General features: G+C 44.9%; 1 long non-coding RNA gene across 1 annotated transcript; it reads right to left on the bottom strand.

The window, feature by feature from the left end:
* Positions 1-61,264: 61,264 nt before the first annotated feature.
* On the bottom strand, positions 61,265-117,592 carry LOC112545870 (uncharacterized). Its single transcript, XR_016348682.1, has 3 exons — positions 117,304-117,592; positions 72,856-72,978; positions 61,265-65,481 (listed from the first exon to the last, which is right to left on the bottom strand). It is a non-coding gene; the product is annotated as an uncharacterized LOC112545870 (long non-coding RNA).
* Between the last annotated feature and the right edge of the window lie 7,115 nt (positions 117,593-124,707).

Genomic DNA, 124,707 nt, shown 5'->3' on the forward strand with positions numbered 1-124,707 from the left:
TGTTCTGATAGTGATTCAATGCTGTTATCCATTCTACCTTGCAAGCTGTTCTGTTCATCTAGCATTGGTTCTTGAACAGGGGTACATGTGCCTCTGGGGGTATGCAGAGGTCTTCCATGGGGTACATCATCTAGATATTTGCCTAGTTTTAGGCTACTTACAAAGCACTAGCGAAGTCCGTACAAACTAAAATTTCCTACAGAAAATGATTGCTTATACTGGTCTATTTATTATACAATGAAATGCAAGTACAATATTTATATTTCAATTGATTATATGGCAAAAAAGGCAAGTAAGCAATTTTTTAGTAATAGAATACTGTGACACTTTGTATTTTTAGGTCTGATTTTGTAAGCAAGTAGCTTTTAAGGAGGTGAAACTATGAGTGTGCAAGAGGAATCAGACTCTTGAAAAGGACACAGTAGTCGGGAAATATTGAAAGTCACTGATCTGTTTTGTCTAGAATGTTTGCATCTAAATGAACTATAGGTTTGGCACTTAGTCAAAATGCCCCTTCCTTATTCCTAGCAATATTTTTTTTTTTTTTTTGCCATTTGTTGTCCATTCACCCATTTTTACTGCATGTGTCATGGACCTAATTGTATGTTTCCAGTCAACTTAACCTTTTCTATATATTGCTTTCACATCATGCTTTCTTTGTGAGTCCCTAGCTGATGAGCCCCTTTTCAATGTTTGCTTTTCAAGTTGTCACCCCTTTGCATAATGCTTTTACTTCTTGTGCTTTCCCAGCCATCTTGGCTTGTCTGCGCTTCTCCTGTAATGTTCCTGTTTTGTTGCTTATCCAGCTTTTCCTTGTTTGTCTATGCCTTTCAATAACTTCCTCGACGGTGCTTGGCATCGCTTCCTTGATATTTCCCATACTTACGAAGTCTTACATAAAATACTTAATTCATGCATGTGAATAATCTTACTGCCTTCAATGGAGCTATACATGCATGTAAAATTATGCACATAGTTAAGCCTGTCAATGGCATAGCCAAAATAAATAATAAAGCAAAAGTGAGTGATTTGTCCAACAATTCATACAAAACCAATTGAAGTGTTCAGTTATGAAAACATGAAAACCAGGGCTTAACTTTTAATTGAAATGCTAGCTCAGAGTTCATGATAAGCTCTCGTGCCAAGATCATTACCAATGATGTTATGCAAAAAAACCCTGAAAAGACAGTTTCAAAGCTGTTTTTCTTCAACTGTTTCCCATTGTGTAGTCAGAGAGAAAAAAATCTGCTCTTTGAGGAATTTTTTTTAACTCTCTCTTTTTTAAAGGGTTCTGTGTTATCTTTTGTAGCTTACGTGCTAACTCTGAGTGGTGAAGGATTATTTCATGTTTTCAATTAACCATTCCTAGTCTACTAATGCTTTGGCACTCACCCTCCCTCACTGCCCAAGTAGTCCCTAGAGATTCTGCTTTGCATAATAAACCCAGGGACGCACCATTAGAGTCTAGATACCCAATAGAGTGATTTGATCTATTCCATGCTATACCAATCAGGCCTGTGCTGAAAATGTTCCTGGTCTAGCAGTTCAAAGCAAGAGGTGAGACTTAAGAAGAGATTACTTACTGGAAGTTCTGTGGCTTCTATTTGTATTCTGAACTATAGCAGCAACTGAAACCAAGGCCCTTATTCCCTTTTGTGAGAACCTCATCAGCATCCCATTCTAGCAGAGTTGGTAGAAGATTTTTCAGATGGAACATTTTTCCATCAGAAAATGCCATTGCTCAAAAATCAAAACTTTGTGTGAGAACATATGGACCTCAACAACTATTTGTTCTGGGGGAAAAAAACCATGAAAAAAAGTTATTTTCATGGATTCTGAGGCCAGAAGGGACCATTGTGATCACCTAATCTGACTTCTTATAAAGCATAGGCCTTCTCCAAAATTATTCCTAGAGCAAATCTTTTAGAGAACCATCCAAACACAATTTAGAAAGGGTCAAAGATGGAGAATCTACCATGACTCTTGGAAATTGTTCCAATAGTTAATTACCCTCACTGTCAAAAATTTATGCAGTTTGAATCTCTCTAAACCCGGACTCTCTGGTCTAGCACCATCTGTGGTTTGGCACATTATACTTTGCTTTGGTTACATATTCAGACTGTGGTTACTTAAGGCTGTTTTGATAAAGTACTACATTTCTTTTTCACCTTACTGGAACAGAATATTTTTTTTTCATTTCAAAATGGCTTGTCCTTTCAAGATGTATTGTGTTTCAAAATTCTATGCTATACTATAAATAGGAACAGAATATTTTTATTACCCCCAAATGATTTTTTTTCTTCAAAAATGTTGTTTCTCATGGAAGTCTGAAATTTTTGTTTTCATTCTGATTTGGGATGAAAACACAACTGCAAAATTGCAGAATTTCCTACAAAATGGAAATGCCAGGTCCCAGAAAGCTGTACAGTCTGTGCCTTTGACAGGCGAATACACCTAGCCACTAGCAATACGTCTACCAACTGGATTGAATTCCCTAATATGCACTGCTTTTTTGTGTGTGTGTGTGTGTGGTCAATGCTGTAGGAAGTTCAATATTATTCTGTGTTTTCTTGATTTTATATTTTTACTATGGTTGGACCCCAAGGCCTCAGTCAGGTTCAGGACCCCATTGTGTCAGATGTTGTATTAAAACTGAGGGAATGTTTATATTGGGGTTGTTATTTTGAAATAACTTCCAAAATAACTATTTCAAAATAAGTTTTCCTCTTCACAAGGAGGAGTTATTATTTCAAAACAGGCTTGGAAGTGTGGATGTTCTCCTTGTTATTTTGAAATAACTGCCCAGTGTGTACATGCCCAGAAGAAGATAGCCTGTAAGCTCCTCAGAAAGGGACTTAGACATCCAGTGAGCAATACACAGAAGAGAGAAGGACAGGGAGATTAAAAAAAAGGACCTAGGGATTACAATGGATGAGAAACATTACCAGCAGATCTAGGGAACTGATTATTCCCCTTTTTTCAGCACTGAATTACATTTTTGACATCTGAATTACTGAATCCAATTCTGGGGCCTCCATTACAGAAAGGATGTGGACACACTGGAGAAAGCCCAGTGGAGGGCAACAAAAATTATTAGAGAGCTGGAGCACATGACTTATGAGGAGAGGCTTAAGGATTTGGGCTTATTTAGTCTCCAGAAGAGAAGAATGAGGGGGTCAGGATTTGATAGCAGCCTTCAACTACTTGAAGAGGGGTTCCAAAAAGGATGGAGAGAGGCTGTTCAGTGGTGGCAGATGACAGAATAAGGAGCAAAGATCTCAAGCTGCAGTGAGGAAGGTCTAGGTTGGATATTAGGAAAAACTATTTCCCTAAGAGGGTAGTGAAGCACTGGAATGGGTTACCTAGGGAGGTGGTGGAATCTCCATCCCTAGAGCTTTAAGTCTTGGCCTGGCTGGGATAATTTAGCTGGGATTGGTCCTGCTTTTAGCAGGGGGTGGGATTCAATAACTTCGTGAGGTCTCTTTCAAACCTATGATTCTATAAGGGCAACAGTAATCAGAACATGCAGCTTCATAGCTATTTACCTAACATGATTGTTCCAAATCTAGGGGACAGAGGCGGGGTGAGAAGGAAACGCTGAATCCATTGGAACATAGTAGGTGGAAAGGAAGACAGACACTGAAGAGGAGGTAAATGAAAGGTGTTTCTGTCCCCTCATGTCCAGAAGAGAGAACACTCCATACCCCCCGCTGCTGTCCAAAACCCCTTTCTTCATTTACTCTTACTGGGCCTAATGTGCCACCCTGAATAAGGGCAGGCAGGAAGCAATGCCTTCAAACCAGTTCAGCTGGCAAGGAAGGGTACCAGCCCGTCAAAGGCAGAGGAAACAGCCATTCAAAGCACAAACAATTAGAGGGAGAAAGGATACAGAGAAACACTGTAAATGGGACACAAATAGGACAAAAGGCAAAATGAAGTGGACAGGGCAGAGAGGAGACATAGCCCTAGTCTACACTAGGGAGTTATTTCGAAATAACCCCCCTTATTTTGAAATAAGCAGAGAATCCACACTACGGGCGGATTATTTCAAAATCTGTACTCCTGCTTTCCTCAGGGTACGTCAAGACAACAGGGCTAAACTTGAATTAAACTACACAACTTTAGCCATGTCAATTGCATAGCTTAAGTTGAAATAACTTAATTCTGCTTTTGGCGCGGTTTACACAGCAGGAAGTCGAAGGAAGAACGCTCTTCCTTTGACTTCTCTTACTCCTCATGAAATGAGGGTTACTATGAGTTGGAGTAAAAAGTCCTCCAGCTCAACATTATTTCGAAATAAAAAGCTTGGTGTGTAGACATATCCTCAGGGAATAAGCTTATTTCAAAATAGTTATTTCAGGAGTTATTATTTCAGATTTAATTATTTCAAAATAACTTCCTACTGTAGACATGCCCATAAGGACCAAAACCTGGTGTAAGTGGGTAAAACTCAAGTGACTTGACTGACACCAGATCTCTCAAACCCAATGTTCTGGTTAGAGCTCACCTATCTCTCATAGGGTATGTCTACACTACAAAGTTAATTCAAACTAACAGATGTTAGTTCAAATTAAGTTTGATAGGCGCTACACATGCAAACCGCTAGTTCGAACTTAATTCGAACTAGCAGAGCGCTTAATTCGAACTAGGTAAACCTCATTCCACGAGGACTAACACCTAGTTCAAATTAAGTAGTTCGAATTAAGGGTTGTGTAGCCACTTAATTCGAACTAGTGGGAGGCTAGCCCTCCCCAGGTTTCCCTGGTGGCCACTCTGGGCACCACCAGGGAAACTCTTCTGACCTCCTCCTGGCCCCAGAGCCCATAAAGGGGCACGAGCTGGCTATGGTGCCCGTGCCAGGTGCAAGCCTGCCAGCACCCAGCGAGCAGACCCTGCACCTGGCACGGCTCGAGCCAGCCACCCGCTGCCACCCAGCCCTCCGCCTCTTCCCGGGACCAGGCTGGCGGCTCCCAGGAGCCTGCCCGAGGCCGCAAGAGGCGGGCGCCCACCTGGTCTAGTGCGGATTTCATGGACCTTATCCACAACCTCCGCACTAGACACAGGAAAGTGGCTGTCTAGGGCAGGATAGCTGCCAGCCTGGCCACCCAGGAGCAGGTTTGCATGAAAATCAAGGTGGTCCAGTGAGACTCCCGACCCTGAGCCCTGAGCTTACAATGGCCATACTGCGTCAGACCAAAGGTCCATCTAGCCCAGTAGCCTGTCTGCCGACAGTGGCCAACACTAGGTACCCTGGAGGGGATGGACCGAAGACAATGACCAAGCCATTTGTCTCGTGCCATCCATCTCTAGCCTTCCACAAACAGAGGCCAGGGACACCATTTCTACCCCCTGGCTAAAACCACTCCATGGACCCAACCTCCATGACTTTATCTAACTTCTCTTTAAACTCTGTTCTAGTTGTAGCCTTCACAGCCTCCTGCAGCAAGGAGTTCCACAGGTTGACTATTTGCTTTCTGTAGAAGAACTTTCTGTTATTAGTTTGAAGCCTGCTACCCATTCATTTCATTTGGTGTCCTCTAGTCCTTCTATTATGGGAACTAATGAAGAACTTTTCTGTATTCACCCTCTCCACACCACTCATGCTTTTATAGACCTCTATCATATCCCCTCTCCGTCTCCTCTTTTCTAAGCTGACAAGTCCCAGTCTCTTTAGCCTCTCTTCATATGGGACCTATTCCAAACCCCTGATCATTTTAGTTGTCCTCCCTCTCCCACCCTCTCTCTTCCCCTTTCCCACCTCTTTTTCCCAGTCTCCCCGAGTTCTGTTCAATAAAGAGAGTTTCTATTTTTGAACACACGTGTCCTTTATTTTGTACATCAGGAAGGGGGGCTAGGGAGGGGTAAGTGGAAGGAGGTGAGGGAGGAATGGGGTAAGAGCCCCCGATGGGGAGGACTGGGGTGGCTCTGCGGGCTGCTCGGGATGGAAGCTCTCCTGCAGCCCCCCGATTGACACTCCCCCCCCCCACGGATAGCAGCCTGCGGCAAGTGCAGCCGGTCTGATGGCCGAGTGCTGTGATGTGCCAAGTGTGAGCACTCAGGGCACTCCAAGCCAGGACTGCTTTGCAAGCGGGGAACCCCTGAGAACTGTCTGTCCGGGTTGGGGGTCGGGTCCCTTTAAGCACAGCCCTCGGCTAGCCTGAGACAGCAGCTCCATGCTCTAAATCCTATTCTGATGCCCTGCCGGCACTGTTTCCGGCCATCCTTAACCTCGGTTCAGGGTCCACTCAGTGTGGACATGCTAGTTCGAATTAGCAAAACGCTAATTTGAACTAGTTTTTAAGTCTGGATACGCTAATTCGAATTAAGTTAGTTTGAATTAGCGCTGTAGTGTAGACATACCCATATAGACCTGAGGTGTCTCTCTCTTTGGTAACATTCGTATTGTTTGTCATGGCAATAAAGTCTTGTATTGAAACTGAGGTGAGCGGCATCCAACTACACTAGTGCCTCTCCCCACCCCCGGAAAAAAAATCACCCCTCCAGTTCTTCCCACTGAGCTCCTCTTGTTTTCTTTCCTTTTCGCCCCTCTTTTTGCAAAATCTCCTGGAACTCAAAAGTATGGAATCAGAAAGGAAAGCACCACATCAAGCCTACTTCACCAGCTGTATGTCTGTAATTCAGTGATGAACAGGTTTTACAGGTACTGCTTGGAGCCGATCCATAGAGGATATGAATGGTTACGGACATTAGTTACAGGATGCTGGCTCTGTCAAGCTACAGCAGCTTCTGTTTTTAACTCTTAAAGTACCCAGTTCAATCCCCTGTGTGCTAGTCAAGCAGCACAGCTGTTACATATCCATCTGCACTTTGTCACTGAATGCCTACTTTGGCTAGCAGCAATCCAGCCATGTGTATTAACCATGTAATTTAGTGCAACCAAATTGAGGTTTAGCATTTTAATGCCTTGCACACCACACATGCACCTGGTAATGCATCAGCCAACAAAATCACAAAGCAGAAGAACATAAAATGTCTTATAGATGTAATTTCGGAGGTACAAAGATTTCTTTTAAAAACAACAAATATTGTTTTCTCTGAAGTGATGTAAGTGCAAGTTTTATCTTGGTTAGATATGTTCTGACATGCCAGTGAAATAATCTTCTTAACTGCCACAAATCTTTACATGTTTTAACTTGTTTAAGATTGGTAAATGCTTGTATACTAGAATATTGCAGCCAATGTGATGTGCTCTCTTTTTTATTCCATTTAGAGTTCCAATTACAAGAAACAGAGCTGGAATTTCCATATCTTTACTGTGTAACCACAGAAACCACTTCTAATTGTACGTATCACTGAGTTTTAAATGTATTCGAATTTAACTAATTATTTGAAAAATATTAAGGGTTATTTTTCTTTTTTCTATTTATCCCCTTAATGCTTCTCACTTTACCTTTTTGCTTATAAGTAGCTCAATTCATAAAAAGATAAAAGCATGTAGGTAAAAATTACATTCGTTTTCTTTTATATAACCAAGAACTAGAGTCATATAAAGGTTTCATCACCCATTTGTTTCTGCCATGATAGCAGAATGCAAGGGGTTTGACACCTTTTTTAACATAAAATCTCTCCCTAGTAAGAGAAATAAGGATGAGGGACTTCAACACCAATATTCTAATTGAGATGACCTCGGTAGGATCCACACAAGTTAGCCTCAATTATATATTTAAAACATAAAGGAAATTAAAATCTCTGAATTCTATTCTATTAGTAGTGTTGTGGTAGCATGTAGGAGACCTGGTTATGGATCAGAATTCCAGTGAGCTAGGTGCTGTACAAAAATAGTCTCTTCCCATCATCATGGTAACCAAATGCCTATTCTGAGACTTTAATTTCTTCTGTGATGTCCAGAGGAAAACTTGAATCTATAGGTTGAATCATAGCCTCAAGATGTGAAATTGTCCTTGTTTTGATTGTTTGCTTTCAAGTTCCTAAATTGCTCCCAAACATAACTCATTACCGCCCTTGACAGAGACTCTTCGATATTGCCCCTCTACACTATCAGTTGCTATACTGCTGAAATCAGTGACAGCTTACGACGTGTGGGTATTGTGTGCTTCCCAAAATACATCTGCCAGAAATGCCCCAGTCATTCAGAAGCACCAAACATATATGGAAGCTGCTGGATTGAAAGTCTTTGCACTTATCCTCGATTTAGCCATAAAAGGGTCTGAACAGCAAGAAAGGGAAGCAAGTGTAATGAAGATGCTTAGGGTAGGTAGTCAGCCAGGATCAAATCCAGAATCTCTGGGTCTGAAGACATGAGTCTGTACTATCTGAGATAAATGATTGGGTACATCAGCTCATAAGCAATAGGAGACATTGTCTGGCTACTGAAAAGGAACAGAGCCACAGTGGTGGCAATATGCATTTCTCAAGCTCCCTTCTCACAGCAATAGTTTTCGAGCACGACCAGAAATGATCACCTCTAGGGCTGAAAATCTAGCTTACTTTTCACCTCATTAGCCTTTGATCTCTTTGCTAAGCCTGCCAACAATATGCCATTTGTGGTGGCGATTTGTGATGTGGCCATCTGATTGCTGAGATAGGACTGACACCATTCACTCAAGTGTCAAACACTTTTTTGGGTCTAGCCAGCAGTGAACTCAAGTTAGTGACTCTTTGCCCAGCTGCCGCATGAGTGTTCTCTTGTTTGTTAGTGCTCATCCTTCTGTCAGTGCATTCTTAAACAGCTCTCGCAGAACAGGCTGCAGATGAGAAAGGCAGAATAAAGTGCTTCCTCTGACTGATTGCACCAATTAAACACCACCACTGGAATTTCTAGGAAGATTTTCAAATTGATATAATTTTTGATCATGTATTAACCTAAAGCAAACACTTTGCATTTCATGAGCAAATGTCAAGAGGCAACTGTGATCCTTCCAAATGTTGCCTCTAGTAGAGAAGAGAAAGAATAATACCTTTAAACAGTGAAAGCCCAGCAAAGAATTTTCTATTCAATGGCCACAGACAAATCAGTTTTAGCAATACTGTACTTGCTCACTGTAGGGAGCTCTCTTCATTGGGTCTACTGAGACCCAGGCAAATCCAAGAAGAAAAGCCCATCTGAGACTGTACATTAAGTGTAAAAACTAAGCCATTGACATAGCTACCCTGTTTTTATCCCATGTGATATCACTGAGTAGTTCCCTTTATGACTGATTTGTCTGTATGTCATTCTTGTGCCCATTTGGTGAATCACAGTCTTTTTTTCTCTGAAAGCCAGGAAACTGTATATCGTACAGTTGTTTTAGCCATCCATGTTAGTTGCAGGACACCAGAGAGATGAGGTAACATCTTATATTGGACCAACTTCAGTTGGTGAAAGACAAGTTTACATGCTACCCAGAGCTCTTCTTCAGCTGCAGCTTAAAAGCTCGTCTCACCAATAAAAGCTGGTCCAGTAAAAGATATTCCCTCACTCACTTGGTCTCCCTAAGTACCTGTAGAGCAGTTTTCATTTAAGGGAAGATTTGGGAATAAATACACATTTGAGAAGGAGAAGAAGGCTAGAGAAGTTCATGCTCTGCACAGTGTCCTACAGCCAGGCCCAGCATGTTCTTGCACCTGCAGGAGCTGTCCCCTCCCCCAGTAGCTCTCATTGGTTGCAGTTCCCGGACAATGGGAGCTGCAGTGCCAGCACTCAGTGTGGTGCAATGCAGGGAGCTTCGCTGGCTACCCAGGCACATAGGGACTGGAGGCACCTGATGACGCTTCTGGAAACCACATGGAGCCAAGGAAGGTGGGCAGCCTGCCTTAGCCTTGCATCCCCCACTGCACCACTGCCCAGACTGGAGCCTTCAGGGTCCCTTTTCAATTGGGCATTCTGGTCAAAAACTGGATGCCTGGTTCCCCAAATTACATGGCGAGCCAGGCATCCCACTTCCCCACAGCCCCTAGATCAGTCTCCCAGTTCCCCACACAGTGAGGCTCCTGCCCAGATACCAGCACCTGCTCATTTGCCTGTATGATCCACTCTTCCCAGCCCTGCACTGCTTCTGTCCAGAAGAGGATGGAGCTGGTGGGACTGCAGCTACAGAAGCAGCTGTCCTGGGACACACTGGCTACGTCTAAACTACATGCCTTTTTCGAAAGATACTTTCAAAAAAGCCTCTTTCAAATGTAGTCCCCTTACTAAAGGGGCCTCTGTTTTATTCTAAAAAGACCCTGTGTGCTACAATCCAGACTACAATTCCCATGAGCCCTTGGAACAAAAGAGGTAGGAGGGACTCTTGTGAGAGAGAGGAGGCTCTCTCCATGTGCTTGCAGAAAGAGGCCTAGCAGTCTGGGACTCTGCCTTGCAGTTTGGAACCAAAGGGAGAGCCAGGTGGCTGCCAAGGACATTGACCCAGTGCAGGGGCTGTTGGAGTGCAGCTACTACATGCCTGTTGGAACTGGGAGTTAGCAGGCTGCTTCCTATAGGCACAGCATGAGGCAGTAAATTTGGGCCTTGCTGGAAGAGTGCTGCCTGAGACAGAGCTGCTGTTCAGCCTGGACCAAATCCTCACTACAGCTGCAACATCAGCGCGCCAACGCAAGCAAGTGTCTGGGACTGAGTCTAAGGGTGTGCACACTCTGGGGAGGAGTAACTGATGTCTAGCTATATAAGCTTCAGTTACTGTTATGTGTTTTGTTAATGCTATTCCTTGCTAATCTGTTAATCCCTGTTTAGTTAAGTAAAGATTGTTTATTTTAAAGTATTCTATTAGATGTATATGATTTGTAGTTGTTCTGGAATTAGATCCAGATTTATGTTGGAATGAGTATATTCCCAGAGGCTCTCAAGGCACCAGTGTGTGTACAAGGCCAGCCAGGTGGAGGCACCGCCACTTTACATTCATTGCCAGCAAGGGACTGCAGCAAGGGGGTGGATAGGGCTTTCCCCAACTAAACACCATCACCACTGGGGTACTCAGGATCTCTTTTGGGTAAAAACAGCAGGCGCCCAGGCACACCTGTGAGTGTGACCTGCTCCCCAGTAACCCAGGGAGGAAAAAGGGGGTTACACAAAAAAGAGTGTCTAGACTACAATCAGTACTTTCAAAAAAGCAAGCTGCTTTTTCGAAAGAGAGTACCCAGGCAGTCTGGATGCTCTTTCAAAAAAAGCACAGTTTGTATTACATAGCGCCTTTTTTCAAAAGAGCACTTTTGAAAAAAAGGCATTATTCCTCGTAAAACAAGGTTTTCCGTGGTCAACAAAACTGCCCCGTTCTTTCAATTTACTGTCGACAGAAAGTGGTGGCAGACTAGACGCAGGTAAAATTTTTCAAAAAAAGGCCCCTTTTTTCCGAAAAATCCCTGTAGTCTAGACACACTGTGTCTTGCAGCCAGGCCCAGCTACCCGCTCCCTGCTAGAGGACACTGTTCTGGGAAGCAGGAACAGCTCTGCACATCTCCAGCTTTGGCTCAGCTTCAGTCCATTTGACCTTTATGGTCCATTCAAAATTGTCTGGCTGTCTGCATTTGGCCTGGGGTCCACCTATTGACTAATACCGAGTAAAAGGCCAGACCTTTCCTTACCGCTGCCATTGATTTGCTGAGTGGCACTGAGAAAAGTCACTTAATCTCTGTTTACGTGTGTTGAACAGGTGCTCACAAGTAAGTCTAATAAAATAGGTACCATAATACCAACTTCCCAGATGCTGTGAGACTTAATCACTATTTCTAAAGCAATTCAATAGCCTTGAAGAAAGGCTCACAGGTACTGCAAAGGCTCATTATATTTGTATCACATCCTCCTCCATTGTTAATAGATGTATTGAGGTTCTGTGCTACATACCAAAGTCTGCTTTTAGTTAACTAAAACTTGAAGGTCAGGGCATTGCCTGTTTGTATTACTGACTGGAAATGAAAGGGGGGGCAGAAATTGAAATACTATTTAGTACTAGCACTACAGCTTTCAAATGGTGTTCTCCTTCTAGTCCACAACAGAGTGAGGGGTGATCTTGCCAACTTTTTCTCTCTTGATTCATCTCAAAGAGACTATTGTGTAAATAAAGACCCCTTGTCTGAGCAAACCTTTTATAGATCAGTCTCCTTTTATACACAGGTTATGTAGTTCTATTTCCAATTCCATCAAGGCAATTGGTTAATGACAAACTACTTGAAAAAGCTATTTGATCAACATGTACTTATGCCAGCAAATGCACGTGAGCAAAATCTTGTATTACCTTCAGAAGTGCAATGCAAGTGCCTCAGCATCATATGGTATTGGTTATGGTTGTGTGCATGCACCTGCATGCTGATGTGTCAAATTCCTTGAAGTGTTTATTTGCACTGACTGCACCTAGGATGGAAATGAATACTGTATAGAAAATGAAAATGAGCTTGCACACTTAACAGATGGTTGAGCCCCAGGCTTGACAAATTTCCTTTCCTTTTTACTTCGAGCACATCTACAAGCAGGGCAAAAGTCAAATTAAGCTATGCAATTTGAGCTACATCAATTGCATAGCTTAAGTTGAAAAACAGTTGAATTTGGTTTTTGGCGCTGTCTACATAGCAGGAAGTCGAAGGAAGGACACTCTTCCTTCGACTGCCGTTACTCCTTGTGCAATGAGGGTTACAGGAGTAGGAGTAAGAAATCCTCCAGCTCACCATTATTTCGAAATAATGGCTTGCTGTGTAGACACATTCTTTGTTATTTTGGAATAGCATCAGTTATTCCAAAAAAACGCTGCTGTGTAGACATAGCCTCTGTAATTAGGGCATAGTACTGTCACCCATGGACAAAATAACTCAGCATGCATTTATCCATTTTACCCATCCAACATGTGCATCTATTTGGATGTTAACCCAGTCATGGCTTAATGTCATCATCCATATAAAAAGGCCCTTATTTTTCAGTTAGAAAGAAAAAACGTATCTCCTAAAGACCTTGGAGCAGGAGTCTTATTTGTAGTGCTCTACCAAATTCATGGCCATGAAAAACACATCATGGACCATGAAATCTGGTCTTCCCCCATGACATCTGGTTTTTTTAGGTGCTTTTAACTTACACTATACAGATTTTATGGGTGAGACCAGCATTTCTCAAATGGGAAGTCCTGACCTACAGGGGTTGCAAGGTTATTTTAAGGGAGTCTTGGTTTTGCTACTTTTACATTTGTGCTGTCTTTAGACCTAGGTGCCTGGAAAGCAGCAGGTGTTGGCCAGGCACCCAGCTCTGAAGACAGTGTCCTACCAGAAGCAGCACAGACATAAGGCTGGCAGCACCACACCCGACACCCTTATTTCTGCAATGCTGCCTTCACAGCTGGGTGGCTGGAGAGTGGCAGCTGCTGACTGAGGGCCCTGCTCTGCAGACAGCAGCACTGAAGTAAAGGTGGCAATGCCCAGGGCTTGACAAACGGCGGCGAAAGCCACTCACCAGCCCCGCACTGCACATGCGCAAGACCCATATTGCACGTGCGCGCGTCGCAAACGAACGGGGCATCCGGCTGACATCTACTCACCACGGGTGAGTAGATTCAATACTTTGTTGAGCCCTGGCAATGCCATACCATGACTTTATGTCTGTGATGCTGTTGATGGCAGATCTCAGTTTCCCAGCACTGACAGTAACAACACAGACATAAGGGTAGCAGTACCGCAACCCACCTGTGATGGGGAACTTGCCCCACACTGGCCCCCTGCAAGGATTAAAGGCAGGCCCAGTGAGGCTGTGCTGCACACAGCTAATAGGAGAACAGATTGGAAGACAGCCAATAGGAAAGTGGATTGAAGAAAAGCCAATCAGAGCCAAGAAAGCCCTGTATAAAAGGAGCTGAGGGATCAAGGAGTTCAGTTTCCTCAAGGGAGCCCAGGGAGAAGAAACTGGGTTCAGCAGAGGAGGGAAACATTAGTACCATGGAGAGTGATGTGCTGGACAGTTAGGGGATTGTTAAACCAGAGCCCTGAGGGAGACAGAGAAGGTGCTAGGGGCTATGTAAGTGGCCCAAGGAAGCACAAAGTTGGGGAAAGTTGGAGGAGGGCAGATGGAGTCTGCCACTAGAATATTCCTGGGTTGGGGCCCAGAGTGGGAAGGTCTGGGCTCCACCATTTTTCCCCTCACTTGCCAAGGATGAGTAGCCAAGAAAGACTGCAGTTGGCCCGTGGAGCAAGGAGCTAGACTGATGACTTCAGTGGGCCACTGAGGTAGATGATAGGATAATGAATTGCAACTTTTGGAATGGGGGAGAGACAATGAGCATAGCTCAGCTGGAGGGCCGTGCCCAGAAAGGGGATGTTGTGGTTCATGGAGAGACTTGGACCCAAGTTTGAAGACAGAGGGACACCACCAGAGCAGGGTGCCCCACACAAGGAGGGAGCTAACTCCCAGGACATCTAGTGGGAGTCACCACAGGGGTGAATCCACTTTGTCATACACCCCTACAATAAACTTGTGACCCCTCCGACTCCTTTTTGGGTCAAGACCCTCCCAATTACAACACTGTGGAAATTCAGCTTTAAATAGCCAAAATCATGACATTTAAAATCTTTAAAATCCTGTGACCATGATATTGACCAAAATGGACCATGAATTTGCTAAGGACCTACTTATGTGCCATTGAAAATGCCAGTTTTCATTCTTATTTTCCCTTAGGCTGTAATAGTCTAATAGGTAACAGATTTTATCCCATTAAGGATAACCATCTATGAAGTTTAGCTAAAACTCTATTTCAACATTTTCCATGCTATGGTTGGGGTATTTTTGCTCGGAAGATCTTTTGATATTAGTGCAAATCTTGCACATGTCTTTAACAATGCACCCCTCATTATCTTGAGCATATCTAACAGCAGTGAATTTTGCACACCATGGCCTAACCCTATTTGACTCCAAAAGAAAGGAAACAAATTCACTGAAAATGGCTTCTTGTTTAAAACACAGCCACTCTGCGTCTGCATAATCCTTATTCCCATCATTGCAGAGCACACGCATTTGTGGCAGTAGAGAAGCAGGAGTATTTTGCCATGTAGTTAGGCACTGTTGTCATCTGCAATATGTCCTACTATAAAAGCAAGCGAGAGCGAATGCTTGCTTGAAGCCTAATTTAGATAATGGAATCTTAGTATTCCACTCCAAAAACTTACACAAATCAATTGCAACAAGAGATGGTTTCAAGGAGGAATTACAGGTAGCAGGCCTTTAGTGGGCGGTTGTGTTGCCCATCTGTGAATTCCCATCGCTGTGCATAATTAGGAAGTATTTACATATGCTATTGTGCCTCACTGTTCAGGGGCACACTGAGCATGCCAAGCTACAATATCACACATTGTATTGTAAAAGCAGATGGAGCTACTTGCTCAGATAAAACTTACAGTTACGCGTAATTAGAGCTGCCTGTGTAAAATACTCTTTATTCCCCTATCAACTGTGACAAAGCTCCTACTCAGATTTGGTGCATCCTGCACTTTCAGGCAGATTTGCTTGCCTCGCAGGCTCACAGCAGCCCTCAATTTAGGCACCATGCCTATGGCACCAGCTTGCTGTTTGCTGAGCTATTTTCATCATTGGCCTGTGTAAGCTATAAAGGGAAACCAAACTCCAAACTCCAATCTCAGTGGACCTCCAAATGATAGAGAGCTGAGTAAACCCCTTTCTTTGCCTCATATAGTCTCTTTCCCCAAGCAGAAATGGGGGAAACCTGGGCCCACCTTCTACTTTTGTGCAAGAGACATGCTTTTGTGCAAGAGCATCCATGCCAGTGTAGACGCTCTCTTGCGCAAGAAAGCTCTGATGGCCATTTTAACCATAGGGCTTTCTTGCGCAAGGAATTCATGTTGCCTGTCTACACTAGCCTCTTCTGGAAGAGTTCTTGAGCAAAAGGGCTTCTTCCTGAGCAGGAGCGTCAGAGTTCTGGCACAAGAAGCCCCAATTTTATACATTAGAACTTCAGTGTACTTGCGCATGAACATGTGGCCAATGTAGACAGGCAGCAAGTTTTTCCGCAAGAGCGGCCGCTTTTGCGCGAGATCGCACCAGTGTAGACACAGCCTAAGTGTATGGGTTACACAGACAGGATCTTTTTATAACCAGTCTCAACTGGTTCTTTAATGGGCCCCATGTCTTCCAACTAGCTTTGGCTCCCTGACTCTGCAAGCCCACTTAATTAGCTCCAGGAGCTTAATTGCCCTGGCTGATTCTGGCAAGTTCTCTCTGGTTCTGGACTAGCCTCTGCCAGTTTATCCTGGGAACAGAGATTTACTCAGTGTGAGGCTAATATACCTCCCTTCCATCACTCTTGTACCCTTCTGGACTGTCACACAACTTATTGAGTTCATTATATTGCACAGCAATTCAGAAGAGAAATCTTTTGAAATGTGTTAATCAGCATTTCTGTGCTGTATTTCATAGGAGGCTCAGACATTCTACATGTCAACACAACTTCTAGACCTTGTCCATACACTGCCTCCATCTTTAATTTCTCCCTTATTTGGAATTCAGTCATGACAATCATGTGCACTTCAACTGCATTTTTCATTCAAGAATCTCAAAACACTTTCTTAGCATTCATTATTTCATGAAGCATCACAAAGCTCCACTGAGATATTATTACCCTGGTTTTCTTTTTGGGACAGACCAAGGCACAGGGAGTTTCAGGTCGAGATGCTCAAAAATTTCAAGGAAGTTGGGGATATTTCCATGTTGTATTGTTTTTCCCTGCTTGACACCTATAGCCTGATTTTCAGAGCGAACACGACTCCAAGTTGTGGACTACAAACTGTGGCATGTAGGGAGAACTTCTTGGTTCCTGCCAGGATGTAACCCCCTGCCTCGCTCCCTGTATTAAGGTGTTTCAGCACGGACTAAGCTCTGAGAGCATGTAGCGGGCAAGCAGAACTGAACTGTAATTCTGTTCTATGTTCTTCACAGAAGAAAGCTTGCTTCTGGTGATACTGAGTGCAGGCAAGCTGACATTCTGCACAGGCCCCTGGGCAAGGTGGGGGGCTGGCTCTGCACTCCTGGAAGGGGCAGGGCCTTGGGCAGAAGAGGTGGGCCCCGGAGAAACCAGCGGAAGTACAGCACCCCCCCCCCATATCCTCAGAGCTGCCCAGGGTATTGTGCAGTACTTTGGCAGCTATTTAAAGGGCCCGGAGAGCTGGATGCTGCTGCTGCCACGGAAGCAGCAGCAATGGAAGGGAGCTCCGGACCACTTTGAATTGCTAAATTCCAGGGCAACTCCCCCCTTTGCGACCCCCATGACCCCTGTCTGTGGGCCTGAGGTGAAAACGCAACAGAGCACACAAAGGAGGCTCAGGCCCAATCTTCCAAAGTTGTGTAAAAAGTCACAAGGCAGGCTTCCTCTGCCTTTAACAACCTCATACTGGGCCAGTGAAATGGAAGGAGGGCATGAAATATATAATAAACACACATGGAGCTATCAAACACATCCCCCTGACAATCACGCATTTCCTATGCTCCTGGAGTGATCACCTGTGGCTTGGTAGGAAGTCACTTAGTATTGAATGGGAGAAGTAACAGACTCAAATCTAGCCTTGCATCTTTGTTTCTTGGAGGTGTTTTTTTCAGAAAGTATTGTAAACACTTTACCAAGCTGTTGGCAGGTAAACACACCGATTGCAACAGGGCCCTGGCTGGGGCAGGAGAAGGAGACAATGCTAAAAGGATTGTGACTTTCCCCATTTGTGAAGTGCATTATGCAGTGGCTAAATTAGCAGATAAAACAACATGAGCTTGCCAACAATGGAGAGGGTTATATGAAGAATTAAGCAGACATACTAAAGCTAGACAACTGGGCAAAACAACAGCAGATAATTCACTGTAATCACAAGTAAGGTGACACATTGGAAGGAAGAACTTGAACTAGCTACTGGCATGTTAGCAATAAGAGGGTGATCAGAGAGGGTGTGGGGCCCTTACTGGATGAGAGAGGTAACCTAGTGATAGATGATGTGGGAAAAGTTGAAGTACTCAATGCTTTCTTTGCCTGTCTTCACGGACAAGGTCAGCTCCCAGACTACTGCACTAGGCAACGCAGTATGGGAAGGAGGTGGGCAGTATGGGAAGGAGGTGGACAGCCTTCGGTGGAGAAAGAACAGGCTAAGAACTATTTAGAAAAGCTAGACATACACAAATCCATGAGTCCAGATTTAACGCATCCGAGGGTACTGAGGGAGTTGGCAAATGTAATGGCAGAGCCTTTCGCCATTATCTTTGAAAACTCATGGAGATCGGGACAGATCCCAGAGGACTGGAAAAAGGCAAATGTAGAATTGGAAAAAGGCAAATATAGTAAAAAAGGGAAGATGGACAATCCAGGGAACTACAGACCAGTCAGCCTTCCCCAGTCCCTGGAAAAATCATGGAGGGGAGAGGAATCCATTTGAAGTACTTGGAAGAGGGGGAAATGATCAGGAATAGTCAACATAGATTCACCAAGGGCAAGTCAAACTGGACCAATCTGATTAGCTTCTATGATGAGGTAACTGGCTCTGTGGATACGGAAAAGTAAGTGGAAGTGATATACCTTGACTTTAGTAAAGCTTTTGATACGGTCTCCCACAATATTCTTGCCAGCAAGTTAAGGAAGTATGGATTGGATAAATGGACTGTAAGATGGACAGAAAGCTGACTAGACTGTCGGGCCCAACGGGTAGTAATCAATGGCTTGATGTCAGTTTGGTGGTTGGTTTCTAGCGAAGTGCCCCAAGGATCAGTTTTAGGGCCGGTTTTGTTCAGCATCTTTATTAATGACATGGATGAGGGGATGAATTGCACCTTCAGCTAGTTTGCAGATGACACTAAGCTAGGGGGAGAGGTAGATATGTTGGAGGACTGGAGTCCAGAGTGACCTAGACAGATTAAAGGATTGGACCAAAAGAAATCTGATGAGGTTTAACAAGGACAAGTGCAGAGTCCTGCACTTGGGATGGAAGAATCCCAAGCATTGTTACAGGCTGGGGACTGACTGGCTAAGTAGCAGTTCTGCAGAAAAGGACCTGGGGATTACAGTGGATGGGAAACAGTGTGCTCTTGTAACCAAGAAGGCAATGGTATATTAGCGCGCATTAGGAGGAGCATTGCCAGCAGATCTAGAGAAGTGATTATTCCCCTTTATTCGGCACTGGTGAGGCCACATCTGAAATATTGCATCTGGTGTCTACCCCCCACCCTCCCCACTACAGAAAGTATGTGGACACATTGGAGAGGGTCCATAAGAGAGCAATGAAAATGATTAGGGGGCTGGAGCATCGTGACCTATGAGGAGAGGCTGAGGGATATGGGCTTATTTAGTCTGTAGAAGAGAAGAGTGAAGGGGTATTTGATAGCAGCCTTCAACTTCCTGAAGGGAGGTTCCAAAGAGGATGGAGAGAGGCTGTTCTCAGTAGTGACGGATGGCAGAACAAGGAGCAATGGTCTTAAGTTACAGTGGGGAAGCTCTAGGTTGGATTTTAGGAAAAACTATTTCACTAGGAGATTGGTGAAGTACTGGAATGGATTACCTAGGGAGGTGGTGGAATCTCCATCCCTAGAGGTTTTTAAGTCTCGGCTTGACAAAACCCTGGCTGTGTTAATTTAGTTGGGATTGGTCCTGCGTTGGGCAGGGGGCTGGACTTGATGTCCTCATGAGGTCTCTTCCAACCCCATGATCTATATGGACACTTGAAAGCATTCATCTACAAATACAGAGCCCATTAAGCCATATGACAGTAGTTTTCCCTATTTCAAATATGGCTATTATTCACTGAAGTCACTCCCTTAGTGCCACTACAATCTATAAATCTGATTTCAAATTCTCTGCCCTTTCTTTCCAGTTCACCTCCTTTATGAATCAAGGAGCTCAATCAATTGCATAGACTTCAAATGTCTGTCAACTTTTCCATAATCCAACATGAGGATGCCTTCCTTCAAGAAGTCTTACTTCTCCTCTCTCATCAGCCTTCCTGTTCAGACAGAATCATCGAATGGCTATAAATGTCAGCATGAATGGCCATGCCCTAGAGACTCTAATATTGGCTGTCACTCACAGCCAACAAATCACCAACTTAAGACACTTCTGTAGTGGCTCTTTGACCTTTACATTATCATTTCTTTCCATCACATGCCCAATGGCGAGTCAGTGATGGCAACCACTGACTAGTTACCTTTATTTTCTCTTTCCCTAGTTATGGGAGTGGCAGAACTGGAAAACCATCAGTAAAAATCCTTCTGCATTTGCCTTTCTTTTCCTGAAGAATTTATGTCCTTCCCCAGTGTAAATCGCCTACAATTTTGTTTAAAGAGTTTACTTCCTCCTTAATGCTAAGAGCATGTTATGAGTTCAAAATTGGTCACCAGTTAACATTTTAAACTTTCTGCTCCACCTTTCCCACACGACTTCCTCTTTTCTTCAAGAACTCCTGCTTTAAGCCTCCCTCTCTTTTAGTGTCAAGCTGTCCTTTTCCCAGGGGAGGGCAGCTCTCTGATTAATTTATGGTTTGATTTTTTTCCCCTCACCAGACTTCCAAAGTACTCAAATTGTTTTCCATCTATTCTTCATCATCTCTCAGCCCTTGCCACAATCCCCTCTGCCTCCTCGGCCCCTTCAAGGTCATTGACTGAGGCCATGCATTGGAATATGACACCTTGTTCGCATAGCTTTATTCTCTTCCCAGCAGTCGTGTTCTGGTGTCTGTAACCAGCTAGGTAAAGAGGAAAAGACATTGTGCTAATCAGCATCTCTCCCTCACTCCCACTTCTCCCAAAAAGCACTAGTAGTCAAGCAAGAGGAGGGAACCAAGAGGAAAGCTTCAGAAGAAAAGATTGAAGGGCTTCATTAAGTGCATCAGCGTTACAGTTATGGACTGAGGCATAAAATGTTCACAGAATGCACTTGTCTCATGCTATCAGCCTTGTATCTCATATCCTGCTGTATTTACATTCTTTAGCCACAATATCAACATCATTATTTTTCACTCTTGTTCATGGACTTCAGTGTTAGGGTTGGTGCTTCCCCACCGTGTTAACTCAGGTATTTCTTACTTTCAGGAAGCCCGAAAGCTACCTGGAGTAAAAAGGTAACAGACAAAAGGAACGACTAGCCTATTACCTGGTAACAGCTAGTTTTGGAAAGTAACATGGGAATCTCATTTTGGAAGGGCATCTGGGTGGAAGAAAGGGGCGGGGGAAGCTTGCCAGGCAACTGTTTTGGGAGAAGAGAAACTAAGCGATCTGTTATTCAGTGATTGCACTTCAAGGTCTTGCTGTACACTGCTGTACAGTCTACTTGAGGGGTTCTCTTTTGCAGTAATTATGACTGGTAAGGCTGAATCTGCTGATAGCTCCACTTCCTGATGTGTTGCCAATAGTTTAACATAGGACAGCCCTCTTCATTTGCTGCTTAAGAATCCATATAAGTTGAAGCAACATCTAAGCCTTATTACTTCAACCTTAGGAAACATGGAGATCTTAACAAAAATCAATTAATTCATGCTCACTCTGTTTTTTCCACATTCTCCCAGTATTTATGATACTCCTTTCATTTGTAAAGAGCTTTGAGATCCAGAGATGAAAAATGCAACAGAAGGAACTAGATATTCTTCTTATTATTACAAATTAATATGTTTAAACTTATGTCAGTGCAAGTCAGTGTGGATCCATTGAAGACAATTGAGATATGCTGATTTACATCTGGTCCTCTGTTTTTTATCTGCAGGTTTAATTGCCAAGACCATCTGATTGTTTCCACAATGAAATAATTGTTTCTATGAAAGGACTAACATTGTTCATTGTTCTACAATAGCTTCAAAGTGAAATTATGCAGGAGCTGATATATTTGCAGAAACATAAGTCATCTCTGGAGCTTTGATCCTGCGTAAGATGTTTTAAACTAACATCTATTTGTTTCATGTAGCTTTGTTGCTCAGGGAGTTAATGTAGCAATGCCACACACAAACGTGTCACACTGCTTTGACTCAGAAGACAGTGGGGATGCTATTTGTTTGGAGAACAAAGATGAGCAGTAATCACTAGAGGGAAGACATTTGGGCCTGTATTTAAAACTGGGCTTCTTTCACTTTAGTTGGTCTTATTAAAAACATTACAATTCTTAATATTGTGAATCAATCTGATGTAGTTCCTGCATGTTAATTGTAGCATATGAGAACAGTAATAATTATGGGTTATGTGTAGGAGGCACACATCTAAGGGTACATCTACACAGTAGCACGTACCTCGAAATAAGCAACACAATCTGAGCTATACAAATGCATAGTTTATTTCAAAATAGCTTATTTCAAAATTTGGCACTGTCCACACAGTGCTATTCTGGCATCTTCTTTAATCCTTGTGCAATGAGGTTTGCAGGAAGCCAGAATAAGAAGCCCATTAGTTCAAATGTATTTCAAAATAATGGGCATGCTGTTAAGACGCACAGAACGCTATTTTGGGATAACAGACGTTATTCCAAAATAGCTCTGCTGTGTAGATGTGCCCTCAGCTACTTAAAGTCAATTCACAGTGTGAATTTAGACACAGCCCCATTCTCCACCCACTGTCCCCAAAGTATTCTGACTGACTCACTCAGAACGCCTTGGGAGCTTTGAATGTGGGAAATGTACACCCTCCATAATCTTTGTGCTGCTTTGTCCAGTGCAGGCAGGAAGTGGGCCAGGATAAACAGGGAAGACACTGGGAAAGACAATAGAACAGACTAAGACTAACTAAGAGGGAATTGTAAGAGTTCTCATGGTCAGTGGAAAGCCATCAGGACTATGATCCATTTCCTAGACCAGGCCTGGGAAAAATACGGCCCACAGGCTGTATCCAGCCCACCAAGCCATAGGATCCAGCCCACAGAGGCAGTGGGGAGCCCCATGCAGAGTCCCCAGCTTGCCCCGCAGCCCCGTGTGCTATGCAGAAAAGCAGCCGCAGGGCTCCGTTTCTGTTTTAAAACTGGAGGGGTGAGGAGAAGTTTTAGGAGCCGTCCCACCCCCAGCACATTCCCATTGGCTGATTTCTGGCAGAAACCAGCCAATGCGAGCTGCTTGTTGGAGTAACAGGCAGCTAAGAAGAATCACGCCCCCTCTCCTGGGCTCAGTTATTCATGAAGCACATGGCCAGGCAAGCAGGCTAGCTGGGATACATTTTAAGCTCTGCAGGCAAGCAGGCTAGTTTGACAGCTGACAAGCCTGCTTCTTGGCCACAGCCTGCTTCTGGCACCCCAGCCCTTTCCTGCCCCAACTCTCTGCTGCCCCCCCCCAACATATTCAAACCCTCTGACCCCCTCTTACACTCATACCCCTTCCCAGATCTGGCATCCCGATCGCCTGCCCCAGATCACAATCCCCTCCTACCCAAGGTCACATCCCAAATCCTGCAATCTAGTCCCCTGCCTTAGGTCACAATCACCTGCTTCATCCCAACTCCCTCCCAGACTCCAGTCTCCCTCCTGCACCCCAGTCCCTTACCCCAAGCTCCCTTCTGCACCCAACCTCCATTTCAGACCCCGCATCTCCATTCATATCAAGGAAGGGTGTGGCCCTCGACCACTTTCCAAAATCTTGGAGTGGTCCCCCCATCAAAAGTTATTGCCTACCCCATTGAACTTTTCAGATGTTATTCCACCTAAGAAGAATGGAGGGGATTCACTCCCCTTCTGCTCTGCAATTATCCTCCTTTGTTACAGTTACACACATCTGAACTAAGAGCATCATCTAATGAAAAAAAAGGCAACAATATTCACTAGATTTGGACCAATGTTTTAAGCTGCTTTTTTGCCACCCCCACTTTTACTTATTTCTGTAGTTCCCTGGATTGCCCTTCTTCCCTTTTTTTAAAGACGGGCATTACATTTGCCTTTTTCCAATCATCCAGCACCTCTTCTGATCCTCACAAGTTTTCAAAGATAATGGCCAATGGCTCTGCAATGACATCTGACAGACACATTTGTCAAGGTTTCTGGAATAACTCAAGTGCATGAGTATCAACCTCAGTATGGGGACACACACAGTTTTCCAGCAATGTACTTCCTCTTCCCAGTCCTTCACTCTTTTCCTTCCCCTTCCCTTACCTGGAGGAAGTCTTTTAAAGTAGTCCCACAGGTCTTAATTGGCTGCACCTGTCTGATTAGCCTGCTGCTTCAAGCAAGTTCTTAATTAGCCTCAGGTGCCTGCCTTGATTTTGTGGCAGTGTCTCTGGTAGTTCACTCAAGAAACAGAAAGCTATTCACCCAGCACCTGGCATATCTGCCCATCACCAAACTCTCTGGGGGTATGTCTACACTACCCCGCTAGTTCGAACTAGCGGGGTAGTGTCGACATACCCTGGCTGTGTCTAGACTGGCCAGTTTTTCCAGAAAATCAGCTGCTTTTCCAGAAAAACTTGCCAGCTGTCTAAACTGGCCACTTGAATTTCCGCAAAAGCACTGACTTCCTACTGTAAGAAATCAGTGCTTCTTGCGAAAATACTATGCTGCTCCTGTTCAGGCAAAAGTCCTTTTGCGCAAAACTTTCCACAAAAGCACTGACTTCCTACTGTAAGAAATCAGTGCTTCTTGTAGAAATACTATACTGCTCCCGTTCAGGGAGAAGTCCTTTTGTGTCCTTTAAAAAAAAGATAAATTCAGGTTATGATTATTGGAATGTGACAAACTTAAATGCACACATGATTTGACAAGAAGCATATATTTGGGTGGCTGCAATGTCTTCATCTCTCAACCATCAGGGGATTGACATAAGGTACAATGAAGGCCAAGGGCTATTGGTGGTGAAGGAACTCCATGATCTGCTGATTAAGGATACCACCTGGTGGTTGAGAAGTATTGTCACCACAAGTAATGTTATAGATTTTCTATATAATGCAAGTTGACCAAAGAATAATATTACGCCTCTGAATTGTTGAATGGCATTGCAAAGGATAATTGCACAAATAGCCAGATATATGTGGAGTGCCAAAGATCCAGGGCTATGCTAGTGAGAAGGTGAAATCTCCTAGCTTCTATTTGCAAAGCCAACAAACTGTCTGAGCTTTTTTTCCCCATTCCTTGTTATAAGAAGCCTGTCCTCCTTTCACAGACATCTCAGTGAGGGAGAGCTACACCTAGAAGGAAGGATAGGTGAGAAGAGAGAGCAGTGTGCAAGAAAACTCACACAAGATGAGCTTCAGGAACAGTGTAAAGGGGCAGCTGGGTGAATGGAAAAAGTCATGTTGTCATTTCCACAGGTGACCAAAGAATACTCACGAGAGCCAGAAGCATCTGAAAGATGATCTAGCAATGTAGCAGGGAGCTGACAGAATAGCAATGAAAGCTCTCAGAGTAGCAAGCAGATGATGACTACCAGCTCAGTAGAGAGATAAGTGAGTGTGGGGAAGGCATCAGAATAAATAACCTGAAGGATTCAGAAAGAATTGGAGAGGGTTCCAAAATTCCAGGTAAAATTGTCAAGGAGGTTTTAGGAACAGAACCAGCAACTATGAAATTTACCACTGATGAAGATCTATCACAATCCTGTGTACATTGTTTCAGTGGTTAATTGTCCTCACTGTTAAAAAAAATTTACCTTATTTCTAATCTGCATTTGTTGAGCTTCAACTTCCAGCCAGTGGATCTTTGTCTGCTAGAGAGAACAACCCATTATCAAATTTCAGTTTCCCAGTTAGGTACTTATAGACTATGATAAAGTCACTCTGTAACCTTCTCTTTGATAAGCTAAATAGATTGAGCTCCTTGAGCCTTTCACTATGTCAGGTTTTCCAATCCTTTAATCATTCTCATGACTTTTTTCCCAACCTTCTCCAGTTTATCAACATCCTTCTTCAACTGTGGTCACCAGAATGGGCCATTGTATTCCAATCATGATCACACCTGTGCCAAATGCTTATATGACCTCCCTACTCCTACTAGATATTCCTTTATCCATATCTCCAAGGATTGCATTAGCCCCTTTGGCTACAGTTTCTAGCAAGAGTTTCAAACAGAGGAATATCCCAAATGACCCCCAAGTCGTTTGCAGGGTTCTTGCTTCCCATGACAGAGTCCCACATTCTGCAAGTATGTAAGTAAGGCCCGGCCTGCGGACAAGTGGTGCAAAGGAGGCAATTGCCCTGGGGACCAGCAATTCAAAAGGCCCTGGGACTCTTTAAATTGCCACAGGAGCCCCAAGAGCACAGTCCAGGTGGTACTAAGAGCTGTGGGGGGCATGGGCAGGGCAGTGCTAAAGTCTTCACTGAGAGACCCTGCCCCTTCCAGGGGTGCAAATCCAGGCCCCTCCTCATCTTTTCCAGAGGCCTCACAAATCTGTCAGCCCCACTCTTTCCTTTAGAAGTGTAAGTGAAGAATGGGGGCATTGTGGAACTTTCACACACTGTTCTTTTTATTGGAGTTCCCCATGGTGCACACACTGACTTCTCTACCTGCTGGGAGACTGACTGATTCCAGTCAGAGGGGATGGAAAGATTTCTCAACTGTCAAAAAACAGAAAGCTCTGGTGCAATGGTATAACGGTGTGACTCCTACTGGTCACTTTGGGAATTAGCTCTTTGGAGCTGGAGCACCCCCTTCTGGCTGGTGTCACATCCACTGTTACTTATTCTTCTCCGCCTCTCTGTTAGGTCCCACCTCCCTCCCAGACCATGGCATTTTCCCTTTGGGTACTCCTCTGCCACAATGCCCCCACACTCTGGGGTCCTCCCTCTCATAACCTCTAGCCCCCTATGCCCTCCTTGCCTCAGTGACCCACTGCCAGTCTTCATCTAGCCCCTTTCCTCAGGGGCAAGCCACAGTCTGAAATGGCCACTCATCATTGCCTACCCTTGCTGCTTCTCTGCAACCTTAGTACAATCAGGCCTTGTTTCAAGGCCCTGCAGCCTGGGAGCTTGCCTGGCCCAAGCTTCCCCAACTCTGCCTGCATTTCCCCACTCCTGCTCTAACAACAGCCCTAGTATTCTCAGGCCTTGTCTCAGGCCCGGCAGCCTGAAAGTGAAGTCCAGCCCCAGCTTTGCCTGCCTCTTCCCAGCACTGCTCTGACTCAGGAAGCCTTCAGCTTCCCTGGCAGTCTGGTCCCTCCTGGTCTTCAGCCAGAGCAAAAGTGTGTCTATGTCTTCCCTCCAGGAGCCTTTATTTATACAACCCTCAGCTGGTCCCTAATTGGCTCATACTGGCCACAGCTGCTGGCTCCATCGCTCCACTGCTCCAGCTCTCTCCCAGGGCTGGGTTTTAACCCTTAAAGGGCTGGTGCAGGGTAGATGCCCCATCACAAATGGATATGTCAGTCTCCTCACGCTGTCACAGATATTTGCTGAGTCTTGGCAGTACTCCAGATTTGCCCCTGGAACACAGGCACAGGGGAGGTAGTAGCACAGCTTGGGGTAGGGGTGAAAATGTGGCATTCTTACCACATGGGGTTCCTTACAATAAGTTACAATAGCCTGAAGGCTGCTGTAACTTACCCCAGGTACCAGTGATTCTCTGGGTCCAAAACGGTGAAAGTAAGCCACGACTCCATTGCTCTGCGATAGCCCCTGCATGACAACAGGAATGGTAGTGGGATATTGTGTGTAAGCCACTACACAGACTCTGCGCCACTGTGTATTTACCCTGGGCTACACATCACCTTTCTGACCAACCTCACCTTCCCTCTCCCATATCTCACTACTTCTGCCAGCCCTCTAGCCACACACATGCTTATTCTTTCCTCAGGGCATGGAGGGGAAATTGGCAAAAATTACTGCAGATTCTGTCAACAGTAACTCATGCCCAGCTTGCTTGAAGGTCTGGAGAAGGTGCAAGACCCTAGACATCTCCTTCCTGCCCTGTGCACAGTGAATTCATGGAGGGATATCCACAGCATTTGTGGGGGAAGGAAAATCATACCCTGAGGCTGGCACACCCCCACACTGGGATGTCTGCCAAGCGCAAGGTCCTCACGACATCATCTGCAGAAGGGAGCATGATTAAATTAAAAACCTAATGCTGTATATCTGTGAAGCCGTTATTCAAAAAGTAACTTTCCACCCTGTTGTATGCATGTATTAGCCTTGTGTTGATTGCTGGGTAAGGCCCTGAAGCAAAGAGAGAGCAGATATATTGAATTTGCAGGTGATTTGCAAGGTTACCTAAGAGATGCATTTATTTCCCTAATTCAATCAAAGAAGAGGAATGAGGACACTCCAGAAGCAAACACAATACATTGCACTGCTTAGTGTTTGATGATTGTTGCGATCACGTATAACACTGAAGGGCTTTGCCTTCATTGTAATGCCAGCTTCAGTTCATATCAGCAGCCCACGAGGAAGCTGCTCTTTGAAAAAAATAAAAATCCTTCTCCTTTGCCTGATAGTAGCTTCTAATCTAACATTTTATTTAACCCTATCCTTGTGCATCCCCATGGTAGTGAATGAAAACTGAAATGTCAGTATTGCATTGCTCGGCTTCATGCTTGGCGTGGAAATGAAGGGACATTTGCCCTGTGGACGGGTGCATCACATGGCAACAAAATGATGGAGTCAGTCGTCAGCTCTCCTGATTTACGAATTGGGACAAAGCAGCTCTCAGCTAATTCTTCATCCAGCGTCCAACCCAGGTGATGGGTCTACTCACGACAGTGTCGCCTCCTACTAGCCATCCTGGGGATTAGCTCTGCCAGATGCTGCTCCCTCTTCAGGGGGTGCCTCACGCATCTTCCTCTCACCCTGCAGACCTGCCTCACTCCAGGAAAAACAGCATCCTCTTCATGACTCGGCTCTCCAGCTGGGTCACCATCTATATTTCCCCCTTCCAGCGTTGTCTTAATGTCCTTCTATCCAAACAGTCCTAGGCTGTCTTCTCCTGATGATGCCACTTCCCCAGTGGCCAATAGGGGACCCGGACTTGCCTATAACTCTAGAGTCCAGTCCAAGGACCCTCAGCTCATCAGTTCGGAGCTCTGCCTTCTCAGCTAGCACTGCTCCTTCCCTGAACTGCTTCCTATGCTCTCTGGTGCCCTGTCCCCTTCTCTGGGAGTAGCACCCCATCACTAAGGCCCTGCCAACTTCATGGCCATGAAAAACACGTCACAGACTGTGAAATTAGGTCTCCCCTGGGAAATCTGGTCTTTCGTGTCCTTTTACCCTATGCTAAATAGATTCACTTGGGGAAGACCAGCATTTCTCAGAGTTGAGGTGTGTGGTCTATGGTATACCGTAATTGTGATTCCATGTGAAATGGATGTGCTATGGGTGCAAGAGTTGGGGAATAAACTGTTAGGGGCTTCAGCTTTGCATTTCCTCCTCTTTAGGGGTTAGGCACGTAGTCGTCTGTGCCAAGTGAGGTCCTGTGCTCAGCTTGGTGGCCTCTGTCTATATGTAAAGCAATAACTTTGAACACAGCATCTGATCAACTCCAAAATGCAAAAGCACATGGTAGGCATCAAAGAGAACAACTCCATTGATTTTAGTGGAAATCAGAAAATCAGGAGGGGAAAAGGGAGTGGGGGGACACAAAACCCCTGATAGCTGATTAGCACACTCACCGACTCTAACCAGCCCTCCAATTGTCTTTGCCATTAACGCCTTCCACAAAATCACATCCCCCTCTCCTTTCTGTCCATTGACATTTAAAAAATGGTTACCCTGAGTGACTGCTCTCCAGACAGAAAGCATGGAAATAATTTAACCAGTTACAAATGGTACAAGCTTCACGCTTCCATACGCCCTGAAATAGAGGAAGACAGAGGATAGGGCGGAATAGAGGAATGCAATGATCTTGGCCTACAGAAGCAACAAAGTGTGTGACACTGTAGTATGTGTAGAAACCTGATTTGGTTCCCAATGAATTTGTGAGTTCATTAGTTGCCTAAAAGTTACAGTCAGAAAAGTATCCTCATGGTCCTAAGGGCTAGAAATGTTTATATAAAAGCTTGCTCCAGAATCTAAGCCATGTTCTTATCTCACTTCTAGCAGTTCCAACCTGTAGTTTCCTCACTGGAGCCAATAGAATTACACCAGGACAAAATCAAAATCAAGCCCTGTGAATCTAATAGACAAGCTGGGTTTCGCAGTAAATGAGATTTACATAGATGGATCCTTTACATTTGTCACACTGCAGCAGGCACTGCTGTGGTTCTTGGCAAGGCAGAGAGGCTATCCTTTCGGAATTTCACACTGGTGAGCCGAAATAACAATCCTATGTCCTCACATTCGTCAGCTAAGTTTCCCCTAATGATGACCCAGGCTCCAGGCTGATCCTGAAAAGGTGCCTGGAGAGAAAGAGATTTTGGTTCTCGGTGACTTGGGGACATTTGGCAAGACAGGAGTTTTACCTCTTTCAAAATGTCTGTGTTGAACGATCCATCTGTTCCATTTTAAATAGCTCCCAGACATAACTAATTCACAAGGCTGTCACAACAGATGTCGTGGCTGGGACTGCAACTGTCGTTCTCTGCAAACACTAAAAGTTTAAGAGCCGGGTGTCTCCAATTAATTTTTATTCGTTTACCTTTGTAATTTTCTTTTAAATCGTTAAACACAGACATAGGATGTTGCCAGAGATCCTGGGATCAACTCTGTACACAGGTAATGTTAGAGACAGAGACAGATGAATCCTGGAGATGAATGTTTCCCTGCAAAGATGATGTCACTAGGAGGGCTTTGGCTTCCTTGAACATGGGATCCTGTTCCAGGAAGGACTACTAAGTACAGACGGGGTCCACGTTTTGAGGAAGGGGAAGAGAGTACTTGGATACAGACTAGCTAATCTAGTAAGGAGGGCTTTAAACTAGGTTTGACGGGGGCAGGTGACAAAAGCCCACAGGTAAGTGGAGACCTGGGAGATGGGTCAGAAATGGGAAGGAACATGGGCTAGAATAGCAGGGATAAAAGAGAGACAAGGCAAAACAGGAGGGCAAAATCAAATCAGTATCTTAATTGTCTGTATACTAATGCAAGAAGTATTGGGAATGAGCAGAAAGAACTTGAAATGATGATAAATAAACATCACTATGAATTGACATCACAGAGACTTGGTGGGATACTACACATGACTGGAATATTGGTATGGAAGGGTATAGCTTGCTCAGGAAGGACAGGACGGGAAAAGAGGGAGGAGGTGTTGCCTTAGATATTAAAAATGTATACACTTGGACTGAGATGGACATAGGAGACAGACTTGTTGAGAATCTCTGGGTAAGGACAAAAGGGGTAAAAACAAAGGTGATCATAGAATCATAGAATCATAGAATAATAGGACTGGAAGGGACCTCAAGAAGTCATCGAGTCCAGCCCCCCGCCCTCAAGTCAGGACCAAGCTCCGTCTACACCATCCCTGACAGATGTCCATCTAACCTGTTCTTAAATATCTCCAGAGAGGGAGATTCCACCACCTCCCTTGGCAATTTATTCCAATATTTGACCACCCTGACAGTTAGGAATTTTTTCCTAATGTCCAATCTAAACCTCCCCTGCTGCACTTTAAGCCCATTACTCTTTGTCCTGGCCTCAGAAACCAAGAGGAACAAATGTTCTCCTTCCTCCTTGTGACACCCTTTTAGATATTTGAAAACCGCTATCATGTCCCCCCTTAATCTTCTTTTTTCCAAACTAAACAAGCCCAGTTCATGAAGCCTGGCTTCATAGGTCATGTTCTCTAAATCTTTAATCATTCTTGTCGCTCTTCTCTGCACCCTTTCCAATTTCTCCACATCTTTCTTGAAATGTGGTGCCCAGAACTGGACACAGTACTCCAGCTGAGGCCTAACTAGTGCCGAGTAGAGCGGCAGAATGACTTCACGAGTTTTGCGTACAACACACCTGTTGATACAACCTAGAATCATATTTGCTTTTTTTGCAACAGCATCACACTGTTGACTCATATTCAACTTGTGGTCCACTATGACCCCTAGATCTCTTTCCGCCATTCTCCTTCCTAGACAGTCGCTTCCCATCTTGTATGTATGGAACTGATTGTTCCTTCCTAAGTGGAGCACTTTGCATTTCTCTTTATTAAACCTCATCCTGTTTACCTCTGACCATTTCTCTGACTTGCTAAGGTCATTTTGAATTATGTTCCTATCCTCCAAAGAAGTTGCAACCCCACCCAGTTTGGTATCATCTGCAAACTTAATAAGCGTACTCTCTATCCCAATATCTACATCATTGATGAAGATATTGAACAGTACGGGTCCCAAAACAGACCCTTGAGGAACTCCACTTGTTATCCCTTTCCAGCAGGATTTAGAACCGTTAACAACAACTCTCTGACTATGGTTATCCAGCCAATTATGCACCCACCTTATCGTGGCCCTATCTAAGTTATATTTGCCTAGTTTATCAATAAGAATATCATGTGAGACCGTATCAAATGCCTTACTAAAGTCTAGGTATATGACATCCACCGCTTCTCCCTTATCCACAAGGCTCGTTATCCTATCAAAGAAAGCTATCAGATTAGTTTGGCATGACTTGTTCTTCACAAACCCATGCTGGCTATTCCCTATCACTTTATTACCTTCCAAGTGTTTGCATATGATTTCCTTAATTACCTGCTCCATTATCTTCCCTGGGACAGACGTTATGCTAGGGGTCTACTACAGACCACCTACCCAGAAAGAAGAGGCAGATGAGGCTTCTTTTAAATACCTAACAACATCATCCAAAGTAAAGGACCTGGTGGTGATGGGGAACTTCAACTGTTCAGATATACGTTGAGAAAATAACACAGGAGGGCTCAGATTATCCAACATGTTCTTGGAATATATTGGCGACAATTTTTTATTTCAGAAGATGGAGAAAGCTACTGGCTGGGAGGCTGTTCTACATTTGATTTTAACAAATGAGGAGGAACTGTTTGAGAATTTGAAAATGGAAGGCAGCTTGGATGAAAGTGATCATGAGATGATAAGAGGTCATGAATCTAAGGACTACAGCTGGTCTCTGACTTACAACCACCTCCACTTACAACCAAAGTGGTCATAAATGCGGTCGCTGTGTTACGAACACTATCCGCGCTTACGAACAGCGCGGTCGCCATGTAACTCAATGGGATCCGAGTTACGAACACTTTGAGTTACGGCCAAGTGTTTGGTCCGTAACTCGTTCATAACTCGGGGACAGGCTGTACTAGGAGGGAGAAAGTAAAATAAAAACAATGGATTTCAAGAAGGCAGATTTTAGCAAACTCAGGGTAGGTAAGGTCTCATGGGAAGAAGATTAGAGGAACAATAATTGAAGACAGTTGGCAGTTTTTCAAAGAGATGCTATTCAGGGCTCCAAAGCAAATGATTCTACTGTATAGAAAGATAGGAAGTATGGCAAAAGATGACTCTATCTTAACCAGATCTTGAATGATCTAAAAATCTAAAAGGTTCCTACAAAAAGTAGAAAGTGGGTCAAATACAAAGGATTAATATAATCAAATAACACAAGTATGTAGGGACAACATTAAAAAGGCAAAGACCCAAAACAAGCTCAATCGAGCTAGAAACATGAAGGGTAATAAGAAAACATTCTAAAAATATATTAGAAGCACAAGGAAGACTAAGGACAGGGTAGGACCATTACTCAACAGAGAGGAAAAAACAATAACAGAAAATGTGGAAATGGCAGAGGTTCTTAATGATTTCTTTGTTTTGGTTTTCAAAAAGAAGATTGGTGGTGATTGCATGCCTAACATAGTGAATGCTGAAGAAAATTAGGTAGGCCCAGAACTTAACATAGGAAAAGAACAAGTTAAAATGACTTAGAAAAGTTAGATGTCTTCAAGTCACCAGGGCCTGATTAAATGCATCCTAGAATACTCAAGTAGCAGAAAGAGGAGGTATCTGAGCCTTTAGCTATCATCTTAGAAAATTCAGGGAAGATAGGGGTGATTCCATATGACTGGAAAAGGGCAAATATAGTGCCCATCTATAAAAGGGAAAATAAGGGCTACTCAGGAAACTGCAGACCAATCAACTTAACTTCTCTGCCAGGAAAGATAATGGAACAAACAATTATGGAATCCATTTGCAAACATCTGAGAGACAATAAGGTGATAAGTAACAATCAGCATGGATTTGTAAAGAACAAGTCATGTCAAACCAACCTGATAGCTTCTTTGCTAGGATAACAAGCCTCGTGAATAAAGGGGAATGGTATACGTAGACTTTAGTAAAGTATTTGATACAGTCTTGCTTGACCTTCTTATAGATAAACTAGGAAAATTCAACCTAGATGGAACTGCTATAAGGTGGGTACATAACTGGTTGGATAACCATTCTCAGGGTAGTTTTCAATGGTTCACAGTTATACTGGAAGGACATAAAAAGTGGGGTGCCACATGGATTAATTCTGGTACCAGTTCTGTTCAATATCCTTATCAACAATTTAGATAAGAACCCAAGAGGCATAAGGATCTTGTGCAAAAGGGTTTTTTTGCGCAAAATGGAAACGTCCACACAGCTTGATTTTGTGCAAAAACCCTTTGCACAAAAACAGATCGGAAGAGATTATGCAAATGAAGCGTGAGAAAATGCTAATCAGTGCTTCATTTGCATTGCCTCTTCCGGCAAAACCTGTAGTGTAGACTAACAAATATATGTATATACACCTCGGCTGTGTCTAGACTGACAAGTTTTTCCGCAAAATCATCTGCTTTTGCAGAAAAACTTGCCAGCTGTCTACACTGGCCGCTTGAATTTCCACAAGAACACGGACGATCTCATGTAAGATCATCAGTGTTCTTGCGGAAATACCGTGCTGCTCCCGTTCGGGCAAAAGCCCTCTTGCGCAAATCATTTGCGCAAGAGGGCCAGTGTAAACAGCACAGTACTGGTTTCCGCAAAAAAGCCCCGATCACGAAAATGGCTATTGGGGCTTTTTTGCTGAAAAGTGTGTCTAGATTGGCCACAGATGCTTTTCCGCAAAAAGTGCTTTTGCGGAAAAGTGTCCTGCCAATCTAGACACTCTTTTCCAAAAATGCTTTTAACGGAAAACTTTTCCGTTAAAAGCATTTTCGGAAAATCATGCCAGTGTAGACGTAGCCCTCCATTTAGAGCCCCAGAAGGCACTGGGGAGTAATTACTTTGAATGGCTCTGGGGAGAAGCTATTTTGAAATAGCAGAAGAGGAGCGTCCACACTATTGCTATTCCAAAATAGCTATTTCAGAATTGGCGTTATTGCTCATGGAATGAAATTTACAGAAGTCGGAATAAGCTATCCACTATTTTGAATTCATTTTGAAATAACAGAATTGCTGTGTAGACACTTTGTTATTTTGGAATAACAGCCATTATTCTGAAATAATGCTGCTGTGTGGATGAACCCTAAGGTGCTACAGGACCACTTGTTTTTCTAATTTTTTTCACCATAGAAAATATTGGCTAAAAGCTGCTATTACCCTGACCATTATGAAATATGCAGTAAAAGAGCTAACCCATCCTCTTGCATGGGAAGTTGCATCTTGCCGAATTATTAAGGCGCACACAGCCAAGGACATGCCATTGCTGTCAGATAATCAAACACAACTGGAGCCACAAAGTCCATGCCGAGGTCTTCCAGCACCAGAAAGATGTGGTTCTCTTGCCATGCCCAAATGTGTTTGTGGCTCTTCTTCCCCTTCCAAGGTGAGAAGCTCCAGGGCTTGAGAAAGAAGACAATTAAAATAGCTCCTATTTTTTAAATTAAAATACCATGTATTTGTCTGGGATGCAATTATATAGCCAATTTCTAAAAGTCACTTTCATTAAATGGCATACACGTGGGCCTTTACAACTACAGTTTAATTGCTCAACAATGCAGCTATACCTAGAAACTCACCATCAAGAAAAAATATCACTCACAAAAGTATTGTGTAATGCTGATGGGGTAGATTCTGAGTTATTCCACTTCTGTGATTGGGGCAGGCACATAGGAAAGGAAGGAGAGCTGGCTCCCTTCTTTGTGATCATTAAAACTTTGTAATCACATTTTAGATTCAGATCTACAGATTCTTTTCTCCCTTTCTCCATCCATGGTTGGAAAACCCCTCTCAGAGCCAAGGGGCACAAGCCTGAAGCAGCTCATGCTTTCTGTCGCCAGTAGCAATAGCCTGCTGCTATCAGCAGCTGGCGAGAGGTCAGTTTCTAGTGCAACCAAAGCCTCAGAAAACTTTTGAGTCCGTTTCCTAATTTCACTGTCCAAGTGGGTTCAAAATGAGGCAAAATGTGTTTGCACTGTAAATACAAACACTATTTTCTGCAGCCAAAATCAGTTGTTACGTAAAAAAATACTATGGTGCTTTGGGGTAGTGGTCCAATGCACTTTTGTTAACAACAATGGAGCGACTGTCAATTCATGAAAGACTGATTAGGCCCACAGTCATCCCATAAAGCATGAACCCCTAGGGGTACTAGTAGAAGAGCAATGGGGCTGTGACTATGAGTACCTCTGCATAGGGGGTTTCATCAAGCTGGGGAAAAGTCTACGGTGCAAGGGCTAGGTGCTACATGGGCCTACAAGAGCCCAATCCTGAAGGGCTGATTTCAATAGGGCTTCAAGCTCTCAGCATCTTGCAGGATTTGTCCCAGTGCTGAATGTAGCCATTGCTGTGAAATATTTGTGTGGCTCACAGATAATGTTATACTTCTTCCTCTGTTTCATGTGGTACCAAAGCCAGAGTGACAGGCTGGTCATCTAATCCTGATTCAGATATTACAGTGCAGCTAAAGTAACTTTGTATTTTATTTTTCCTATGTGATGTGTATTCTGCGTAACAAGCTTCATACACTAATTGGTGTATGACCTGTCTCCTGCTACACTGTCTGGAAAGCTAGCAGACTGATCTTAGAACTGTCTGACTTCACTTTGTCACCATCCCAGCGTTATTCAAAGGATGTTTAAATTGGCACAAAAGTACAACTGACCCCCAACTGTTTTATCCATTACAGCAAGAAGGGACCATTAAATCTTCTAGTCTGACCCCCTACCTAACAGACCATAGAAGTTCACCCCATGCTGGCAATTATTTTTCCCTACTATGTATGTGGACACTATCAAGCTCCAAAATGTGCAATTTAACTCATCTAAATGATTTAGAAAGACAGCCAAGCTCAATTTAAAGACTCCAAGATGAGAAGAAAGAGGAAGCATTTACTGTTCTCCTTGGTAAACTGTTCCAATGCTAAAAAGTTGATTTTTTTTCTTTCCAAATTGAGTTTATCTAGCTTCAGTTTCCTTTTGCCTAATAGATTAAAAGATCCCCAAAACCAGGGCTAGGTCTACACTGTCGACGTTTTTCCAATTGCTTTTCCGGAAGCGGTTTTCCTCCATTTGGCTCTGTCTAGATGGGGCCAAATGACGGAAAAGCCTCCTCTTTTGGAGGAACCCTTATGCCTCGTCATGACAGGAGTATACAGGGTTCCCCTAAAGAGCACATTTTGTCTTCCACCAAAAAAAGCAAAAGAGCAAACGCGTTCCCTGGAAGCGGAGGATGCCAATCTAGACATACCCCCAGTCTCTTCTCTTATATCTATTATAATTAGTTAGTTAATTTGAGAATTAGTTGTCATGGCAAAATAATAAACAAAAATATTTTTCTCTTCATTTATCACCTCTGTCCATAAAGAAACTTAAGTCCAATGGTCCAGATTGTTCTTCTCAGTTACAACCATAAAACCTCCTTTTGATGCTAATAATGCCATATAGGTATAAATGAGGGCTGAATGTTGTCTTTTTTATTACAATCTAGAAAAGTCCTGTAGTCCATAATAGGGGCCATCTTCAAACCTGCTGCTTCATGTTGCAGAGACGTGTCCATTGATGGGATATATATTTACATATAAACACAAGGGTTCTTACTTCTTCCAACCATAGGCTTTCAAACACACCAATTTGTTTTCTGATTTCATTGCCCATCTCTAAAGTGCTTGTGATCAAAATACCAAATATTCAAAGAAATAGTAGCCCAGTGTCTGAGAGTCTGTAACGCCGAAATGCTGGCTGTTCCCTCTGGGGGGCACTGTTGCCTGAAATGCTGGCTGTTCCCTCTGGGCGGCCTGTGCTGCATGGAGAGTGCGGGGCCCAAACAGCCACTTGCACTGCTTGCTCCCCCGCGGCGGCCCGGCTGAGCGGTGCATAAGTCAGCCGAGCCCCACGGCGGGAGGGGAAGGGGGGCGGGCGGTGACATGCGGCGTGACAGCGGCTCCGGGCCCCAACCCCTGGCCATGAACGTCACCGCCCCGCCCCCCTTCGCCTCCTGCCGTGGCGCTCGGCTGACTTCTGCGCCACTCAGCCAGGCCACCGCGTGGGAGCAAGTGGCACAAGCGACCGTTTGGGCTCCACACTCCCCATGCAGCACGGGGAGTGCAGAGCCCAAACAGCTGTTTGGGCTCTGTGGTCCCACGAGTGAGAGGCAGGAGGGGGAGGAGAAGAAAAAGAGCAAGGAGGGAGGGATAGCTCAGTGGTTTGAGCATTGGCCTGCTAACTGTAGGGTTGTGAGTTCAATCTCTGAGGAGGCTGTTTAGAGATTTGGGGCAAACATCTATGAGGGATGGTACTGGCTCCTGCTGTGAAGGCAGGGGACTTTGTGACCTTTTGAGGTCCCTTCCAGTTCTAGGAGAGAGGCAATCTCCATTTATATTGGAGGGAGAGAGATGGAGCAAGAGACCAGAGGCTCGGGAGAGAAGACCGACGTGGAGGAGAGACCTGAAAATCCTGTTTTATGACGGGCTAATTGGCTAGTTTTCAAAGAAAAGACTATTGCCTGTGGTGAAAATGGATTAAATTGCTGTATACACTTGCTTATTTATCACTGTTCAAGGCTTCTAGGATGGTGCCCACATGTTACTGTCCATGAGACATGTATGGCCAACTTTGATTCCTGGTGTAGATCCCAATGAAATTGTGTTCTATGAGCATGCCTTATGGCTGAAATATAGAATCAAATGGAAAGTAGGCCCACAGAGCATTATACTTATCTGCCCGACAAAAGAGAAGTTGAACTCCACCAATTCTATAATTTGATAGCAACAAATTTGCTGTAGAATTGAGTTTTTCATATCCTTCTTGTATTGGGGTAGGGTGAAAAGGACCTGTAAGCTTAAAGAACGCTAACTCCTCAGTCTCTATTCAAAACTAGATAAAACACATGTCTACCTTATGAAAAATAATGTTATGTTCTTATATTTCTCCAGTTTTCTGCATGGCTCTTGTCTGATTTGTATCTGTCTTTTAGTTGTCAAGATCCTTGGGAACAGCCTCTCTCTATTTGTTTCTTGTACACTGCTAAGTGAACTAGAGCTCAAATAATATGGTTTCCCATAGATTCCCTCCTAGCATTGCTCTTCAGTTACATGCTAGGAGGAAATCTGTTCTGAGGCCTTTATTCAAGGCATAATTAGCAGCATCACATCATTTGATGTGTTAATGTCACATTACATGATTTGTGTAGCTACAAATGTGAAACTGGCATTTATTTTGCAATGCACGAAGTGTGAGTAGCATCTTCAGGACAAGCAAGTAACAGAGTTCATAAGGAGACAGGTTTTATTCCATGGTTAGAACAATGGATTGGAATGAAGATTCTGAAGTTCTGCTCCCAAATCTTTCACAAGGCAGACAGGATTTAGCTCATTATATTTTTTAAGTGAGGAAAAACACAACAATGAATGTAACCATATAAAATGGAAATAAATTATTACATTTAAGTGAAATACCTTCCATTAGCTCACACTGAAACTGACTCTGTTGCTTCAGTTAAGGCAAAACACAAGGGAAGAAATTAATTACACACCCCTCACTCGATGAATAGATCCAGACAAGTCAATAAACATTCGTATGTCAGTTCAAAAAAAGGATGTGATGATCCTTTTACGAAAACTCCCTATTAAATTCAACAGACCTATTCTAAGTCACAGTATGGTTCCTTATATAGAAAAGATGGCTGGTCTTTCTGGGTATGTCTACACTATAGCGCTAATTCGAACTAACTTAGTTCGAATTAGTTCATTTGAACTAAGCTAATTCGAACTAACGCATCCAGACTAAAAAACTAGTTCAAATTAGCGTTTTGCTAATTCGAACTAGCATGTCCACATTAAGTGGACCCTGAACCGGGGTTAAAGATGGCCGGAAGCAGTGCCGGCAGGGCATCAGATGAGGACTTGGAGTGTGGAGCTGCTGCCTCAGGCTAGCCGAGGGCTGTGCTTAAAGGGACCTGACCCCCACCCCGGACAGACAGTTCTCAGGGGTGCCCCGCTTGCAAAGCAGACCTGTCTTGGAGTGCCCTGAGTGCCCACACTGGGCACATCACAGCACTTGGCCATCAGACCGGCTGCACTTGCCGCAGGCTGCCATCTGGGGAGAGAGGGCAATTGGGGGGCTGAAGGAGAGCTTCCACCCCCAGAAGCCCGCAGAGCCAGCCCAGTCTTCCCCATCGGGGGCTCTTACCCCATTCCTCCCTCACCTCCTTCCACTTACCCTTGCCTAGCCTCCCTTCCTGATGTACAAAATAAAGAAAACATTTGGTCAAAAATAGAATCTCTCTTTATTGAACAAAACTCGGGGAGACTGGGAAAAGGAGGTGGGAGAGGGGAAGAGAGAGGGTGGGAGAGGGGAGGGCAACTAAAATGATCAGAGGTTTGGAACAGGTCCCATATGAAGAGAGGCTAAAGAGACTGGGACTTTTCAGTTTAGAAAAGAGGAGACTGAGGGGGGATAGGATAGAGGTTTATAAAAGCATGAGTGGGGTGGAGAGGGTGCATAAAGAAAAGTTCTTCATTAGTTCCCATAATAGAAGGACTAGAGGACACCAAAGGAAAGGAATGGGTAGCAGGCTTCAAACTAGTACCAGAAAGTTCTTCTTCACAAAGCAAAGAGTCAACCTGTGGAACTCCTTGCTGCAGGAGGCTGTGAAGGATAGAACTAGAACAGAGTTTAAAGGGAAGTGATATCAAGTCATGGAGGCTGGGTCCATGGACTAGTATTAGCCAGGGGGTAGGAGTGGTGTCCCTGCCCAAAGTTTGTGGAAGGCTGGAGAGGGATTGCACGAGACAAATGGCTTGGTCACTGTCTTCGGTCCATCCCCTCCAGGGTCCCTAGGGTTGGCCGCTGTCGGCAGACACGCTACTGGGCTAGCTGGACCTTTGGTCTGACCCAGGACGGCCATTGTAAGCTCAGGGCTCAGGGTCGGGGGTCTCAGTGGACCCCCTTGATTCTCTTGCACACCTGCTCCTGGGTGGCCAGGCTGGCAGCTCTTTAAGGGCTCCGGGGCCGGGAGGGGGGCAATAGAGTTTCCCTGGTGTTGGCCAGAGTGGCCACCAGGGAAAGCTGGGAAGGGCTAGCCTCCCACTAGTTCGAATTAAGGGGCTACACACCCGTTAATTCGAACTAGTAAGTTCGAACTAGGCTTAGTCCTCGTACAATAAGGTTTACCTAGTTCGAACTAAGCGCTCCGCTAGTTCGAATTAAGTTCGGACTAGCGGAGCGTTAGTGTAGCGCCTATCAAAGTTAATTCGAACTAACATCCGTTAGTTCGAATTAACTTTGTAGTGTAGACATACCCTCTGAAATGTTGCTGTTTGCAATAACTATCATTATTAACTCTAATTCTGAACTGGAATAGAAATCTGCTATATATTTTAGAGAGTTTGTCTGTTGGTCTGTAGGTTTGATCAAAACTCCTCCTGTGCAGCAAGAGCTAGGACCACCACATTCAGTATACAACTTCCTCTTATCATAACTTAAAGCAATGGGATGGGATGTGCCAGGAAAATGGGATGTGCCTGGAATGGGATTACTTTTCATCCAACCAAATAGAAAAGAGACAGAATCACCAAAGCTCTCACAATGGATGTAACTGAGCAAATGTTGAAAAATACTGAACCAAGATGAGCCAGAAATATAGGATGAACCTGGAATAGGATTCCTTCTCAATAAACCTTACAGAAAAGAGACAAAACAGAGAAATTGGAAGTAATGCTCTGTTTTGGCACTACCAGGTAACACTGGGTAAATGTATTGGTAAGTAATAAACCAGGTCTTCCAACAAATCTTGTGCAACTAGAACACTTCACTACCCAAGTAACTTATGAAAAATCCAACTGTTATATTAACCAAAGCGATAGATGGAGAAGTGACTGGGATTTCAATTTCAATGTGAATTCAACTATATTGCATCTCCTAATTAATGGAGAACCCTGTGATGCAGTCGCATATTGTAAAGTGCTATTTCAATTATATTGATATGTCTTGAGGGTATAGTTAATAGCCTTTTTGTGTAGGGGGAAATGTATCAAAAGGAAGTATGTGAAGGTTTTGTTTGTTTGTTTGTGTTTATTTATTTGTTTGGGTTGTTTGTGTGTTTGTTTGTTTGTTTGTTTGTTGCAACTGCACATTTGGTAACATGAGTTACACTATAATATCCTAAAGCCTGGAAGACATTGGATATGTAACTGAAGAACCATGCTAGGAGGAAAGGTGTTCAGCCTGAGGCCCCCCGCTCTGGCTGGAATGGGTTAATACAGACTGGAAGGAACTTGTGCAGAGCTTTGACCAATTAGGAAAGGGCTTGTAGGGAGCCAATCAGAGAGCAGTTTGCTGGGGTAGCCCTGTTATAAGGAGCCTACTCAGCAGAGCAAAGGGCAGTTGGGTCCTTACCAGGGAGGGTGCATAACTGGCTCACAGTGAGGGAGAAGCACCTGCGAAGAGCAGCGCTGGACAGGCTCAGGAGAGAAGCTCCAGCCTTTTATCTCCCAGGCTGTGACCTTAACACGAAGGCCAAGAAGGTACTAGGGCTCATTTTTTTCTTCCTTCCTGCTTCTAACTTCTGGAGTAACTTTTCTACAAATATAGCTCCAAACAAAGGGCTGCATAACCCATCCAAGCTTTGGATGTCTTCCAGAGGGACTTTCAGCAAACTCACCAGTACTGCTAAGAATCTGATACATGAACTTTGAAGTGTCTGTGTATATCCAAGTGCTTGATCACTTAAAAACTCTCTTCTCTTTTTTTCTTGTCCTTATAATAAACCCTTAGTTGGAGATGCTAACAGATCGGCTGGAAGCCTGGTATTTTGGGTGAGATCCAAACTAACATTGACTTGATTGATGTGACTGGCCCTTTGGGATCAGAAGAACATTTTGTATATATGAGCAGAGTTTTTTAAATAACTTCTCTCTCTACTGGACCTGGGTGTTGATTGGGATCCAGAGAACTGGGATGCAATAAAGGGGGCAGTATAATTTATTTTCTTTCTTTTCATTTAAGCTTCTCAATAACCAGCGTGGGAGATCAGAAGCAGAGTTTGTAACTGGTTGGTGAGATGAACTTCAGTGTTAACCATCAGTTTGGGGAGTATCTACTCTCCCTTTTCCAGCCTCTCTGACCTGGACGTTTGCAGTGAGGGCGGACCCAGGAACCTCAAGTCACAATGGCATTGCCAGAAAGCATGCTAACAAGATATTCGGAGGGAACACGTTCAGAGATGGTTTGCCAATTTTGATGGTGGGTGCTCTTGATGCTGGTGATCTGGTACTGCCTGGTACAGGACCTCCATATCTTTCAGTCTGATTGTGAAACTGAAGCATTTTGAGGAATCCGCAAATGGATAAGCAATAAGCAAAATGTCCTCAAGCATGTGTAATGAGGCCATCGTTGTCAGCAAACAGGGTTGACAGCTCTTCATAGCTGTTTGATTACCTTGGTGTAGATCCTGAATCATTGCAGATTGATTAGATCCCTGTCCAATCTAAACCAGATATGTACTCCTCTATCAAAGTCCTGGAATGCAAACAAGAACATGGCCAAAAAGACAATGGCAAAGAGGACGCACCTAGGCTATGTCTAGACTGCAAGCCTCTTTCGAAAGAGGCTCTTTCGAAAGATACTTTCGAAAGAGGCTCTTTCGAAAGAGAGCGTCTTGACTGCACGTTGAACTTTCGAAAAAGCGGCTTGCTTTTTTGAAAGAAAGCATCCAGTGAGTCTGGATGCTCTCTTTCAAAGAAGCCCTATTTACATTGAAGAACGCCTTCTTTCGAAAGAGGAACTTTCGAAAGAAGGCGTTCTTCCTCGTAAATTGAAGTTTACCGCCATCGAAAGAAAAGCCGCGTTCTTTCGATTTAATTTCGAAAGAACGCGGCTTGAGTCTGGACGCAGGGGAAGTTTTTTCGGAAAAAGGCTACTTTTCCCGAAAAAAACCCTGAGTCTGGACACAGCCCTAGTGATGTGAAAGATTAACCAGTTAACTGTTAGTCGGCAGGGACTAGAGCAGTTCCCGCCTGCCATGGACAGGTGCTGACCCAGCCCTGAGAGGAGCCTGCTGTGGACAGAGGCTGCTCTGGTCATCCAAAGCAGCCCCTGTCCACAGCGGGCTCGGGCACATTGCAGGCAGTGGCTGTTCCGGATGACTGAAGCAGCCCCTGGCTGTGATTCTTGTGGGCCCACCATGGACAGGGCTGGGCTGGAGCAGCTCCTGCCTGCAGCGAGGAGGCCATTTCTGCCTGGCCTTGGTGGGTGGGGAGGCACTCCAGCCGTGCCCCTTTTAATCTATGAACTGGTTAAACATCATGTTTAACCAGTTAAATGGGATTTTACATTTAATGCAAATGTAAAATTGCTGGAGCCATAAATGCATCCTTGTTTGGTGTTGGTGATAGGGAAGACTTCTGATGAGTCAATGTACCTTAGTCATCACACTGTCATGAAACGAGTGGAAAACACTCGTTTTCTGGGCAAGCCCATTTCTTATGGGTTTTCTACAGGCCCTCGTGATTCACCATGTCAAAGGCCCTCGGTAAGTCAATAAATACTATGTGCAGGTTCTTGTTCGGTTCACAAGTTCTCTCTTGCATTTAATGGGTTAGAAAAATCATGCCCATGGTGTCAGGGGGTGGCGGGGATCGTGAGCCCCAACCCCGCACCCCGCAGTGATGCGCCGCGGAGGACAGGCACCGAAATGCCTGAGCGGCTCTGCTGCGCTTGTTCGGCGGCCGCCGCCAGCGTAGGCGGGGGTAGGGCGGCGGGGATCGCAAGCCCCAACCCTACGCCCCACGCCAGGGGCGCCGCGGGAAATGGCCGCTGGGACGCCCGAGCGGCTCTAACGCGCCGGCCCAGGGACGGCGGCCGGTGCAGGCGCAGGAGCCTCCGCCCTGATGGGCCGCCCATGCACTCGCCCAGCCCCTCCCACAGGGGGCATGCGCCAGCGTCCCTGCGCAGGGGCGCCAGGTTTAAAAGCCGGACGGCCTGGGCACAAGAGGAGAGAGGGGGGAGCTCCGGCGAGACGGGGCGCGGACAATCACCCTGGACGGCGGCGGGGCGGCAGGACCGACGGCGGACCCAGGACGGACAACCGAGTGTCCCACGATCCGAGTGGGTGAGTCACCCCCGAAACCCCGCTGAATCAGACTGAGACATATAGACCCAAAAGGGTCGGAGGAAGGAGCCCAGGATGGGGTCGGAGACCCCGGGGACCGGTGCATTGCGGCTGTAGCCCCCCCGGTCAGGCAGCGCATCTCAGACGCACTCCCTTAGGGTCCTGGACTGGGACCTGGAGAGGGGGCAGGCCCAGGTCCCCCTCCGCCCCAGTCAGATACTGGGGGGTCATTCAAGAGGCAAATCAGCAAAAGATAACGACCCCTCTCCCCGAGGTAGGGGCCGGGACCGTTACACAGGGCCACCCTGAAAGTCACACTGTGACTCTCAATAAACTGAATTAACTAGGTGAGAGATGATCCAGGTAAGGATCTTCCAGGCTATAGACAGCAGAGAGATCCCACTATGGCTGTCACAGTTAGATATGCTTCCTTTAGTTTTGTAAAGATGAACTATGAAACTCTTACAGGGCACCATATCCTTTTGCCATATAATCTTGAAACATCTAGTGAGTTCCTGACCAGGTGGGCACATCCACATTGTATAATATGTGAGATGGAATGTCGTCAGGGCATGAAGACTTGTCTGTGGACTGTTCCTTAAGGGAAATAAAAAGGGAAATAAGAACAACCCAGGAAACTACAGACCAGTTAGTTTAACTTCTGTGCCAGGGAAGATAATGGAGCAAGTAATTAAGAAAATCATCGGTAAACACTTGGAAGGTGGCAAGGTGATAGAGAACAGCCAGCATGGATTTGTAAAGAACAAATCATGTCAAACCAATCTGATGTGGATTGGTATACCTAGATTTTAGTAAGGCGTTTGATACGGTCTCGCATGATATTCTTATCAATAAACTAGGCAAATATAACTTAGATGGGGCTACTATAAGGTGGGTGCATAACTGGCTGGATAACCATACTCAGAGAGTAGTTATTAATGGTTCACAATCCTGCTGGAAAGGTATAACAAGTGGGGTTCTGCAGGGGTCTGTTTTGGGACCGGCTCTCTTCAATTTCTTCATCAATGATTTAGATATTGGCATAGCAAGTACGCTTATTAAGTTTGCAGATGATACCAAGCTGGGAGGGGTTGCGACTAATCTGGAGGATAGGGTCATAATTCAAAATGATCTGGACAAATTGGAGAAATGGTCTGAGGTAAACAGGATGAAGTTTAATAAAGACAAATGCAAAGTGATCCACTTAGGAAGCAACAATCAGTTTCACACATGCAGAATGGGAAAGGACTGTCTAGAAAGGAGTACAGCAGAAAGGGATCTAGGGGTTATAGTGGACCACAAGCTGAATATGAGTCAGCAGTGTGATGCTGTTGCAAAAAAAGCAAACATGATTCTGGGATGCATTAACAGGTGTGTTGTGAGCAAGACATGAGAAGTCATTCTTCCGTTCTACTCAGCGCTGGTTAGGCCTCAGTTGGAGTATTGTGTCCATTTCTGGGCACTGCATTTCATGAAAGATATGGAGAAATTGGAGAGGGTCCAGAGAAAAGCAACAAGAATGACTAAAGGTCTAGAGAACATGACCTATGAAGGAAGGCTGAAAGAATTGGGTTTGTTTAGTTTAGAAAAGAGAAGATTGAGGGGAGACATGATAGCCATTATCAGGTATCTAAAAGGGTGTCATAAGGAGGAGGGAGAAACCTTGTTCATCTTGGCCTCTGAGAAAAGAACAAGAAACAATGGGCTTAAACTGCAGCAAGGGAGGTTTAGGTTGGACATTAGGAAAAAGTTCCTGACTGAAATAAATTGCCCAGAGACGTTGTGGAATCTCCATCTCTGGAGATTTTTAAGAGTAGGTTAGATAAATGTCTAGCAGGGATGGTCTAAACAGTATTTGGTCCTGCCATGAGGGCAGGGGTCTGGACTTGATGACCTCTCGAGGTCCCTTCCAGTCCTAGTATTCTCTGATTCTATGATTAATAGCCTCAGTAACTTCAACTAAAGAAGCAGCCACAGACATTTGTCCACAGGACACAGTAGGAGTGTCCTTCTACTGGCTTCATCAGACATAGTGGGCTGACATATTATTAACATTGTCTCACCAGTGACAGAGAATGTCACTTTTATCTGGGAGCACCTGGTTAGTATCCGCTGTGAGGACAGGGACTGTATCACTTGATTTGGAGACATACAGAGCACGAACACCTTCTTAGAAAGCATTCATGTCATGCTAATCATCCACTTCCCGCTGTTCTGCAGCCGTCTGCTCTCATCAATCATTCTTCATTTGCCTTAATTGAGTTTGTAGTGCATATTTGGCTTGATGGTACCTGGCCTTCTTCATTGATGCTTTCTCGTCCAAGAGCTAGGACTTGTGTGATGCAAACAGTTTCCGGCGACTGGTCTTTTTCAGGGTCATTCTCATCAAACCCATTTTGGTGTTGCCACCTTGCAAGCCAAGAATTTTGGATGTTGTATTATATGTATGTGGTAGGGAGTCTGCCCCATATTTGCAGAAGAGGAGTTAAAGCAACCCAGGGGAGGCTGTGCGGGAGCTACCCAATTACCAAAGTGCTTGTAGAGACAGCCACTTGGGAGAAGGTTTAGAGACACCGCCATCAGTGCTAGGCTGGGCCATATAAGAAAGGCTGTGGAACAGAGTAGCTTTAGTCACACCCTGGAGGTCAAATAGGGGGACCTGGCTGCCATAAAGTGGGGAGAAAAGACAGCCCCAAAGACATAGCAGTGCTGAACAGAAGCAGTGGAGCATGACTGAGCTCCCAGCTAACTGGCTTCCAGACTGAGGCCATGATACAAGGGACGAGAAGGTGCTAGGGCTGCAAGGAAATAAATGGCAGATGTCAGAGAGGAGGCAGCATGTAGCTTCTGGCTAAAGGGTCCCAGGCCAGGACCCAGAGTAGCAGGCGGGCCTGGTCTTCCCCCTCATCCTTGGCCCCATTTGCCCTGGGGGAATGGCTAGTGTATGGACTTCAGTTTGCCACTGAGTGAGTCGTGGTGCAAAGGCAATGATAATGATGGCATACTGATCTCTGGAGCACCACAAGTCAGCCATTGACTCCTGTGGAGCAACTTGAGTTTGCAGGCAACATCAGACTGTATGATGAACCCTAACCCCAATTGTCACAGATCCTCCTTGGCCTCATGATTCCACTAGTATGTATATCCTGCTCCCACCTCCTCATCGTGGAACTCACAAGTGAGTCTGGTTTTCTTGAGGACAGAAATGTCTATGTTATACCTCCTCACAATCTTAGCAATAAGGGCTGTCCTTCATTCCAGTCTTTGGTCAGTGTCAGTAACAGTTCTGACAGTCCACAACCCAAAGTCAGTCTGAGAACTGAACAGAAAGGACCGGCTGTGTTTAGGATTTATTTTCAGCCCTCCTTCCCCAGATTGGGGAGCTCAGTGCTGTGTTCCATCAGCCCATAAGGATACAAGCTCCTTAACTGCCCTGGTCTTTGGAGAATAAGCTAAGGCCACCTCTGTGCAGAAATTTGTGACTGCCAGCAGCAGTCTGCCTGTCCCCAACACAACTTCTGCATTGTCACAAGACCCTGGTGCATTGGTTGAGTTAGATGAGTTAGCTAAATGGCCTACACTGTGAATAGCTTTACATGAGAGAGAGTTGTTCTTCTATACAGACCCACCATGGCTGCTCACTAGCCCCTACCCCTTCTGTGAAACAGGCAATAAAACTGTTTTTGACCTTCCTCTAGGTCCATAGAAATATTTCCTTTATGATTACATGTATAGTGTCTCAGGCTATGTTGAGACTACAAAAATCAATCGGAAAAAGAAACGCAATTCACAGTACGCAAATTGTGGGGTTTTTTGTTTTTTATTTACTTCTGAAAGAGGCTTTTCTGAAATTTGGCCCATCTACACAGGGCCAAATTTTGGAAAAAACTCTCTTTCAGAACATCCCTTCTTCCTCGTAAAACGAGGTTTATAGGGATGCTGACAAAACGTGTCCGCTTTTCTGACATTTTTTTTTTTCAAAAAAGCAGACACGTTCTTTGGATGTGGCAAAGCTTTTCAAAAGGTCTGCAGTCTACATGTACCCTCAGTGTAACTCTTAAGAGCATTCAGGCAGTGGTCCTGTTCAAATTAATTAATATAGCAGTGCTTTACACAGTCTCCCTGTGGCATATACAAGAGTCTTTTTCAACAAAAACAAAACCTTCCGTCTAAATTCTTTCTGGTTAAAAAAGAAAGACATGTAACAAACAGCCCTTTGAGTCTTCTTTGGTATTCTTTAGCAGAACTTGAGCTCCCCCTGCTGTCTGCAATAAAATGAATTTAATTATCTATCAAAGTCCCACAACTATACAGAGTGATTAGATCCTGAGGGACAGTGTTAAAAAGGTCCTTGACATTAAGCAGCCTATCAGAGATCAGGAGTACAGTTCTACCAAAAATTCAGTCTCCATGGAATCTTCATTTTCTAACCCCTGTCTCACAAATGGATTCTTATGCCCAACCCCTCTCATTTGAATATGTGTGTCCTCCCTCCTTATAGCTTGCACGCCCTAGTGCAGGCTTTCGACTTTCCCTCTCCATACCCCACAGACTCATGGGCCCAGTTCTGACCTCAGGCATGTACCATGGATCCCGCGGGTTTCAATGAGAGTTACCTGAGTATCCAAGGATTAAACTGGGCTATTCGTTTTCTAGTGGAATACCTAACCCACAGGTTTTCCTGCAACAGCTTCCACCTCACAAAGCCCATCTTTCTTATTGCACCTCTGGCCTTAATAGGTTTATAACCAGCAAATCCAATCTGGGACAGACAGACACTCCCACACCATCCAATAAGTACTATGAGGAAAGGCAATGTGTAGCAAATCCTCATCTTATTGAGGATTTTTCTTTTTTAGGTAGCTAAATATGAAAAAGATAAGGTTTGAAGCACAGAATTTTGAAGCTGTTCAAAAAAGTTTCTAACTGGAAGCCATGTTCTAGTCTTGATTTTCTTTTCCAATGGACCCTGTGGAGCAAGGGTACAACACAGACTATTTTTAGCAGGCAGTGCCTTGATCGCATGCATAAGCCAAAGACAAATTAGAAGTGTCACACGCTGGTACTCAGGTTATATTTTAGAGCACAAATCTGTAAGTAGGTTAATGACATGATTGTTTTAGTCTCTGAGGGCTTGTCTACTCTACAGAGAAGATCAAAGCTGCCGCAGTTGATCTTACAGGGTTTGAATTAGCGGGTCTAGTGAAGGCATACTAATTCGAACTGAGAGGGTGCTCCCATCGGTGACTGTAGTCCTGCTTGTACAAGAAGTAAGGGAAGTCAAAGAGAGAGTGTGCTCCCATCAACCTCCTGTTTTGTGGATGGCGCCAAACTGCAATTTAAGATACTTTGACTCTAGCTATGTAATTAACGTGGCTGGAGTTGCAGATCTTAATTCAAACTTAACCCCTACTGTAGACCAAGCCTCAGGGAGTCTGAACTATGGCTGGGAAGAGAAAGGGAACTGATTCAACCAAAACTGCACCGTAATGATAAGGGCTACGATTTCAGGAATGCCAAAAAAGGTACCCATTTTGATACCCCTGAAAGGGGATTCTCAATAAGTAATGACCACCCTATTAAAATATCTCTGCACTAGCCCAAGTCTGAAAGAAATCTGGACATATACAGCTGAGAACTCAGCATGGTCCACAGCCATCAGTAATAGTAAAGGCCACCTTGTCCATATCAGGGAAATGTATGCCTATGACCAAAATGCAAATTGACATAACTTAGCCTATGTCTACGCTACACAGGTTTTAACAACACAACTGTGTGAACACAGCCATGTGGCTAAAAGGCAGGCAGTGTAAACACTGTTTGTTGGCATTTTTGCCACCTAAAAGCTTCTACAACCCCCTTGTCCCATGTGCAGCAGTTTGCTTAGTCAGCAAGAAAGCGTTCCTGCCAACAAAGCACCATTTGCACTAGTACTTGCTGCAGGAAAGCTTTTGTCATTGGGGGGAGGCAACGGGGAGGTTCAGCCCCTGTAAACAATAAAAGTGCCCGTGCAGGCAAAGCTTTAGATAGGACCTCCGTCTCTTAGCCTATACATCTCCCCATGCAACAGCTACCACACTTCCAAGTGTGTAGAGTAAAGATTGGGCAGGGCATGATCAGAGAATGGGTGTGTCCAAGAAGACCGTACCTTTCTGATACTTCTAAAAGCTCCTGTAGTTTCTAGCAGGCCAAAACTAGTAGCACCAAAGAAAACCTTCAGCTTTTGGATCAACTATTGGCAGGCCAACCATTCTGTAGTGAAAAATAAAACATAGTTGGGGTGTTGCAGCTGGATGATGACTTAGAAAGATGAGTCAGCACCACATTGCTGCTCCATTTGCTAATGCTTGCCCAATGACCTTGAAGCACTTCATTCGTTGTTTTAGAGTGCTAGAAGTGTGGTGGGCTCTTTGCAGATGGTTAAAAAAGCACGATCACTGCTCTGAAGGGCTCAAGCGCCACACAGACTTTCTCTGAACATAGGCATCAACTTGTTTCATTGATTGTTTATCACAGGGGTCTCAAACTCCCAGCCCACAGGCCATCCCTGGCTGGAGAGATTGTGCAATCCGGACCCAGACTTCGGGTAGATTTGGGAGGGGGAACTGTCTGTTACCAGCATCCACACACTGCCCTTTTCCCCCCTCCATTGATCTCCAAAGCCACATCTTCAGGACAGGGCTCAGTAGCCAATAACAGACATGTCCCATCCCCCTTCCGCCCACCAGGAGTCCCGGGCCTGACTGCACAATCTCTTTGGCTGGGGATGGCCAATGCACTGGGAGATTGAGACCACTGGTTTATCAGAACTGCAGCTGGGGTGATCTTTATATTTAAAAGAACTGTCAGAACTTTTAGGCTCAAAAACAAGCTGTTAATGCAGCACTGGCCAGTCGAACCAAACCTGGGACCTCTGGAGCTTAGTATACGAGCCTCTACAGCTTGTGCTAAAAGTCAAATATCTCTTAGCTAAGGCCATAAAAGAAACCTATTCTTCTCTCTGTAAGTGGTCTAGATGCCCCTACACGGGACAGTGAACCACACCCAATAGGAAGGGGGATTACATTAAGTTGGCTACTGCAAGAATGATTATGTCTCTAGCCAGGTATTCTTCCCTTATCCTGTTCACTCGTTTGAAGAACAAGGTAAGTTATACGTCTGTGCATATTCTGCTTAATTATGTCTAAATACTACATAACTCTAGATGCCTGACTTTGTGACAGACAGGCACACAAGGGGCAGTGCATCCTCTTTCCAGATCTGTATTCTTAACTCAAGAGCATTCTCAAGAGCAAGATGCCATCCACCAATGGACCTCCATATGCTTCACAGACGGGGAAGAGAACTATACGCTCCTGGTGGGCCAGCATTATTTCACCCATTTACAGACTGCTAAACGTAGGCGTTGTGAGCGCCAGACTCCATAGCTGGTCAGTGGCACATGGAAGAAACCTCAACATTGAATAGCAGCACTAGACATGCAAACCAGGAGGTCTGCCTTTCAGCCCTGAGGATGGAAGCATGGGGTTCTGCCTCCTGCTGCTGAATGTGTCCCCCCAGTGCTTTACTAGGGACCCGCAATCCTGAGTGAAATGGGAATGGAGGGCACTTGGCACCTTGCAGGAAGAGCTCGTGCAGTAACCAGCCCTCCGTGGCCTAAATGCTTCGTGTTTGTTACTTGCAAATATTGATGAAAGGCAGATTCTGCCTTTCAGACACCAGTCTGATGGGGAGCAATGCAGTACAGCTGCTGCACCTTGTCAGGATGAGGGAGCTCAAATCTCCCTCCCCCCAACAAAATAAAATCCTTGCCACGCACACAGGCCTGTACAGACTGCACCAGCTTTTAGCCATATTTCCCCCAGCAATGCTTGCACTAACCAGCCCTAGGGACCAGAAGGCTGCCTTCTTCGCTGGGGAAGATTTGTGTTCAGCTTTCCCAAATACTACCAGTATATTTGATTTCTTCTAGATTTGCATTTCTGAGGGCATTACAGCGTGCTCTTTCCCCGATTTTCTAAATTATCTGCAGCCGCTGCATTGCTGTAGGCTAATTAATGATTAATAGGACAGCACAATTCAAATAATTCGTATAGCTCTGTGAGGGATTCCCTAGAGTGCTGCTGAATACTCCAGGTGAAATTCAGGAAGAGAGAGAACCCTGCCTGGGAATTGTATACTGAGGACAGTTAAATCCAGGCCTCAGCCCTAGGGCAACCAACCAACCTTGAGCTGCCTTCTACAAACCTCAATTTACTTCAGTTAATTAGCGACTATTAATATCTCATGAAAGACCCCACTGCAAACATAGCCTTTGTGGGTGAGGTGAAAAGGCCAAAGTTTTAGGCTGTCAAGCTTTGGAAGTTAGATATTTAACTAAGCAGTGCTGACATGCATAAGTACTGGATGTTTGTGGGGGGTGAGCAGGATTGGCTTACAGTTCAGCCTCCACAACTGCCAGTAGATACAGTCAGGGGGAGAACAGAACACCCCATCCCCTCCACAGAATTCCCTGCTTTGGGAGACCCAGGTAGAATTTGATTCACTCAAAATTCCTCCTGAGCGCTCTAGCCCTATTGTAGCCACTATGTACCCCAAACTCTAGCAACTAACGGCACATAGAGCAAAAAGGTCTCCCTAAGGCATGGGTGGCCAACTCGTTAGAGACGAAGAGCCAAGATAGTGGTGGATAGAGTGCACAGAGCCATGTACGGGGGGGGGGGGAGAGTTGTTGAGCAAAACAAAACAAAAAAACATGCCGGGGGAAAATAGGTGCCGGTACACCGTCCCAGGGCATAGCATCACAAAAAAACACTGGGAAGGGGTAAGAGGTACAAGCTTTGGTAAGGAATTTGGGTGCAGGAGGAAGTAGAGAAGAGGATGCTGGCTCAGGGAGGGGGCTCTAGACTGGAGAGTGTTGGGGTCAGGTGGCGGGTTGGGGTGCAGAGCAAGCTGCAGGCTTGTGGCTATGAGGGTGCAGGGGGTTGGGCTGGGGTGCATGAGGGGCACAGGGAAGGGAGGTTGGGAGTATGATGGTCTCAGGACACAGATTTGCAGTGAGGATGGTGCAGGAGTGTTGAGGCAGAAGTTTGGGGATGCGGGGGTGCAGGAGTTTGGGGATGTGAGAGGCTCAGGGCAGGGGGATCCAGAGTATGATAGGCTCAGGACTGGGAACTGGAGGGGCAGGAGTGTTATGATGCTGTGGCCAGATGGGGGTTTGGCCCCAGTTGGGGGCTTGTTGGCCAGGCTTCATTTTTAAATACAATATTATGTCAAACACAAAATGTTTCAGCATTGTCTTTATTTATGAGATGGGAGGGGAACCTGTTTGGAATCAGGGGTCACTGACCCACAGAAAAGTCAGTTGGAGCAACACAAGTGAGATGCAAAAAAACAACCACTCCAAAACCCCCAAGCCTCACTAATGTGGCTGCAATTGTGTTGGTGGGGACAGGGGACGGGGTGTTGGGGTAGGGTACACGTGAAGGGAGTCTGACCAGGGGGAGTGGACAGAAACAGCTGGGGCCAGTACCTGGGGATCCCGGGTCTCAGGAAGCGTGCTGGCTGCTCTTCCCTTCCTTCCCCCAGGCACTCCCCACCCCCCACTCTAACTCAATCCCCCTCCCCTTCCCCAGAGCCAGGCACTCTCCCTCCCACCCCCCCTCCTCCACTCTAACCCAATCCCCCTTTCCTCCCCTTCCCCAGAGCCAGGCACTGCCCCCCTCTAACGCAATTTCTCTCCTCCTTCCCCCTGCCACTCTAACCTAATTCTCAGGTCAGAGGCAGAGCCGCTGCCGCTACAGCCACGTGCGTCTCCCTCAAGGCTCTGGGGCGCATGTGCTGAGCGACCAGCCTTGAGACATGCTGGCTGGGACACTGTGTGCACCCCCCTCCAACCCAATCACCCTACTCCACCTCTTCCCTTCCCCAGGCTAGAGCCAGGCACACACACACACACTGCGCTCTAACCCATTCTCCTTCCCCCCCACTCTAACCTAATTCTTGGGTCCCGGAGCCGCTGCTACAGCCACATGTCTCTCTCCAGGTGCTAGGGCATGTGCACTGAGTGGCTGGCACGACATATGCACACCCCCCAACCCAATCCCCCTCTCCTCCTCTTCCCCAGAGCCAGACACCTCCCCTCCCCACTCTAACCCAATCCCCCTCCTCCCCAACCTTATGCCCAGGTCCCGGAGCTGCCGCTGGCACCACCGCCACACCTGGAGCCCTCGCCGCTTCCTGCGCTCAGCAGCTGGCTGCTAGCATGTGCAGGCTGGGACGCTGTGTGCAACCCTGCCTTCATGTGCAGGAAATGACGCAGTGTGCTGGGGGCCATGAGTGGAACAGTGCAGACCATGAGAGCGGCTGACCTGAGCAGTTCTGGGTTCTCTCCCGGTTCATCAGGAGCTGCAATTTTACTCTTTGTGAGCTGCAGGTTGGCCACTGCTGTCCTAAAGCATGATATATATCGAATAGAACAGCACTGTGATTTTGTACAGATAGCCCTTTGAATGCCCATGTATGACAGTGATACAAAAAGGTTAATATTGCTCAGATAAGCAGCTTAATAAAGCAACACAGCAGAAGTTTACATAATAAAATCTAAATCTGAAATGGACCCAGCTAGTTTTGTTTGCTTGGTTGGTTTTGGTTGAGGCCTTTTGGTGCTAGTGTAATGCAAATAAAAGTTGGTTCCAGATATGAAGAAACAGGTTTGGATCAAGTTCTGCAAGAGTTGTTCCCACATTCAAACTGAAAAATGATTGCATGTTGCTGGGTTTAGTTGCAAGCGTTTTATGGAGCACTAAGCTATTTCCCTTAGTTCAGTGATGGCCAGTGGAATGGCAATTCTGCCTTTGCTTTACTCATTTTTTTTCTCACCTTATCATAGTGGAGAGGGCAATAATAAAAAAGTGTTGTGTATCTCCTTCGCCTAGAGCAGGGCTGGGCAAAATATGGCCCATGGGCCATATCCAGCCCACCAACCCATTGGATCTGGTTCGCAGGCACATCGGGAATCTAAGTCTCTGCCTGCCTTGCCCCTTCACGCCACTCAGAAAAGCTGGCTGCGGGGCCCTATTTGTTTGTGAACAGATGTGAGCCCCCACCTTCACTCGGGCTCACAGCTATTCACAGATGCACATGATCCTGAGCAACCTGCTGGGGCATGGAAGACAGGGATCCAGCTAGGTTGCTGGCCAGGAGTCGCCCAAGTAAACATCTCCCGGCCAGAGCCTGCCTCTGGCAACCCATTCCCCCAACCCTCAGACCTCCCTTACCCCTCATAACCCAAATCCTCCTGCACCCCAGTCCCCTACCACAGCTCACAACCCTCTCCTTCATCCAAACTCCCAGATCCCACACCCCCTCCTACATCCCAATCCCTTACCCCAAGCTCCCTTCTGCACCCAGCGTCCATCCCAGACCCTGCACCTCCTCCATTAATATCATGGAAGAGTGTGGCCCTTGACCACTTACCAAATTCTTGGAGTGGCCCCCCCAGCAAAAATTATTGCCCACCCCTGGCCCAGTGAGTTGTGTTTAGAACCTCTCCTTCCATTTGAGCACTGAGAAGCAGCTGATTATGGGCATCTCTGTGCCTCGCTAGTGTGCCCTGTATCTCAAGCTTTTTCCTTGTGAACTGTGGAAGGGAGGGGATGAGTGTTTGTAGTTATTATATTAGTCTCACAACAGCAGAGGTAAATATGATAACAGCATGACTCAGAGTGTGCCTCAAAGGTCATTCTCAATTCCTATCCCAAACCCAAAAGGAAGAAGTGGACCAAAAAAAATCTCTTTATGTTCTTGTTCTCGGTTTCTGTACAAGGTGAGTCACCCTCCAGAGTCAAAAGCTGTAAAGTGACAAACATTGGTAAATAAGATAATATTAATAACACTGATGACTCACCTGAAACAAACACATATCAGTCACTTCTCAGCAGACTAAAAGTACCTCATCTGAGAAAAAAAATCCTGCCTGAATTTAAGTTAGGATAAAGAATGCAAATCTGCTCTGAATACATATTTTTCTATGACAAGGAGCATTCCACATGTTATTTATATATTCCATTGTGCAGTGCACATGCCAAGCAACTGGAAACATTACTCATAAGCAAGGCCCCAAGCAACTATGGAAAAGTTTGCTCAAAAAGTTGCTCTCATTTCTGCTAAGATAGCCTAATTGCTTCTGATCTCTTTTTTTTAAAGGAAGTAGGAACCCAGTCCCGTACATAAACTAGGTTGTTATTCTGTCCTGTCCTCCAGCCCAGTTTATCCTCATTCCCAGGCTGGTGCCTACTTCCTAACACCAATTCTGAGTCCTAAATTGAGTTATTAGGGACTGGTTAGTTACCATGCCCTAAAGCCAGCAAGGTACTAAAGCGAGAGCCTATAAAGGTAACTTATGCATCAGTTGTGTTATACGCCTTCCTCCATGCCCACTATAGAATCATAGCATCATAGGCTATGTCTAGACTGCAAGACTCTTTCGAAAAAGGCTTTTTCGAAAGATACTTTCGAAAAAGCCTCTTTCGAAAAAGAGCGTCTAGACTGCAAGCAGTACTTTCGAAAAAGCAAGCCGCTTTTTCGAAAGAGAGCACCCAGGCTGTCTGGATGCTCTCTTTCGAAAAAGCCCTGTTTGCATTCAAGAACGCCTTTTTTCGAAAGAGCACTTTCAAAAAAAGGCGTTCTTCCTCATGAAATAAGGAGTACCGCCGTCGAAAGAAAAGCTGCGTTCTTTCGATTTAATTTCTGTAGTCTAGATGCAGGTGAAGTTTTTTCGAAAAAAGGCTACGTTTTTCGAAAAAACCCTGCAGTCTAGACACAGCCATAGGGTTGGAAGAGACCTCAGAAGGTCATGAAGTCCAACCCCCTGCTAAAAACAGGATCAATCCCAACTAAATCAACCCAGCCAGGGCTTTGTCACGGCAGGACTTAAAAACTTCTGGGGATGGAGATTCCACCACCACCATAGATAGCCCACTCCAGTGCTTCCCCACTATACAGAGGAAGGAAATCTATATCAGCTCTTAGTCTGACAGAATTGCTCTTTAAATAAAGCTGTAAAGAAGCCTTCTTTCAGCTCTGGAGATTCCCCAGTTCAATTCTCAATGTCAGCAAAGATGAGAGCTATCATGAAAGCACACTCATTGTTCCACTGATAGACATGACAACTTATGTTCAAAACACAGGACACGTTCCCATTTTCTTGTGCCACTGTCAATTCTTCCTGTAATGCCCTTTGGTTCAAACTCTGCCTTCAGATACCTGCATGTGACTCCCACTGAGGTCAAAGGGAGGTGTTTGGGCATGGAGAGTAGAATTTGCTCTTGTGGTATCTAGTTTCTAGAAGCTGTTATTTGCAATTCACTTTCCAAAGCAATTAAATCTATTATGTTGAGCTTACATGCATGGAATTACCTCACACTCACCTTTCTTTCTTAATGAAGGCAGGGGTGAACAAACTTTGATCTGATAAACTAGCTCCTATTTTATCACCCTCTGTGCAAGGCCTTCCAGAACATTTTGCAGGCAATGTGCTGTCAGAAAACTGGCACTGAAAAATGGAAGGCATGATGTTTTGGGCCTGATCACTTGGAACTGGTAGCTGGAATTCACTCGCAGGCACAAGAGGCCAAATTTTGTTCTCAGTTACAATCGTGTAAGTCTGTAGGAACTCTGATGTCTTCTGCTAACTTACTCCCCCTCTAGGGGTGCATCTACACAGCTGGGCTTAACTCAAAATAAACTCTCAAATTGAGCTACGTCAATTGTGTAGCTCATTTCGAAATAGCATATTTTGAAATAGAGAGCGTCTACACAGCACTTATTTCCAAATGTAGCACTCTGCCTCCAACTTCCCTTACTCCTCATACAATGAGGCTGTGTCCACACTGGCACCCTTTTCCGGAAAAGGGATGCTAATGAGACACTTCGGAATTGCAAATGCCGCGGGGGATTTAAATATCCCCCGTGGCATTTGCATGAACATGGCTGCCGCTTTTTTCCGGCTCGGGGTTTTGCTGGAGAAAAGCGCCAGTCTGGATGGGATCTTGCGGAAAGTAGGAATAAGGGAATAAGGGATCTTCCGGAAAAGGGTTTATTTTCCGCAAGATCTCCGTCTAGACTGGCACTTTTCTCTGGCAAAACCCCGAGCCGGGTTCCATCACGCAAATCCATTTCAATTTATCAACATCCCTTTGTAACATTATACATTGGCCAAACTGGACAGTCTTTACGACAAAGGATTAATGAACACAAATCAGATATCATAAATAGTAACACACAGAAACCTTTTGGGGAACATTTTAACCTGCTCAGTCACTCTTAAATGGATCTAAAAGCGACTATATTATTTCAAAGCAATTTCAAAAACCAGCTGGAAAGAGAAGATGCAGTAATTGCCTTCATCTGCAAATTTGACACCTTTAATGAAGGTCTGAAAAAAGACCTTGCTTCAATGGGCCACTACATTCAATACCCTGATGACGTTACTAAGTATTGGGCATTTACAGCTCATTCAATTAGCCTCATTTAGCACAGACATTCTAATTGACAATTTTTCCCCTTCTCTTTCCCTACTCATCCCCTTTTACTGCTATTTATTTGCAGCTCTAGACCCCTTGCTCCATTCATCTGAAGAAGTGGGTTGTGCTCATGAAAACTCATGATACCATCAACATTTTTGTTAGTCTCTAAGGGTATGTCTACACTACCACCCTAGTTCGAACTAGGGTGGTTAATGTAGGCAACCGAAGTTGCAAATGAAGCCCGGGATTTGAATTTCCCGGACTTCATTTGCATCTTGCCGGGTGCCGCCATTTTTAAATCCCAGCTAGTTCGGACTCCGTGCCCACGGCTACACGCAGCACGGACTAAGTAGTACGGATTAGGCTTCCTATTCCGAACTACCGGTACGCCTCGTGCCAAGAGGTGTACCAGTAGTTTGGAATAGGAAGCCTAATCTGAACTACCTAGTCCGTGCCGCATGTAGCTGCAGGCACGGAGTCGGAACTAGTCGGGATTTAAAAATGGCGGCACCCGGCAAGATGCAAATGAAGCCCGGGAAATTCAAATCCCGGGCTTCATTTGCAACTTCGGTTGCCTACATTAACCACCCTAGTTCGAACTAGGGTGGTAGTGTAGACATACCCTAAGGGTGTGTCTAAACTACATGGCTCCATCGATGGAGCCATGTAGATTAGGCTGATCGGCAAAGGGAAATGAAGCCGCGATTTAAATAATCGCGGCTTCATTTAAATTTAAATGGCTGCCGCACTGAGCCAACAAACAGCTGATCAGCTGTTTGTCGTCTCAGCGCACTAGTCTGGATACTCCCGCGCCGACCTGAAAGCCCTTTATCGACCTCTCCGTTATGCCTCGTAGGATGAGGTTTACCGGGGAGGTCGATAAAGGGCTTTCAATCGCGGCTTCATTTCCCTTTGCCAAACAAACAAATCTACATGGCTCCGTCGACGGAGCCATGTAGTTTAGACATACCCTAAGGGAATGTCTACACTAGCCTCTTAGTTCGAACTAGGGTGGCTAATGTAGGCATTCAAACTTGTAAATGAAGCCCAGGCAGGGCAGGTACCATTTTTAAAGCCCCTTAGTTCGAACTGACTGCCTGCGGCTACAGTTAGTAGTTCGAACTGACTGCCTGCAATGAGGTGTAACAGTTAATCCGAACTAAGGACTTTGCAAGTTCAAATGCCTACATTAGCCACTCTAGTTCGAACTAGGTGGCTAATGTAGACATACCCTAAGGTGCTGTAGGACCATTCGTTGTTTTTTAAGTTCTTTGTAACTTGTCATTGAGATGGAACATAATGCTACCAAGAAGCAGTGAAGAGAACCATCCACTAATTAAAACTGTAAAATATGTTTTTAAGAAGCATCTCAACGCCATTTTATGTTCTTACCAAATCATAGACCAGAATGAAAAACTAAGTGATTCATGGGCAGTAAATCCATGCTGATCCTTGCACAATGACTATGTCCTTGCAATAATCCCACTCTACCAGTCCTCTCCCTCCAAAATTCTATCTGCAGTGCCATATCCTCTATCAGACTATGTGCTAAGATGTCTTCTTCTATATTCCACCACTTCCTATTGGGTCGGCCTTGCTGCCTTTATCCTTCAATCTTGATCTGTTTGGTTGTCTTACCACAAACTTTTCAGGACTACATTTTCATGACCAAACCATCAGAACCTGCATACCTTCATTTTTTTCCCCACAGTGTTAGTTTGAACGTGTTTCTAGCATCCACATTCCTCACATGCTCTTCCTTGTGCACACCACTTATACATCTAAATATTATTATTCTGTGGAACAGATCATTTGCTCATGTTTTTTCCCTGTGGCTTAACACTCAGGGCACATCTACACTACATGGAAGATTTACCTCTCCAGACATCGATCTTCCAGCATTCGATTTAGTGCATCAAGTCTGGACCCGTACATCAAATGCTGAGGGCAGTTCCAACCAGCATCTGGTACTCCTCCTTTTATGAGGAGTAAGGGAGTAGTAATGGCCTCCCACTGAGTGGACAGCGTAGAAACACAATATAAAATATGTGTATCACAATATCACACAAAATATGTGTATCACAATATTAACATAGCTGGAGTTGCTTATCTTATTTTGATCTTCCACTGTACTATAGACCAGGCCTCAGTGCCATACATTACAGCTGGACAGACCACCATTTTATTTGCATTCTCTTTTAATCTTATTGATATTCTCTTGTGACCTACCATTTCTCTCTTTCCATTTGAACCAGGTGTTAATTATCAGAGCTCTAATTTCATCCTCCATTTCCCCGTATTCTAGAACCCAGATACTGGAAACTTTTCAATTTGGGTATCATCTGCTCATTTAGTTTCTCTGTGCATAAACAGTCCCAAGCCCAGCTGAAAGAGGAAGATGGAATGGCATCAGGTTGGCAGCAAGCCATAAAAATGTATCATAAACTATCAGTATGAATCCCTTACGTGACATTTAAAAATTGAACTGATCTCTCTGCTATTCTCAGCATTAGTCATCCTAATTTATATTTGGAAGCAGTCAAGAGTATATTTACTTGTGAGAATTATGGGTTTTGTGACCTTCCTGCAATAAAACTCCTGTTTGGAGTCCCAGATGCCTTCCTAAACAATTAAAATAACTTAGGTCTATTCCTCTGAACTCAGTGAACACTACTGTCTCCTGAAAAGATGTCCACATAGCTAAGTGCATGATCCAGGTGATAAGGGGGAAATTCCTGCTAGTTCAAATCCAACTACTACCCTAGAGCCCCCCAACACAGCATCTTCTTCTTAAAACTTTTTCCATTTAAAGTAAAATGAGGTGGCAGAGCTGCAGAACCTCAAGTCTTTCACTGGCATTTTTATGTGCTTTAATTAAAAGCATCTTAATTGATAAAATTTGGATTTCTAAATATTCTGGATGTCATTGCCTATAACTCCCATTCACTGATGCTTATTGGAGTTATGGATAAAAAGTACAAAAGTCGGAAATGAGGTGTCATTTTAGTACAGCTTTTATCTTCTAGTTTCCTTTATACCTATTTAAAGTTTTGTGCGTGTGAGAAGTCCAGTTTGTCTGTGCAGTGCCTAGGCTCCTTGGTGCTACAATACTACAAATAGGACCTACTGATAAAGCCAGGAAATTCTGAACTTTCTCTGCCGCTTTTCTCCTGGGGTTTTTGTGGCTCAGCTGCTGCTATTTCTCTGTGGATCACTTTACATTTCTGTAGCACTTTGCAGCCTGTAATTTGTCATCACAACTTGCCCCCGATCTGTAAATTATGATCTCACTTACACTCGTGTAAAGCCAGAGTCACTCCACGGACTTGTGATCTCAGTTATTCTGGACATACAACATTTTCACTGCACTTAGAATCTAGTCTAAAAAAATAGTCATACCTACGCCTCTCTCACCAGCCAACAAAATGAAGCCATCTTATATGGCAGCCACTCTGTACAGCTAGCCTTATGCAATGTTGGGAGGAAAGGGTTGTTTGTTTGTTTGTTTGTTTGTTTTATTAAAAGAAAAGTGGACACTAATTTATTTAATTGAAACCAGGAGAGGAGTTTGGGGTAATGCAGGAGAAATTGGAATTTTGCCAGGGTAACTCTTCACTTCCAAGAAATATTATGGGATTTTTATGAAGCCTTTTATTTAACTTGTCCAGTAAACACACTGAGTGGTGTGTCAGAACTGGTCGGAACATTTTTGACTCAATGAAGTTGTTGAATTTTGTGGAGACAAATAGATTTTGATAATGTTTTAATCTGGAAGAATTTAGAGAGGGACACATACACTCAAGAGCTGGATGGCTAGATACTGCTTTGGGGCATGAGAGACCCATGCTGAACCCCCTCCATCATGCAAAGCGATTTGGGATGAATATCTTTGGTCAGACAGCAGGGACTTTAACCTGGGTCTCCCAAATCTCAGACCAGTCTCCTTTCTCACACATGCACACTTCTGTTTTCAATCCAATGCAGAATGACAAATTCATAAAACCTCCAAAGTTGCCATGAAACAGAATTGCCATTCTCCATTCAGCTCTGCTACATAGACACTAGGCATGAATAAATGGGTTGCACCCAGGCAAAAGTTATTGAAAGCAGTCACTGAAGTGGTAAACAAAAGGGAGAGTGCTTGACATTTATGTGCAGTAAATGTTCATGTATTAAGGACTCACACCCTGCAGTGAATGTGCAATAGCCTAGTCTTGCTGGGTTTTTAAATAAAACATTTTGTTCCAGATTGTTTAAAACACTGATCACTCTTGGCACTGAAAGCTCCAGTTCTCGACTGGAAAATGAAGACAATTTGTTCTAGGGTGTGAATTCTACATCATGCAACCAAGTGGCTCACAAGCAAATGGTCTTTGTCAATAAATAACAATAAAGAAAGGGGCCAGGACTTCAGTGTTCACGTCTCATCTGAAAGAGAGCACCTTCAGCTACACAGGACCCGTTAGCAACACGCTGGGGCATTGACTCCATACTGAGTCAGAGAGAAGAATGCCATGTAATGACTCACCAGCACCACTTCTTATGCAGCATTGTATGGAGCTAAATAATGTAATCTGTCTGTCTACTGGAGGGCTTTTAAAAAGCACTAGAGCACAGAGAGAGAGAGCTTTCCATGGGACGCATGAGAGAATTAAGGGCTGCATCCAACTCAGTGGAAAGACTCCCATTGACTTCATTTGCAGTTGGATCAGAGCTTAAATATAATGAGGAGGGCTGAAAAAACTTGTAGGAATTGATAGTAGTTACCAGAGATGGAATTTCAGAGCAAAATTCTGTCTTTGGAGAATCTCTACTGAAATACTCTCCATTATCTGCATGCTCAGATCTCCCACCTTCAACAGTGAGAATTCTGCTTTTCTAGGAAGAGCACAAGAGTGACAGTGAAATCTGTTTCGCGAAGCCTAGAGCAGAGGTTTGCCCTCTGGTTGCATAGAGACATTCTCAGAGTTTCCTGCAGATGGCACTGCTAAATTCGAAAACGAACAAGAATTTTGCCAACTTCGACTGAACTCTAAGTTAATTAGTAATATTGTCTGAATGTCAGGGTTAAACCATTTCCTGTCACGACAACGTATCTGAACGAGACATGGGGTCTCAAGACCCGATCCTGCATTCCTTGCCATCAGCAAAAGTTCTGGCTGTAAATGAAATGCAGGCTCAGGCTCTGTATTCATCCATTTCATTCCAGTGTTTAATTCCTTTCATTTAGTAAATGGAACAGAAATAAAATTCAGAGCCTCTCTTCCTATTGGGGAAATGTGGCAGTACCAGGTGCTTTGGTAGATTTATATTCTGATGCAAGAGGGTTGCATATTTTTATGTTATTATTATCAAGAAAAGTGTTAACTCTTTTCTGAATCTTGCTATGTTCTTGGTCTTCATACCATCTTGTGGCAGGGAGTTCCACAGATTAAGCATTATTAAGTTGACTATAAGAGTGAGTCCTTTTCATCAGTTTCAACCTGGCTGCTTTAAATTTTCATTTGCTGTCCCCTTGTTCTTCAGATCTGAGGAAAGGTAAATAGCAAGCAACGGGGACACCCTTCACCTTGAGAGATGGCTCCTCGAGAATAAATTTAATACTAATTTAAAGAAGTATGCACTGTTGATGCTCATACTGTACTCTTTCTTTTGATGGATGAGGACATCAGAATCCAACTGCCAAGCCAGCTCCTCCCACCAACCACAAATTCACCTGAAGGGCAAGAAAAGAGCAAAATTAATTTAAATCCATCTCTCCATTTGCAAGCACTTTAGTTTGACAGTCTTTAAAACCCAAGGCCATTGCTCGTCTTTCAAGGTGAAAGCTCTCAAGGAATTGAGTCTCATGTATCTTGTCAGCTCCTGTTTTACTGTCACCCAAGGACTTGACTATCCTAAGCAATATGACTTATGAAATACAGCAGCATTTGCAACTCGAAAGTGCATTCAATCTCAAAAGCACATACGTCAGCTAAAATGGGTTTCAAAGCACAACTCGTCTGAACTGATTTACAAGTCCCCCACCAGACACAGAATCACTTCTCCTATCAACTTCATTTTACAGGCCTCGAACACTTGGGTACTGCATCCAGGATTGGGGGCAGGAGGTAGGTATGTCAGTGGTAAAGGGATTTTTTTCGTCACTTTTAGCTTCAGGAGTATTTTATTTCCTGTTAGTATTGCCATAAGAGGTTTTTGTGTATACACTGGAGAAGTCTCCATGATGATGTGCTCACCTTTCTGCAACGGGACTTAAAAATGTTGCCACAGTCACTGTCCTGTGGTATGATTAGAGCCAAACCAGTGCAGCTGTGCTGGAAACAAAGAGAATATAGCATGCATCTTGCCGCTGCTATTCACGTGCAGGAAGCAGCTAGGACATGCTGCCATCGGAGAGCTTGGAGAGTGGAGTCAATTACTTAATATCCCTCTTCCGAGTCAACACTTTCAGGAGGGGAAGAGGGAAAAGAAAAAGAGAAGGTGACAGTGCTTTGTTCTTCAAATGCCTTATTTTTCCTTTAAAGGGAAGATTTTCGGCCATTGTGGGGTTTGGTTTCCGCTCAAAAGAAAGTCTTTCTAAAATATCTGGAACTTTTCCGTTAAAAGCATTTCTGGAAAATCATGCCAGTGTAGACGTAGCCCAGGAGTCATACCCCTATCTCCAAGTGTAGACATACCTTAATGTTGTCAGTTCTCAGTCTGTCCCAAGCATGGGGGAGAGAAATGTAACCAAGCTATTAACTGCTCCTCTGGGTTCTCAGATATGCTTTTGAAACTGTATGTGTCTATAAGCAAAAAGTGTCCTTCTGGGTGTCACTGCAATACTTGGGCCCAGATTCTCAAAATCTAAAGCCATAGTTGGAGTTTAAATAGTAACAATGGCTCAAAGTCATTTCCCTCTTGTAGGATCCTGCAGCTTACTATCATATTAAATTCATTTTAAATGAAGTATGTGTTTGCATAACAAAGTCTCTAATAGGAGACCAACTTAGACTATGTCTGTAGCGAGATAAAAATCTCAAGGTTGACCCAGATCAGCTGGCTCAGAGGGTTTGGCTTCTGGGGCAGGAAAAAAAAATGGTGTGTAGATATTTGGAGTCAGGCAAGCCCCCAAGCTCTGGGACCCTACAGAGATGGAGAGTCCCAGAGGTCATGCACCAACCTGAGTCTAGAAGTCTACATGATGATTTTTAGCTCCAAAACGAAAGCCCCAATCTTTTAGCCAGCCTCGTTTTTTTATCCCTGCCTAGGCATTCCTGCAAGGTCAAGTTCTGCTCTCAGCTGCATGCCAACAATTCTCATTGAAATCACAAGGGCTTAGCCGATTATAGAATTCAGAACCAAAGTTCTATTTTGTTTGTCTGCCCTCTGCTATTAGTGTTTCATTATGGAAGGGAATAGATTTATTGTTTTAATTGTTGAATCCATCAGAGACGTCAGTGCTAGGATTGTTACATAGCAAACTACAGTTAGGTTCTATCATGGCATAAAGCCTCAACCACATCAGTCACATTCTGAGGTATAAATTGTCACACCGTAATTCATGCCCTGTTGTGCCTCATTGCTTAATTATACAGTTTTATTGCAACTGGATTTTTTTATGGTAAGTCCTAGGCTGACATCACTCTGATTAAGAACTCATTTATGTGATTACATAGTAACACAATAAGATTTTGAGTTGGAAGGAAACCAAGTCCTTTCATGCCCATTCAGCTGCCTAGCTAGTGTGCATATGTATACTCTATAATTTTGTAGGCTTTATTTACAGCGAACAAGATTGAGCCCTAATGACCTTGAGAAAAGTGCAAGCAAGCAGTAAGGTTTATAGATATGCAGATAACATGCTTCTTTAGACTGCTTCTCTTATCTCTAGTCCTTCAGTGACCTGTAGTATTAAAGCAATTGATATCATCTTCAGTCTGAGATTTCTCTTGATGACTTACTTATGCTACAGGTTGAACCTCTCTAGTCCATCACTTTACTCTTTGGTCTGGCAACATCTGTGTTCAGCATGATTTTGGTTAGCCAGTTGTCTATTTATCATGAGTATGGTCTAGTTTCCCATGGTCCCATTGTGACAGACTCCCTCTCTCCCTCCCCCGCTTTATGAAATGGACTCATGGACACAAATATGCATAACTCAACTATGTTTGGGACAAAGTGCCTCATGTAACCTATCAGTCTTAATGCCTTAATCTGCTGGGTCTATATACCTTATTTTGGTGTACGTATCATTCTTGTGTGTAAAGTTAGATATATGGAATATGCAATGGTTTATGGTTTTAAATGTGCAAATGAAAAACATCAAGGGTGTTTCCAATGATGGGATGCCTCAATGTTTTGGCAATCATATGTAAACACCCTTTTTTGTTCTTTAAGTCTTAGTAATTGTTAGTTTTAGGAAGTCACATGTCCACTTCAACTGGTAGGAGCAGGCATAGCACTCCCAGGAGAATGAACCAAAGAGCCCCTTGAGAGGGGACTTCCCTGGTTCGGAGGTTTAGCTGGAATAAGAACCAGTTTAGGGTGAATTTGTAATAAGGTAGTACTGAGGTTAAGCTAAGCATTTGCTGTTATTTTAAATTTGTAATCTACTTTGCTCTGCCTGTTTTCACTTTTAGTCTCCTAAATCCTACTACTTGTACTTAATGAAATAAAAAACAACAAATCACTTTTATTTACTACCAAGTCCAGTGTAAATAATTGTTATCTGGGGGAGTGATCCATGTGTACATCCTCCTTTCATTGTTAAAGGGGGCTCACCTAGGGTACGTCTAAACTACACGCCTCCGTCGACGGAGGCATGTAGATTAGCCAGATTGGCAGAGGGAAATGAAGCCGCGATTAAAATAATCGCGGCTTCATTTAAATTTAAATGGCTGCCTCGCTCTGCCGATCAGCTGTTTGTCGGCAGATCGGGGCAGTCTGGACGCGACGCGCCGACAAAGAAGCCTTTCTTGATCGGCACAGGTATGCCTCGTGAAACCAGGTTTACCTGTGCCGATCAAGAAAGGCTTCTTTGTCGGCGCGGCGCGGCCAGACTGCCCCGATCTGCCGACAAACAGCTGATCGGAAGAGCGGGGCAGCCATTTAAATTTAAATGAAGCCGCGATTATTTTAATCGCGGCTTCATTTCCCTCTGCCAATCTGGCTAATCTACATGCCTCCGTCGACGGAGGCATGTAGTTTAGACGTACCCTTAAATAATTCATTTGGGATTCTGATCCCATTTGGGGAGTGGTATCCCTGGAAGCTGGGCCCAAAACTGCATTTCCCTTGGATCTGAAGAGTTTCAGCATCTGTACTGCTCCTTGGGGTGGGGGGAGCAGTGATCTCAGCTCAGTGTTTTGGCTGGGAGAGACTTGGGAGCTGACCCAGCAGGACAGGGTATTGAGAAACCCCAGAGAGCAGGAAGGCGAGTGGCAGTGGCCATGTCAGCACTCTGGGAAGCATCACCCCATCTGTGACCTCTCCCCATCACACCCATAAAGTTTGTTTACAGCCACCAATTTGGCTCTCAGAGTCCTGTGCTGTTATTTAGCTCTAATTTATCCCTAAATGTCTTCCAAGAGCCCAGTAAGCAGGGAAATGTTGGTAATGCTGCTAGACAATATCGACCTCCTGTGGTCCGGCAAATTCTTTGGTTTGGCACCAGTTAGATCCTGAAGGTGTCGAACTACAGAGATTCGATTTTTAGTGCAAATGGGCCTCAGCATTGTATTAGGCAGAGATAACTGCAGATAGTCCCTATGCCAAAGCCTCACAGTTTTAGGCCCTGATTCAGCAAAGAACTACATCATGTGCTCCAGTACCTTAGGCTTCATCACTGTACTGCTTGTTGCACCACTGACTCTGATGTCTTGTGCAGCAACTTTTTTTGTTTTATTACTCCATGTGTTTCCCATAGAATTCAGTGGATTAAATCTTCAAAGCACTTTAAAATGAAACTTCATTAAACCTTAAAACTGCCCCAGTGAAGCAGGCAATCCAGTACTACCACTGTTTTCACAGTAGAGGGAAACTGAATTCCATAGAATTGACTTGCCCAGGGTTGCAAAGTAAATCAGATTTAAACAAACAAACAAACAAACAAACAAACAAACAAACAAACAGGAGCTTCTGGCTCCCAAAACTGTGATCAGTCCATTAGATCATGATATCTACTTTCAGTCCATCCACTTTTCTTGGCGTGAATGTATTTTACATGGGGGGATGTGTCCAAGACCCTGTGCAGTTGTTCATCATGTCATAGAATGATAGAATACTAGAACTGGAAGGAACCTTGAGAGGTCCCATCTCCTGCCCTCACAGCAGGACCAAGCACCAACAATCATCCACATTAGCTAACTAAGGCTACAGCTGCACTACAAGCTGTTTCCAGAGGAGGAAATGCAAATAGAGCGCTCATTTGCATAGGTCACGCTCTCATTTGCATTTTCTCTTCCAATCCTTTTTGCGGAAGAGGTTTTTGCACAAAAAAGCACTTTTTTGTAAATGGCACTTTTTTGTTCAAACCCCTCTTTTGCGCAAAAGCCATTCTTCCTCAAAAAATGCAAAACCTCTTCCGCAAAAAGGATCAGATGAGAAAATGCAAACGAGAGTGTGACATATGCAAATGAGTGCTCCATTCGCATTTCCTCTTCCGAAAAAAGCTTGTAGTGTAGCTGTAGCATATGAGAGCTGGACATATTTTTCCACTGGAAGTTTTCTCAATCAGAAAATGCTGTTTTGATGGAATCTAAAGATTCCATGGGGACATGTTGAGTCTGTTGAAACTTTTGAAGAACAGGCAGGCTGCCCAGGCAGACTGGCTTCTTGTCAGCTTGCCCATGTATTTCTCTATGCTCCTGAAAACCGCCCCGGCAAACAACTTGATCCCAGTTCTGCAGCCTATCTGGCTCACTGCTGGATGCCAAGAAGCCCAGACCAGTTTTTTATTATTATTATTCCATTTTGTTTCTTCAGAAACTAAATTTTTATTGAAATATAATGTATGTTCTGTGGAAAGTTTCACATATCTGATTTTTCATTCTGCACACGTGGGCGCTAAAAAGTAGATAATATTTCTCTTCCTAAACTCATCCTTGAGCACCTATGTGCCCAAATGATTGTTCTAGTGTACTTTAAAAGGTGGCTGAATTTCAGAAGAGAAGAAGCCAGCTTTCATAGATGTTTGCATACATACCTTCCCTATTTGGCTGCTACAAGATTTAATCGTTAATTATCTACAAAGTGCTTTGAGGTCCTAAGATGAAAGGAACTTTAATGTGATTAATTGGTATTATATTCATGCCTAGAAACCTCACTCAAAGCTCCTGTGGTGCTAGGCACTGTACAGACATGTAACAAAGGCAACATCTGCCACAAAGTGTTCGTAACCTATATGACAGACAAAGCCCAAAAGGTGTAGCTATAAGCGTCAAGTATAATTTTGGTATTTTTGCACATTTATTTCCCAGTGCCCTGCCTATTTCTTGACCTCTGTGCAGTTAATCTCCAAGTATTCCCATTTCTGTTCTTAGCTACATGGTCCAGAGTATGACATCCATTCCAGCAAAGATCATGATTATCAGGTGGAAGCTGTTATTTTCTACACAACAGTGGGACATGTTTTCCCAAGTGTGACAGGGAGCAGTCACAGAAGACCTCTTCGGATTGTTCCCTGGTGTGCTGATCATGCCACTGACACCCACCTTCTTGCTATCAAAGGCTCTCCACCTCCCAGTCCCAATGCACCAAATCCTCTGGTTTCCCCCAGACAAGGCACAGAGTTGGGGTTACCGCCCTCCCTGAGGAGCAATGAAGGCACTGAACCACTTCAGCTCTGGGAGACTGCAGCTCTAGGGCACAGCACCCAAGAAACGAATCCCCAAACGGGACCAAAACCCCAAATAAATCTGCCTTTCTCTGTGCAAAAATTATACACAAGAAAACCTCAAGAGTCTGTTCACGCTCTTTATCAATGAAAGAGATACACACACTGGTTGTTCCCTCCAGGTAACAATTACTTACTTTGGGCCTGATAGAAAATGAAAGCAATTTTATATTAAGTACAAACAGTAGGATTTAAGTGGTTGCAAGTGAAAACAGACATCAAAGTGACCGAGTTAAAATGAAAAGAAAATGCATAGATAGTGCTAATTCACTAAAAAACTTATTGCAAGCAGATTCTTATCTTAATGAGCTGTTCTTGTTCCAGGCATAATCTTCAGGTCAGAAACTCTTTTACTTTGACACGGATCCCTAGTCCTTTGTATCTTTTCAGAGTTTTGCCAGACCAGCTAAAGAGAAAGGTCTGATAGCTTCCTATTGCTTAAACAGACTTTTCTCCAGGGTGGGAATCTTTTGTTCTACATCCCCTCCTACCATGAAAAAATACCAGGGTCAAAATGGAATCCCAATAACAGGTAGAATGGTCACATGTCTTCCTAGGACCAAACACCTTTGGACTTACAGGACAAAAACAGCTGTTTATAATCATTAAGTTGATCACCAAGTCATTAAGGCTTGGGGGGCACCAGTAATGGCTCTCATTAGTACATTTAAAACTATAAACAGTCTCATACTTCATATTACTAACTTTACATGCAAGAATGATGCATGCACCAAAATAGGATGTACAGATCCAGCAGTTTGTCACATTAAAACTGATGGGTTACATGAGCTATTTTGTTTAAAGCATTTCCAAGTTATGCATATTTTATTCATAAGCCAAACTTCATAAAGCATGGGGACACCAAAATTAAATATTTTGTCTCCTATATACCAACAGCAGCCAGAGACTTTCAGTCAAAGGGTCATTGAGTTTTGATTACGAGAGCAATAACAGGAATGAACATGAGTGAAGACAGTGTATTTGACACATTGCAACTAAACTGGTGACTGATTTCAGGAGGTGGTGGTAGGCTAATAATTTAAAGGTGCAGCATTCAGAAAACCATAACAAGCATGTCTAGGCTTCCTTCAAGAGTGCAGAGTGACACACACACAAAACCAGTCTTCAACTTAACTAGCAACAAGCATGGAGAATACACAAGAACATCCTGAAACCTGCTATAAAATAGAAACACCAGGAAGGGCACTCTACCGTATTACTCATTCCAGTAACATATGAAGCCATCTGTCCTTGGTTTTCATCCAAAACCGAGCAAACATTGTTTGAAAGGCTGGCAATTCTTTTCAGCCAGTGTTGATCTCATGGTGAGCAAATCTGGGCAGATATAGAGAGTTGAGTCAAAACCATGTATATTTGAGGTAACATCAGTGTATAATCAGGGAAAACAACTGTATTTGATTTCAAGTTTTGTGGGTTTGTAGGACTCTGAAAAAAAATCAAAGAGTGAAAGTACATGCAAACTGATATGAATCAACAGAACCCCTGAGAGATGAAGTTACTTCATTAACTCTCCTTATGCACCTCAGCTTTCCAATGGAGACAATAACATATAAATCATGATGCAAATATGATTGTAAAAACTGATTGCCCTACCCACCCTGCTTCATCTCTAGCTAGAGGGGGTAAATGCTATGGGAAGACAGCTATAAAGAAACCATACACGATTATTCCATTATTGCAGTATACACTGAGTGTGTGGGTGGGAATTCTTCATTCATTTCCATCATGCTGCCCTGCTTAGCTTTGCCCTCTCCCGCCTATTCAATACATTGCTCTTAACACAATTAAAGGACATAACAATGCCTTTAACAGAAGTTAAAAAAGCAGGACCAGAAATAATGATTATGGAACAGTTCAACCAATACACAGCTGATGTAAAACAAAACAAAAAAGACTCACCCTCAACCCCCAGGTCCTTGGTTGCTGCTCTTTGCATTTCCAGCCTTATCAGATGTGAATTTATGTTTTATTCATATTTTTAAAGAGCATAATAATTAGGAGCTGTTTGAATACAGAAGCACACTGGTTCCGGCCACAAGCTTTACCAAACTCCTACTCCTCCCTGCATTCCAGGATTAGGGCCAGGGCATAAAGGACTCCTTTATCACAGTCCTGCAAAATTATAATATATGGGCCTTGATCTGGGCCTGATTTTTCACTCATACTACTGCAGTTTAAAAGCAGCTATATATCATATTTATTACTAGAAGATGTATCCAAGGGCTCAGGCCCTTAACACAATTAATTTTGAGGTTTTGGAAAATAAAATGTACATGCTTCATTTAAATCATTGTTCTGGGGATGAGGGGTTCAGTATGTAGGCTGCCGTGCTGGGGAGAGAGGACTGCCCCAGCCCTCTCTCACTGCAGTAGCTTGGGGCCAAGTGAGAAGCATCTCTCGGTGGTGCTGCAGCTCCAGTGGGCATAATTGGGGAGGGGTCAAGAGCAGGTTCAGGTTTGGCTGGGTGGGGGTCATGGAAGGACCACCTTCCCCAGCAGCGGAAGCTCTGGAGCAGCTGCAGGTTGGGTACCATAGCTGGAAGGGAGGTACCCCTTTCCCTGGCTCCAGCATGGAGCTACCATGGACGGGGGGAGGAGAGAGGAGAGGAGTAGGGAGGTGCTGGCCCCTGATGGCCCAGTACAAAGTTTCTGCAGCAGCTCTGTGCTGGGGCTGGCAAACAGAGATTTCATGCTGAACACCTGCCCCCTGAGCCTCTTTCAATATTCACTCGGTTACGTTAAATGTTGAGGACTGTACTTGAGTTGGTGATTCTGTCTCTTTTCTATTTGGTTTTTATGAGAAGAAATCCCATCCATTCCGGGCACATCCCGTTTTCCTGGCACAACCAAACCCTTACGTTGCTTTTAAGTTATGAGAGATGCAGCTGTATGCCAAATTTGGCAGTCCTCGCTCTGCCAGTTTAGGAGGAGTTCTCGAATACGCACTCTTTCAAATACATAGGTTATCAGTTGAAAGCCTCCTGAGATAGTCTGCTGACAGGGAACACAAGCTCTCTGGCTCCCTCTATAGGTGCTGTTACATGTGAACCAGTTCAATTTGCCCATTTGTCCCATGTGCCAAAGATTTCTTTGTGTTGTGGAAGGAACATGCTTTGAACTGGCTAAGTCAAGGGTTCTCAAACTTGTGATACCACGACCCCCCTCTCAGTTGCTCGCGACCCCCCTCTAAGTTGTTTGCGATCTCCCTCTAAGTTGCTCGCGACCCTCCTGGGGGTCGGGACCCACAGTTTGAGAAACACTGGGCTAAGTATATATCTGTGTGGAAGGGTAGACAAGAGTGTGAAATGGTGCCTGACATTCTCTATGCTGGGATACTCTAATGGTAGAGTCAGTAGGCTCAGCCTGGGAAATCAAGCCCAAGGTGGACAAGGATTCTTATACGTCTTATGGCTTGTTTCAAAGTAATAAGCCATTATAGGTAGAGGCCGAAGGCAAACTGTTGTGGGTATAGTGGGAAGGACACAAGGACTTATTCCTTTCTGTAGCCCTGTGGGGTTCGGAGGGGCTCCTCCCCCTCAGGGTCAGTGGGTGGCCACTCCACCCCACTATACATCGCTCAGTTCTTGCGGGGGATCAGCTGTGGTGGCCACCCCTAGAGTAGTGCCCAGCCCAGCGAGCAGTCTGTAATAACAGTCTTTAAACACTGGTCCTGGTTCAGGGCAGGGCAGCAACCACCCACAAACCATCCTCCAGTCCGCCCCTGGTTCCAGACGGGGCGGCAGGTTACTAAATAAACAGTTCTAAGGCCCGTCACTGGGTCAGGGCAGGGTAGCAGGGAAACAGTTTTAAGCCCAGGCCCTGGTTCAGAGTGGGGCGGCAGGCAAACAAATAGTTCAAGGCCCTGACTTTGGTTCAGGGCAGGGTAGCAGGAACATAAGAACGGCCGTACTGGGTCAGACCAACAGTCCATCCAGCCCAGTATCCTGTCTGCCGACAATGGCCAATACCAGATGTCCCAGAGGGAGGGAACACAACAGGTAATCCTCACGTGATCCCTCCCCCGTCACTCATTTCCAGACAAACCAAGGCTAGGGACACCATTCCTACCCATCCTGGCTAATAACCATTGATGGACCTCACCTCCATGAATCTATCTCCAAATTAGTCCCCATCATATTATATGTGTAGTTGGGATTATTTTTTCCAATGTGCATTACTTTATATTAATCAACATTAAATTTCATTTGCCATTTTGTTGCTCAATCACTTAGTTTGGTGAGATCTTTTTGAAGTTCTTCACAGTCTGCTTTGATCTTTACTATCTTGAGCAGTTTGGTATCATCTGCAAATTTTGCCACTTCACCATTTACCCCTTTGTCTAGATCATTTATAAATAAATTGAATAGAATGGATCCCAGGACAGACCCTTGGGGGAGCCCACTAGTATCTCTCGCCACTCGGAAAATTTATCATTTATTCCTACCCTTTGCTTCCTGTCTTTTAACCAGTTATCGGTCCATGAAAGGACTTTGCCTCTTACCCCATGACAACTTACTTTACTTAAGAGACTTTGGTGAGGGACTTTGTCAAAGGCTTTCTGGAAATCTAAGTACACTATATCCACTGGATCCCCCTTGTCCACATATTTGTTGACCCCCCTCAAAGAACACTAGCAGATTAGTAAGACATGATTTCCCTTTACAGAAACCATGTTGTCTTTCCCCCAACAATAATCTGTGTGTCTGAAAATTTTATTCTTTACTATAGTTTCAACTAATTAGTTTCAACATGTGTGTGGAGCCCTCTGCACAGAAGGAATTTCGTCCCCACTCAGCATTTCTCCCCTCTCCTGAGACTAGCAGGCAATAGGCAGCTCATCCCATTCTGTGTGTTTCCTGCCTGAGAGCCTGATTGGAGGAGTGATTGCATCCTACCTCCTTAAATCAATGAGGGTCACTCAGCCCCAGAAGGAATCAGGCTTGCCTGATTCCCCGACTCCACTACTTCTCAGAGGGTATGTCTACAGTACAAAGTTAATTCGAACTAACAGCCGTTAGTTCGAATTAACTTTAATAGGCACTACACATGCAAACCGCTAGTTCGAACTTAATTCGAACTAGCGGAGTGCTTAATTCGAACTAGGTAAACCTCATTCCACGAGGACTAACGCCGAGTTCGAATTAAGTAGTTCGAATTAAGGGCTGTGTAGCCACTTAATTCCAACTAGTGGGAGGCTAGCCCTTCCCAGGTTGCCCTGGTGGCCACTCTGGGCACAACCAGGGAAATTCTTCTGCCCCCCTCCCGGCCCCGGAGCCCTTAAAGGGCCACGGTCTGGCTACGGTGCCCGTGCCAGGTGCAAGCCTGCCAGCACCCAGCCAGCAGACCCTGCACCTAGCACGGCACGAGCCAGCCACCCGCTGCCACCCAGCCCTCCACCTTTTCCCGGGATCATGCTGGTGGCTCCCAGGAGCCTGCCCAGGGCCGCAAGAGGCGGGCGCCCGCCTGGTCTAGTGCAGAGATCGTGGACCTCATCCAGGTTTGGGTGGAGGCCTCCAATGTCCACGACCTCCGCACTAGGCACAGGAAAGTGGCCGCCTAGGGCAGGATAGCTGCCAGCCTGGCCACCAAAGGCCACATGCAAACCTAGGAGCAGGTTAGCATGAAAATCAAGGTGGTCCAGTGAGACCCCCGACCCTGAGCCCTGAGCTTAGAACATAAGAACATAAGAATGGCCATACTGGGTCAGACCAAAGGTCCATCTAGCCCAGTAGCCTGTCTGCCGACAGTGGCCAACAATAGGTACCCTGGAGGGGATGGACCGAAGACAATGACCAAGCCATTTTCTAAGCTGAAAAGTCCCAGTCTCTTTAGCCTCTCTTCATATGGGACCTGTTCCAAACCCCTGATCATTTTAGTTGCCCTTTTCTGAACCCTTTCCAAGGCCAAAATATCTTTTCTGGGGTAAGGAGATCACATCTGTACACAGTACTGAAGATATGGTGTACCATAGTTTGATACTTCCCCTCCTCCTTCTTCCCCTGGCTTCCCCCTTCCAGCTCCCTCCTCCCAGGTTTCCCCCTCCCCTCTCCCACCCTCTCTCTTCCCTTCTCCCACCTCCTTTTCCCAGTCTCCCCAGAGGTTAATCCCCCCCCCCCCCGTTTTGTTAAATAAAGAGAGTTTCTATTTTTGAACACACGTGTCCTTTATTTTTTACATCAGGAAGGGGGGCTAGGGAGGGGTAAGTGGAAGGAGGTGAGGGAGGAATGGGGTATGAGCACCCGATGGGGAGGACTGGGGTGGCTCTGCAGGCTTCTCGGGGTGGAGCCGGGCTGATGGCCGAGTGCTGTGATGTGCCAAGTGTGGGCACTCAGGGCACTCCAAGTCAGGAGTGCTTTGCTGTCCCTCATCGAGGTAGACAAGCAAGTAGGGAATCCTGAGAACTGTCTGTCTGGGGTGGGGACTGGGTCCCTTTAAGCACAGCCCTCGGCTAGCCTGAGACAGCAGCTCCACACTCTAAGTCCTAACCTGATGCCCTGCCAGCACTGCTTCCAGCCATCCTTAACCTCGGTTCAGGGTCCACTCAATGTGGACATGCTAGTTCGAATTAGCAAATGCTAATTTGAACTAGTTTTTAGGTCTAGATGCACTAGTTCGAATTAGCTTAGTTCGAATTAACTAATTCCAATTAAGTTTGTTCGAATTAGTGCTGTAGTGTAGACATATCCAGAGAGATCAGGGGCAAGTAGTGGGATCTTATGGCTTCTGGCTCAGGCAGGGAAATCAGATAGGGAGAAAGGGCTGTGTGAAAATATTTAGGAACCTCAGAACATGTTCACCAACCTGAACCTGGCCTGGCTTTGTGTGGGTTCAAGGCTTGATGCATGTATTCCACACAGTTCTAATCACTATTATAATTCTGCTTTTCCTGGCCTTGTAATTATGTCACATGTTATTCCCCCATGTTACAGACTAAATCCTTAAATGCATGCTTTCTAAGCAGCTTTTGTATAGAAGGGAGTGATTGTATAGAATTAGTATTAACTAGTTTCACTATTATTAAACGGAGAATTAAAGCTTTCAAGAGTTTCCACCACAGCGGTGGTTGCTACACAACTGCTCTCCAATGCTCCCATCATCAACAATAGCCATCATTAAGAGTACAGCTAAAAAGCTGAAGAAAAATGCATAAACTGTTCTATTATAACCCACTCTCCTAACAGAGCCCTGCATTTAAAATCTGGTAAGAATGTCACGAATAGGAAGTGATTTCCTATATGAGAATGCAATTGTTCAGTCATCATTTATATAGCAGCCCAGTGTCTGAGAGTCTGTAACGCCGAAATGCTGGCTGTTCCCTCTGGGCGGCCCGTGCTGCATGGTGAGTGCAGGGCCCAAACGGCTGCTTGTGCCGCTTGCTCCCCCGCGGTGGCCTGGCTGAGCGGTGCAGAAGTCAGCTGAGCGCCACGGTGGGAGGTGGGGGGGGGCAGGACGATGACGTGCGGTGTGACAGCGGCTCCAGGCCCCGCCCCCGGCCGTGAATGTCACTGCCCCCCTTCGCCTCCCGCCGTGGCGCTCGGCTGACTTCTGCACTGCTCAGCCAGGCCGCTGCATGGGAGCAAGTGGTGCAAGTGACCTTTTGGACTCTGCAGTCCCCCGAGTGAGAGGCAGGAGGGGGAGGAGAAGAGAAAGAGAGAGACGGAGAGAGAGGCAGGAGGCGGAGGAGAGCTGAGGGAGGAGGGGAGGGAGGAGGAGAGAGAGACGGAGAGAGAGACCGGAGGCTCAGGAGAGAAAACCGACATGGAGGAGAGACCTGAAAATTCTGTCTTATGACGGGCTAATTGGCTAGTAAATGAAGAAAGCCCCAACAGTTAGACTGCAAAAGGCAACCACACACTGTTTGTTCTGGATTTGAGACATCAAATTAGCTATTTTTCTGACCTAGCCTCATTGTTCATACAGCTAATTTGATGTCTCAAATCCAGAACATGCTGTTTACAGTCAAACTGCACAACCCCCTGCTACTAACCCAGCAAAGAACTTCAAGAAATGCACATATATAAGCACATGAGCATGCCCATTGACTTGTTATTTGGTGTTCCAGGATTTCAAATTGGAGACTGAGGGTATCCAGAAGTTAGTCACTGTGGATGAAATTTACCCTTCTGTGGAGGGCTGGCACAACACCTATTCACCACCAAGTCCTTCATTAGTCTGGGCTAGTAATATATAAGCTATGTGATATTGCTTCTGTTCTTTGACTGTGTGTCTTAGGCAGTGGTGGGCAACCAAGGCTGGGAATGGGATGCATCAGTGCCCCTCCTTCAGCTCAGTGGACCACAAGATTGTTGTAACCAAGATTGTTGTGATAGGGCAGTTTTGCTAACTGCACTTGCGTAGCTAGAATTTGCAGGATGCACCGATTGACCCATGGCAGTGCTCTGATTGGATGCAGAGTGTGTCTCTCACAATCAGTGTTGTGTGCAGCATTCACCTCATGTCACATGCCCTTGCATGTCACTTCATTCATACTGGTAGGGAAAAAAATCCATGTGAATGGAAACCCGTAGACTCTGGCAACCTACACATAGGCAATGGTAAACAAAATGTCTTGCAGGCCACATATAGAACCCAGATGGGCCACATGCAGCCCTTGGGCCACATGTTACCCACCACTGTCTTAGGTACCTAATCAACTCAATGTAAAGAGCCAATTGTGAAATCTACAACTATTTAGCTGACCTAGTCTCATTGTTCTCCCTGTGGGTCAGAGGACAGAATAGGCCCACTGCTCTCTTGTATATTGAGAGAGACAACTAAAAGGAGGCTACCTAGAAGGGGATGGTCTCCACCAGGTGGAAAATATGTCCAAAACACTCCATATGATGAGCAAGTCAGCTATGTCCATATCAATTTGGTTGCAACCCAAGTTAATAATAACCACGCCATCCATTTCCCACAAGGACAGATGCAACAAGTATACTACTGATGTAGCAACAAGTATACTACTGATGTAACCCCAACAAAGAGGCTCTATGGAAGAGAAGACATCACCACAGCCACATGGAATGCAAAGACATTCCAGCAAATATGGAGGCTGAAAGAACTCATGTACGAAATGGATCAATATACCTGGCACCTCCTAGAAATCTCTGATGCGATCAAATATCTAGCAGGCTTATTTCCATCCATATAAAGGCAGTACAGTTCAATATCACAGTAGTACAAGTCTACACTGTTACAACAGATGATGATAATGAGCAAATTGAAGATTTTTACAATCATCTCCAAGACATCATTGATAAAGTGCACAAGAAAGATGTCCTGATTGTACAGGGAGACTGATATGCTAAAGCGGATACTGACGCACAGGCAAATTGGCAAGATTATTGTGGTCCTTTCTGTAATGTGGTAACCAATGAGAGAGGACAGAGACTTTTGGAGTTTGCCAGCTTAAAAAATCCAGTTCTTGCAAACACATTAGGAGTACGTGAAGCATCCTGAGGATTAATATGGTATGCACCTGACAGTCTCCACCACAGTCTGATCGATTACATCATGTTGCAAAACTAATTTCTTTCTGGGATCAAAATTGCTAAAACAAGAAGCTTCCCCAATGTTGATATCAGAAAAGATTACAACCTTGCAATGCTAAACTTTTGGCTGTGGCAAAGGAAAATCATCAGGCCAAAGTTCACCAGAATCTAGCTTGACTTAGGAAGACTCAGAAACCCAGTCATTCCCAGCAATGATTAGCAGAAAATTTGTCCCACTGCTTGCTGTAGAGGAAGACACAGAAACAATGACAAACAATTCCAATGCTGTAATGAGAGGGGCAGCAGTGGGACGCACTGTCAGATGACACAACCTTGAGTCACAAATGAAATACTGCAAATGTGTGACATTAGAAGAGAACTCAAGAGAGACAAGAACAGCACTGAGGGCACTGATAAATACAGAGCAATTGTCAGAAAGATCAAGAAAAGAATGAAGGTGACCAAGGAGATATGGATTGAAAAACATGCTCTATAATTAAAAGAGGGCATCATTAATAAAATAGGAAATAAGCCTCCCAGGTTGCAAGAGATCTGATAACAGAAAGACAGACCAAAGCCAATGCAATTCCTGACAAGGAAGGGAACGGTCTTACATAAGAAAATGATATTATCAATAGATGGGTAAACTACTGCTCCAATCTATACAACCACCACACAAAAGGAGATCCTATTGTCCTAGACAGCCCACATTCGGAGGAAGGAGACTTTCCAGTACTACATGAAGAAGTGGAGACAGCTGTGAAATAACTCAAAAATGGAAAAGCTACAGTTCTTGACAACATCCCAGCCAAACTGATGACATTCGGAGGGGAAATAGTAATAGATGAACTCACAAAGATCTGAAACAAGATCTGGCAGACAGCTGATTGGCCCTCGCTGTGAACAAAGTCACAAATCATCACTCTGCCAAAGAAAGGCAACCTTCAATTGTGTCAAAATTACCAGCTATAAGATAACTTAGCCATCACAACAAATTGATGTTGAAAGTCATTTTGAACAGACTGAAGCCACAACTGGAGAATATCATCACTGAAGAACAAGCTTGCTTTCATGCTAGAGGAAGTACCATAAAACAACCTTTCTACTTTCTCTGAGAAATACTTATAACATCAGTAGGACATCTACTATGTCTTTGCTGACTTTAAGATAGTGCTGGATAGAGTATGGCATGAAGCTGTCTGGGCAGCTATAAAGAAATACAGTTTGATCATAAGTTTTTCCTCACTATTAAACAACTGTATGCCAAGGCCATCAGTGTAATTCTCGTCAATGGCTGAATAAGAGAGAGGTTTTGAACCACTGTTGGAGTCCAGCAAGGCTTTCACCCACTCTGTTCTACATCCACTTGGAGTCCATAATAACTGATGCCCTAGAAGTTCACATGTGCACTGTCATGACTAGCCAGGTAGCAATCAGCTAATAGAAATGCAGATAGGGATTTCAAACTGGGACAAAGGAATTTTTGTTTTTTCCCTCCTTTGTCCCTGGGCAGTTGACTCTTCAGATACTGAGGGAGACAGACAATATGTCTCTCTCCAAGAAAAGACTCTTCACTATCTGTAAGTAGGGTAAAGTTTAGATAAATCTGTTAGGTTTTATTGTTTTATGGTTTGGGAATGGGAATCTGATGTCTGTGCATTTAAAAAGGGTTTTCTTCTCCTTTGTAACTAAGTTTTTGGCCTATGGGACCAATTGGTGACTTTTCCATCTAGTCATTATGCTTGTAACAGGAGTATTGTGGTGATAATAAAAGTTCTTTCTTTTTTATTAACCTGATATTGGTTCAGTTCTGTGTCCTGGAAAATCTGTCTGTGGGATCTGCATGCTTCTGACTAGAGGATAGCAGTCACAGACTGCAGTTTCTATTTTCTCTTTCTTTTTCAAGCTCTTTGGAGAAAAGAGTTTGGGGTGCCCTGGGGTTGGTTACAAGTGTCCTCTCCTGTTTGTGGGTTCAAAAGCATTTGATGGTGGCAGCAGATTTTTATCCCCAAAATCTAGGGTTTTTTTAGGATTTTGGGGGGAAGTTTTATACCAAAGCCTGGAAAGATAAGGTTTTGCGGTAGTTTTGCATTCATCATGCCAAAGTGGGGAATCAGCCTTGACATGCACGGTCCTTATTGAGAGGCGAACAATCTCTAATTTTTGGTTCGCTAATGACATTAACAGGTTGGCATGTAGCAACGATGAACCTGCCAACCTTGTGAAATGATTGGATGAAACCTCTGCAAAATATAGCATGAAATCAGTGCAGCAAAAAAGCTGATAAACACATGTGACAAGATCAGCTCACCTATTGCTGTCAGTAGACAAGAGCTGGAGACAGTGAAACAGTTCAAGTACATAGAGGCAATCATCACAGAGAAAGGATCAAAGTCAGAAATTCTGTCAAGGAGCACTGGCAAAGCTAAGGTCAATTTGGAGGAACAAGAAGGTCTCCTTGGAATCCAAAGTGCTACACATGCTGGTCAGCTCCATTTTTTCTATATGCATGTAAGACATGGACCCTTAAAGAAGAACTTCAATGAAAAACACAGGTAGTAGAGATGAGATACCCAGGCTTTTGCAGAAGTATCTCCTACTTTGACCATGAGACTAATGAAGGGGTCTGCAACATCATAACCCTGTCCACTGGGTCATATGAAGACTTTCCTGATGACGTTGAAGAAGCACAAGCTGAAGAGATATGGCCATGTACCAAGACCATCTGGCCTATCCAAGATCATCCTCCAAGGAACAGCACAGGGGAAGAGGAAAAGAGAGTGACAGAATAAGAGATGGATTGACAACATAAAAGAGTGGACAGGAATTGACTTCACGGAGAGTCAAGCAGTAACATAATCATCAGGGGTGGAGACAATTGGTTGATTGCTCATCATTGCTGGTGCCCCAATGACCAATGCAATTATGGAAGCGATAGAAGAGCTAACAACCTCCCTGGGCTCCCTCCCAGGCAGGGCGAAAGGGGGTCCCACCAGTGATTTAAGGGAGTCCACAGCTCTGGCCACCACTTTGCTGGGCCCCAGGGCTATTGTTCCCTCTCCCCCCTCCCATCAGTGGGCCTGGGGATTGATGATGATGATGATGAGACTCATTGAAGTATTATGCCACACCCCTGAGTGAGACAGTAAAACCAATCTACCTGGTGGTGCAGACAGCACTCTGTTAACAGAAGGGCTTCTCCCATCAACACAGCTACTACATCTCTCGCAGGTGAATTAACTACAAGGACAGGAGAAGCTCTCCCATCAGTGCAGTAGTGTCTTCCTACAGCAGCATTTTAAGTGTAGCCCTGCCCTAAGTAAGACTCTTATGTCAAGTTTCAGGGCTCACAGAACAGGCAGGTTGGGATTTTCAGGAACATTCCCCATTGGCCATATCCTTCTACCATTTGACTCAGTGATAAAATTCCCCAATGGGAACATTTAGGCCAGTGGTCAACAACCAGTAGATCGGGATCTACTGGTAGATGTTGGAGCCTCTGTCAGGTGATCCTGACTGGTTTGGCCAGGAAGCTCTCAAACACCGGCACTTCAGTTGCCCCTTCACCCACTGTCATGCTGCTCCTGACATCTGCTTGGAGCTGCCCCAGCTGGGAGCCTCTTGCACGGTGTGGGAGGGAGAAAGAGGAGGTGCTAATATCAGGGTGTCCTTCCTCCCCCCGCTCCTGTACCCTAGCTCCACACAGAGAGAAAGGGGTGGAGAGAGCTTGGCAATGCAAATCTCTGTCACTCTCACACATTGTGGCTGTGTCTACATTGGCATCCCTTTCCAGAAAAGGGATGCTAATGAGACACATCGCAATTGCAAGTCCGCGGGGGATTTAAATATCCCCCGCGGCATTTGCATTTACATGGCTGCCGCTTTTTTCCGGATAGACGTGATTCTCCGGAAAATAAGCCCTTTTTCGGAGGATCTCTTATTCCTACTTGAAAGTAGGAATAAGAGAACCTCCGGAAAAGGGCTTATTTTCCGGAGAATCACGTCTAGACTGGCGCTTTTCTCCGGCTTATCCCCAAGCCGGAAAAAAGCGGCAGCCATGTAAATGCAAATGCCGCGGGGGATATTTAAATCCCCCGCGGATTTGCAATTGCGATGTGTCTCATTAGCATCCCTTTTCCGGAAAGGGATGCCAATGTAGACACAGCCTGTGTGTGTCTCGTCATTCTCACAAATATGCACTGTCCTTCCCTCTCATGTCCTGACCCAACACATATGTGGGCGGTGGTTGTTACTTCTGTTACTGCTTGCAAAGTGGGTTATGTTTGGTTTTTGACTGGTCTGTGCAGTTCATAATTTTCATTTCTCTAATGTTTAAATGAAATTGTTTGGGTAGTCAGTTCTAAAATACCTAACCTGTCATGGCTGAAGTACTTATCCCTGTGGTAATTGCTGCTCCTGCAAGTGGCTGGCATGTCCCTGCAGACCTCTGAGAAATGCAGAGGAGGGGGTCTCCACATGCTGTCCTTGCCTGCAGACACTACTCCTGCAGCCCCCACTGATCAGTAATGGGGAACCATGGCCAGTAGAAGCTGTGGGTTCAGAGCCTGTAGATGAGGGGCAGCATGAGGCACCATGGGCCATTGCTGTACATGACAGCTGCTTTTAGGAGTGGTGCAGGGCCAGGGAAGGAGTAAGCCTGTCTTAACTCCACTGCTCCACTACCTGGGTGATAGCTCAGTTAAAGGGTGCCTAGCAAGAACCTGCTTCTTCAACCCCCGTCCCAGCCTTGAACCTCCTCCTGCACCCAACCTGCTGCCCCAGACGTGAGTCCTCCTGCACCCAAACTCCTCCCCAGAGCTTGCATCCTGAAACCCCTCCTGGACCACAATCCCCTGGCTAAGCTTGGAGACCTTCCCACATGCCAAACCTCTCAGCTCAAGACCATGGCCTGCATCCCAACCCTCTACTCCTGGTGGAAGTGAGTGAGGATGAGGGAGGAAGGAGGATGGAGTGAGCAGGGTGACGCCTCAGAGAAGGGGTGGAACAGGGGCAGGGCCTCAAAGAAGGGGCAGGGAGGAGGTGGGGCAAGGGTGTTTGAGTTTGAGGTAGAGCTTGGATTGCACTTAAATTGAAAAAGTGATCTTGTGGTTAGAAAGATTGGAGACCACTGATTTAAGACGTGAAAATCCTCTCTCCCCTCATCACTGAAGTGTGGAATCTCTCCAAAGATAGATGAGTTCTAAACAAGCGATGACAAAAACCCTCGAGCCTTTGAAAAACCTCTAAGTTAGCTCACAGGCTATTTTTCAGAGTCATTCTTGTTTGTTTCCTTGGAAATGCATAGAAGTCTTCACACTCAGGAACATGCTCCCTCTATAGCTATCTACAAAGGATTGAAGGGCTTAAGTGAACGATGAGTGCTAAGTAATGAGCGCTTCAGAATGTGTCCTCAGCACAAGTGTCCTTGATTACGAGAGTCATAGCACTTATCACACCCTGCAGAGTGAAATTCACCCCTGCATAGAGTGCCACCTCTAAATGCTGCCGTAGTCCTTGTGCGAGGCTTTAAGTGATGCTCAAGTGATGCACAGATAGCATGCTGGCCCATTTCACAGGGTGAAATTTACCTCCACTATAAACTGGGCAACCAGAGAATTATAAGACTGGTAAGAAACCCTGGCAAAGTGTTTAAAATATATGCGATTACTGTAATGGGTTTTTACTCCTTAGAAGCGACAATGTCAAGGGTACTGCATGATTTAGGGGATAAGTAAAGAATTGCACCTGCAGTCTCTTGAATTGAAAGCAGCCCAAGTCATGACTGATCAGAGGACTGTTCCAATCACATAGCCATTCAGCAATCTAGGTGAAATGAGACGGTGGTAAACTTGCCAGCTTCTGCAGAAGGCTGCCATGTGAGAACTACCTATTAGGCAAAGAGTTAGAAGGACTGGTCTAGATAATACCTAGTCCTGTCATAAGTACAGGGGACTGGACTTGGTGACCTCTCAAGGTCCCTTCCAGTCCTGTGATTCTCTACAGGGGAGCAAAGCTAGCAAGGGACTGGTTATTTCACTGTAGAAAACAGGGATTTAGATCATCTCTGGCTCGAACCCGCTCATATTTCCTTCAGCTGCTCCTAAGCTTCACAGAGTTGATGCTATGATGTCCAAACTCAATTATTCTGTTAGGATTTCCTTTTGTAACCCACATGCCTACTAGGTGTGGTTCATTGACCTATGTAATGGCACCTAGAACACCTACCTACAGGGATAAAGTTCCCTCTGCAGCCTTAGCTGAAAGCCAGCTGGCTTGTAGCTCAAGCTCTAGAGCTCTGGTGTCCAACCAGTAGCCCTTACAGTGGCTACTGGTGTAGCCAAATAGCCACACTCAAGCAGCCAAATGGCAACTCAACCAGCCAGCTAGCCACGGCTAGCATGTTGGACACCACGGCTAAAGGCTCATGCTCTAAGCTCCAGGAGTCCCAGGTTTGGTTCCACCTCCCAACATTACACTTTCACAAGAAAATCAACTGGTTTTGCAAGACTAAAAGTGTTCTGTTTTGGAGAGCAACAAGCAGAAATGGGAACCAGCTGGGCAAAGCTCCCTAACTCATCAGCGTGAGGGGTTAGATTGAATGGGGTCTGCATCAGAACCATACCATGGTTTGCCTATTGCTGTTCTTATTGAAGATACAGGCAGAGCAGTTTATATAGATTTCCCCTCACTGAAAGATCAGCAGTTGGCGCATCTATTTGACAGGAAGAAAGCAGAATTGATGCTCAACAGCACCAGGACTGTTGAGCAATTTTCCAGGTGGGCAGCAGTGTAGGATACTGATCCCAGTCTGTTTCCACAAGCATTCATGGGGCATACTGTTACTTCACTGCCAGCAAGTTGCTGCCTCAGTTGAGTAGCTAGGACCTCCTGCAAAGCTGTGAAATCTTCCCCTTCAAAGGGAAAACCAGAAGTCTAACACACAATGGCTCTTCATCCTCACCGGGCTACACAGCAGTCTTTAATTTGTAATGAAAGAGCTGCCAGGGCTCAAGTAATTTTTTTACTTTCATAACTGATACAGCCAGCCCAGAGGTGTGGGGTCTCTGGCAAGCCCTGGCACAAATTAAGCACTGCTCATCTATCTCTTATCTTGATAACACAGGACTAAACGGCTCCTACACCCACCTCTAGTTCAGCAGTTTCAGAGTCCTTCACCAGGATCCACATTGATTCTCCCCATATTGATGCAAGGATTGAAGGGGGGCACCCCTTCTCACCTTTGAACACATACAGCCCCTAAGAAATAAATAGCACCCACACTCAGCTTCTCATCACCATCAGTAGTACATTGCCTCTTTCCTTCACCCCCTTCCCAAGATACTTTTTTTTTCCTTCTTGGTACTCTTATCTGCTTTGAGCAAGTGGCAGCTTCTTATATAGTCTTACCTATTCCTTCCCAGCATACCTTGCAGCAGCCTACAATTCCCAGTGTGTCTCTGGTGACTACATCTCCCAGAATTCCCTTGCTTTAGTGCACCAAACCCCAGGTATAGGCAATTTGGTAGCACTGGCTCTTAGGCTACGTCTACATTGGCATGATCTTCCGCAAATACTCTTTAACGCAAGAGTTCTTGCGTTAAAGTATCTGCGCAAGAGAGCATCTACACGGGCATGTGGCTTTGTGCAAGAGATGTGCTTTTGTGCAAGAGCATCCGTGCCAGTGTAGATTCTCTCTTGCACAAGAAAGCTCTGATGGTCATTTTAACCATAGGGCTTTCTTGCGCAAGAAATTCATGTTGCCTGTCTACACTGGCCTCTTGCGCAAGAACAGTTGCGCAAAAGGTCTTATTCCTGAGCGGGAGCATCAGAGTTCTTGCGCAAGAAGCACTGATTTCACACATTAGAACGTCAGTGTTCTTGCACAAGAACTCTTGGCCAGTGTAGGCAGGCAGCAAGTTTTTGTGCAAAAGTGGCCGTTTTTGCGCAAGATCGCACCAATGTAGACACAGCCTTAGAGGAACCAGCATTCTCAGTTATAGTTTTCATCAAAAAAACAATGTCCACAATAGAATTAACAGGCAACCTGCATGTATCTCTATCCCTTCTGCCAGGGACTAGTAACAGCTGGGTTCCATCAGTCTAGAATTGTATTTATTTTGTTCCTAAATAAATAAAACTGTAGCTTGAATACCCAAACTCACTTTTGGCTTCAGGAAAAGAAAATAATAACTTCCTGGTCCCCTTTACAGGAACTGTTTCCCCAAACACAGGAAGGCACTTTGGTGAGCATGGAGCGACTCCATTTTTTTTATTTGTGGGGAGGGAAAGAACAACCAAAAGAAACAAAACAAGCCCTAAATATGTACAAGAAAACAAGCTACCCAAATCAGGAGTTTGGTCAATTCCATAGTTCTAAGTAACAAATGTCCATCTTACAGAGTTCCAGAACTCTTAGTCCCAATGCAGACCCCATGCACAGATCAAAATTGTCTCCGTGGGAATCAAAGGATATCATGGGCTAATGATCTCTCTGCTGTTCCAACACTGAGAGATTTATGGTGTTGCCAGGTCCCACTCCAGTGGGCAGCTGCCTAGTCCAGTTCTGTGATTCCAGACCTTATTCTGCTAGCCTGGTGCTTTGGGGTGTCCTGAAGTCAGTTCAGTGCTGCCACCATGTGTCAAGTGACTGAGCAGTCGGGCCAGTCCACCAGATCACATTGCAAAGTCAGCTCTGCACCACTGCTCTGGGCAGGCAGTGTTATAATCAGCTCTGAACTCGGGCTGCTGCTGTTTTGACCTGCTCAAGGCATGCCAATTCTCCCCACACAGGGTACAGAAACTCTAGAGGGGGATCCCAGGCAAGGGTGAATGTAACATATTTCTTACAGGTACTGTTGTATTGCATTCCCCCCCCCCCTCCGCAGCCCTCCAGGGGAGGGCCCTCAAGGCAGGAGGTTGGGGCTTGCAATATGAGGCTCAGGGCAGTGTGTATGTATGAGTGTGGGGGAGCGCGGGGCAGGGGCAGGAGTGAGGGAGCAGGAGTCAGTGCAGAGGTTTGGAAGACGTGGGAGAGCTCAGAGCAAGGGGTAGCGGATGCAAGAGTCAAAGCGTGGGGGGCTCAAAGCAAAGGATTTAGGGGAATCAGGGCTGGGAGTGTGACCATCATGTTGCCCAGCTGCTGAATCCCTAGGGCTGGCCGGGGTGGCAGGGACCACTCTGCCCAGTGGCCCAAGCTTCCTGGCCGGAGCCTGGGTGTGCTGTGGCTCCGTCCTCCCCACCCTTAGTTGTTCAGCACTGGGGCTGAGGGCAATGGGTGGGGACTGGTTTGGTCCTCGGCTGTGCAGTATGGGAACCAGAATGAGGGGAGTGGGCCCTCCATGCCCAACAACAGCACAGGAACTGTACCAGTGTACAGCAGCCGGCAATATCCAGAGCCCCGCTTTCAATAGGCCACTCTCTTACTGGTGCACCACACCGGGGCACACCAGCTTACTTTCTCCTCTGATCCCAGAGCAAACCAGGATCCTGACAGTGCCTGCTCTTCAGAATAGCAATCAAAGGAGTAGCTGATGTGCCAGAAGGTCTACCTGCACTAACTTTAATCTAAGTACCAGGGCTGAAAACAGCAGCAAAAACCTTCCACACAACCTAGCAATACAAGTGCATAGCTTGCAAGCTGTGCCATCATGTCTTCACTACGAATTTTTCTCCCTGCTAGCTAGATTACAGCTAGCCCAGATGTGGCAACTTGACTTGCAATTGTCCTTTCAGTTACCAAAGAGAGAGAGACACACCCCTGAATTGTAAAACATACTCTTTTCTATTAAACTTGAACTTTGTTACAGATCCAAAGCCCATTACCTGCAAACACAGGGGAACCCAGTCCCTCCACGGCATCCCCTGCAGAATTCCTACATCTGTTCCTTTCATTCAGCGCATAAATACATTCCAACTAAAACAATGAAACTCAGCAGCTGGAACTATGGGTAAGTAACATTGTAAATTGTGAAAATGAAGCTGATCCCTTTCCCTCCCACCTTCCTCCTCTCTAAGGAGCACAGGTCCATCCCTCTGCATCTTCCAGCTCTGGGCTTTACATACCTGATCTAGCTGGCAATCGTCACCGCAACATCAGAGCACCTTGCTGTATTACATAAGCCAGAGAGAATAAACTATTATTGCCATTTAGTTTGTACAGCCATGCCAGAAGTCACAGACAAGATCTTGGGATTTGAAGGCAGAGTCCCTTCCCAGAAGCGCTTACAAGATAAGACAAGAGGCATATATAGCACCCAACTCTTATGCAGGTCTTACATCAATAGATTTCAAATAATTTCATAGGCTTTATCCTCATAACCCATGTGAGGTATTCCCATTTTACAGATGGGGAACTGAGGCAAAGAAAGGCTAAGGGTCTTACCCTAGGTCACAAGGGAAGTCTGTATCAGTCTTCTAAGTCTTAGGTTAATGCCTTAACCACTGGATCATCCCTTCTCTCTGTTAAGTGAAGGTATGTTACTGTTAAGTAACATACATAATATACATTTGCAATATTTTTCTTGTGTTCTTATGTTCTTATAAGGATAGCAAAAACCATCCTCTTGCCCTCAGTTTGGGGGTATGTCTCCAGAACAGGGTTGGGGGCATTAGCTGAGGAATGCTATTCTTGTTCATGCTACACTGAGCTTTTCAAAAGTGCTCACCATTGACCTAACTCTGCTCCCACTGAGAGCAACTGGAGTTTTATCACTGCCTTCCATGGGAGCTGGGAAAGGCCAGCGCAGAGCACTCCTAAAAGTGGCAGCCTAAATCTCTAGCACTGTTAACCAGGCCCCATCCATGATTGTTAAATGGAGGGGCATGGGGGAAAGAAGGAACAAAGAAATAACATCTCCTGTCTCCCTTTCTCCCCTCAGTTTTCCTCGGCTTCCAAGGAAAGACAGAAACCAGCAATGCCAAGCAAAGCTATGAGAATTATAAACAGGGTTTAGGACAAAAAAGCTGATTTGGTATTTGTGACATTAACTCTGGGTGAAATGTCTCTTGCACCATGGGACAGGTTGAAACAGGCTCAGTTTTGAAAGCAACCCTTTTTTTGACACAGGGTCTTGCATTCTGTCTTGCTGTCACATTGTATTACCACATCGTATTATGTGACATAACCAACCGGCACTGTTGTAACCTGCCTCTCTGTGTCACATCAGGGTAGCCATGGGAAAGCATCTCTGCCCTTTGTTTTTAGTGTGGGTGGTTTAGAAACTTTTTTTTTTTTTGTAAGTAAGAATCAGGCTATTTTTCCCTCCCAGAAAACAAAAGGAAAGTGCCACTGAAAGAACCAGTCAGAGTGTCTTCATGCCCTGATCTTTGAGCAGAGCTAACCAACATTCAGTTGGACCTGGGACATTTCAGAAGTTCCACAGTACATGTTGATATAAAGCAACTGAAATGGAGTAACGTCCACATTAAGAAAGAGGGCAGCCTGTTGAAACCTAACATTTCACATTCAAGTAAGATGTGGTGAGAGAGCACATATCAGGGGCTCCTATCAGCCACAGATCAATTTCCAGCACCGGCATCAGAACTTTTCAACTCTATCTGTTGCTGAACCTGGACTCCAAGATAGAAGAGAAACCTCACTGCCCTGCCTCTTTCATAGTGTTAGTTTGGGAAAGATACCAGGAAATTGCTCAGATGGAACCTTCAGACTTTACATTTGCTTTCCCATTGCAAAGCCCCAAAACCTCCTGTATCTTCATTTTACAGATGAACCCAATAAATCCCATTTAAACTGGCCCTTTCCTGCTCTCCACTGTTCCTGGGGGAGATTTAACCTGTAAGGATTGTGTATGCTGATATTAAAACATTTTCTGTCATGACACACGTTCAGCCTATTAAACTAAATAATCATCTCTCCACATCATAATGTGTGGGCTACCAGACATGTTATTTCTGCTCTCATGTTTAACAACACGGAGCTGCCTGAAATTCAGAGAAATGGACATTGTCACACAGCTGGGTAATCAGCATTTCAGAAAAATAATTTCTATACTCACAGAGGGTGCATTCTCTCCCCCCCCCCCACACACACACACACCCTGCTCAGTGTGGAAGGCCAGCAAAAGGCCTATGTACCCTTAAAATAGGCATGCACTTCTTCCAGAAAACAATTCTGCTGCTCCACCATATAAAAGTTGATTCTGCTAAGAGATATACACGCAAGAACCCAAGATACTACTCTCCACAACATCCTGTAGAACATCCTGGGTTCCTGTCAGGAAAAGGAGATTCCTGCCTTAGAACATCAGAAGGACATCAAAGAAAGAGAAGGACGGGCTATGCTTGAACTCTGTATAAATCTGCAAGGAGGGAGGATGACAGGAGCATATTCTCTTTCCCATCCAGGTGGGAACATCCTTGATGCACCAACCCACCTAGAGCTCCCCCAGGAGTAGCGCAGCTCTGCACCACCTTGCATTTAGGGCTGCGCTTCACAGTCATGGTTGTGTTCACTGTATAACACATGGCAGTGTAGCAAATTGAAGATCCACTTATTTCATGTAAAGCATTTTTACTCTTACAGAGAGAGAGAGCTCAGCTATGGATCAAATTCCCCTTTCCACTCTGCACTGTGAATAGTGGTCTCGGTCCTGCAGGATTCCCCCCATGCTAGATTCCATGCTTCACAAAGCAAGAGAGACTGGCCATCACAGAGCTGGCAGCAACACCCAGATTCGCTCAATGGTCAGGCACAGATTAAAGTAAAAGGAGCCGTACCCCACTGATTTCCTCAAGGCACCCAAGGAGACACACCGTCTCTTGCATGATTGGGCCTAATGTGACAGCTGTGTGTAACCCACCCACCTAGAGGGTGTTCACTGTCCCATGTAGTGGCACTTAGACAACTTACAGCGAGAGATAAGAACAAGTGAGCTATACAGCCTAAGCTGAGAGGCTGCTGGCTTTATAGCTCAGGTTGTAGCAGCTCCTACATTAAACTTCAGAGGTTCAAATCTGCCCAGTAGCAGTGGAACGTGCAAAGAGACATAACTGTCATGAAGAGAACTTTATTCTGGGTGCTGCGGAGGCTCAGAAAGCAGCATGGCTCATAAAAGCAAGATTATGCCCCTGGCTGTGTGAGAGCAGTAGATCAGATGGCTGGTTACACTTTCTACCTTTTCCTTCAGAGAGAGTGTGTGAAGCATGCCTTACAATACACCAGGCATGTCCAAAGTCCGGCCCGCGGGCCAATTGCGGCCCGTGTTCTGGTTTAATACGGCCCCCCAGGTAATTTGGCAATATCTATCTTTTATGGCCCCCGACGAATCCATATGTATTGAGATGAATACATTGTAAAATCTCAGTTAATGTCAGTTGGTCTAAATCAGTTATAAATATATTTGGACACAACATGTATACTTGGTGTTATGTTCCTGTTTATATTTTTTGAACTTAAAAGTTGACAGACAACCTTTATTACCAATAATATGTAATGTACTTTACAATGTTCCTGACATATATTTCAGCTTCCTGGATTTTTTTTTTCATCTGGCCTTCAAATATGAAAGGCAGAGTGATTTAACACCTGTTTAGATTTGTCATCCATGTGACGAAATGAAAAGTATGCCGTTTGCAATAAACTTTGCATAAAATAGTTAATTTGCATTTAATTTTAATGGTTCAAAGAATGTCCCGCAAAATGGTCTGCCCTCATGCATGTTCACTTCATCAAATCTGGCCCTCTTTGAAAAAAGTTTGGACACCCCTGCAATACAGCTTTCCAAGGTCAGGCAACTGAGTCCATGCTGCATGTGCCAATGTCTATATCCGTGCATGTGTAGAAACACTTAATGGTCACTGCACACAGGGAAGTAGTGGGATTGTAAAAACAAAATTCCCCAAGAGTTGGAACTCCAATGGGGGCTCTGTCTAGGTAAGGAGGGTTGCAGGATTCAGCACTGGATTCAAAGCCATGTGGTTTCTCAATGATGGTCTAGGTTTATGTGGTCCTTCCTCTGAACAAGGTGCCAGACATGGTGACCCCTCAAGATCCCTTCCAGCTCTACATTTCTATGATGCTTGGGTCCAGTGATACTGTGAGTAAGAGATCTTCATGGAAAGATACAGATTTAGATTGAGATTTCTGAAATACATACATGTGAATGGACATCAGCTGCTATTCTCACAGCACACAGCACTGAGGAGTGGGCTACCTTCAGCAGGAAAAGGATCCAGCCCTTGGCTCTGCTTGAGCTGTGATCTTGTTGGGTTCCATAAAAGAAAATGGATTGGTCTTGGGAGACTTCCAAGGAACGACAAAGCACAAGTGGTGGTGGCTCAACAGGTGATAGTACTCTTCCCATGACTAATGGCCAACCCCAATCTTAGATGGGCACCATTTTGTCTTCCAGATCTGAATTCCTGGTTGCCTGGGCTCGCTAATGACTTTAATGGGTTTTAATCTCAGTGAACTAGCCAAATGTCAATGTACCTATATTCTGGATAGCTTAAAGTGCCTGTGGTTTCATTTGAGTATGGGATTCTTCTTTACTTCCTGTCCTAAAATCTTGTGAGGTGGGCCAGAAATAGTCAAATAGTTTCCCATGGAGACATAAGTTTAGAGCATGACCTGCTTCTTTTACTTACACTGTAAGTTCCTTGGAGCAAAGACTTTCTATTGTGTTTGGACACTGTCTAGCATAAAGGAGCCCCTGCCTTTGCTGGGGTCTCCGGGTATGATTATTATGCAACATTGATAAAATTATGTTAGTAAGCGATATTAAATGGAGAAATCTCCAGGATCCTAGAAGGAACGTATCTCAAATGTTAAAATAAGTTCTAGTTAAGGTTTGTCATTTGATATGTTTTCATTATCGTTAATATTTCTAGATTTCCTTAGAACAGCAAAGAAAATCAACTGTCAGCAGCTAAGCATGGAATTGAGTGAAAATAGTTTCAAGCCAGGTGTACACTACAGTCAAAGTTCCGCTTAAGGTACACAATTCCAGTAAAAAACAAAGCTAGAGTTGATGAACCTTAAGCCAAGCTTCAATATCATCCTCACAGTGGATGGCCAATGGGAGAAATGCTCCCCTTGACTTCCCTTACTGCTTGCAAGGAGTAGAAGTTCCGGTGTTGATGGGGTGCCCTCAGCTTTCAACTTAGCGGATCATCACTAGACCCGCTAAATCAAACACCAGAAGATCAACCACCACAGCATTGATCTTTTCCATTGTCTAGACGTGGCCTCAGTCAAACCTTTATAAAACTTTGTACCTGTGATACGTCACCAGATCTCATGGGCCTCTGAAAAGGCATCATAGTAATATTAATAACACTTAGCCCTTATCATCTACAGATCTGAATTATCTTTGTATAAAATATCTCTTCTTTTTCTTTCTTGCCACTTTCCTACTCAGGGTTGGCACCTTTTATAACTTCCTTTCAGAACTCATGATCATATGCCAGGCTGTTGTGTAGATTGGTCTCACTGAGATATGGTTCATGTACCAAATCTTTGATCTTCCCTTGGTCCTCTTCCATTCACAATCACTGCAAGACCACTGCATTGACCACACTTTAGAGTTGAAGAAACTGAGCTACAGAGAGAACAAGAGTGTTCAGGAAAAGATTTATACCTAGACTTTAGTAAGGCGTTTGATACGTTCTCACATGATATTCTTATCAATAAACTAGGCAAATACAACTTAGATGGTGCTACTATAAGGTGGGTGCATAACTGGCTGGATAACCATACTCAGAGAGTAGTTATTAATGGTTCACAGTCCTGCTGGAAAGGTATAACAAGTGGAGTTCTGCAGGGGTCTGTTTTGGGACCAGCTCTCTTCAATATCTTCATCAACGACTTAGATGATGGCATAGAGAGTATGATTATTAAGTTTGCAGATGATACCAAGCTGGGAGGGGTTGCAAATACTTTGAAGGATAAGTTCAAAATTCAAAATGATCTGGACAAATTGGAGAAATGATCTGAGGTAAACAGGATGAAGTTTAATAAAGACAAATGCAAAGTGCTCCACTTGGGAAAGAACAATTAGTTTCACACATACAGAATGGGAAACGACTGTCTAGGAAGGAGTATGGCAGAAAGGGATCTAGGGGTTACAGTGGACCACAAACTGAATATGAGTCAGCAGTGTGATGCTGTGGCAAAAAAAAGCAAACATGATTCTGGGATGCATTAACAGGTATGTTGTGAGCAAGACACGAGAAGTCATTCTTCCGCTCTAATCTGCGCTGGTTAGGCCTCAGTTGGAGTATTGTGTCCAGTTCTGGGCACCGCATTTCAAGAAAGATGTGAAGAAATTGGAGAGGGTTCAGAAAAGAGCAACAAGAATGATTAAAGGTCTAGAGAACATGACCTATGAAGGAAGGCTGAAAGAATTGGGTTTGTTTAGTTTGGAAAAGGGAAGATTAAGGGGGGACATGATAGCAGTTTTCAGGTATCTAAAAGGGTGTCATAAGGAGGAGGGAGAAAACTTGTTCATCTTGGCCTCTGAGGATAGAACAAGAAGCAATGGGCTTAAACTGCAGCAAGGGAGGTTTAGGTTGGACATTAGGAAAAAGTTCCCAACAGTCAGGGTAGTCAAACACTGGAATAATTTGCCCAGGGAGATTGTGGAATCTCCATCTCTGGAGATATTTAAGAGTAGGTTAGATAAATGTCTAGCAGGGATGGTCTAGGTCCCTTCCAGTCCTAGTATTCTGTGATTTGCCTCCTTCCCTTTCCCCTGTTATTTGTTATCCAAAATTTTGAAATTGTCTCAAAATTTCATAATTTAGGTCTAATGTTGGTTTTAAAAGGAGGAAAATGTCTGGTTGCATTTTGAGGGTTTCCCCCCAAAAACTACTATCATAGCTAACAAAAAAGCTAGGTAATTCGTGTAAAATCACCCAGTGCATTCATTGCAGAGTTTGTATTAGGGCCCAAATCATCTAGCCCACATGCTCATGTTCTATCCACTGAACCACACTGCCTGGTGTTTCAGAGGTAGGCAAAATTTCCCATTAAGCTAATAGGCTATTCTGTGTCTTGCACTTTCTTTAAAATCCTTCCTGTATCCTGCAGCTACTGATTTACAGCTCGAAACATGAGATTTGATTAATTTTCTCTTACAATAGCTGACACAAATATAAATGTTATTATGGGTCATGAACTATCATATTCTATTTCAAATCCAGTCCCAGACTCTGGATCTGGTTGCGCTACACGATTGCAATGGCAGCAAAATGAGTTTATTCCACAAATAGAGCTACATTTCTTGTCTTGCTTTGGAAAAGCAATCTGGCATCCTTTATGGCTAAGTGTCCCTCTACTAAGCCTAATAATAGGGTTAGGAAAGACACTTAGGGTATGTCTACACTACAAACTTAGTTCGAACTAACGTCTATTAGTTCGAACTAACTTTCATAGGCACTACACTAGCGCTCCGTTAGTTCGAATTTAATTCGAACTACCGGAGCGCTTAGTTCGAACTACGTAATCCTCATTCCACGAGGATTAAGCCTAGTTCGAATTTACTAGTTCGAATTAAGGGGTGTGTAGCCCCTTAATTCGAACTAGTGGGAGGCTAGCCCTCCCCAGGTTTCCCTGGTGGCCACTCTGGCCAACACCAGGGAAACTCTATTGCCCCCCTCCCGGCCCCGGACCCCTTAAAGGGGCACGGGCTGGCTACGGTGCCCGTGCCAGGTGCAAGCCTGCCAGCACCCAGCCAGCAGACCCTGCACCTGGCATGGATCGAGCCACCCACCCGATGTCCCCCAGCCCGCCCGCTCTTCCCGGGACCAGGCTGGCGGCTCCCGGGAGCTTACCCGGGACCGCAAGAGGCGGGCACCCGCCTGGGCTAGTGCGGACATCGTGGACCTCATCCACGATCTCCGCACTAGGCACAGGAAAGTGGCCGGCTTGGGCAGGATAGCCTAGCCTAGCCACCCAGGAGCAGGTGTGCAAGAGAATCAAGGGGGTCCACTGAGACCCCCGACCCTGAGCCCTGAGCTTACAATGGCCGTCCTGGGTCAGACCAAAGGTCCAGCTAGCCCAGTAGCGTGTCTGCCGACAGCGGCCAACCCTAGGGACCCTGGAGGGGATGGACCGAAGACAGTGACCAAGCCATTTGTCTCGTGCAATCCCTCTCCAGCCTTCCACAAACCTTGGGCAGGGACACCACTCCTACCCCCTGGCTAATACCACTCCATGGACCCAACCTCCATGACTTGATCTCACTTCCCTTTAAACTCTGTTCCAGTTCTAGCCTTCACAGCCTCCTGCAGCAAGGAGTTCCACAGGTTGACTCTTTGCTTTGTGAAGAAGAACTTTCTGTTATTAGTTTGAAGCCTGCTACCCATTCCTTTCCTTTGGTGTCCTCTAGTCCTTCTTTATGGGAACTAATGAAGAACTTTTCTGTATGCACTGTCTCCCCCCAACTCCTGCTTTTAGAGACCTCTATCCTGTCCCCCCTCCGTCTCCTCTTTTCTAAGCTGAAAAGTCCCAGTCTCTTTAGCCTCTCTTCATATGGGACCTGTTCCCAACCCCTGATCATTTTAGTTGCCCTCCCCTCTCCCAGCCTCTCTCTTCCCCTCTCCCACCTCCTTTTCCCAGTCTCCCCCAGTTTTGTTCAATAAAGACAGATTCCATTTTGGAAGACACGTTATCTTTATTTTGTACATCAAGAAGAGGGGCTGGGGAAGGGTAAGTGGAGGGAGGTGAGGGAGGAATGGGGCACGAGCCCCCGATGGGGAGGACTGGGCTGGCTCTGCGGGCTTCTGGGGGTGGAAGCTCTCCTACAGACCCCCAATTGCCCCCTCTCCCCAGATGGCAGCCTGCGGCAAGTGCAGCTGGGCTGATGGCCGAGTGCTGTGATGTGCCCAGTGTGCTCAGGGCACTCCAAGCCAGGACTGCTTTGCTAGCGGGGCACCCCTGAGAACTGTCTGTCCGGGGTGGGGGTCGGGACCCTTTAAGCACAGCCCTCGGCTAGCCTGAGACAGCATCTCCACGCTCTAAGTCCTCCTCTGATGCCCTGCCGGCACTGCTTCCGGCCATCCTTAAGCCCGGTTCAGGGTCCACTTAATGTGGACGCGCTAGTTCGAATTAGCAAAACGCTAATAGTTCTAGATGCGTTAGTTCGAATTAGCTTAGTTCGAATTAACTAATTCGAACTAAGTTAGTTCGAATTAGCGCTGTATTGTAGACATACCCTCAGTCCTTCCTTTTGGATTTAAGGGATTTCCATTGGCTCCTTCAGTTGCTCTCCAGCACAAATGCAGACAGTAAACAAGACAGCAGCAAGTTGCAATACTGCTGGGCTAACCACAGGCAGACTGGACCCTTCGAAACCAGACCCGGCAGACAGGAAACAGGAAACACAGTCCGGTTTTAAATGCAATAACTATTGCTAACATTTGAGAAGCATGTTTTTCACTTTCAAGGCTGGTTCTAAACCTTAGAGGCTGGCATATTCCAAACTACTGGCCCAGGGTCTGATCCTAAAAGGTGTTGAATGCAAAACAGCAAGTGCCTTCTGCTTCATCAACTACAATGGAAAAAGTCAGTAAGAGATGAAAAAGCTCAATAGCTCATACACTCTCAGACTGAGACCCTCCAAGGTGTTCAGACACCTGACCTCCATTGATTCCAGTGGGAGTTAGGCACCTACATAACTCTGAGACTCTGGGCCTCAGTAATTTGTAGGATTACTCCAAGCCTGACCAAAAACCCATTGAAATCAATGGGACCCTGTATGCTTAGAAGGATATGTGTATATCCCATGTTATCTGTGTAAAGCATGTTTAGTAGGCACTGAGTGCTTAACAAATGCCCTAGGAGGGAGGGAAATGTATATTACAAAACTAACTGGAAAAACAGAGCGAGCTCATTTCCTTCTGAGCATTTCAACAATGAGGCAAACGATAGCAGAATTTGACCCAATTTTGAGGCCCTCCCTGCACCCAGTATTGTCTCCACAAAGCCATAGAAATGTGGACAGGGCCACATAAAACTTTGGTATGGAACCAATTGCCTCATCTTGCCACACGTTTTGCTGTACCGAATGCCCCTGTTGAAACCATCTTCTGTACTTCCATCTTCAGATACTTCACTTCTATCCCTGCTACACTCCACTGTACCCCTGCCTTTTCGACATCCATTTCAAGCCCTTCACATATAGGTCCCACTTATCTTTCCCCAGCCAGAATGTTTGATCATATTCACCCTCTCCTCTTTACCCTCCTGATCCTTGTATCATGCCAGAGCTTTCATCTGTCTCCTTTTACGTTTTTTCCCCACTCTCATGAACAGATCCTCAGTGCAAACTATGATAACTCTCTTAACGTCAGCTTCATGCCTGTCTCATATACTCCTCTTTTAAACCCATCTATATACAATCCTCCCTCCCTCTTTCTACCAGTTAATCCCACACCTCCCTGTGCCTGAACTGCTCTCCTACATCTAGTTACCTTCCCTTATTCAGATGGTAAACTCCTCAAGACAAAGAGTTGTTTTTAGCCAAGCTGCTACCTAAAAAGAACAAAACTATGGTCTCTATTGCAAGGAGCTTGCAGTGTGAGTTACACATGATAAACTGAGGGCTGATACTAGAACAGATTGATAATAAGACTAACTATCCCACGGGAAATTCCAGTATTTCAGTGCTGCTAACTCTCATTTGATTGCAAGTCTCAGGGTGCTTAGTGGTGTCTTAAAGCCTCAGCTCCTGAAATCAAATGACTATGTGAAATGCTCAGTTTTATTTCCATGGTTGCTGAGAAATGCTAGAACATGCATGTAGCCTGAAGGCCCAATAACCAGAAGGCAAATACTAAGAAACCATTTTTTTAAAGTAGTCTAATGCCTTGTCTACAGAAGATCAGAGGGCATCCTTGCTGGCACCTCGTACTCCTGCTGAGATGCTTAGATACTCCTGCATCTGGTTCTCCCACTGTGGAGACACGTCCAAGCTCGGCTTAAGGTAAGCCAACTCCAGCTGTGTAGTCTACATAGCTGGACTTGCATACCTTAAGCTGAGCTATTAGGGCCAGTATAGACCTGGCCTAAGAATTTTGTGTTTCTTAAGCCAGTCTCATGACTTCTAGGACCTGATCCATGGTTTTTGATTATCTGGAGCTGGAAATTTTGATGTTTCAACATTTGTTTCATTCCCAAAAAAATCAAACTATTGAAATTTTTCATGGAATGGAAAGTTCAGGGGAAAAAATTGCTCAGAATTGTCAGAACATTTTGGTATGGATTGGTCTGATGTTAAACTGTATCTGCCTGAGCGGCAGCAGTTCCTCTATAGGGAGATGTTATGTGGGTGCCTCGTGACTTCATTAGTCCCTTGGGTAGGGGTTCTGGATTAAACTAAATCTTCCTTAACTCATTCCAATCATTGCACTCTCATGAAGTACCATGGCAACTCAGCCAAAGTGAGGACCACAGCACATGGGTGTTATAATCCAATCAGAGAAGTTGGCTCATAATGAAGAACTTGAAGTAAAACTCCCATGAGCCACTGCAGCTGTTCAAGTGCACACATATTAATGTAGAACCAGCCCAAAACAAAATATTTCATTTTGATTTTCTATTAGGAGAGAGATTACAGCAGAAAATTCTGGACCAGTTCTAGCATGAAGAAGAAGGTCTCTCCCTCTCTCTCTCTCTCTTTCTCTCTCTCTCTGTATATATATATATATATATATATTTTCCTGAGGGACAACAGAGTGATGTTGTCATGTCACTCTGCATTCACAGGAGCCAAGCCCCACCCACTCCCAGACTGGCCCTTCCCAGGGTCCACGTGGCGAGCTGTGGCTACCTGCAGCGTAGCCCTCCCGTCCCCTTCCCAGTAGCCCGGGGGGAGAGCCATAGCAGCTGCAGCCTCAGACCGGCCATCTCAAGTGTCCCAGCCATTCCTGGTGTCCAGGGGGGAAAGCAAGACTAAGCACAGCTTCGCCCCAGCCCCTCCCGGTGGCCATGGGGAGAGCTGAGCCCAGCACAGCTATGGCCCAGGCCATCCTGGCAGCCAGGGGAAAAGCTGGGTCTCGTGCAGCTTCAGCTTCTCCTGGGGGGAGAGCCAGGTCTGGCGCTGCTTCAGTCCTGCCCCTCCCAGCAGCTGGGCAGAGGTGGGCTCAGTGAAGCTTTGCTTTGCGCCCTCCTCCTCCCCCCCCTCCCCGCTGGCAGCAGAGTACTCTAGCCACACTCCCTAGTGGCTGGGGGGGGGGAGCAAAGAGCCAGGACCAGGGGAGAGGCAACAGGTGAGGAGGGAAGATCCAGGGTGGCCTTGGAGCCAGGCTTTCCTCAGCAACTGAGGGCAGGGGTGGAAGGGCCAGGGTGGCCTTGGCCCTACCCGGCAGTGAAGGGTAGAGTGGCAGCCTCACCCCAGCCCTGCTCCCCAGTGGCTGGGGGTGGGGCAAAGAGCTGGAGCCATAGGGGCCAAGGGGCCAATGGGGACCCAAGAGCTGGGGCGGCTGTGGAGGCAAGAATCAGAGAGCCTTGAGGCCAGATCCTAACCAGGGGCAGAGGGGAAGAGCCAGGTCTGGGGCAGCCTTGGCCCCAGGCCCTTCCCTGGTGGTAGGGGGAGTTGGCAAGCATAGTGAGCAAGGTGAGCAGCCCCCTAGAATGTGCATATTCTATTTGTGTGTATGTATTATTCTGATATGTGAAGTTAGAAATATGAAGAGGCCTGGAGGATGGGAGAGGTAGGGGAAAAAAAGAAAAGTATGGCTCGCCCCACCCCTCGCCCTGCCGGACTGGGACTTTCCACCAGGAGGTCTCGTCCGGGACTTGCTGTTTCCCGTCACCTGCCTGTTTATTAATCTATGTCTTCTAGTAAAAGACATTAGTGATACTTAATGAACTTAATGGCCCTGCGCTCATGACAATGATCTGTATATAATCTTGTTTTTCCTGTAAGTCTGTACTTCGTTTGGTCCTGTCAAAACATGTGGCCAAGTCACCTGACACTGGAATTCATTTTGAATGTAGTTCTTTTCCTGTTGAGACTGAACACAAAGGATTTCCACCTTGGGCATAATATATTTATAGGCAGGGAACTAAACAAAGGGATAGTTGGCAGTTGGAAGACATCCCCCTGCTTGCACCAAAATGACTGCTGAAAACATCTGAGACTGAATAGGGGCAAGGATGGAGTCTAAAGTAGGAGGCTTCATAATTTGTGAGAAAAGATTATTAAAACAACGGTTAGGGTAAGACATTGCATGTAACAAGTTAAATTAGTACTAAGCTTAGCTGGCAAGTTTTGTTTTAGTTTAGTTTAGTAACTTCCTTTGATTTGTCTGTTATCACTTGCAACTACTTAATTCCTACATTTTATACTTACTAAGATCACTTTTGTTTATTATCAAACCCAGTATAATTCACAGTTACTTGGGAGAGGGACAACAGCTATGCATATCTCTCTTTCATTGATAAAGGGAGCAAATTTGATGAGCTTTCCCTGTATAAAACTTTTTCCAGAGTAAGATGGATTTATTTGGGGGTATATTCCTATTGGAACTGTGCACCTGGGTATTGTCAAGTCCCTGAACCTGAACCATCTGAGAGACAAACTATTCTCAGTGTCTGTGTCACTCTGCTGGGGGGTTGTTACCCCAACTCTGTGCCTTGGCTGGGGAATACCAGAGCATCTGGCTCAGCAGGACAGGGTGGTGGGGCAGGGAGAAGGTAGGCAGGCTCAGTGCCATGATCTGCATATCAGATGACATTCTTAAGGGGATCTCTTTGACTCAACCAGTCACACTTTGCTCCAGTAAAAGTTGTGGTTTACGGCCTCCACATGTGTCTGGCTTAGGCGCCACATTTGTAATGCAACAGATTAACAGCACCATCTAACTGTGTTGGTGGTTATTATTAGTCCTGAGGCAGTATCAATTTGCAAGCTTTCTCATAGTCAGACTAAAGTCAGATGCTAAATGGTCAGGCTCAGCCTTTGGGAAGAAATGGCCTGTCTTTAGCTGAGTGTGTTTGCAATGATTCATAACATTGTCTGCAATCACTTTAAAAATAGCACTTACGCAACTCAGGAGCTCCTACTGAAATCCTGACATTCTCGGGTCTTCCCCTCTTAGTCATTCTCATTTCAATTAATTTCCATGCCACCAAGAGAGCTTCATACAGAAAGGCATAAGCCTGAAAGAGGAACTAGGGGAATTAGGAAATGCAGCAAAAGGGGATCATCGTTTCTTTGCAATTGTGATGAGGCAAGATCGCAGCTGTTATTCCCCCTGTAGAAGTGAAATACGCAAACTCAACAAAAAAAAAGGGAGAGAAAATCTAAAAACTTTTTTTTCAGGGGAGCTGATATTTCTTTTTTCTTTTTTACCTGACAGGTAAGTGGCTGTCAGGCACAGTGAAGCATGTGATTGGATTAAAAAGGGTTTCCTCCAATATATATCGATACTACTTGATCCCTCATTTGCTCCTTTTGGGCCCAGTTCAACTTCATACTCAGGGAACTAGCATTTATCACTTTACTTCAACAGAACAAGTCAAGTGAGTGTGTTTTCTCTGTGTGAGGCAGCAGAATCTTGCCTTACCCATCTAATTAGGCTTGGCAGAATTATTTTTTATTACTTTTGACCATAATTTTGTATATATATTTTAAGCATTTTTCCAGTGTGTGTTGATTTAAATGTTCACAGTTATAGGAAGTTATGGAGAGACGGTCAGACAGTTAGGATGTCAGACAACAGTTAGTTAATGATAGAACCTCAGGTTCAAAAAGTTGAAGACTCTCACTTGTTACAACACAGTCAACATCACAGGTCATAATATGCAATCTCTAATAAGCTCTCTAGACATTCGTCTTACCTTGTCTATCTGCGAATTTTGATAGTGATAGATATGGTTTTTTTTGTGTATCATGAAATTAATATTTTCCAACATTTGCCAATACAAATCTAACCTTTCAAACCTATCTGTAAGGACAGATGTTTGATTAATGCCTTGGATTTCACTACAGCATCCTTGAAATGTGACTAGATTTAAAACTAAGTGCTTTATGATCAGAGCGAACCCCTGACTCACAGTGATGAAAAGTTCCTTCTATGAATAGTCACCATTGATTCCAGTGGGTTTATTTGTGAGAGTAACCTTTACTGCTCCCCAATTTAAGGTGCTTATAAAATCACCTGAAGGATGCCCCCAAATAATCACAAGAGCATATCAATCACTTGAACCTTATTGAGTGTGTCACCTCTGTGTTTCTCCATTTTTACCCTGTTGCCACTCCACTGAGTTCTACTGGTGCAAAAGTGAAGTAAAGCCACAATAGAGCTAGGTGCACATATTCCCCTGATTTCTTTTTGAAGTCAGCGGGAACTGAGATGAAACCCACAGAATTGCTACACGCTCCACACTTCTGAAAAATAGGCCCCTTGAGCTTAAGTGTTCCGAAGTTCTCATTAACGAGGGCTGGGAAACCAACTTGAGAAACTGGTGGGCACAATAGAGGCAGACAAAACTAGAGGCTGCTTTAGATAATGAGGCCTAAATCAATAAAATAGTAGCAATATTAACAAACATACAGATGGGAATGTAGAAAAAAAAGCACATGTAACTAGCCCCACCAGCATAATAATTTCAACTTCCTCAGTAGAGCATCTTTTACACCTCTTAAAACAACTGTCAGCATTAGAGAAGAGAATTACAGGACCAGGTTTAGCATAGCTCCATTTATTTCACAGGGGTTACATCAGTTTGAAAGAGTGGGGAAATTAATTAGCCTATGGAGTTAAAATAATAAGTCATGGCAAAGGGAGCCAGAATACAAGAGATATAGGTTAAAGAGGAAAGAGACCTTCTCTGATCAATTGTTTTGCCCCTTTATTGGAATTTGATGCATGTTAAGGAGACTGGGAGGAGCTATCCCTGGATAATCAAGTTTGCTATTTATCCACAGAACAAATACAAGACAGTCAGTGGCAATGTAAACTGCTCGTGTCTCTTGATAATGCAATGGAGGGAATGATCATTGGGCCTGAGATGGTAACATTTATAACCAACATGGGCTTCAGCAAAGTAGCAGTAGCACTACACAGGTAATGGGTCTCATATCCCATAATCAAGAGATGGGCAATAATTGTTGATGGGGCAGGGAGGCTCTCCAAGATTTTGGAAAGTGGTTGAGGGTTCATTTATTTATTTATTTATTTATTTAAAATATTTTTACCCCATCTCTCTATTTAAAATATTCGAGGTGGCTTACCAAATTTTGTAAACACAATATAAATATAAACATTTTAAAATACGAGGCCCCAGAGGGACATAAAACCTGCTAAAAATGTCTTGAGAAGAGGAACACACACACACAGTCAGACTCAAACATTAGTGAAAGCACGAGTAAAAAGGGTGGCTTTAGCCTGACTCCAAAACAATGCTAATGTTGGTGCCATGCGACTATCCCGAGGAAGAGAATTCCACAGCCTGACAGTAAAAGCTGAGAAGGTCCAGTTCCGCGCTTATGTTAATCTTATCTCTGTAAGTGGGGGAACACTAAGCAGAGCCTCCCCAGCTGACCTCAATCCCCAGGCAGGTTCATATGGGAGAAGACAGTCCTTCAAATACCCGGACTCATCCCATTTAGGACGTTATAGTTCATAACCAAAACCTTAAATTGTACCTGGAAATATACTGGAAGTCAGTGCAGCTGCTGGAGCACTGGCACAATGTGCTCCGTATAACGAGTATTAGTTAAGACTCGAGCAGCTGTATTCTGGACCAGCTGAAGTCTCTGAAGGCTCTTTAGAGGCAGCCAGTAATCCAGTCAGGATGTAACAAGAGCATGGATCACTGTGGCCAAGTCACAGCTGGCGGATCAGATGAAGCTGCCCAAAAGCACTCCTGGCCACCAAAAAAATCTGGTTCTCAAATGTTAAAAAAGGGTCCAGGAGGACTCCCAGGTTGCGTACCTGTGTCTTCAGGGGGAGAATAACCTTGTCTAGAACAGGTACCACATCACATTCCCAAACAGATGGCCTCTTGATCCACAGGGCCTCAGTCTTATCTGGATTCAACTTCAGAGGATTGCACTCTTCATGATATTAATGGAAGAGGTGCCGGGTCTGGGAGGGAGGTTAGGTACAGAAGGGAGCTTGGGGTAAGGGACTGGGGTGCAGGAGGGCCTATGAGGTCTGGGAGGGAGTTTGGGTGAAGGATGCAGTTGTAACCTGAGGCATGGGATTGGGATGAAGGGGTTTAGGTTATGACTTATGGCAGGGAATTGGGGTGCAGGGGTGTGGGTTGTAACCTAGGGCAGGAGGGGACTGTGATCAGGGGCAGGGGACTGAAGTGTAGGAGGGGGTGAGTGGGTTTAGGTTGTGACCTAGGGCAGGAGGGGATTGTGATCTGAGGCAGGGGGAATGAGGTGCAGGGTCTGGGGGGGTATGGCTCAGGAGGGGGGACAGAGGATTTGGGTTATTGGGATAGGGAAGCAAAGGGTGGGAAGAGGGAGGGGCTGGGGTGCCAGAGGCAGCCTCTGGTCAGGAGACTTACCTGTGAGACTCCTGGCCAACAGCCCAGCATGTTTCTCAGGAAGGAACCTACCCTGCCCCCACTCGGGCTGCAGGGCCATGTGCTCTGTGAATAAGAGCCTGAGGGTTGGGGCCAGTGGTGCTTTGCGCACTACCTGTTCTCCAAACAGGAAGCTCCCATTGGCCAGAAACCAGCCAATGGGATTGTTCTAGGGGTGGGATCAGCACATGAAGCACCATTCTTCCTCCCTCCCCCGCTCACAGTTTGTGAAACACAAATGGCCCAGCAGCCATGTTTCTCAGTGTTGTGTGGGGGATGGGGCAAGCAAGGAGTCTGCCTGAGGCTCCCTCCTGAAACTGTGGGCCAGATCCAGTGGCTTGGCAGGCCGGATCCAGCCCATGGAATGTATTTTGCCCAGGCCTACCATAACCCAACTCCTGCTGCAAGCAATCCCCCTCTTGGAGGAGATCCAAAGAAAACCGTGAGAACCATGGAAAAAAAGAGAGAAAAGCGAGAGAAATGGGCAGGATATAAGGGAGAGCCAGAAGTTCATCTCTGAGGAAATGGTGTAAAAACACTGCCAGTCCGACATGAGACAAGCTAACAAGAAAACGAGAGACCTTGTGTGTGTCCTATCAGATTCCATTTGAGCAATAAAGCACATAAAACCAATGAAACAATCACAGCTGAGATCTCCCTTTCCAGATGAATCATAGATTCACAATGACTAGAGATGGAAAAGGCATCATCTGAGTTATGCCCCAGACAGTGGAGGAGGGTTGGATAGGTTCCAGCTCCGAAGCAGTTTAGCTGCGAATACACTGAGTAAAGCACCCACCGCACTGGCTTCTTAGTCACTTCTGGCTGACAGTCATGATGCTGTTTCTGTTTTGCTGAGGTCTGATCCTGAGCAATGCTTAGCTCCACAAAACTCCCAGTGACTCCAACACCTCTCAGGATCAGAGCAGCTGATGCTATATGGCTTGGGCTCTGGCTTTCCAGTAACACATCTCACTGCTAGGAAGTTTTTCTTTGGCATACCACCTCATCTTCCCTTTCCTTCAATGCATGTCCTTCCTCCAAGGTGCCACACTCCCCTTTATTACTCTGTCCCCTGCTGTTCAGATCAACCTTCCTTTAAAACTAGAGTGAGAAGGTAACGCCTTAGCAGAGGAGCTGAGACCTCAGTGAGGTTTGAACAAGGGCTAGAACCATGGTGTCCAACCAGTTCTGTAGCAGTAGCAGCTATAGTGGCTGCTGCTATAGAGAACTAGCCTCACTCAACCAGCCAAATAGCCACATTGTTCAAGCCAACTAGCCACACTCAAACAGCCAAATCACCATATGTGGCTAGTGGCTAGCGTGTTGGACACCAGGGGGCTAGAGGAGTCAACACAAAGTTGTTCAGCTGAGCCACTGGGACTCACGTGCTCCCAGAATTCCCAGATAAGACCTTTGTCATATGGCATCACAAAAGTGCCGGATAGCAATGACTGTGGGGCCTGCTGCAGGGAATAATACTAAGCTCTTACATAGCACCCATTTATTTCAAAGCACTCTACAATGGAGACAAGTATCACTACTATCAGGCCTGCTGATGAAGGGGCGGGCAAAGGGCACAACAGCCCTGCGCCTGGTGATTCAAAAGGGCCCAAGGCTTCCTGCCTCCACCTCTGCTACTGAGGCAGCAGTGGTGGCCGAAGTCCCAGACCCTTTAAATTGCCACCAGAGCCCCACACTCCAGCCAGCACTGAACGGCTGGTGGGGTCAAGCTAATGCCCAGCCCTACCCCTTCCACTTCAAGCCCTGCCTCTTCCAGGAGCATGGAGCCGGGCCCCATCTTGCTTAAGGGCCCACCAATTCTATTGCCCCCTCCCAACTGCAGTGACCAAAGTGTGAGTTGGTCGAGGTCACACACCAGGCCTGCAGTAGAGCCAGGCCTACAAGCCTGTTTGCCTAAGTTCTGAACCACACCCTTTCTCCAGGAAAGAGCTGGAGACAACAGTCCTCATCACATTTACCATCTGCAGGGCAGTGTGCAGCAGCAGTGGAACAGCTAAGAACTGCTTGCACTCAGATCTACTGTGATAAGGCCATGCTGCCGCAAGCTGTGGGACATTGGGGATGCCCTACTGATGATAAATGGTTTAAAAAAAATTAAAAGGTCAAGTGACAGAATAGGTTGAACAGAAACTGTCGTGGCGGGGGCAGCCTGATTCTTTGTGGATGCCCTGGCCCAGCAGGATAGTGATAATAAACAGAACATTCAAAGTTGTCAAAGCAGGAAACAAATAATTTGCAGGGTAAGATAAAAATTGCCAAATCTGCAGTTACATGCGGTTGGTGCTCTTTCCATGACCTTTCAGTTTGTACCTCATCTTTTTTTTAAAAAATGTCAGTGCTTAGTTAAACTGGAGGGTTGAGTATAAAGTGCAGGTCTGTAACCAGTATCTTTTAGCACTGAAAATTAAAATGTGAAGTTTTGAAGACTGCAGTGTCAGCATAGATACCTGTCTAGCTTTCTGCTGATGAGCAGAGGGTGTTAACACACAAGAGGAGGGAGGAAAAAAGTTGAGGGGATAGGACTCCTGAGTTCTCTTCCAGACTCAGTCAGTGGCTTGTTGTGTAGCCTGGGCAAGCCACAGAGTCTCACGTCTTCAAAGGTATTTAGACAGCTAATGTGCACTGATTTCAATACTCAGCTTCACAGATCTCTGAGAACTTGGGTGTTAACCCTTTCCTCTCCTGATTTACCCCTCTGTAAAATGGGCTTAATTCTTATTTACCAGACACAGCAGTGCAGTGATGTTTTAAACAAAGTCTCTGAACGTGCTTTGAGATCCTTAGAGGATTACACAAATGTTATTTCCCTGGGTTAAGATTTACAGACATGGGTGCCAAAAACTTGGATCCATATTCTGATGCATGACTTGCAAAAAGGTGGTGAGTCTCAAACAGCTCCTCCCAGGACCTCCATGGGAGCTGCAGGACACATTTTAAAATCAGGCCACTTACTTCAGTGTCTTAGAAGGGAACACAGCAGCCTAACAGCAGCCTACCTTTCAAAACCTTTGCCCAGTACGCCAACCAACAAAGTTTGCTCCATGGTACTGAAAATGCACTGAAGAGTCAGGTTGCCAGTGACTCCACCTCTTTGTTAGGGTCATAAATTCATCACATTCAGCCTTCTGGGAAGTGATTCTCCATTAAAAATAAATGTAACTATTAATAGCTGGCAAGACGTCATATAAAAAAAAAGCTTTGAAGTCTGTTTACAAACAAAATACCTTGGTTTCATAAGTTCTCCTAGTCCTACTGCTAGTAAAATATTGACTTTTGGGGCGGTAAATACTTGTCCATTGCTCATTGTATGGAAACTTGTTTCTTTTGTTTATTCATCCATGGGAACCAGTGCAGACTGTTGCAGTACACTTAATCCCTGTGTATAAACTCCTCTATGGTGTAGGTCCAATCCTGCTGCCATTGCAATTGGTAGTAAGACTCCCACTGACTTCAGTTTCATTCATCTACCAATAGACCCAACCCACACCTCCCACCCTGATCCAAAGCCTTCTCAAGTCAATGGAAAGATTCCTTCCGTGAACTATCTCCCAGTTTACATAGTATGCAGGTTACTCCACCATACACTGCTCACGGCCTTCAGCAAGTGCAAGTTGTTTTGGCTTGGAACCATTTGATTGCATTTGTAATGATTTTGTGGAGGTTAATAATCATATTGGACACTGCAGATTTTATAGTGCTCGCTTGATTACAATGGCAAAAGTGAACAGTAGTTTGTGCACATGCACCATGTAGCCGTTCTCTGTGCTGTACATGTTGAATACTACCAGTAATATTTTCCTTCTTCTCTCCCTATTTTTTATTCGACTGGAGGGAGAAATGAATCTGTCATTTATTTTGAGGAATATGACCCCAACTGAGAGCAGCTACCCCAAATTCTAGACCTTCTTGACAATCAAGTAACATCCAGCATGCCACAGCTGGGAAATTAACCTGTCTCCTTCAGCTGCTCAAAGGAAACAAATGTAGCGGTTTCCTGGCAGCTGAAAAATCGAAGCCAAACTTTTATTTTGGGCATTCCCTAACACAGTCCCCCTGTGCTTCCTCCAGCTGCACTCCCAGCCTCCCAAACAGCCCCACTCCCTACCAGGCAGGGAAGAAAGGCCAGTGGGTCTCGCAGGATGCTCTAGCTAGGGTTGTCACACTGCCCTCAGGGAATTCAAATCCCAGTCTGAAATGCACAGCTACTGACTCAAACGGAGAGCCAGGCTCTGCTCAGCACAGAGCTGAGACTGAGATCACAGCCTTGTTAGGCAAGCACTGAGAGGAGGAAACATTGGAAGCCCCTCAAGTGCTTACATGCTAACCAAGCATGGCAGGCGATGAGTACAGGGAAGACAGGAGCCCTGGGAGATGATGTCACTTGCCTGAGATAACAGCAGGTTAATGACAGAGGTGGGAATAGAACCCGAATCCCACTGGCCACCCAACCAAGCAAGTCTTTCCTTCATTTTTCTCATGTCCTTCCTCTCCCGTTTTCCCCTCACTCAGTCCCTTTCCATCCCCTATTCCTCCCTGCTCCCAGCCCCATCTCAGAACAAGTCATATTTTTGCCCCTTTCCCTCTGCTTCCAAGTGTAAGTCTGTCCCCCAAGGTAATGCCATTGGCCCAGGTTCAGCTAGAGGACTCTGCGGGCACCTTAGCAAGAGGGGCTTGTTAAGCCAGTACACTGAAGCCCTAAGACAGTGGTTATCAAACATTTGAGGATACTTGTTTCACATTCTTTTTTGTCCCATTTGAGCACAGGCTTCAAGCTAATGCCCTCCCCTAGTGCCACATGCTGGCACAGAGAGCAGTGGGAAGCCATGACAGGACTTGGCAGGACTGAGGCCAGGTCTATGCTAGATTCGGCAGTTCAGCTTAAAGTACGCAACTCCAGCTACGTAGAATACAGAAGGAAAAGCAGGAGTACTGGACTCTGGTGGGGGCATCCTCTGTGTTCAATTTAACTAGACACACTAAATCAAATTCCAGAAGATTGATCAAGGCAGCAGCGTTCTTCCATTAGTGTAGACAAGGCCTGAAAAGGAAGAATTCAATCCCCTTTCCCAAATTCCAGGAGCTCTGGTGGGGAGGGGGATTGAGGAGAGCTTCCTTTGGTCCCAAGAGCTTCCATGACGTTGTGGCTGTCAGAAAAAAAACCCAAAAACAAAACCCTGCCATGCCTTACCAGCTCAGCTGCCTGAGGAGTTATCAAAACCTTCAGCTTCCCATGTCCAACGCTTTAATACATGGATTCATTTTCAATACAAAAATCTGGCAGGAAAGTAAAATACATTGCACTTAATACTCTAAGGCTCATAGATAGAGCGGACTTGGATGGCAAGGGGAGAGAAGCGGGGGCTGGGCAGCAGTGTATAATTCAGGGTTTCTTGCCAGAGCCTCTGAAGTATAATTTAGATGTGATGTGCTACACAGAACACAGGCCTTTTGCTCTGCCTCCTTGTCTACCACCATCACTTTGAACGTTGCTTTCAAAATTATGACCCCCTTGTGGGAATGGTATCCAGATCTGGCAGATTGATGACTCCTGTGCCGAGCAAGTATTTTATTAGCTATATATCTTAGATCTCCAGTACCAGCACTTTCACAATAATCTACCCACCCTAGCAGCATTTCCTTATGACGCTTCGATTGATTGCCTCTCTGGTTTATAGCTTTCTTGTAGAGGGGAACGGATACAGTATATCATAGGCCTTATAAAAAGCTTCATTTATCAGATCTCGATTTTATGCAACTTGGTAAAGTGTGTGTGATCTTTCAGGACAGACTGGTTTAAGCAACAATCCAATGAACCTCCAGGCCCTGTTCTCCTCTTCTTCCCCCTGACCCCATGCTCCAGAAATGACACTCAGAATTTGGTTTCTCATCAGCACCTAACTCTCCCTCAGCTTTGCCCCTTGCCTGTAGCTACTTCTTAGCAATTTTACAGTTGCTGGCTGCTTGTGGAGTTTTATTTTGCCTCCCTCCCTCCTCTACCCCTTAAAACCAGCATTTTTTGAGTGACCCCAATATGTATGACCATGTCACATTTAGCTTTAATCCATGCCTAACCTTTTGCCTGCAGCCTTTCAGGTCAGTACCTGTTGCAATGGTGGTCGTGTAACGTTTGCTTGCAAACTTAGTTAGGCAACCTGCTTGTGTTTGATGGAAGTATCTTGAGTAAACAGCATCTTATGTACATGGCCACTTGCTCAACAGGTTGAATGTTGCATTATTCATTTGCACATGGGGTGTTTTGAAAATAAAACCCAAAACAGTGACTTCTTATCAGATAATGTTTAACTCATTCAAGTTTGCAAGGGCAGATTCTGAAATTCCCTTTCTGTAGTGCCATGCCTGTGAGCATTGCAGTGCTTATAAATAGGTAACTAAGCTACCTAACCACCCTGTGAGGTAGCCAAGTATTAACAAAATCCCAATATAGCTATCTACATCCTGCCTGTTTTAAATCTCCCTTTAGTTTCAGTTGGATAAGGGGCTGTTCTCCACTTCCTGCTGTGATGGAATGTTAAATATTTGTCACAGATCTTCCCAAAGCTGTCTGCATTTAGGTGGTAGATAAAGTGACCTCTGTGAACTGTTGTTAATTTTATAAGAGGCTTTGGTATCCTTCAAGAAAAAAAGGTGGTATAACCATATAAGATTTATTGTATTATTGTTAACTGTTGTTGCCCACATTGCAGACAGGTAGAACAAGGCACCAGAGATTTTGTGGCTCAAATTCAAAACCTAAACCTCACTTGCACATCCAAAAATAGAGGCAGCTACAGCTAAATCTTTGAGAAAATTGGCCTTAAAATAACCAGACAAAAACGATGGTGAAAATCAGCGGCAGGGCTGAGTTCAGGATAGTCCCAGTAATTTGTTCTAAGGCATAATTACATCTGCATTAGGTTGGCATAATTACATCTTTCAGGGGTGTGAAAAATCCATACCCCTGAGCAGCCTAGTGCAGCTAACCTAAGTCCCCCTGTAGACGACACTAATTCAGCAAAAGAACTCCTCGATCGACTTAGTTACTGTCTCTTTGCCCTGGTCTACACTAGGGAATTATTTCGAAATAACAAGCAAAGCAACCACACTCCCAAGCATGTTATTTTAAAATAAAGGGCTGGTTGTTTTGCAATAATAACTCCTGCTTTCCACGAGAAATAATGCTTATTTCAAAATAGTTATTTCAACATAGTGGTAGTGTGGACACTCCACTGCTGCTTTTTCGAAATAGCTACTCCCCAGAATCATACACAGTAATTACTCCCCGATGCTTCCTGGGGCTCTAAGTTGGGGTAGCATGTCCACATTAAGGGAACCTTCCTCGGACTAATTTCGAGGCTTCTCTGTACTTTGGACATGCTATTTCAAAATAAATATTTCGGGAGTTATAATTTGGAAATAAGTTATTTTGAAATAATTTCTTAGTGTAGACATGCTCTGAAAGAGGTGGACTAGTTGTCAATGGTAGGTAGGTAGGTAGGTAGGTAGGTAGGTAGAATTAGGGTTGCCAGGTGTCCGGTTTTGAACCAGACAGTCTGGTATTTAAGGGTTCTGTCCAGGAAAGAAATTAAGAGAATACCGGACACATAAAATATCTGGTATTTTCTAATTAGGTACGTTTTATTATTATTAGGAGTATCAGTACGTAGTTGCGTACTGCCTGGCTTGTAGACACGCTCACGCTGCGTCACCATGTCTACCAGCCAGGCAGTACGCAGCTATGCGATGGGGTGGCGGGGCCGGGGCAGGAGGAAATCCCTGGGGCCGGACTCATTCATGCTTTGCCGGGACCGTGTGACAGGCATTGCCCCGGGATCTGCGTGCACCCAGGTCAGCCCCGCTCCGCGCCGGCCAATTTTCTCCCCCTGCTCCCTCTCCCCCGACCTCCTCCCAGCCAGCCCCGCTTCCCGTCGACCGGTCCTCCCCCCAACCCAATCTCCCCCAGCCAGCCCCACTGCCCCCGATTTCTCCTTCCCCCAATATTCTCCAGGCTGCGCCTACCCTTTCCCCACCAGCCCTGCTTCCCGCAAGTTGGTTCCCCCCACAACATCCTCCTGGACAGCCCCGCTCCCCTCCCGGCCAGTGTCTCCCCTCTCCTCCCCCCCATCTGATATCAAGTGTGTCCGGTATTTTATTTGAAGCCACCTGGTAACCCTAGGTAGAATCCTTCCCATCAGAAATATAGTGTCTGCCCTGCTATAACAACACATCTAAACCACTGTAAGTAACCCCTACGTCTCACACATTCATTTACTTCCATATAAATCCTTCTTCACCATAAACCCAATATAAATTAAACTAAATAGGAAATAGAAATTATTTGACAGATCAGTTTTCTTTGCTAGATTATATTAAACAGGCATGATCCCGTCAAGAGGAAAAAGTCATGCTGGCCAATCAGAATAGTCAGACTCACATCGGTTTTATTAAATGGTCCTTTGTTCAGCAATAAAACTATTCAAGATATTTGTAAAGTCTAAATATTAATTTTATAACAGTTATCTGTGCTATTACACGCTGTGGTTCCAGCCTTCCCTCCACGAGCACCACTGCCCCAACCTTGGGAATTCATGACCCCTGAGTGACCCAGTGACAAGCCACTAACCTGAATTTATGGCAGTTTCTGCAGGCTCTCCCTCTCTCCCTCAGATGATACATCCCAGGTTTTAACTTGGCAGCGCTCTAGTTCTGGGTAGAAAAATGGCAAAGCTGTTTACTATCACGACCATCAATCCATCCCCAAGTGTCATAAGCCACCTAGGGGACCCAAAAAACCCCTCAACCTTAAAAACCATCACAAACATGAATGTCGGAATCCGTGTCAAGTCCTGGGACAGCAATAAGAGGAGATACGGGGACCAGCTTTTCAGAGGCAGTCAGGAGAAGATTTTCAAGTGCTCAGCACAATGCAGCCAGGACTTTGTTCTCAAAAGAGATCTCCTATAACTGAGGTGCTGAGCTCTGGTTCTTGCTACAGACACAAATTACACAAGCGAGGTGTAACCCCTTCAGCAGCTGGCCTAAACTCACGCAGCCACCAGACTGTGTCACCTTAACATTTACTTCTTTCAGGTGTTAGTTATTTATTATAAATATAAAGGGCCTGATGAGAGCCTTCCCATTGACTTGGGTGTTTGGTTAGCCCCTAAAAATTGTGTCCTATATTCACAGGAGATATTATTTCTTATTAATTTTTATACTGTAGTTTCAGCTAGGAGCTGTAGTCACATACCAGCACCACCCTGTACTATACACCCTGTGTTATACACCGACAGAACAGAAAGACTGAGCATGGCCTACATTACTTACAACCTAAGTAAACTGTCAAATCTAAAAGTATACTATTGCAATCTAAGGCCCAGAAGATGGGTGGGTCTGAAGTGGCTGAACCTGGCGCTTCTGAGTTCTGCTCTGATGCCCTACCCCCTGGGCTACACTGCCTGACCGACTGCTGACTAATGCTAGTGCAAGATAGAGGATAATTAAGCTTAAAATTTAGCCTCCATATAGGCACTTTGACTGAGTTTTTTGTTTTCTCTGTAGTGCTTTCACCGTAAGAATAAATGAGTTTGGTAACCTGTGGCTGCTGGCAATGTTCATAGAGTAAGCTCAGTGCATACTGTCCCATCTAGGCATTCTGGCATCCTGGGAATATCACTATGTCAGCTCACAAGACTGGAAAAAAAACATAGTTGAGAGACAGATACGGGTCTCTGACCAAGAGGAGTGGTGGCTGAGTAGACAGGAGTCTAGAGGGAATGCCATGGTGAGGGAATACAGGTGCAGCCACCCTGAACTGCAGCATACACACCCCTCACGTGAATTTTCAAACAGCTCTATTGCCCAGTAGTTACAGAGAAAGTCCAAACTTCTGGATTCTATGCCTGCCTTAGATATAGGCTCATTTTGTAACCTTGGACAAATGACTTAATTGTTCTGTGCCTCAGTTTTCCCATCTGTAAAATGGGGGTATTTAGTCCATAACCAATGGCAGCAGGATATTGTGAGGATGGTTCTACGCAGAGGTGCTGGAACTATGGGCTTATGGGGGGGTTGCTGTAATACCCCCTGGCTTGAGGCAGTTTCCATCATATGTAGGGTTTATAGCTTGGTTCAATGGCTCGCAGCACCCCCCACTCTACCCATTGTTCCAGTACAGGCTGGGCTAGGAATGTGATTTCCCTGCTCTCGTAGCTCATGGTATAGATACAGCCTGTTTTTGTATTTGTATTTGTATCTAGCTTTGGAATACTTAGTTGGAAGGTGCAAGTGAAATGAAAAGTATTATCTCTTCTTAGTCTGATTCTTCTCTCACTGAAACGGGTCCTGTGCTGCTTTACCTGGCGTCAGTGGAGTTAATGTTGGTAATACAGTAATGTCAATGGAGAGCAGGGCCTCACTGTGCTAGACACCGTACAAATGTACAGTCACTGCCCCAAAGAGCATGCACTAGAAACAGACAGACCAAAGGTGGGGTGGAAAACAAGAGTGAAGGATGATGAATGATTTGCAGATCAAGTCAGTGGCTGAACCTGGCGCTTCTGAGTTCTGCTCTGATGCCCTACCCCCTGGGCTACACTGCCTGACCGACTGCTGACTAATGCTAGTGCAAGATAGAGGATAATTAAGCTATCTCTATTTATACAACAGTTCAGCTGAAACCCATGATCCTTGGAATGTGATTCCTAGTCCTCATCTGTGGCAAGGGCAGTGAAAGGTGTTTCAATGAATTTTTTTTATGTTTTCAATGGATTGACTGCTCTCAGCTCTCAGCCTCTGTTCTCAGCTCTCAGCCTCTTTTCTCTGCTGCCCTGGCACTAGTAAACTTGTGACCTCCATGACAGGCTCTTCTTCTCAGCTGCTGCTTCTGTAGGAAGGCCTCTTTCATGTGAGCTCAGCCAGCAGATCTGAGCTTGCATCTTGCCCCCTGATATCTTCTCCAGCTCCATAGCATTTCTGAGCCCAGGGCAAAGCTGTTTGCCCAGTCATTCTGGCTGCGTTTCTGCTACAAAGCTCCATTCTGTTGATTTGCACCTTCGGTTTGTGTGCTCACTCATGCAAATTAATTAATCCTGGATTACAGCATATCACAATGAGAGCACAGGGTAACTCTCAAATGTGATCATTACACCCTCTAATTCCAAAGCTCTGAGGAAAGTCAGCTTCATCCAAATGGCAATTACTAAGAAATATGACTGTTCACAGTCCAGGCAAACACATGCTGTGACATACTTTCTATGTCTTTACACTGAGGCGGAATCTGTCTTTCTGAACTAACACTCACCAGAAACTTGTGAATTCTTCTGCGCTTCCTGAAACCATGCTCAGTTTTTCTCTGGCATTATGTTAAGGCCAAATTAGATGAATCCAAGGAGTGATCTTACAAAAGGTGCACTCGGACTGGGCCCAGTGAGATCCCTTGAAACCCAAAGGACCTGTCTCCTGAAGCATGGCCAGATATTTCTATGCCGGTGTAAGAAACAAGCCAATTATGGGTTGAACCTCTCTTGTCTAGCACCCTTGGGATCTGACCAGAGAATTGGCCAGACCACAGGAAGGCCATATTGTCTAGCAGCATTACCAACACTTCCACTGCTTACTGGGACAGATGATGTGGCTAGTGACAGATGATGTGGGGAAAGCTGAAGTACTCAATGCGTTCTTTGCCTCTGTCTTCACGGACAAAGTCAGCTCCCAGACTAATGCGCTAAGTGATGCAAGATGAAATGAAGACGAACAGCCCTTGGTGGGTAAAGAACAGGTTAGGAACTATTTAGAAAAGCTAAACGTACACAAATCCATGGGTCTGGACTTAATGCATCCGAGGGTATTGAGGGAGTTGGCAAATGTCATTGAGGAGTCTTTGGCCATTATCTTTGAAAAGTTGTGGAGATTGGGAGAGATCCCGGGTGATTGGAAAAAGGCAAATGTAGGGCCCACCTTCAAAAAAGGGAAGAAGGATGATCCAGGGAACTATAGGCCAGTCAGTTTTACCACAGTCCCTGGAAAAATCATGGAAGGGATCCTTAAGGAATCCATTTTGAGGCACTTGGAAGAGGGGAAAGTGATCAAGAATAGTCAGCATGGATTCACAAAGGGCAAGCTGTGCCTGACCAATCTGATTAGCTTCTATGTTGAGGTAACTGGCTCTGTAGACATGGGAAAGTCAGTGGATGTGGTATACCTTGACTTTAGCAAGGCTTTTGATACTGTCTCCCACAATATTCTTGCCAGCAAATTAAGGGAATGTGGATTGGATAAATAGATGGAGAGATGGATAGAAAGCTGGCTAGAAGGTCGGGCCCAGCGGGTAGTGATCAATGGCTCGATGTCAAGATGCCGGTTGGTTTCTAGTGGAGTGCCCCAAGGTTCAGTTTTAGGATCGATTTTGTTCAATATCTTTATTAATGACCTGAATGAGGGGAGGGATTGCACCCTCAGCAAGTTTGCAGATGATATTAAGCTAGGGGGAGAGGTAGATACAATTGAGGGCAGAGATAGGGTCCAGAGCGACTTAGACAAATTGGAGGATTGGGCCACAAGAAAGCTGATGAAGTTCAACAAGGACAAATGTAGAGTTCTGCACTTGGGATGGAAGAATCCCAAGCATAGTTACAGGCTGGGGACCAACCAGCTAAGTAGTAGTTCTGTAGAAAAGGACCTGGGGATTACAGTGGATGAGAAGCTGGATATGAGTCAACAGTGTGCCCTTGTAGCCAAGAAGGCTAATGGCATATTAGGTTGCATTAGGAGGAACATTGCCAGCAGATCCAGAGATGTGATTATTCCCCTTTATTCGGCTCTGGTGAAGCCACATCTGGAGTATTGTGTCCAGTTCTGGGGCCCCCACTACAAAAAGGATGTGGACACATTGGAGAGGGTCCAGTGCAGGGCAACCAAAATGATTAGGGGGCTGGAGCATATGACCTATGAGGAGAGGCTGAGGGACTTGGGGCTGTTTAGTCTGCAGAAGAGAAGAGTGAGGGGGGATTTGATAGCAGCCTTCAACTTCCTGAAGGGAGGTTCCAAAGAAGCTAGAGAAAGGCTGTTCTCAGTAGTGACAGATGGCAGAACAGGGAACAATGGTCTCAAGTTGCGGTGGGAGAGGTCCAGGTTGGATATTAGAAAAAACTATTTCACTAGGAGAGTGGTGAAGCACTGGAATGGGTTACCTAGGGAAGTAGCGGAGTCTCTATCCCTAGAGATTTTTAAGTCTCGGCTTAACAAAGCCCTGGCTGGGTTGATTTAGTTGGGATCGGTCCTGCCTAGTACAGGGGGCTGGACTTGATGACCTTCTGAGGTCTCTTTCAGCACTATGGTTCTATGATTCTATGATTCTGGGCACTTGGAATACATTTAGGGATAAATTGGAGCTAAATAACAGCACAGAACACTGAGAGCCAGGACTGGGGGCTGCAAACAAACTTTATGGGACCATGGGAAATTTGACCACACCCATGATAAGTGGACATCCTGTATCCCCAATCCCAGATGGAAAAAATGATATCTGACCCCCATCTATGTCCTCTCTCCCCTTCCCTTCTGAAAAATAGGTCAGCAGCACTTGTCACTTTACTCCCCCATCCTTGCTAGGTAACAGGGGACTCAGCTTCCCTTTTTATCTCCCCCCCACACCCTGGCCTTGTCACCTCCAATCACCAGGCTGCTGCTTTCCTACCTGCTGCCCGTTGAAATCACAGACAGCCCAATGCCTTATTTACTTCCTCTGTCTCTCTCTGAGAAAACAGGGGCTCTACCTGCAATTCTGATTGAAATAGGACTCAAAAAGCAGCCTGGGAACATGGTCTTATCTCAGCATTGCTCTATACTTTCAATAGAGGGAGGAGCAGGACACAAAGACAAGTCCCTGTCTCCCCTGGCCAGATTAGCGTTTTGGTGTGGCTCTTGTATTGATCTGGCCCCTTTCTCATCTTCCCTGTACTCAGGAAATAAGAACCTGACTAGGTCACTGGAGCAACCAAACAAAAGGATCATTCTTGTGTGGAATGTATTAAAATGTTTTCCCATGCCGGTTTGTGAAAGGCCAGTATTGTTCATTCCTCAAAGAAGCAGCAACTAGATTACCAGACATGGGAGATCAAGAGATAGGTGTTATGATGGTAGCTGGGGATAAACATCTGCACCGGTCAGGGAGCCTGGCTGTCTACAAAGGAGATTAAAAGGTTGTCTTAGGTAACAGAAAGCCGTCAAAACAAACCTGTAGGCTTATTTCCATGCATACTTGTCTAGCTGTAAGAAGCATCTTTTAGAAGTTTCCCTAGCCTCTGTGCGATGGATGGTTATATATCAGTGGTGACAAATAGCCCCTCACTACAACAATGACTTTTTACTATCTTGTAGATACCACAATGTGTGGATAGGGTTTTTTTTTCCTGAAAATAACATTGCTTCATATGCTTATAATTTGCTATTTGTAAAGGGTGACACCACTGACATGTTTTTATTAGGTGAAGCTACTGAAATGTTTTTATAAGGTAGTTAACCTCTCTTGCGGGGGTGTATACATATGGACATATGGTGTGTGCAATACTTATTGCACTATTACCCCTTGTAACCTGTTGTCTTGTGCTCAGAGACTTACTTACTGAATGGATGTTTTGAAATATACTTCCAAAACCATTCTTCCCTTTGATTATTTTAACCCAGCTGGTACACACAAGACATCCTTTATGACATATGCCAACTGGCCTTGCCTTGGGGTACAACTTTTTTTTCAAAAGTTAAAAAAGCTTTTTGAAAACTCTCTAATGTCTATTTATATTGTCTTCAATCAAAGGACTATGAACAGGCTATGTGGTCCTGTGACTTGATCTAGTAACGCAAAAGTTCCTGCGATCTTATCTGTGTTGAACCAAAGACTTAGACGGTGGCTTTCGGCAAGTACACATGATCTTCTCATACTTCAGTCAGCTTAGCTGAATAAAATATGATGAGAAGCAAGTACTACATCCAACCCAAGTTATCCTAGTCCATTTACAAAAAACAGTTTGAACTGTCATAAAATATTAGACTTGTTCAATACTAATGATGAATGTTATGGTAACAAATTCACATGATTGTCAAATATACACATTTATTAAAGGTATACAGATGAGTACATAGGACTTCTTATGTGAGCACAAAGTTATAGGAAGTTGCACAGTTTCGTGCTGCTCAGACTCACACAACAACATTTATTTCCTATAAGTTACTTTTGGTTATTTCATTAGTTGAAATTTCCACTGACAATTTGTTTAATCAGTCCATGAGGACGGAATGTGCACAATGCAAGCATGTGATGACATTTTTGCTTGGCTTGTAACATTGTACCTGGTATTGCCCCTGTTTGGAATCATCTCTGTTCAGCAACTGTGTAATCGAGATTTCAGTTTCTAATATGGATTTATCTGGTGAGTTCGTCCTTGAGGAATTTCCCCGTGGCATATAATTCCCTTTCACATGTTTTCCCCCTTACATCTATTTGCCTGACACTAATCATATCAGAGAATGCTCCTTTGTCAAGCTCATCCAAGTATTGCTGGGTAGAGATACTGGTGAATCACAGGGAGAAGTGGGGGAGTTTGGTGGCTAAAACAGAAAAAGTTCCATCTTTAATGTGTTGTTATTTTCACCATTAACCAGAATGACTGGTTTTTCGCACAGGACTAATCCAAACACCAGAGAAGGCATTTGAAAGACAGCCAGTGGATTTCAGTGGGTGCTCCCAAAGTATACTTGGTGTCATACAATCATAGATCATAGAATACTAGGACTGGAAGGGACCTCGGAGAGGTCATCGAGTCCAGTCCCCTGCCCTCATGGCAGGACCCAGTATGGTCTAGACCATTCCTGATAGCAATTTATCCAACCTACTCTTAAATAACTCCAGAGATAGAGATTCCACAACCTCCCTGGGCAATTTATTCCAGTGTTTAATCACCCTGACAGTTAGGAACTTTTTCCTAATGTCCAACCTAAACCTCCCTTGCTGCAGTTTAAGCCCATTGCT

This window comes from Pelodiscus sinensis, chromosome 2 (assembly GCF_052426305.1).
Source record: "Pelodiscus sinensis isolate ZL-2025 chromosome 2, ASM5242630v1, whole genome shotgun sequence".
NCBI classification, from domain to species: Eukaryota; Metazoa; Chordata; order Testudines; family Trionychidae; genus Pelodiscus; species Pelodiscus sinensis.